Genomic DNA, 141,091 nt, shown 5'->3' with positions numbered 1-141,091 from the left:
TGATTCAGAATCTGACGGTTATTCCCGTGATAGGAAAAGGCAACTGAATGCTGCAGTGACAAAAAAGGATGTGCCAGAGAAAAGAAGAGTGGCTAGCTCAAGCGAGAGTTCAGATTACAGCAGCAGCAGCCTCAGCAGCAGTGAGTCTGACTTGAGTGCAGATAGCTATAAGGAACGGAAAAGGGGTCAAGGTGAGAGGAGAGGAGATGAGCTGAATAGACAAAGACAGAAAGAGGAGAGAAAGGAGCTTGAGAAACAAAAGCAGAGAGAGGAAGAGAGGAAAGAGCTGGAGAAGCAAAAGCAGAGGGATGAAGAGAGGATGGAGATGGAGAAGAAAAGGCAGCAAGAGAGGGAGGAAGAGAGACCGAGGGACAGAGAGCAAGATAGAAGGAAAGGTGGAAATGGTGTGGAGAGAGACTACAAAAGAAAATTAGAAGATGATCGGTATGACCCAAATTTAAGTAGAGTTAGAGATGAGGGATACAGAGGCCACCAGAACAGAGGTGATGAGAGAAGACATGAAGAGCATGGTCGTCATAGAGCTAGAGATCTGGATATCCATGATTCCAAGAGGTCAAGGCATGATGATGACTCATATTACCATTCAAGGAGCGATCGTGGAGATCGCTATTCTAGAGATGAACATAGAGACAGAAGGCGTCACTGAGTGCAGATTGTATTTACAACTGTAAGTCCCATTTCTTATCTGCATTGTTTTAGATAAACAAATGTTTGTGTTATTTCCAAATGTTACAATTTGGGTGTTGAGCTGTAGAAATTCTAGGATCTGGAGCTTTAATTTTCCATATCTTTGTCAAATCTTTAATTGCAGTCCATTATGGATGATGCATTTCAATGCTTGCATCTTTTACCTCCTGTGCAGCCATGTCATGTCCTTCCTCCGAAGCAAAAGAGCTGGGCATCTCCTCGAACAATGGCTGCGGATCATTGTTCTCCTACAGAAGTTTCAGTCACCTAGCAGACCATTGGCTGCGGCAGCAAATTTGGACCACCCAACAGAACTCCCGTTGCAGCATTAAGCTTCGCTTTTGTTTGTATCGAGTTTTTTACTGTGCAAAGTTTACATGTAATATGGTGTAGCAGAGATGTATTGCAATTTTTTTTGTTTGATGAAACCGTTGTTGCCGACCAACTTTACAGAATTTTGTTGGGGATTTAACTTTATGTTTGATATTGCCAGTATTATTTTGGCTAGTGGTAGTTTGAGATGCAAGAGGCACACATTTCGTCCCATGTTTCTGATATTTGCCGTCATGAAATTATCTGAACTCGTGAGCAATGTCTTCAACCCATTTTATCTGTCTTTTTTCCCATGTGTGTTATCATTCTGATTGTCGCACAAGGATGCCCCCTGAACTTCTTTTTTCACTATTTTTTTCCATAATTTGTTTTAACTGCGCCTTTAGCAGCCGTCAGTTTTTGTGGGATCCCAGAAAGACGAGTTACAACATGAATGATAACAAAGGAGCCAAGCAAAAACCCAGGAACCAAGCAAAAACCCAGGAACCTGTCATATCTCTTCGTTCATCCGATGTAGAGTTTAAAGAAACAGAACGCAATGTTTTCACAAGCCTCGTGACGGTTTTTACATTGTAACGGTGCAGTGTTCTCACTAAATTATTACCTATATACTTAACAGAAAGTATGCACCTCCAACCAAGTTCATGTGCCATAACCCTTTTTAGAGCACAAGAGTGGCCCTTGTTTATTGTGTACGCTGGGCGTTGCGTGTTGCACCTGTTCTACAGAGCCGAACCTGCACGACGGCGTCTTGTGGCATTTGAGGTGGCAATCTTGCCAAGCTCCTCGCTCTGGCTTGGCGGCACTCGTTCTCTCACAGGGGTGTAATGCCTCAACCAAACACCTGTGTATACCTGCAGAGATAACAAACAACAACATCAGAAGAAATGTTGAAGAAGTATGTGAAAACCTGGCTTATCATGTCTAACAAACTGCACAACACCAATAATGCTGAACGAGAACATGCGCTGTACTAATTTTGAAATATATGACAAAAACAAAGTCTTGGAAGCTCATGTCAAGTGGAATATCATGTGACAGTTTGTCATTTTCGTTTATCAGCTTAATGACTCATCTTGAGAGTTCGCATCAGATTCATAAACAAACATAGTAACAGTGGAAGCTAATATTTTTGCGATATACTGACCTGTTGGGGCCTCATGATCTTTGTATCGGGATCATCGAGCGACTCTTTCCAATGTGCTAGCCACCCAGCCATTCGAGGAATGGCAAACAGAACAGGGAAAAATTCCGTAGGGAAACCCATTGCCCTGAAAATCAACACAACATTAAAAACTGCAATACCAAGAGGAGGAAAAAGAAAGTAAAGAAAAACAAGAGTTGATCCTAAATGATATACCTATAAATAAGTCCAGAGTAGAAATCCACATTTGGATACAGCTTCCTCTTGATAAAATATTCGTCTGACAGCGCAGCCTTCTCTAGAGCAATGGCAACCTGACAAGGCATAAGAAAACAGTGTAACCCAGTTAGTTTTGCCAATGAACTCTTCCAGTCGCACACAAGAAGCCACATTGTCCAGAATCCTCATTTTAACAGAAGTACAGAATTCAAGCAGACCTCTCCATTTCTTGAGTATCTTCACCATTTATGAGATGGAAAATAATGAAGTAGCAAAACGGTCAACTACAAAAATACTTAACACCAGCATCGCGAGCAACCAATAAACTGTTTTGAATTGATTATTCGATTTGAAACCATGACCATATGTCCTAGGCAACATCACCACTAAACTAAAAAACTGGGAGAATTAAAGATGCCAAAATGTCAAAGTTATGTAGATAATTGAGATTCAGATGCAAGTAAATTGCACTCCATCTTACTAAGTTCTACGGGGTCAACTGTTTACCATGAAAAAAGAAAGGTCCATATTATATTGTTTCAAAAGTTACACATAACAACGCTTCAAAAAAAAAGTTACACATAACAAGATAACTATCATTAAGTATAAAAAAAGGTGACTATCATTTAGCATTATGTGGTATGGTCTGAAAAACTAGGTTTCCTCATTACTCACATTGCAAGAAAAGTAAAACCAATTAAATTGAGATAAAATATATTAGGATACATGACTATGGTTAAAACAATGAAACTAACCTCAATAAGTGGATCCCGTCCCACAATTGAGAAAACCTCCTCTGCCAATTTCCGGATGACTTTAGCACGAGGATCGTAGTTCTTATACACACGGTGGCCAAAACCAGACATCTTCCTCTTCCTAAAATATGAATTAACAGATGAATCTTGTAAGGAAAAGTCAAAAGCAACAGAAGCTAACAAACTGAATATTTTCACTGAAAAGACTTCGCACACCAGAATGCATATCAGATAAGAGTGATCGTTACCTGTTCTTTACACCTTCGATGAAATCTGGAATGTTTTCCACACTTCCAATCTCATTTAACATTTTAAGTACAGCCTGGCATACGGAAATAACATTTAGCACCTTGCCACCTTCTACATCTCAAAATAGAATGCTAAAAGCTACAGTAGTTCAACTATTGCTAGGATGTCAGATAGTTTCATTTTGACAAAGGATGTAGAAAAGAAATCATGCTGAACTAGATAGCTAAGAAACAAAAAGGTTAAATAAGAACAAAATGGATAACTTTGTTTAGATGATTCTAGAAAAACAATCACAATGGATACTTTTTGCCTAATTTCCAGCATAAACATGTAGAAAATTTAGAATGCAAGAACCCAGAGTGGTGAAATGTTCAATATGGTTTACCTCATTTGCACCACCATGCAGTGGACCATATAGAGCTCCAACGCCACCAGAAAGAGCAGTGAAGACATCAACACCACTATAGACATAATATATCTCATTAGGAAACAGTTCCATACTCACTGCTTTGAGGTGAATTTAGAAAGTGATTTACCTTGAAGCAAGGTGCCTAACAGCAGCTGTGGAGCAGTTCATTTCATGTTCCGCATGCAGAATGAATAGGATATCTAGAGCCCGCGCAAGTCGAGGATTTGGTTTATATGATTTGTTACCCCTGCAAAGTTATTTTCATTTTGAAAATGTGTATTAATATTACAGTTATGGAATTGAGTTAAATGCATGGAAAATAAATGTACATGGTAAAATCAAAACGCAAAGTTTACAGTACTGAAGGAGATGCAACTTACAAAGAGTCCAGCATGTACAAGAAGTTCTCTGAATAAGAAAGTGTATTTGAAGGGAGAATGGGAGGCCTTCCTGCTAATCTCAAGTAGGCAGCAGCTGCTATCGTTGGTGCCTGAACAAATATCAGGAGTCAAGCCACATGCATAGAAAACTCACAATCATTTTAGTTTGCTGTTTGCATCATCTCTTGATTGGATGAATATCCTAAAATCATAACATTAACTAAAGGAACTAGATGGCTGGGCATACCTTCCCAAGTACTCGCACAATTTGCTTATCCCTCACCTGCTTCGACTTATAAAGATCTTGACCCTACATTTGTAGAATTTGTTCAGTGAATGTCCAAGACATTATATTCAAATATAAAATCTAGCTAGTGTTCAAACTTCCAGCTAATCGTATCACACTAAAATGAACTAGTCCAACAATCATGTCTCGAACGGTGCAGTTTGACAGCATACTTACTCTAAGAGCAGGGTTTGCATCAGGATGGAAGACAGAAAGGGTGCTCATTGCACTGGCAAGGACACCCATGGGGTGAGCATCATGGGGCATTGATTGTATGATATCCTGGCAATATTAAAAAGTGACAACTTGTTACATTTTAATCCAGCTCAAACCCAGAAATTGTACTAAATATATTGCAATCGTACCAAGCTATAAAAAGAAACGGTATCAAAACATACCAGAAGTCCTTGGGGAACAGCAGAGTGCTGTGAAATAGCAAATTCCCAGCTTGCCAGTTGGCTCTGAGTAGGTAAATTCCCATACACTGGGAACACAACACATTAGTCAGCCAAACGATTGTAAGGTAGCAGGGTTACACTGACACTAAACAGGAAAACAGGCTAATAACACTTACTTAAGAGGTATGCCACCTCTACAAATGAACTGCTTTCAGCCAACTCTTCAATTGGATATCCCCTGTAGCGAAGGATTCCCTCATCCCCGTCAATGTAGCAGATGGTCGAACGAACTGGGGCTGTATTGAGATAACCAGGATCATAAATCTTAAGACCCTTGTCATCCTTGACAGCGGTAATCTGCATCATTTTCAAAAAGCATCAGCATCTAACCTTTGCCTGGTCCTTATATTGTTGCAAAGGAAGCATCACAGAAAGTCGCCGATTTCTATGCAAGTAGCATGTTTCTAGACAAAGTAATGGCATGATGATGATGTTTGCAGAAATAACCAAGGGTTCAGGTAGCGGATCCAAGCACCGTCACAACCACAGCATGCAATTCAATCAACTCAAGCCTTAAGATACTGAGCAACTTCACCCGGACTTATAATCAGCTATTGCTCCCATATCTGCAACCGCACCATGTAATTCAACCAACCAAGTTTTTGAGCTGCAGAAATTACTTTCTTAGTAGTAGTACTAATTTCAAGTTTCTACTTGAACAGACTACAGAGCAACTCCAGCCGGACCTATAACCAGCAATGTCTCCCAAAGCTAACTCAACGAACTTGTGCGAGGAATCATGATTTGTGCGTAGACAGGTAAATTCACAAGTTGCTCTAGTAATCGCATCACAATCAGAATTACTGAACGGGCGGAGGACACAATCGAAACCCCAATATACTACTAAATGTAATCCAACCGGTCCCCGCAGCAAGCCAGCCTACTTCCCGACGGCAATCGCACCCCAGAACTCTCAGACCCCCGCGGATCACGGCGCTGCGCCACCGCAGGCACCGTCAATTCGTGCTCGCTACAGAACTACAGCAGGTACCTTCTTGAAGTCGGTGGCGCGCACGGTGCCGTCCTCGGAGACCTTGACCTCGTGGCGCTTCCCGGTCCTCCCATCCACCACGGTGAGCGCGCCGGCGCGGGGCCCGGGGGCCGCCGAGGACACCGGCGCCCTCTCCAGCCCCGGCGCGTCCCCGGCGCCGGCGGCGAGGTGGGAAGAGAGCACGGCGAGGCGGCCCCGCGCGGGGTCGGCGCGGTCCATGGCGGTGCGGCGGCGCGGGATCGGAGTCGGGGCGGTGGAAGTGGGGAGCGAGGGGGGAGGACGGAGGAGGAGCAGTTGCTTGGACGCTTTGGCTTCGCGCAACTCGAGGTCTATTGATTGACGTGTTTGAAGTGTGGACAATGGAGTCGTGGGAAGGTGAAAGTCGTGTGCGTGTAAGCTTATCGTGATCCGGCGGTGCCTCCACGTCATGCGTGAGTTAGCTTCGAATTTGATTTTTCTTTGATCAGTTTGTCGTTTGCTTCAAATTTGATTTTTTGGGCTTCAAAGCTAGATTGAAAAATTTGAACCAACGCATCATTCGGTATAATGTATATCTAGGTGCATACAAACATCTATGCATGTAAAAAAGCTAAAATATAATCTACAATTTGGGAACAAATTTGATTCTTTTGGGCTTCAAAGCTATGCTAGATTGAAAAATTTGGAACCCAACGCATCATCCTGTACAATGTATATAATGTATATCTAGGTGCATCCTGTACAATGTATATAATGTATATCTAGGTGCATACAAACATCTATGCACGTAGAAAAGCTAAAACGATTTACAATTTGAGAACGGATAGTAAATTAGTAATGGTTTGGTATCATCTTATTAAGGATCATCTAGCGCGCCAACTTGATTCTACATGACGCGCGATACAAGCACGCGCTGTGAGCGGCCGGCCCACACCCATGTGCCCCACACAGACTACTAGACTAGCAGCGCTGCGCGCTCGCACCTGCCTCTGTGTGTTTTCCTTTTTTTTCTTTCAATTATTTTACAAAGTAAATATCGTATATATGTATATATTATATGCATAAATTTTTTAACAATATCCTAGTAAAACTTATGACAAATATCATGCGCATAATCGTATATATCACTACTAGAAATATAAGCATTCGTTTTCGGCCTTAATACCGGTTATAACCGGTTGTATTTGACCCGATACTAATGTTAACATTAGTACCGGGTTCAAATTTGGGATCCCCGGGTCATAACATCACCCGGTACTAAAAGTGACCCTTGTTATGACCCGGTACTAAAGGGTCACTTTTAGTACCGGGTGATGTTATGACCTGGTACTAAAGGTCTTTCCACGGGTTACTTCAAAAGGAAAGCATATCTACCTCCATCACATGTGATGTGTAGGTGAGATGGTAAGGAAGCCTTGCGCGAGGCTTGAGGTCGTGAGTTCGAATCCCACGGAGCGCGCACACCCATATTACGTGTGAAAATCCACGAAGCGTGATCACTCTCCGCGCCTCTTGCTATAGATGGCCAAACGGGCGGTCCGACCCGGCCTAGCCCGAGCATAGTTTGGCCCGACCCATTTAGGCCTGGCATGGTGCGGTCTAGATAATAACCGTGCCTTGCCGGGCCGGCCCGATGGCCCGTCGGGCCCATGAAGGCCCATCGTGCCCATTCTAGCTTGGCTCAGCTAAAAATAATCCTTGATCAAATTAAATTTTCGAAGGAAAAAATTTAGAGGTATTATACATACAAACATATATGCATATATATTCAGAGTTAATGCACATACAAACACATATACAAATTACAACTAAACATGCTTAAACGTACCTCCATCGTGCCAGGCCGGGCCGGCCCTTGGGCTGACGCAGCGGCCCAGACCTGGCACTAAGGACGGGCTGGACTAGCTCGCGCACGGCTAAGATCATGCCAGGCCGAGCTGGTACTGGGCCAAATTTTCTAGCCGTGGGCTAGCCCACGGGCCTCGTGCCTTATGACCATCTATACCTCTGGCATTTCCCCTCCGTCGATCCAAAAATCAGATCAGCTTTCCGAGACGGTAAAGCCAAGCAATTTCTATGGTATCGTACCTTCTCCCTTCCTTTCTTATGACTCGTTTCTCCTCACATCTATTACATAGCAAGTTAGCAATGGCTATGCAATTGAACCTTGCGTGGTTGTTAGACAATCCTTGCATTGTCGGCAAGGTTTTCACACTCCGCGATATGAAGCGTATTTTCAGATGTTATCAATTGTGCTTCGTGTTACCTTTGCTGGTAATAGGAGTTAATCACTAGAAGCATGGAAGAGACCACTAAGGTCCTGTTTGGGAAGGGGGTGTTAAAGTTTAACACCCCATTTTTAACACTTTTTAACACTTTTCTATCCAAACACTTGTGTTAAAAGTGGGGTGTTAAAGTTTAACACCCCATTTTTCATAAACACATGGAGGGGGTGTTAAAACTTGCTAAAGGTATTAAAAGTGGTCCCCCTCTTCACTTTTTTTCAGGTTACCCCTTCTCTCTCCTCCCTCTCTCTCCGCCGGCCATAAATGAGGAGGCAATGGAGTCATTTCCCACCAAAGGTGTTAAAGTTTAACACATCATCCAAACACCCCAATGTGTTAAACTTTAGCACTCTATTTGGGAGTGTTAAAACTTTAACACTTGTTAAATTTTAACACAGGGTATCCAAACAGGCCCTAAGATGCTACTATCTAGCACGACATGGATGCTTGTCTTTAGTGTGGGGCATTGCATTGGTGATGCTCTTGAGTGTTGTTCCCCTTCTTAAAGGCCTAGGCACCCTACCCCCCACCCCCCAAAACACCATGGGTCTCTGGGTGCAAAAGGCTCATATACAATCCTCAACTAGCCTAATTTCTTGTTGATTAATCTCCCTTCTTGCTGCAATGGGGTTCGTTTATGTCCCACACGGTACAAGAAATTGATTTTTCAAATGCATTATAATTTATTAAAGAAATAGCATGTGAGACGGATATTGAGTTTGCATTCCCTACCGCTTGAAATCAAAAGGAAGACAATTTGATGGGATCCTGATGATGCATCTATTGCTTCACAATTTGCAGAGGAGGCAATTAGTGTCAATTATTTTTTCTACCCATTGTTGATCAGGCTATTGCTTCACAATTTCACTAGCTAGGAGGTTTCAACAAGAAAGGGTACAGAAATACTTTTGGTTTTTGTTTACTTGGGCTCCTTTTGTCTTCATGTCTTGAGGTGTCACTTAAGAGTGGTAAAAGTACTAATATTGATGGCAAAGAATTACATGCGAAATCAAAGTTCCTCCAATATTTCATCCCTAACCAAGACATGGGCCCCCTTGATATTCTGGAGTTCATGAAACGAATGGGTTTTTTTTTCTTAATACCCTTATTGCAGACGCAATTTTGCTAGATGTTCCTTTGACAGTTGCATACACAGAATGAAATATTTCAAAATTAAAGTTGTTCAAGTTGTACATGCGCAGTACTAAGACATAGGAAAGACCTAATGGATTGGCAGCTATTGCACTTGAAAAGAATGTTTAGAGAAGATAAAATATGATAATAATTGAAAATATTAGTTAATAGAATACCAGATAAATGATGCTTTTTTACTTAGAAGATAAGAAGATACTGGTAATAAGGAAGATTTTCCCTTTACTCATTTACCATGAATGGTATTGTAGTTGTTAATATTGCAAAATAGCATGCATTTGTATACTAAAATCTACATACATTTTGGCTATTTGTATTTCCCTAGAAATCCCATTGGTGTTTTATATTAGGATCTCAAAATCTTGGGTACGCCCTGCTGCTGAACTAGGACTGGCAATAAACAAGGATATCAGCTAGTGTCCCTCTAGTTGGTTATTTGGTTTAAAAGGAGGTACTTTAGTGGATAGAAGATGCTCAACCATTGCTTAAGGGAATGTTACTCATCTTGTTGGTTGCAATGTGTTTTATTATTTATGGTCACCGGAAACTTTCAAGTGCTATCAGTTGATCAGTCGATGGAGGACCGGTGGAGTTACATGTGAGATACTTTAGATGTTGTGTTCAATGCCTTCTTTTTGCGGGAGGACAATGGAGTTTTTCCCCCTCCCACTTCACTGCAAAAAATTTGTTGATTTATGGTAAAAAATTTATGGTAGAAAAAATTGTGACAAATAATTCATAAAATATTGCAGCCCAATAATTTTAGTGATGAAGATACAAAATGGCATAAAAATTATCACCGAGGCCAAACAGAAAAAGTCACTTAGTGTTACACAACAGTTTTGTGATAAAATAAGGTATGCAAAATATCATATACCAACCATGCAGAGTCCCACATGTAAAGATAAGGTGAAAAATAAGGAGGCAAAATAAAATGGAAAAGTGCTCATCCCTAGGGTCAAACCTATTACTGATAGAATAAGAAGACTTAGCACTACCAGTGAGCTCAGTATTGAGCTTGTTTCCCTCTCACCTTAAAATTGTATATTATTATATTAAGTATGACCCCACGGGGGTCCATGTAAGTGTTATGTGAGTTGCTTTTGGTACTTGGCATGAGAAAAGCCCGCACTCCGATCAAATTTTGTTTTACTCACTGCTGCGGTCCAACTAAAGGGAAAGAAGAACAAAGAGATGACAAAGCACTCCAGCACAGATCCAGGGCTCTATCCTGTGGTGGCCCGCAACGGCACAAACCTAATGCTCCCCGCAGCAATGCATTAATCCGGTCAGTAATGAGTAGTTGAATTGCCTCAATTCATTTTGGTGCTTCCCAAATGGTTTATATGAAAGCTTAACAATGAACATTTGGCAGATGGGCAGATGTTGGATAAACGTTGTGCACTGTTTATCCACAAACATGAAAATGGGGTTAAAGATTTTATGAAGATTGTTGGTGATAGATATGAGGAGGGTGAAAAACACATATTATGATCTACATAACCAATGAAAATACAATAATAACACTTTTAACCCAACTTAATTATCATGCATCATTGTTGATTGCTAATACTACTTTTCTTGTGTAGTACCTTCGTACTCATACATTTAAAATATTCTTTGTTATAGTGGGGCAAGATAGATGTGGACATAAACATCATCTATGTGACGGAGGATCGTGTGGTGACTCTTGAACCTAAGTCAAGATAGTTTTCAGTATGTGGAGCAAGTGGAATGGGATAATTATTAAGACGAAGAGTGAAGGAGGTGACATGTGAGACAACGGTTATATGTCGGTAACTTTTGACCCGCCTGTCGGGGATAGATCCCAAGTACCCGCAAGGAAGGAAGAAGTCGGACTCCTACTAGGATTCCCCTGTAATCCTACTAGGACTAGTCCCGTGTACCCCTACTAGGACTCCTCCTTATAATCCGACTAGTACTCTTGCCCCCTGGAGTATATAAAGGAGGGCAAGGGTACCTAGATCGGCAGGCACAACATGAGGGCAAATCCTCATACCTCAACACCCAAGCACAGGGCGCAATATACAACACCCAAACAGGATATAGGGACGCTACTCTAGCGGCCTAAACTTGTATAAATCCGTGTCTTCTGTCCTCGTTTTTACCTTCAGGTTCCAGATCCGGCGATCCCCCATCGACAAATAGACTACCTCGGGTATCCCCTTGTAGGCTGCCGGTATAAAAAGTCGACATCTGGCGCCCACCATGGGGCGTATCGTCGAGATCATCGGGCGAGCTTGAAGGACCTCATCTACAAAATCAATCTATCAGCATGGCTTTCTGCACTACGCTGACTTGTCGAGGTGATGGCTCAGCGGTTCAAGATAGAATCGGCTTCGAGTCCAAGGCGGAGAGGATTACCTGCGCCAACCGATGATGACTCGAAGTAGCAGTTATTTCTTGCATCTGCTTGGGCTACGGCCATCAACAAGTAGCAGCACTGCATAAAAAAAATCTCCGGAAGCTGCTGTGCCATCGGTAGGAAGCCAACAACACACTCTTCGAGATGGAACAGAGAGCATCAAGCTGCTGCACGCGGGTCAGCTGCACGCAGGTCAAGGTGGAGGATTCATCGACTCCGTAATCAAGTCGAAGTCAGGATGTCATGATGCATGGAGCCTCTGACAGATAGTTGCGTCCATGCGGCTCATCCTTCTCTGGGTGAAAATAAAATTTGGTGGAATTCAACTATGCACACCAAAAGTTCTACCAGAAAAGCAACAAGATCTTCGCTTAATGTATGCAGAAGATGCGCATGAGCTTTACTACACCAACGCCTAGTCGCATCGACTCACCGACGACTTCTTCGACTACGTCGCGGTGCTCGCCAACGACTTCTTCGACTACGTCGTGGCGCTCACCAACGACTACTCCGACTACGTCGTGACGCTCACCGATGACTACTTCGCGAGGGCGCTCGACGACCCGCCGACGATAATGTTGACCTCCCATCTTGACTAGAAAACTAGTCAAGGGCGGGTTCTACGTGATCAACAATTAGTCGGAATCGACTCTGACTAGTTGGCTTCATCAACAATCGACAAGACTGATCCGCCGCCTCGCCGCCGACTACTCCAATGGACGACTCACTGGCGACTACTCCGACTATGTCACAACGCTCGCTGACGACTACTTCGACTACTCGTCTCGGCTACCTACTACTCGAGGACGACTACCTCGACGGGTGACTCATCGCCGACTGCTCTGACTACGTCACGACGCTCGCCGACGACTACTTCGACTCCTCGTCTCGACTAGAAAATTAGTCAGGACGAACTTCATACGGCCGACAGCTAGTCGGAATCGACTCCGACTAGTCGGCTTCATCCACAACTATCGCGGCTTCATCGACGACCGCCACAGCTTCATCGACAATTGTCCACGAATCAAGCTAAGTCACTTTTCTAATTATTTTCTAGCTTGTTTTCCGCATGGACGCAACACGCGCTCTACTCCCTGGAAACTCTTGCGCACAAACACACGCTCTACTCGTCGAAAACTGTTGTGCACAAAACACGCGCTCTACTCACAGGAAACTCTTGCGCACAATACGCGCTCTACTCGCCGGAGGGCAGCTAACTCTTGCGCACAAGACGCGCTCTACTCGTTGGTGTAACAACTCTACCTAAATTAAGTGCTTTTAAAAGTAAACCAGTGGTTAATCCCTAATTAAAGAGGTGAAATGACCATTTTAACCCTAAGAAGTTCTTTTTGGAGTTTGAAATAAAACTTGGAATTTTATATGCAAACTTAAAATTCTGCCCGAATAAGAGTTGTAAAATTTTAATTTCAAACAAGTTTTGTTAAAGGCACCTTGACTAATTCGGAGTGGAAGGAAGTCAAAAACAGCAATCAAAACCGGAGTACTAAAAAACCCTATAAACCTCCGAAGTCCTGGAATTCAAGTTTTCCTCCAACTTTGCAAGCTATTCTCTCACGATTTCCTATCTAAACGAAAGTCTGACTCTTAATAAAAGTTGTAGTCCCTTGACTGTGTTCTAACTTTGTTACACTGACCCAGGTCCAATTCGAACCGGAACCTGTTCAAAATCTTGGTCAAAGTGAGGTAAAACAGTCAACTCAGCCCCTGAGCCCCACAACGCTAAGTCTGAAAAACTGCTCAGAGTGCACCTCTTGGCGAGGGCGTTCCTCCAAATTTTTGAACTAAACTCAAGAAATACCCTAAATAGAAGTTGAAGTCCTCAGTTTGGAGAGCAACTCCTCTAATAACACTTTAGTCTAATTCAACTCAGAAGCTACCCAAAAATCAAACCAAAGATAGCTAAACCTCTGAATTCCACCTCTCCGGCCAAATTTGGCTAAGTCTGGATTTCCAAGTTTTTGGCAAACTTTGGCACGAGATATCTTCAAATCCTTTCACAATCTAAACCAGCACTTTAAACCAAGTTTAAAATACGTCCAGAGTTGAACAAGTTTGTTTAAAAGAGTTTTGGAAGTTATGTTGCAAAATCTTGAGACAGGATCTCCCAAAGCTAGTCGGGCTTGCTGCCCGAAGGGGGCCTCGACGCTCGCGCGCCAGAGCACGTTCGCCCGCGCGCCGCGCGCCGCGTGGCCGCCGGCCACCGGCAGCTCGCCGGCGCCCTATCACCGGCGCGACAGCGGCAGGGCGAGGGCCACGGCGCCCAACCCGCGCCTGCGACAGGACGGGGCGAACGCCGGGCTGGCCAACCGCTGGTCGCGCGCGTGTCCTTTTCCCCCTGCCGCGGCTCTGCTCCGCCAACCGCGCTCCACCCGTCCGCCGGAGAAGCCGCCACGCCGGCGACATCCCGCGCCTCCGCCCGCTCGCCCAACCCCCACGGTAGCCCTCCGCTTCGCCCGCCCGACAGACCGGAAGCCCCAGACGCGCACCGCCCAAGGCCAATCGCCGCCGGAGACCACCCGGAGCTCCGCCTCCTCTGCCCTATGGTGCCGCTGGCCAATGGCCACCTCGCCCGTGCACCCACCGCTCCCGGCCTTATCCTCCCTCCACCGGAGCCCCGCCTCAACCCTCCGCTCCACCGCTGCCCTATAAAAGGGTCCCCCTCGTTGGCAACACCACCCTTTGCCACCGCCCACAATCGCGCCACCGCTTCCTCCTCTGAGCCGCCGCTAAGCTTCCGTGGAGCTCACCCCTCCGCGCCACCCTGTACTCCGGTGACTTCGCCGCCCGCTTCGCCACCCCTCCGCGCACTTCTCCGAGCAGCTCGTGGCCTCCCCGACGCCGCCGGTGCGCCGAAACGCCGCCTGCACCGCCGCCAGCCAAGCTCTGTCGCCGCTGCCGCGTTCCGATCCCCGCCGACCATCTCCGTCGCCCCAACCACGCCAAACCGAGCTCAGGTGAGCCCCCGTACCCCTCCGGCCACTTGTTGCCCCCTCCTCGCCGGCGAACCGCCGGGGATTGCCTCGCCGCCGCCGCGCGCACCCCGGGGACTACATTGCATCGTCCCCGTTCTTTCCAGGGGCCTGGGCGCAAAACTCAGGGACCCCTGCGTAGTTAAACCATAAACCCAGGGGCTAGCTTGCAAGTTTGCCACGGCTTTTCTTTTAATAATAGGCAGAAATATGGTTGAATTTTGGAAATGCCCAGTAAATCGTAGAAAAATCATAAAAATGCCAAACCACTTTTGTTGGAATCCTTGCTCTGTCTAGTTCTAAGAAAAATAAGTTTCCTCATGCTACTATTGTAAATAATATCCTATGCTTTTAATCATGGTTTAGGCCTTTTAAATCCTAATAAATAGAAGAAAAGTGGGGAAAATGTGAAACCAACTCTGTGATACTTGTTTTTCTATGTAGAAGCTCAGAAAAATGGTTAGGGCTCTGGTCTAACACTTTAAGTCACTGTTTTGACTTTAAATTGGTAATCTAAGTATAAATCTTTCTTTTTGCATAAGTTTTGTTTCAGAGCTCAGAAAACTAGTTGGGTTAATTTTGTTTTCCTGTGAAGTTTGCAGGAAAAATCTAAATTGTTGAGCAAATCACAAAGAAAAACACCTTCCTTGCTAAGCATGTTTAATTAAATAAGGAAATAGAGTAAATAGTTAATCTTCTCCAAAAATTGTGAGAAATTCACCAAAGCTCCTGTAACATACCCTTAACACACTGGTTAAGTTTCACCCTCTGTTGCACAGTAACTTTGAAGATAGAAAAAGTTAAGCTCATTTTACCTTTAATAATAAAATGCATGTAACTTCTTTTTAAGTCATCCTTTGGCCCCACAAACTTTTACAGTAACCTAGTGATGGCCTTAATGAGGTGCTGTAATTTTATCAGTGCCTTTAGCTACTGTTTGGATATGAAGTCATTTTGGTTAATTAATCAACCTAAAGGAATTAAAAGGAAAGCATAAATTCTAATACGATAAATAAGTGGAAATTGAAAGAGGTACATAAAAACATTCAGAAGTAAGTAACTATTCTAATGCACCCAAACCACCCAAACACGACCTTTCACTCTCTTTATGCAACTCTAAATGCAAGAAAACTATATATGTACACAATTGCCTTTCAACTCGAATTCAAGTTTAAAACGACCACATTCGTTGAAATTGCATGAAAGTTTAACCTCGTCAAAGTGTTTGTGGCTGTTGTGACTCTTTGTCTTAAGCCATGCCTTGTGTTGTTGAATGAACGCGCGAGTCCAACTAAACTTTTGCATGTGCATGTCGTATAGAAGCAAATCTCACCGACGGAACCTACGAGCTCCACGCAGCACCGGAAGAAGACCCCGCTGCGGAGCTTCACCCCTTGGAAGGCAAACCCGAACCGGAGCAAGACCCTGAGGACCCGCTAACTTTTCTTGAAGGCAAGCCCTGGCGCATGAATTCCCTGTTTTACTTTTATGCCAATTGTTGATGCTTATGATTGTGCATTTACGTTGGTAGGAGTTGATTGAAATCGTAGATGCATGAACTTAGTACCTTGATTTGAATACTAGTTGCTAAGGTCGAGTAGTTGCCATGCTTAATAGGTCCCGGTAAAAGTCGAGTGATTTCCTGTCACTCGCGAGTTATAGGAGTTGAATGTTTTATTTATGTTGCAACTATAAGGACGACGGACGGGGTCGGGCTTATGTTCGATACTTGGTGGTTTTGCCCGTCTGTCTAAAGGAAATTGATCTAAGGTCGAAACGTGTCGGCGTTCGTGATCAAGTGTTTGAAAGTACTAATCTCATACCTAGTATGGGATGGGGAAGCCTAGTACCTGATTGAACTGGGTCATGGCTTATACTCCTGCTATCCTTGGAACTTCATTCCCATGGTGCATCATGTGGGTGCAGTGGCAGCCACAGTACGGCAGAGGCCGGGATTGTGGAGCATTGCACGCCAAAGGCAGTTTGGCCCTGACACGTGCCTAAGGGATCGATGGGGACGGCTGACAAATGAAGCGACCCTTCGTGGTGCACGGATGTCGTGAGATTAGGTTCACCATGCATGGTTAATAAATTCGAATCGATTCGTCTGCCTCTCACAGTTTGGGACTGCTTGATCGCTATTCTGCACTAAGTAACGATGAAACATGATTACGAGATTAAGTTGATGCTTGTTATTTAACTGCTTGGAAATCTTGTTTGTTTAGTATAAGTTGCCCATCTAGACTGGATAAAGAACGTAGAATATGAGCTAAAATATTGAAAGTAAGGACCAACTTTAGACGCTTTTGGTAAAGAAATCCCAAATCCAGAAAGCCTTGCATGTCTAGGTCTTGGTCAAGCTTTTCACTCGACGGGTCAGTCTTGCTGAGTATTAGTTGCTCAGCCTTGTTGTGGCTTAATCTTTTCAGGTAATGTCAATAGCTTGGTTGCTGGTACCACTTGGCCTACCCAGCTCCCTCCGGGCTGGACAGTCGAGTGGGATCCCTCCTCGGACGGCGAGGGAAGGGATTTTTGATGTCATGATCGGCTCCATCGTGATGTCATGTATCGACGTTTAGCTTCCGTTTGTTTTATCCGACTTTCGAACCTTGCAACTCGTTTGAATTTCAGAAACTCTGATGTAATAATTTGTGAGACTAAGTTAATGTGATGGAATGTTGTAATCTCTGTGCTACTCACCTTCGTGTGAGCGATGCTTCTCGATCCTGTTTATGTGGTTAATCGGATGAAATCCGACGGTTGACCAAGTTGACTTGCTTAAAGTGCATAATCGCGTGTCAGGCGGCTTCAATGCATTTTAGTCAGGTTAATTTGGGCGGTTCCGCCACAGTCGGAGGGCAGTAAACTCGTTCGTGCATTCGCGCAATCTTTTCGTCGCAATGTCGACTACTTATTTTTGTCTTCTCTTAAGGTCACTACTCTTCTCGAGCAGAACACGCCTTAACTCGTGAAAGCCTCGGGTGCACCTGGGATGCCAAACGCTAGCACACATACACGAGACCAAGCTCTTAGTTGTGCACACAGCAGTGCCCATACGCATACACGAGACAAAGCTCTCACACACACAGCGCCTACGGCTAAACAGGGACTGAGAGCCGAAAACGTAACAGGCTAACTACTCGGGAAGAGTATGACTGAAAAAAGAGCATGACACACAATATTTATATTGATCACTGAATAAATTTCAGTAGCTTCAATATCCTACAAAAATGCTACATAATATATGCATCTTTTCTTTTAGATCAAGCTTCGAAGACGATGCTCCAGGACACTAAGCGTACCTCCAAAAGCGCAAACTAGTTCCCAAACTCAGGAGCTAAGCACCAATCACTACTCAGAGTATCTCCAAAACGGCTCAGCTACCTTCCAAGCTCGAGGGCTGAACGCCGCAAAACTACTCGAAGTGGCTCCTACGGCTCACCTGGCGGTTGACGGCAGTTAGCATGTCAATTTATGAACCGTAAGCGTACGGATCAGTTGTAGCTCTTTCCTTAGAGTAATCCCTCAAGATTTATCAATCCGTAAAACAAGTGGATTTGCACACTTAACTACGCATTAATCTATGTAACCGAAGGTTTTTTGTATATGATAATATTGAACTAACAAAAGAACTAGTGACTTAGATAAAAGTAGATAGAGAGTATGGATGTAAACAAGATAGATAAAATGTCTGTCCTAGGGATCTAGGATCACTTGTAGATGTAATCTCCATACATGAAAGAACTAGATCTAAGTGTTATCATGAGTGGATGTGAACCATGCCCAACACTTTCTCTCTCGCACGTTGTCACTACACGAGGGTACTCAATTATTGAACGATAAGAACACAGCATGATGATCATTCTAGGTAAGCAAATAAGCAACCCAAGGTAGTGTTGGCCAGCCATTACATGAAAGAGCATCATCAAGATATGATAGATAACAAACAGATCTTAAACAAGAGGTTCAACGATTATATAAATCAAGATCTCCATACAACCTCGAGGACAAAAAAACACTTTACCCCATGATCTTACACATGTTGACAGAATTCTAGGTAAAGATCGCCCTGTAGATCAACTAGACCAAAGAAGATGACGAACAGGGGCAGAAAAGCCCCAGGCTGATCGGCCTGGGCACCTCCAAGCCGATCGGCTAGGGAGGTTTCTCCCTCCTCTGGTGCTCCGCTTCACGTGGCTTCTCATAGATCCAATCTTCTCTCCGATTTCCTCCTTGTAGCGGCGGTGGATGGTGTTTGCGTGGTGTTTTCTCCCCCCCTCCCCCTCTCTCTCTCCAACTCTTCTTACTTGAAGTCCATGAGGGGTATTTATAGTCTCCAATAGGCGGCGGCTCTGGGTCAATGTCGATGAAAAAAAAACTAGATATCATTGTAGAATTCATGCTGAAGAAATAGGAAGGTCGATTGGACCATGGAATGGGCCAGGCTGATCGGCTCAGAGGGTCCCAGACTGATTGGCTTGGGCCTTTCCTGGCCCTTCTTGTCCTCTCCTCCCTCGTGCTGGCTTCCCTCGATGACCCATATCCAAATATCCATTAAGCTCTTTATACAAACCCCCTTGATTATGTCGTATTTCCTGCCAAAATATAATATGCTCCAAAATACAACACATATGCAATAATGGGATTATTTTAGGTGCCAAGTGGTGAGTTAGTATAAGAATAAGCATGAAAATACTGGTTAAATAGTACAAAAAGTGTGTCAATAACAAGCATCAACACCATGAGCTGTGAAAGTAGTGTCCTCCGTTCCTAAGGTGTCCGTTAAACTTCTTATCAAAGTAGTAAATGTTAAGTTGGTGAATTTCATCTACAAATTCAGTATATTGTCTTTTGCTATGTTAATCCAGTGTAACAGTTCTTTGGCAGTCCGCTGCCCACCAAATTGATGACTGTTTACATGATGTCCCGTCTTGGTATGGAAGGTTAGGGTCACCACATTTGGATAGTCTGACTTCTCTGCATGGTGGAATGACATGGTATAGAGGCAATCAGTGGTGATGTCGCTAGCAGTTGTGGAAGTTGTTGCTTTTATGAACATATTGTATTTTCAACCACCTAGAAGTTGTTGCTATTTTTTGTTGATCACACATTGGATTGTCATTCAATGTATTCTAAGATTACTTGTCTTTAAGTAATATAGCATGCAACCCTCTTTTGTTAAAAACATTATATCCAAAACATTATCTACTTATATACCACTAATTACCATTAATGCTAATTTTCTTTTCACTCACATACATGTCATCTCAAAATCACCTTAGTCAAATCCATCTATTTGATCATCCATGCATTCCTCAGAAGTTAGATCTGTCATTCCCTACCATCTTAAATAACTGAACCATTTCCACTTTCAAAATGGAAACAATATTATTACATGTGTCATGTAGAACAAGAGGAAGCCATCTGATGCTGTAACCAAAGTTCTAAGCAGCTTTACAGAGTTGCTGAGCTCATTCATTCAGGAAGTGGGTGCAATGGGAGGTGAAACAGAAAGTACAACTGGTCCTAGCTTCAGAAGATCCAAGAGGAAAAGGTCTACCGCACATCAAGAACCAATCATCCTTGATGAAGAGACAACGGAAGATTGCGATTATGAAGAACAAGAAGATGATGAAGTAGAAGAAGTAGAAGAAGAAGAAGAAGAAGAAGATGATGATGAAGCACACAACACCAACAACGACAGTCAACACTCCGACCTTGAAGAAGTATTTGATTAAATGGGGGCAGAAGCAAACAGAATGGCAGCACATGGAAGACCAAGTTCTGGTAATTCACAAAGGGAAACAAGGTCAAAGTGCCCCAGAATGGAACAAAACAATCAGAACATGGACACCAACAGCATGGAGGGGCTGCACCCCATAGGAGAGGGTAATGAGGAAGGTGATAATAATGACGCACATTGCACCTCTCCAGGTGGTGTTGATGGACACACCTACTAGCAACCCACAACACGAGGAAGTGGACAACGAAGACAATGTTCCACTGATCACAAGGTTAAGTAGGATCAAGGACATCCTTGAACCTATCCCTTTACAGACAGTCCCCCCCCCAGCCAACAATATTTGCATGCTGAAGGATAGAATGGGGAGGTTAAGATTGCCAAATTTTACAACTGCTGGAGATGATTCTTTGAGCTTGCTAGGAGGAACAAATAAGGTAAAGGGTGCAGTCACAAGAGGACAAATCTGCTGACGATGTATATTAGAAAAAGGTAAATACACTGCCAATTGCCAGGAGCAATTCATTGGACTTTACAACACCAGATTGCGATATAATGAAATTTGTTGATGGAACTAAATCAACTCTGCCTGTAGGACAATCTACAAAAATCCACATAATCCATTGCAGCAGAAGTAGTCTAGGAACTCAAACCTCGACAGGCATGTTCAACCAGGGTCTTTGTGCTCTTTGGATGGGATAGATGAAGAGTTGCTGATGAAGATTGAAGAAGAAGCTGTACAACAGATTCAACAGAGAAAGTCCAAAGCTGCTCAGAATGCAGAGGCAACCACTAGTGAAGTAAAGGGCACTCACCAAGATCCAGCACCACTAGTGAAGTAAATGGAAATCACTAAGATCCAATGTAAGGAAGCACAAAGCCATCACCACCAACCGCAGAGGCGACAAGGACAACCCCTCCAGTAACAGAACCATAGCCATTCTCTGCCAACTCATCCGTCACACCTACTTACCAACCTGCACCGAGGAGGCGATTAAGGGGGTGTTTGGATACGAGGTGCTAAACTTTAACAGTGTCACATCGGATGTTCGAATGCTAATTAGAAGAACTAAACATGAGCTAATTATAAAACTAATTGCAGAACCATATGCTAATTCGCGAGACGAATCTATTAAGCCTAATTAATCCATCATTAGCAAATGGTTACTGTAGCACCATATTGTCAAATCATGGACTAATTAGGCTTAATAGATTCGTCTCGTGAATTACACTCCATCTGTGCAATTAGTTTTGTAGTTAACCTATATTTAATACTCCTGATTAGCATCCAAACATCCGATGTGACGGGTGTTAAATTTTAACACCCTATTGCCAAACAGCCCCTAAGGAAAGCTGCAGCATTCCAATCACCATATGTTGACTTTGCGTCAAAAAAAGTCGTTCAAGTGCAGCAAGGATGTCTGCGAGATCTACAATGAAGTTTTGAGAACCCAAGGATCGTCTACTAGATCAAACAACAAAAATAGTAAAGAGTACGTGCATTTTTCAGTTTTCATTTTTGTTTTTCCACTATTTCCACTCCAATTTTTGTGTGTTTTCTGACCTCTTTTTTGTTTTTGTTATGTTAATCATCAACTTCTTGTTTTTCCAGGCCACACTGGATGAGCTTGCCAACTCAATAAGACCTGGGGGAGAGCTAGGCAACACAGTCGCAGAGATCAGCCTTTATGCAATTAACCCCAAGGGCAAGAAGGCCATCAAACGCGTTCTACCACTACGTGTCTCAGTGAGTGTTTTCAGTTAGTCCAGCATTCTTTTTTCTTTTCATCCTCTCAACGGTAACCCACAACTAATCTGCCATTTTTTTGATGCAATTTTCAGGATTTTCTACAATCAGGTGAATTTGATAGGTGAGAGGTCAAGCGCGTCTTCAGAAACTGCACAAACCATCTAGACCACCGACAGCTGGTATGCCCTTGAGTTAGACACGTTCAAGTTTTTTTCTATATTTTTTCCCTAATATTTCTAACAGCAGCGACAACGCAGGTGATGTTCTCCATGCTGCAAATGATTGAAATCAAAGACTTAGGCAAGGCTGGGAACTACTTTCTTCTCATGCTGAATCTGCGCAACGGTCGATTTGAAGTTCTTGAATCAATGAGGACATTGCAAGATGAAACCCTAAGAAGTTGTTGCAACACCATCATTGCTAGAATCAAGAGCCTATGAAATACCCATATCCAAATTTGAGGGTGTTGTCATATACAACTACAACCTAGTTAACATTGGTGTTCCAATCGGTGTTCCAATGCAGACCAAGAAGTAAGTTTTCCTTTGTTTTCTAATGCAGTGTTGTTATATACTAGCTATTTTTTGTTTTTTGTTTTTAAGCGTCATGCATTCAGTAACTGAATTTCAATGCAGTCATGACGGCAGGTTTCATATGCTAATGCACGCAGATCATTGGGATGGCCGTGCAATCTACAACTTCCAGGAGAAGGACATGCCCAACATAAGGAAGCTGCTCACTTACAAGTGGTTTACACACTCGGAGAATGATACACTCTGGAAGCAGAAACTAGGCTTGGCAATTGGCATGAGGTACGCCTCCCATCCACTTAAACAACAACTTAACTTTTTCAGCACTCAAATTAACAGTAATTAGCCAGCAATTTAATATAGAATCAATTTTGTAGCAATAATAAAAATATCAGTCCATAATGTTTTACCTTTACTTAGCTTACAAATTGTATTAAAAGATAGAATATGATATGATAAATCCTATTTTTTTCATTATACTACTATATGCATTTTTATATTTTTATTTTCAAAATGATTTTTAGAAATACTCATAGCAACTCAGGGGTATCCCCTAGTAGTGTCCAATTGTTTTACCGGCTCAGAGTAATTCTTTCTTAGAGCCTAAAGCAGTTCTTTCTGGTTGCATCAGAGAGACACCCTAGCTTTATAGCCATATTCTAAGCTTAGTTAGAAAGTATTCAAGTTGGAAGTACATATTGTCTCCGAGTTTGCTATCATGTTTTTAACCTACTCATTATTAGGAAGTTGTGGTTTTCATGCGCAGCTTCATAGATTTTTTGTCACTTATAAAAATCATTAGTGACTAGGATATTTCATGACTTTCCTAGTTTCTCAAGCCTTAGAATAGGACAGTTGCCCGAAAGTGTGTGGTGACGTCGTGAGGTGGAAAACATTGGTAGTAGCACCTACATGTCGTGAGGTGGAAAATATTGGTAGTAGCACCTACTATCTTTCAGCATGTTCAACATCTATACATGTTTTTCTTTGTAAGTGTACAACTCGTGCACGGAAAAAAAAACTTGAAGCAAAAAAAATCATTATTTCATTGTTCCAGGCACAGTACAAAATAGTATCATGGTCTTTCTATATTAATATATCTCGTTTCTTTTGACCACACCTCTGTATACAAACGTACGGCACACCTATATATGTATTTGATTGCATACAGCAACACCGACATTGAAAGGGATTAGGGTTTTTGCCGAAATCTTGAGGACAATCAATCATACGGTAGCCGGTATGGGCTAGAAGCCAACTATACGCGTCTAGCATGCACCGTACCCTACTTTATTCATCTTCTGTATTTTTTTTGAACGAATACTTTATTCATCTTCTGTAGTGTATCTTGTATATATTTCTTATTGTTTGTGTAGATGTTATCGTCACGCCATGCATGCAGGCACGTACGTGCAATGACGATCGAGCTCCATCAAGCGGCGGCATGTCGGCCGCTGGTGTATGGCCCGGTGAACCTCCGGCCGCCGGAGCCGTTCTGGCGCTGGCAGTTGAAGTACATGGCGGCGACCGGCGCGCCGAGGTTATACTGGCGGGCGAAGCCGCGGGTGCTGAAGTTGTGGCGCCTGGACGGCGCGTACACCGTCTCCCGGCCGAGCTGCCGGAACAGCACCAGCACCATGCGGTGGATCCCCGTCGCCGGGTTTGGGGCCTCGTAGCACATCGCCTCGCGGCCTGCACACCACATCCAATTGTTAGTAGAGATGAGTACAAGTTTAATTTGGCCATCATCAGGCAAGTAGAAATATAATACTGTACAAGTTTGAACTGATATGGTGAAACTAGCTAGAGAGATAGAGATCAGAGAGATGACTGTACATTAATTACTGTGATCTTCTATGCACAATATATATTATTCAAATAGCTTAGCCACGCCAAGGTATAGACAAAACCCATATATATCCAAGATGCATGGAAACTTGTAAGCTAGGCTCCTATCCTATCATTTGCAAGCATCTACACGCGTACGTACTCACCATAGGTGTCATCGGTTGATGCCGGGATGTCTGTCACCATCCTGCATGGACATGAATGAGAATACCATTTTGATCAGTCCGTATACCACGAATCAAAACAAGTGGAACGTGCGTGTACACACGATCAGCTCATGTTGTGTGCGATCGTCTCGTACGTAGATCCACTTGCATGACACGTGTGCTACATGCACCTCTAAATGCATATGGTTACCAGACTAGTTGCATATATAACGTAGTGTATGTGGGCAACAAGCCAATTACGGTGAGCGTGCTAGGGTTGTAGCGAGCTATAAGCTAGCTGGGGATGTTCGTTCTCACCAGTGCAGGTACTCCCTCAAGGTCGGATTGCTTGGGTTTGGAGCGTCAGGATCAACCATCACCTACATGGCAAAATTCACCGTCAACAAACACAAATTGCATCCATGTTAACCTCAAACACAAACATGCATGTATACGAATCATCATGTTCAATACCCTTGAAGAAAGTCATCATAGAAAAACTCAGACAAATTAGTAAAAGTATAAATGACTTTGATCGCCCTTATTCATTAGCTATATTTGGCTCTAATGGACTGTGTTCATGCACACATGCACATACTCCACAGAATCACAATGATAAGAATTGTGGGACAGATTTTGGATCACAAAACGACTTTCTTTTAGGGATGGAGGGAGCAGTAATAACAGTTTTACAACGATCATATATCACATGGACAGTTCTTTTTTTTCCCCACATGACTGGTAGATAACCAACTGGATTCCGTTTCTAGAGCAACGGAGTTGTATAACAGCATTGTTCAGAGTACAAAACAGAGGAAACCATCACATGGACGATAGATCAACTTACCAGGGTATATGCAACACGATAATCATCTCCTCCAATCTCGACCCTCGGCCTCTCAGAGACCGTCGGAGAGCGCAACTCCATGCCGCTGACAATAGGCATACCATTGAACAGTACCATCAGGTCAATGGAGCTGTAGAAGGGGTCCAAAACATCTCCTATCACACGAGCTGTAACCAAGGAATCGGTGGCCATTTTCAGTTTTTAGTTGGAATATGTGTGTGTATGCGTAGGAACCTGGACCGGTGCTATAGCTAGCTGTATGTGCCTTGAAGGTACAAGATGCAAGGTGGTGTGGTATTTATAGTGTGCAGCATGGTGCATACCTTGAGAAACCAGTAGTATGGAATATTAATTTGACGAGGATAGCGACCGTGGAGTCTTTGTAAGCTTGGAGATTGTTGGATATTCTCCTCTTGAGAGGGCCAGTGAAATATTCTCTTGGCTATATTTGATTTTTCAGTTCACCTCTTGTACAAAAGATGCTGAGGATCTGAAACTTCTAGCTCCATAACACTCAAAGTCAACCCAAAATATTGACGGGTTATTCGTTGAATTCAATAACCCACCTTTTACATATTTTCGTGATCTCTTCAAGGTACATATTAATCATACTCGATCTCCGTCCAGTGCAAGAGAATATGGAATTCAATAATGCTTTCTTCCTCCTTTATTGTTTCTTTTTTTGATACATATATGGGCGCTAGATTCTTCCTAATTTAAAAGAGAAAGTAGCACAGAATGTGACAATATTATACCAGATGGTGTAAGTACACAAGTGCTAGCTGTATGGAGTTGGACATGGTACTGTTAGATTCTTAAGTTCTGACTTCATGTCTTTTCTTTTGTTTTCAAGAAGAAAATCTTCCACGTAGAGAAGGGTTCTTAGTCTGAGGGGATTAACCTAGATATACATTTTAGATCTAGGTTAAATTAGTGAACGACCTCTTATTGAAACAGGCAACCTATGAATTGTGCAGTCATCTCCATGAGAAATTAGCACGCTGCATGCATATGGTGTTGGCTCAAGCTCAACTAGTTTCTGTGGTTGTAGTCATCATCAAACTCTGGTATGGACCATAAGCTTTGAGTTTTGATCCAAAGCAAAATTGTGTGGGGAAAATCTATTTTCATAATTTCTATATGCTGTATATAGTGTATTCTTTGTGAAGATAGGGTATGTTTGACAAAAGGCGGTTCAGATCAATTGAAATGTGTCACAAACAATATAAACAATGACCCCATTGTGGTATTATTGCAATGAATTCTTTACCTAATAAATCATATGAACATTCTTATAACATAATTACCAAGTGAGTTTAGGATTGCATCTAAAATCATTAAAGCAATGTTATTAAATATATACCATGCCATCAATCAGATTTCGGCTACTTAATTTTCCTGTACTTCAAGTAATATTGGACCTCAATCAGTTTCCTGCTAGATTGAGGAAGCAAAGAAAAAGAAAAAGAAAAGAACCAGGAGTTCACATATGAAATGGACACCTTGATGTCAAGTTAGTAAAGATGAAGTCCACATTTATAGCTTTCAATGGTGGGCGTCAACTAGATTCCAGTCCTGACAAGTGGAACCATGCTTTGATTCAACTATACACTACTGAGAAATGTTTTGTAGTCCCTGATCTACCTATAGCTGGTTCACTTTCTTTTAGATAATGTATAGCTGGTTCACTGTAACGAGTGTAAACTAGGTTGGATGTCTTCGGACAGGTCACTTCCGAAAAGCACTTCTTCTTAGGCATCTAGTTTCAAAGAATAGTTGACAACTTATATTTAGTGAAGTCTGAGTTAGATACACTTGCTTTTTCCCTTTCCAATTTCCTCACGTGCGTTTGGCTGCCTTTTCTCCTTTTTGCAATACTACATGAGACCGGCCAGTCCCTGCAAATATACAACAAGAATAGTTCAAGATGGCTGGATACGGATCGTGTCGACATCGTGTACCTTTCTAGGTCGTTGGAAAGGGTTCTGTAGACCACAGCCCATTCTTTGTTGCTGCGATGACCGGGGAAAACCGACCGTGTGTAACGTAGAATGGGTTGAGACAGCCGTATTCCTATGACGAATACACTTTATGGGTTTTGTACGATTGATGAGGTTATCTCCAGTAATGCAGGCATGACATGTACTTTAGTGTTCATTAGTTAAAAAGTGTTTGATGAGGTACAATAATGGAAAAATCTTTTGTAGTTAATTAAATGCGTGCAGTGGGTGCATCCAAAGGGAGGGGAAAATATGTAGTGGTCTACGATTGACGCATGTATTCAAGAAGTTTTTTACCTATACATAGGTGGCGATCTAGTCTACGAATTGATTCTCGTTAGAGTGTTTGGGATATTTTATTTAAATATAACCTGTGTCCATTACATAAAAAAACTAATTGCGAAGAACATTACGGCTGAACGATGTGGAAAGAAAGCAATGCCTAACTATGATTTTATTTTCCCTAAGGAAGAAAAGAAAATCCTCCACCTATGTACTCTACGTCTGCAAAGTACAACACGGTCAACATCATGTAGAGTTCATTTACGTCAGTATCAGCAAAGATACAAGCTAGCATCATTATGTAGGATAGGACCATCCTGATACCCCAATAGGGTATATATATACTAGCTCACTTTTCTTTGTTACTTTGCCGGTAAGCTTATCGTTTTGAAATTAAATTTTGTCGTGTATCATTAAACATATTTACCTTAAATTTCTAACACTAAAAGATTGATCAGGATTTTATTATCATCAAGAGATTGCTCCGCTCAGTTTTATACATACCAAGTGGTATGAAGCCGAGCAGGAGCACCTTCTTGAGCTTCATGCTGCAACAAGTCTTCACGTACAGGTAACTCATATTGTGCTTCAAGAAATGGAAACGGAAAAATAAAAGGCCAAAGCTAATGTAATGGTATAGAACTTAAGGCTGGCCAGAGTAGCAGCAGGTTGTCCTTATTGATGTTTTTACGGAATGATTTAGGTTCACTTCTTCAGTAACAATTGTACCTAGACCCTTTCTACCTTTAGTATGGACAACTTTTTTCTAGGATTATATTAAGGACAATTGATGATGATGATGTTATATTGATGTACAACCACATTTTTCTTATCATTTCTTTAATTTCATCAGCAAGTGAAAGAGGTAAATATGTTTGTCAATTGTCTATCGGATGTTTAGTGTTTCAGGAGCCCAGCACACTTGATTTTCTTAAGCCTTAGATCAAAATCCAATGATCTGTGTCTCTTCCACCTCCAGCTCTTTTTTCTTGCCATGATCTTTTCTTTCATGACGTGCTACTTCAGTTTCACTGCATCCATAGCCATAACGCCCAAACCTTACCCTCAACCTCTACATCCGATGGCACCCCACAGCCAACCATCACCACCATCAACCCCCACACTATCCCAATCCTATTGACCTTTCGTCATGGCATCCCCGTCCATCCTTACAACGACTAACAAATGTCCCTTCATTGCTTGGACCTCGGGCCGGTGATTCACCGCCTTGCTACACTACCCCTACGACCACCATCACTGCTGGGTCCTATTGCAGCCTCCCTCTAAACTTGTGCAAATCCAACCCTAAATCCCTAACCTCTAATAATCTCACTAGAACCCTGCAACTCTTGGGCCTCTAAACTCATCATGCTTGTGTAATACATACCATATAGATGTACTAAAACGCATATTTTCATATAATTATATAGTGAGGTGAAATTCTATGGCTAGTTATAAATTGTCTGAAATTTTACGATACTGAATGCTAATCTTTTATTTAATTCCCTCCCAATTTGTTTACAGTCCACTTTTTATCTTGGACAGAACAGACCCTAGGATGACTCACGAGTCACGACCTTTTCAATCCCCTAAAGATTCTGCAAGTAGAATGTTCAATGGATTTGGATAGAAAAGGACACTAAAGCAGATTCGACGGAGGTCGCCGCCGCAGAACTTGAGCTAGCCGTTGTTGATTAATCATTTGGCACGTGCCTCTTGCTACACCGACACATGTACTACAGGACGAGGCCAGCAATGGACTTGTCCATCTTTAGACGCACCGGCCCATAATCAGTAAAAGCTCCCTAAAAAAAAATTCTCTACGGAGAGGGTGGTGTTTGATAAAAAGAGACAACCTAGTTAAGGATAACCGGCAAGGCAACAGGAAGGGTTACTTTTATTTTAACAATAAGATAATTTAGTATTTATTTTTTTCAATTATCATTTTGCACGGTTAGTATTGTCCACCACATATGCGGCTTCAGGTATTCTGCAACCTCATAGTGTGTCATATATATTTGGAACTTGGAGTATACGCTCGGAGCAGGTAAACAGCATTCCGCAGAAGCGGTTTCGCAGCCCGCGGCTGATTTTCGCTGTTCAAAATGAGCCTTTGCGGATGCGGTCCAATGGCCAAACCATTTTTCCGGCCACTCTAAGAAAAAATCAAGCGTCACCCTACCCGCGCCTATCACTACACCAGAAACGATTTGTGCTGGCACGTTGATTTTTGAGAGCTGGCGGGAATGAATGCCACCCGCCAACCCACCAGCACAAAAGGTGTAGTGGCCAGCCCGTATGCCACCCGTCAGCACAAATGCATCCATTTGTGCTGGCGGGTGGTTATGTCACCTGCTAGCACAAATGCATTTCAATTTATATTCATGGGGCGGGTCAAAAGTTTTTAACTAGCCAAAAACTTAATTGTACATATTCCAATATATTTTTAACATGTATTAGACTATATATATGCAATTGTGTAGGAGTTTCAAAATTTTTAGAAGTGATTTGCAATTTTCTAAGTTTTAAACGATTATAACCATGTTTATTGAAATTAATTGATATTTGAACTAATTTTTTCACAAATAAGATTCAAAAATTGCAGAAAAATGACAATAAGAAAACATGTTCCATTTTAGCTCAAATCATGAAAGTACATGTGAAATTTCACAAGTTTGTTAATGTATTCATCACTTCTATTACAACTTTTGGTGGAAAAAAATCTAATAATATGAAAATATGGTTTGAAAATTATATAAATTGGTAGGGAGTCATTTTGTGAGTCTACAACCTTGATATAAAAGTTTCAATATGTTTTACAAAAATTAGACTCTACGTTATTCACAAATGTATACTTCACTAACAATGTTTCATATAACTCAAGTCACACTTTAAGCTTGTCAACTAACTTAGCAAAAGCAAATATCATATATATCCTAATATAATTTTTACATATATAATACTATATATAATCTGTTTTAGAATATTCAATAACTTTTAAACTAATTTAATTGTCTAAAAAATTAAAAGAAAAATGTAGATAGATTTGTGTTGGCGGGTGATGATGTCACCCGCCAGCACAAAGATCAGGCAATGAAAAAAGTGGTGCGCGGACAGTCGCTGCCTCTACTTTATCTTCTCCTCCTCTCACTCTGCCTCTCCTATCTCTTTTACTGCGGCCTCCCATCTCACTTGTGCTCTCCCATCTTCGCAAGCACCAGCGTGGGCGGGTGGTGGGCGGCCTGGGGGGGCGCGGGAGCGATGGGCAGCGGGCGGGCGCGGGAGCGGGAGCGGCGGGTGGCGGGCGTACGGGCTGGAGCGATGGCGAGCGGCGGCCGGTGCGGGCGCGCCGGCTGGAGCGACGGCGAGCGGCGGCAGGTTGCGGGCGCGCCGGCTGCCAGGCCAGTACCGCCGATGAGAAGGAGGACGCTCCGGCGGCAACCGTCGCCACCGGCTGCCCGCCTCCCCCGTAGCAGGCCGACGATGCTGATGAGGAGGATGATGCGTCGGCTTCACCGGCGGGGGGCTCGGGCGAGCGGTGCCTGGCGATGATGGAGGTAGTTGCGAAGGACAGCACCGGGGGCAAGTGGAATGGTGGAGCACAACCACGATTTGCAGGTCGCAGCGACCGTGCCGGCGCTCGGGATAGAGTTCGACTCCGTGGATGCCGCCAAGGAGTTCTACTACAGCTACGGCGAGCGGGTGGGTTCAAGGCGCGCACGGGCTCCACTCAGGCAGTCGTGGGGGACCGGCGGAGGAGTGGTTGCCGACGTCGGTCGAGCAGAGCTCGCCGTGCACGGCTGCTTTTTTTTCCTAAAAATATCTTTGCTGGCGGGCGGCATAAGCACCTGCCAGCACAAATGGTTCTTGTGCTGGTGGGTGACTTAAGAGGCCTACCAACACATAACCATTTGCGCTGGCGGGAAGGCACCCACCAACGCAAATAGCTATTTCTGCTGGCTCAAGGTTGCTGGCGGGTGCGGTATCCGCCAGCACAAACCTCTTCTTGCTGCCAACATAAAGTTTTTGTAGCGTAGTGTATCGCACCAGCTGCAACCACAAATAAATCATTTGTAGGGCCGCGCAAAGAAAAAAAATGAGTGTAGTTCTGAGCCATCGCTTATCACACTGGCCGTGACCTCGCCTCACCGAGCTGCCACGTCGCCCGCCATCCTGCCCCCACACTGGAGGCCGAGGCTGCCGCTTGCCTGAGACTATGTCGGCCAAGGCTACGCAAGTCGTGTCACTCGGGGCCTCGGGGTCGTTGGAGCCATGTACGCCGACTGATGCCGTGCCACCAAGGGCCGCATGCGGCAAGAGGTGTTGTCAGCCTGGGGCCACCCCACCAAGGAGTTGCCACTCGCTGAGGATCCCTGCACACCATTACAACATGCGAAGGAGAGAACATGAGAGAGATAGAACAAAGGAGAAACAAGAAAGCGAGAGAGAAGGAAGATGTTGAGGTGTTGACGATTGAAATGTATATGTCGAACGTCCTCGGATGAGAGAATTATGACTTTGGAAAGATCCACACCCGAGAAAACCGGTTAGATTGGTTTGGTAGGACGGTCTGACCGGTTTTGTCAACCTAATTCGAGTTAGGAGTTATATTTTAATACGGGATTTGTATAAGCTTTGACTCCTACTGGGACAAGACCTTCTCACCCTATATTTATGAAGGGCCATAGTCAATTGAGCTGAATCGAATCGAACCAAACATTATACATTTACTTTTTATCTCCTAAACCCTAAATCCTCTAACAAACCTCTCTTGTTATTCATCTACTAATCTCCATGACCATATATGGTGTTCTAAGGCTTGTTGGTCGACTTAGGCCACGCTGGCGACGTCCACTTGCTGACAGGGTCCCTCCTGGGCGATAGATTCGACAGCCTTTGCTAGTTTGCTCGTAAACTAGTCATTTTTCACCACTTAAGTGTGCTAGCTATCTCTTTGCTAGTTTGCTCATAAAGCTAGTTATCCTCCATCACATAAGCGTGGCAATTATCCCCTCGAACGATCGATTAAGTCTAAGCCCTAGAAACCGGTCTAACTAGGTTGCTCAACCGGTCTGATCAGTCTGCGCAGCATCATTGAAATTTAGCTCGTTCACAACCACATGCTTTAGCGCTTTAGCTCGTTCACAACCCGCATGCTTTAGCGCTTTCATGTGTTGACCGATTTTGTGTCAACAGAAGGAAACGAGGGAACTTGCGGTGGAGACTTCAAAAATAGTTGGCATGTGGGGCTAAAGTTTTGGAGCCACCCCTATAAATGAAGCTGATTTCTAAGGGCTGGCGCTCCCACGAACAATCCCTAATTTGTAGGTGTTGATCGAATGCGATCGAATGCTATATTTTGTTTTACCAAAATCAACAGGGGAACTCTAACCTAATTTTTATAATATTTTATTCTAGACCTATTTAATTCGCTCCCACAGAGAGTCGAACCCAGACCTGCTGGATGCTACTCAGGTAGTCTAACCACTAGGCTAGAGACCCTTTCATGACCGAACGCTACATTGCATCTAGATAGCAGTAAGAGTGGCTAAACTCTTCATTTACTCCTAAAACAGTCTCTCTTGCAACTTGTTTGTGTAGTAGTGATAAGCAGAGAAATGAAACCTCTAGATCTGCTACGAGTAGCTGCTACTTGTTGGTCATTATGGCTATGCAGGAACGATTGTGTTCTTGAAGAAAAATTTAACCCTTCTTCATTACAAATTATCTTCTCATACATTCATTAGTTTCATTCATGGTTGCAGCACTTCTCATATATTCTCCATTACAAGATATACTATATAAGCCAATTTTTATCTTTACATAACATTGTTGCAGTGTCATTGCAGCACTTGGCTCACGTGAAGTTTTTTTTCACCCAGGGACATCCGCGAATCGACAATCATTAGCAAGTTGGTTCGTCATTTTTTTTCTCTTTCTTTAACTGTGTATATCCCAGTAATGCAAAAAGGTCGGGAATGCAGTTCAAGAAATTTGTATCAACTTGACTAAAAAACCTTGTATTTAATAAAATTTTCGTTATAAAAAAGTGATTACATGGCATTAACTTTTAGCTTTCACTAATTTTTTTTAACAAAATACATGAAATATATTTTGACAATGTATTTATTTGATATTGTATATGTTAACAATTTTTTTGAAACTTAATGGAAGTTAGATAGCTAAATTTAACTTGGGGTAAAATTAAAATGGCCTTAATCTACAATCTGAAAAAGAATAGTATCCTGAATAAGTTTAAGCAAAAGTTAGAAAACATTTTATTTAATCTCTACTTAAGTACAGTTGTTTTTTGGTTGTTTTGCAAAAAAGTTTCTTAACTTTTTCGTAATCAACCCATAAACCTGACTACGAGTATCAGATCGTCCATGCGCTTTATGCAAAGAAAAGAATTCGGATCGAAATTCACCTCATGTCTTCCTGACGCTGCTACAGGCTAGGACGCGTGGCGCCCATGAAGCCTGCACGCATGCAGCAGTTGGTGGACTTGCACTCCGCTCTGCACGTCAATCCCAGCTGGACGTGCGTTAGTGCATAGGCGGCTTGTGTGGGTATGGCTGCCGGTGGCCCCAAAACCATGCATGCGTAAAGTCATTCACGGCCTATCTGATTTAGGGAATCGATGGCACGAGAAAAAAAAAAAGCAGCATGCAAGCTATTGCTTGTCTCCGAAGGGTACTAGAGTGTTCAGAGATGATTTTTATATTTGGATGCCATGATGTAATGTCATAAGCCCATGTGTTGTAGGTAAGTTTAATTTCATTGCCCAAAATCAAATGGTAGAAGTCTTTTAAAAAATAAATCATATTCCCACGTATGGTTGGTAAGAACTATTTTTTCATGAATTATAGATGTGTCACATATATGATTTTCTTCAAATTTTATCACAGTTCAGCCTTTGTCTCGATCTAACGAACACAAGAACAAACTAGGGAAGAAATCAATCGATTGGGAGCCATGGATCCAATCGACTACAACATACCTCCTCCTTCCAATGGGGATCCTAACTGCCATCCTTCTCACCATCCCATGCCGAGGACCCACAAAGATATTACTATTGATGTTGGTGCTTATTGTTGCCCCACTCGCCCACAAGGAGCGTTACTCATGGGTTCTAATGCTCCACTCCTAGAACGCACATTTTCCCCATAAACCTATACCTTTGTCCTACCCTAGGTCGGTCATCAGCGATCCCATCGTCGCTTCTTGGTGCCCAGCCATTGCTTCCTTGTAAATGCTCATTTAGCACACGAAAATACTTATTTTAGATATTGGTTTTAATGTAAAATATGTTACATTTAGTAGTGTGATGATATATCATGTGATCTTCATCCGTTTCAACACACGGACATATTTAATAGTAGGTATAAAAATCAATGCTTTAATAACCCACCACCACCTTCATATTTTTCTTAGTAGTCGTACTTCTTATTTGATGCTGCCCTTGTGACTTGTACGAAGACGACGGTCCTAAAGTTTCAAGGTTAGATTGAGTATACATGCATCTATCTACATGTATACTATAATGTAAAGTACGTGTAGACAATTTCTTTCAATTAACTAAAAAAGAACGTGGAGTTTTGAGTTAGGTCCGGAAAACTAGCCCGACCATGAACATGGGATGATAATGCATTTCGCTTTTTTCGGATCAGGTCTAAATAAACCTCTGTTTATTGTCGTTAGAGTAAAAAACTTGTCAGAAACGTCGGATAGCATCCAGAAAATGGCCGAGGGCCAAGGCAATCATCGATTCACCTAGGGTCCGTTCGAGCTGTCTACTACGGCCTACGGGGCCTCCAGCCCATTTCGCAGCCCCGGTCAGGCAGGCCCGGACAGCTGACACGGCCCATATTCGGAGCCTACCACGAACGAACAAATCATCCACGGCCATCGGCGGCAGCTCTTCTCCCTTTTCCTGACATCGGTAGTATTTGTTCGGCAAAAGTCCAATTTTCACCAACTATAGCAGCCTATAACTGCAAAATCAGATAGGAGGGCCATCCGACAGTTAAAACCAAGCAAATTTAGCCATTTAGGTGGTTTCAGGAGTGGTTTTGTATTTTTCAGAAATTTAAAAAGTTTAGGTTCAATTAAAAAAACCATAACTAATTCATTTCAAATTAGAAAAATATCAAATTGGTGTCAAAAAATTTCTGAAAATGTAACCTATCTGTTGGTGTTCTATTTGGTATTATTTGAATCTTAGTTGTTGATGTTCCTTGCATTTTATTACAAGCAATGAAACACTAGGAATAGTAACAAATATGATGTAAACAACTCCAAATAGAGTACCAACAAATCGCCTATATTTTTAGAAACTTTTAGTACCAACTTCATATTTTTTGGATTTGAAATGAATTAGTTATGAATTTTTTGATTGAATCAAAACTTTTAAAATTTCTAGAAAATGCAAAACCACCCTCGAAACCATGCAAAGGGCCAAATTTGCCCGGTTTTAATAGTTGGATGGCCTTCCCTTTCTGGTTTTGTAATTATAGGTTGAAAATCAGACTTCTGCTATAGTTAGCCCCCTATTTGTTCAAAGGAAATTTAGTCTGTAGTTGCCACATGGTTATCGAGCTTCTGATGGATAAAACTGGTTCCAAGGAGGGGATGCTCTGCATCGGATACTGCCCTAAGCTTGCCATTGACAAGGTCTTTGTTACGCCTAAATTTCGTAATGTCAACCTGCCACCCTTCCTCTTAGTTCAGACCTTGTGGCATGTTGAGATATATTGGCGGAATAGCCATCTTGTCCTCAAACTATCGATTGAGGCTCATTGTTATCCCTAAACTACCAAAACAACCATTTTAGTCCTCGAACTTTCTAATGTGGCTCAAATTTATCCTTCGTCCTATGTGTTATGCCACGTTGGCACGTCATGTCAGCATCGAGTAAGCTAGGTTTTATAGAGTACCATTTCCACCTATATCCATGCCTTTCTGACATCCCCATTCGTTTGAGGTTCGTAAGACACATTCTTAACTTAGTGTTGAATTATCAAAAAAATAGTTTGAAATTATTTCACTGAAATTTACTTCTTTCTCTGCTAGTATGTGAGAAAAGTGGTTGAATTGTTCGGTAAAGTTTAACTTATTGTTGAATTATCAAAAAATAGTTTGAAATTATTTCACTGAAATTTACTTCTTTCTCTGCTAGTACGTGAGAAAAGTGGTTGAATTGTTCGGTAAAGTTTAAGATAGGATGAATGGGTCCTTTCACTTTCAAACCCACTTGGAACCCCAATGATGTTGACATGGTAGCTAACATGGCGTGACATGTAGGACGAAGGACGAAATTGAGCCGTGTGAGGAAATGACTATTTTGGTAGTTTAGGAACTAAATCGAGGCACGGTTGATAGTTCGAGCTATTCTGCCAGATATATTCGGAGTTTGGGACATTGAGATCATAGGAAACCTCTTATACGTTCTAGATGAAAACTTGAAAGACATTACTTTTCTCATTACAATCACATGTATAGCCATGCGAACATGTCCAACTTTTTTCTCCAACTCATGTCCTATGTTTCTGAATCTGAGCGAGTAATTTACCACCGCGTCAAGGGCGCCATCAGCTCAGCTATTTTGTGGTCTGGGAATCCAGTCACTGGATGTTGTCCCAACCTGCAAATCGAAATTGGTTTCTTGTGTTGATTTCCAGATCCCGGTCCTGAACCTGATCAGGCAGTCTTGTTGTCTCACAGAAGGTTTGCTCAATGATCTGCACGCAACACGCACACACCTAGACGGCTAGACGACGTCGATCACGATCGATCACTCAGCAGCAAACTGCCACCTGACGGGTTCGAAACAGTCGGCACGGAGCCACGGACACCGTCGACGGCCATGGCGTCCACGTCGCCGCCGGCCCTAGCGAGGAGCGCGAGCATCTGCCTGGGCCGGCGCTCGGTCTCCTGCACGCGGCGCCGCATCGCCACCAGCTGTTCCTCGTTGGCTCTCTGCTCCCGCCTCAGCCGGACCACCTCCACGGCCACCCTGGCGCACGTATGTGTTGAGCTGGCGCACGAAGCTGGAGAAGTTGAGTGCTTGAAGTGCGCGGGCAGCAGCGTGCGCGCGAAGACGAAGGGGTCGGCGACGACGAAGCTGTTGTTGGCCCGGCCCCACGCGATGACGCCGTCGGTGGACGGGTCGTCCACCATCTACGCGGCGGCTTGTTAATATGTGGCAAATGGTAAAGCGAGCTGAGCTGTTAGAGTGCCGCGCGCCCGGCGCGCCAGTAATACCCGGAGATCGGGCACCGGTGAAATAAAGCCTGGCCAGGCGTGCGAGAGGGACAGGACAGGTGCCAGGCCGCAACGCCCTACGCTTGTGCGACAGAGCACGGCGAGCGACCTCTCCGCGGCGCACGCCAGCTCCAGCACCCGTCGCGTGCGTGCTCTCACTCTCAGCATCAGCCGGCGACGTGAAGCCGTTTCCTCATTTCCCGCGAGCAGCGAAAAGGCTTGGCTCCGCGACGCGATCACGCACGCCGTTCGTCCGTCCTGCTGGCGTTTCTTGGGAACCCGCCACGTAACCTGCTCAGGATTCCCCTTGCCGACGACGACTCTTCAGCGCCGCCGGTCGCGCTCAGCTGATCAAGCGCTCGCCCGAATCATGCAGTGCACCGTGTCGCCCGCCTCCATTCGACCGACGTGATGACCTGGTCCCGCCGCGCGAAAGCGGGAAGCGCGGGCGTCGGGGAGGACGCGGCGCGGTGCCGCGCCATTGGCAGAGGACGACGCGCGCGCCCTGTCGCGGGCTCGCGGCCGAGCCTGCCTGGGCGCGCCACGCGGCCGTGCCCCGGCTGCGCGGCGCTGGCGCACGCGTTGGTCCCTAGTCCCTACTCCCTACTCCCTACTCCCTACTCCAATCCATCCTGTTGTTGTCCTGTCACCGATGAGAGCTTGCAGCCTTGCAGGCATGGCAGCGACTCGATCGGCGCTGCCCTGCTCTGCCTCTCCCTACGCGACACACACGTGACTGCCTCTCCCGACTGCAGCATCCATCTCTTTCCAATGCAGCTGATGAGCAGAGAACTGGCTGGATCTACTAGTACAAGGGCTTTGAAACTTCAAACCTGCATCGGTGTGGTGTCGTCGGGGTGTTCACGTCGTATCACCGTGTGCCACGACATCATATGCCGTTGCCGTGCATCTTGTCCGCGGCAAGATGCGCTGATCGGCTAGCCGGCTACCGTCGATACTACTACCGTACTACTGGAGTTGTTCGTGTCTAGTCTAGCACCGAGCCAAAAGCTCCACCTCCATGGTGAGGGATCGGAAGGGAGATTTTGGTGTGCCCCGCGCCTGATAAAACGCAGTAGCGCGCCACAGTAGCTATTCAGTTATACTCTCTTTTATTTAGAAGAGAGGGCAACATCTTATAAAAGATGAAAGCTAAAATATTAAATTAAGAAGTAATTCCGTTTTACTACATTCACCTATCCACTTTATTCACCTAAAACCCACGACAAAATTTAGACTCAATTTACATCCTGAAATATTTCAATTGGTCAAATATCCCGTAATGAAATCTCTCCTTTTTATTTGTTCGTAAGCAGGTTGGGTTTTAATTCAAATTCTATGAGTGGATACAGAACATGATTTCCTATGTTAAAAATTATAATTATTTTTATAAGCTAATGACATTTAATATGAAATTGATGTTAAGAATAAGATTACCAAACTGCAGGAAAAAGTTATCATGATCTTTTAATATACTATATTTTTAATACAAGGTATCATGTGTCATCTCGCAATTCTTTAAACTAAACTTACCTTGTAAGTGGAGAAAAAAGAGAGGCATATTAAAGGGTATATTGGGGTCAATCAAGGAGTTGGAGTAGCAAACCGGCCCAAAGATAGCTTGGACGCGGACGTCACTAAGGCCCAAGCTACTGCGGCCCAGACGTTTTAGAGTCCTATGCGGCCCAAATAATGAGTCTTGTGGGTGGCGCGAGCCGGGGCGGGCAGGTGCCGGCATCGTCAATGAGCTGCTGACGAGACGGCGAGACGCGCGCGAGCGGCGCCGCCGTGCCGACCCGGGAGGCGGGAGGTGGGCGTCCTCGTCCGCGGCGCCGGCGAAAAGGATCTGCCGCTGTGCCAGCCATCTTTCCCGGCGACGAGGTGCGGGACCTGCGATCCGCATCGCAGGGTGGCGACATCGTTTTGCTTTTGCACCTCCAATCAAATCGTCCACTGCAGTTCGTCCGTGCACCATGCCAAAGATCATTTCGGCCAAGAGAGGGCGAACTGGAAGCACTACTGCTGTGTGGTATTCACATCACACTATCACAGGGGAAGCAACATGACCTACCTAGACCTAGCCTGCCTAAACGACCAAGGCTTTACACTTTTACAGCCTCTTATTCCGCACGCGTGACCGCACACCCACAAGTCAGGCTCAGGCACATGTGCAGACACGACGCGACTTACATGTAGCACCCACCAGGCTACCCAGCCGGCCAGCCCGGTCGGAGAGCTGCTCCCATCTTGCTGGGCCTCCGCCACCGTTCGCCGTTGCCACATCCCCAAGCAATTCGCGAGGGCAGCTGGCGAACGGAGCACGCACACGACGACAAAACCGACCACCGCTATCGGACGCAGCACACACGTCACCGCCATCAGTAGCCGCTGTTCACGGGGAACACGTACGGCGGCGGCTGCAGGTATCCGCCGGCCTCGCCGCCGAACCCGACGTCATCGGCGCCGGCGCTGTAGAACCCGCCGAACTCGGCGGCGGCGGCGGCGTCGCTGCTGCCACCACCATAGACCGGGTCGCCGCCGTCGAGGAGCAGGCGCGCCCTCTTCGCGACCTCCCCGCCGGCGCAGTCCTCTTCCGGACCCGAGGCGAACCCGACGCCGCCGCTCGCGCCGCCTGCCCCGGAGGCCCCGGAGGAGGAGACGAGGCGGCGCAGGACCTGCGGGTCGCCGGCGACCTTGACGAGGAAGGCGAGCATCTGCTTGGGCCGGCGCTCCGTCTCCTGCACGCGGCGCCACATCGCTGCCACCTGGTCCTCGATGGCGCGCTGCTCCCGCTTCAGCCGGACCAACTCCATGGCCACCGCGTCCTCATCCACGGCCCCGGCGTCGCCACCGCCGCCGCAGCCGTCGTCCTTGCGCTTGCCGCCGCCGCCGCCGCTGCTCCTGCGGACGATCCGGGGCAGGAGGTGCGTCTGCCCGCGCAGGAACGATACGTGCGCGAACTCCCACCGGTCCGGATCAACCTTCCGGAAGCCCTGCAGGTGGAATAATCGAACGGCAGGTCAGGCCGACTGGTGATTGGTGAAGAACACAAGCAAGCAATTCACTTTGACAGTGTGGATACGTACGTAGGTGTTGAGCTGTCGCACGAAGCTGGAGAAGTTGGAGTGCTTGAAGTGCGCGGGGAGGAGCGTCTGCGAGAAGACGAAGGGGTCGGCGACGACGAAGCTGTTGTTGTCCCTGCCCCACGCGATGACGCCGTCGGTGGACGGGTCGTCCACCATGCGGTACGTCTTGGCCACGAACGGCGCCACCCCGGCCGCATCCGCGCCCGCGCCGCCGCCGCTCGCCATCGTGGTGCGTCTCTACTGATCAGAGATCACACCCTGCAGTCCTCCCAAAATGATCCCCGCAGGAAGGAGTCGTTGGATATATATACTCGCCGCCGACGTACGGTGGTTGCTATATGTGGCAACGGCTGTGGGCGCGGAAAGGAAAAGGGGAAGGCGAGTGCGTTGTGCCGGAGCCCGAGATGGTAAGCGGAGGGTGACGAGCCGCATGATATAGGTGGGTGCTCGGGAGGAGAGGGGGGCGTGGGGGCAGCGGCGAGAGGGACAGCTGCCAAGTCAGTCCGGACGCGTGTCCCGGCCTCGGAGCCTTCCGTGGCGCGCCCCGCAGCCACAAGTTCCTCGGCTTGGAGGCTATGGACCCCCACCCTACCCCGCGCCTGCCTCTGACGGCCCCGCCGTGAAAGCGGGGAAGGAAAACAAATAGGAAAGGGCGTCGGCCGCACGGTGCCGGCCGGAGGGCCCTTTTTCTCCCTGGCGGGCGAAGCCGTGGCCTCGTGGAGGGGATCCCGTTCTCGGTGTCGCACGGGCATTGGGTAGAGGGGACACGGCGTTTGGACGGGCGCCGGACCGCGAAATCCTGGGGTAGGGTTCCGTTGCCTGTTCGTACGTGGCAAATGAGGAAAGTAATTGCTAAGAATAAAATTATTCTCTTCCCCGCGTCGTCGTCCCTATGGAGGGCGACACGGGACTTCTAGCCGCCGCCGCCTAGTCCCACCACCACCAAGCACAGCTACTCGCTAGTGTAACAATGGGATGACCTTGAAACTAAAGGATGTGAGACATAATGCTCCAAAGATTATAAGATCAAGATCATCGATATTTTCGTATCAATTCATGATAAGCTACCGCTGTCATCAAGATTTTTGCTAAACCTCTGAAGAAATAACAGAATATTATTGGATATTCAGAAGCTTCATGAAGTCTACATTCCAACGAATTAACATTAGACGTCGTGCGTCCTAAAATCAGTTATGGACAAGCACGCAATGCTAAAATAAAACGGATATAACTTTCTCATTTGAACTCCGTTTTAAATGAATGACCACTCGTTAGAAAAATAATTTTATAAAATTTTCAATAGAGCTATATTTCAGTATATGTTCTATTAGACGCAGGGGAAAATCCACGAAGGAGAGAAAGCATCAATGCGATGAGAACAAGATAGAGGAGATGAGGATGACACCAATGAATAGGAGCTTGGGCAATGCTTTTATCAAATGTACATGAATAAATTCAGAAGTTTAAAAAAAATAAAAACCTCTAGAGCATTGGCATATGAAGACACAAGCAGGCTACATCCAATACAAAGAGATGTTAGAAGCGAACCATGAAGCATTAAGAGATGACATCAACCTGCATGGGTGCTTTGGATTCTCGTGCAAAAGACCATGACTTCGCATGAATATTATCGAAGTGAGAAGTTTAGCTATATGACTTTAACCAAAACGCTTTCGGGAGGCAACCCGTCTTTTTATTTATTTTCTTTATTAAGATGACAGTCTATATTATACTTTTTAATCAAAACCATCAAGTAACATTGTACCATTGCTCTAACAAAATTCTGCAACCACATGTTGTATGCTTTAAATAATATTGAGGGAGCACTTTGTTATTTGATCTTGGAAAACTTATATACCCTTTTTGTGTGCTATTAGTGTTTAGAGTCTTTTCCTTTATGTCCTTGTAGAGAGAAATATGAGGTATGGCACCACCCTTCGATTCTAAACTTGTGGCTAGTTAATTTAGGCTAACTTTATTTTGTTTAGACCACCTCCATATCATGTCACTTCGTGTTGCATTGCATTTTCATGTTATTTTTAATCAAAATCTTTTTCCACCTAACCCTTCCTATCAGCCCGGCCGACAACCAGAACTAACAGAGGTTGGATTAACTTGTGTTGATCAGCTTGCTGCACCATTCAGATCGTCCTGAGTTATTTTTGCTTCTGTTCTGACTACACTCTTACATAGAGTCATCCTAAAACCATAGGTTTTTTCTTTTCATTAAAAAAACAAACTCTTTCTTTTCTTTTCTTTTCTTTTTTCAAAACCTCATAGTTAGAGTTTCTATGCTTGATTTCTCTCTTCAAAGTTCCTGCTTCAAACCAAAAATATAGGATATCTATAAACCTACCTTTAGTCTTGTTAGTTTGGTTGTTGAAGATTTTCGATGAACAATTTTCTTGTTGACATTGCTTAACTTCTTTGCCAGCCATGCTTTATCATTCTAAGCAACTTTTTTGACTTATCCAATTGCGTAACAATATTGATAGTCTTCTCGACCTTACTAACCCTGATTTTTGCTAACTCTTTGCATTTGCATTTGCATTTTGCATTTCTCACCCTTGACTTTCGTTATGTTAACACGCTTGGTTTTGTAAACTTTTTGGAGTACCTGAATTCTTTGGCTTTAACGTGGTATTTTATCCAAAAACTTCAGCAGCTGAGTAGTAAATGTGGTGTTTAGAACTTTGTGTAATCTCTCTCAAGTACTAATCTTATGCATTCACACTTGCACGCACATACACTCATTAGGTTTTTTGTTTTTATTTTATTGGATTAGTTGTGCCACACGATTAAAGTTATAGGGATGTTGTTAGTTTATTGGCAATTGATTCTACTCCTGACTGTCACCTCGGAGGTAGTATGTGCATTTGAATTATTTTGTAGGTATGATGAAGCACTTTCATAAAAGGAAAAGAGAAGAAATTAAGGTCAATAAAAACGATAAAAGTGAAGAAGTATAAAGACAAGCTTCGAATGCTTAGAATAAGGATTTCAATAATTTTCACAAAATGTTTCATCTTTTCTCCCATCTTTTCTTCCATGTCTATACAATGCTAAACATGGGAGGACTTGGCAAAGAAAAAGAAGTCGTTCCGTTTCACGTGCCAGGACGACGGGACTTGAGCGACGAGGACGGTTTCCTCGTGTGGCACCCTGCACGCGGGGGCGTGGGCGTCCACCGGCCACCGTGCAGTTTGCTGCCTCCACCAAGTCCAAGGTCCGCTGCCTCCTCGGCGCCGCGAACGGCCAGTCCGAGCGAGGGCATGGGCAGCTGCCGCCAGCAACTCCGAGTTGCCCACTCCCCCGGAGGCCTCGTCAGCTGCCGCCGATGGAATCGCCGCCGCTCTCTGGTCCCGGCACGGACCTCAACAAGTCACGTGAACGCCCCCGCGCTCGCCACGTCGGCCCCGCGGCAGGCGACGCGGTACGCGGCCGTTGGCTCCCAGCCTCCCACTCCCGCGTCGACCCTCGCTGCTTGGCCATGTGTCGCCGCGCGAACGGCGTCATGGCCGGAGCCCCGCCGCATGGGAGAGATTGGCCTCGCTCGCCGAGCCAGGACCGGGAGACTGGAGTGGCTAGCTACAGATGAGACCTCGCGCGCGGGGAGCCTACCTGGGCGCGCCACGCGTGGCTGCGCGGCCGCGGCCGTGGCGCATGCTGGCAGTGGCAGCAAGCCAGCAACAGCACAGCAGAGCAGTGCAGCCGTGCAGGCGCCGCGTGACAACCAATCGAGGATAAACAAAGGTGTAGCGCAGCAAGAGACAAGAGTGTCAGTGTGCCACGATAGATCTGGCTTGTGCTCCTGCAGCTTGCAGACAGACCCTACACCCACCGCCGGTCTCCGGGCTAATGCATGATGATCCATCCTGGCTGTCACGTTTGCGCTCGGTCGGTCTGGGGCTGTTTAGTCTCCCAAACTCGCAACTTTGACACCATGAAGATTCCCATCACATCAAATTTACGGTACATGCATGGAGTATTAAATGTAGACGAAATCAAAAACTAATTGCACAATTTTGTTGTACTTTGCGAGATGAATCTTTTAAACCTAATTAGTCAATATTTGTATAATAATTCACAAATATAAACAAAACGTTACAGTGTGCTACAGTGCTACAACAGTGATTTAGTATCTTCAAAATTGGGTAACTAAACAAGACCTGGGTCTCACCAATACTGTCAGCTCAGCTCAGGACCTCAGGTGGCGTGCTCTAGTAGGAGAAAGGAAAGGAGACACCATATCTCGACGCGAATCCCAGCTGGTTAATTTTCACAGCGGTCAATGTCGTCCATCTTTATTCTAACCAATTTTGTCAAACAAAGCACAGCAATACCTCCGGCGCTTTTGGCCTTGATCTGGACTTTATTAGTAGGTCTCACCTATAATTCTCTAACCCCGTGGAGCCATCTCGCGTCATCTGGACCGATGCCCACACCATTTCGAGCAACCCAAGATACGCTCTGATGCGTGTGGTGTGATTCTTTGGTCCAAGAACAGTAATACTAATAATCTAGCCCAGAAGAAGAAAGCGGCAGGGACCGACCGGCAGCGCAGTGGCCGCCGGCCACGCGTGGCGCTCGGCGACCCACGCCACGCCGCGGCTAGTTTCACCAGCGCAGGTGGAGTCGCACCCCGCGGAGGGCGGAGCCTACCTTACCGTGGCGCGGCACGCGTGCCCCTGGGCATCCGCGTCGTGGCGACGAGTGCATGGCCGCAGCAGTGAGTTATTAGTGACCTTCCCTCCCCGGGCAGTCCCGTGCCGTGGGCCGTGCGTGCGCGCACGTCCGTCCACCTCCACCTGAGCACCTAGCTCACGTCTCTCTCTTGGTTTGTTGCTCTTTGCGCAGCGCGCGGCGGAGCAGGTACGGCTTCCAACAGCGGCGCGCGTACGTCCCACCGCCCATCATACCAAAAATCATATCGGGGGAACGGACGGCGCGTGACTGCCTGGGGGAATCCATCCCCCCTGGCCTCCAGGCCTCCCACGCTGTTGCCGTTGCGGCCGGCCGGCGTTTCGTCTCGGCTTGCTGCCTTGAGAGTGCTGGGGTTGTGGTTGTCCGTGTCTGAGGGGTTCCATCCTGCCTGGTGGGTCGCTTCTTTTATGCATTTGGTTCCAGGCGAAGGAGGGGCCAGGGCCAGGAGAAAAAGGAGCTGCATGCAGCCAGCCAGCCAGCCAGGACATGAGCATCATCATCCCGGAAAGGAAGTGTGGATCAGGAAAAGGAGTCGGGGTGGTTCGCGGTGCTCGATCGTCATCCGGCCGTGGCCGGGGCAACACTTTGGGCTCGCCGATTGGCCCCCAGTACTAAATTTTGTATTCTCTCGCCTGTCCCGGCCCAACCGCTTTCGCCGCCGTGGCCGACAACGACGTGTCCGCCCTCGGCCCGGCGTGCCTAGCTACATCAACGAACCCAGGGACCAGGGCACGTGGCGGCCAAGCCGAGCTCGACCAAATCCATCATCTCGACCGAACCGTAGCGTCAACGTTGTCCGTCGTGTTGTCCCTCAGTCCGTTGTTATCTCATCTCTCGCGGGAACTCGCCTCGGGATCTTAGTTTGTCCATGGTATGAACCTGTTAGGTACGGTGCAACCGTGCAAGGAGGGAGAGCAGCGTGCTTGAGCTTGGAGCTACTCCCTCCATCCTAAATTACTATTCGTTTTAATTTTTTAAATACATAATTTTTTGTTATGTTTCTAGATATAACGTATATTTACGTACATATCAAAATTTATGTACATAGAAAAGTCAAAACAAATAGTAATTTGGAACGGAAGGGGTAGCTAGCGAGCTCCCTCATGAATCTTGACGATATTCTAGTGACGCTAAGTTGGTAACACAGTGAGCATCTCCTGCGATGGTAACGCACTGGTTGATGGCTTAGTATATTGATGAACGGGGAGGAGAGTGTCCTGCACGTAATACGTGTATATGCAACGACGACGGCATCATCACTTCTTGTCAAACAAGGAAATTAAAGAAAGGGCGAGCGCACTTTGAGCTTTCCACATCCGTGGTGTCGTGTCACGTCATCTCGGGGGTGATACCGTGCTTAATCAACCACTTTTTAGAAGTAAAGTAGTATAGCAACTAAATAAAACAAGTGGTTTAGTTTGCGGCTGGAGGGGTGACCAAGGTCGTGTTTAGTTGGGGAATTTGGGAGGTGCCAAATTACTGTTACAGCACTGTAGCACACTGTAGCGTTTCGTTTGTATTTGTGAATTATTGTCCAAATATTGACTAATTAGGCTCAAAAGATTCGTCTCGCAAAGTACAACAAAACTGTGCAATTAGTTTTTAATTTCATCTACATTTAGTACTCCATGCATGTACCGCAAGTTTGATGTGATGGGGAATCTTCTTTTTGCATAGTGTCAAAGTTGGGAGTTGGGAGTAACTAAACATGGCCCAAGTAGGCGCAAGCGCGAGCGGATGGAGCGAGTGGGACCCGGGGCTCCCGCGGCCATGAGCACAGAATCCGGCAGATATGGCTGTCACGAACAGACCCAAAGGGAGTAGGCCGGGCAACACCTCGCGCCCGACCGTTGGTGCCCGAGAACGACGTGCCCCCGGCCGGCATGCTGATGATGGCTGCGCCGCACAATCGCGGCCGGGTACGTGGCGGCCAGGCCCCAATTGTCTCGTCCCTCGATCAGCCAGCCGTAGCATAGCATCTGTGGTTTTAACTTTTAGCTACTTCTAGGCACTGTTGTTATCTCTTTCCAGATCTCGTCATCATCATGTAATCTTTGCCAAAAGTAGGGGGGAAAGGGCACTGCAAGTGTACGCGTGCGTGTACGTCACAGGTACTCAATACCTACTTTGGCTACTACCTGGAGATGGGCTCGATCGACTGCCAATAAACCGTGATGAGTGATGACTGTAGTCTGACTATCGGGTATGTACTCCTGTATACAGTCTGACCGGAGTATGACAACTCTCGAGGCGTTTTTCTTTCTTTCGAAATAATCATGGTCGATATCACAGTCGTCGACGGTGGTTGACATCAACAGCTCGAAGTTGTCAAAAATTCGTATTGGCTTCGCATTCTAGCTAGGATGAGCTCATGCACGGAACACCGGCCCACTATGCCTTAGGCCCAGTCGAACGTCCAAATGCACACCACACACACCCTCAGTCAGTGTGCTTGCCGCTACGGCCCAAGTCTCTTTCTTCGAAACCTGAGCCAAGCTCGGCAAAAATATTGGGCCACGTCACCTCCAAACTTCGACCGTTGGATCTCCTGCTGGGTCGCATCGGACGGACGGTCTAGAGGCTCCGCTCAATCACTCTCTCGCGACGTTTCGCGAGCAGGCAGGTGAGCACGCTGCGCGCACGGCTCCGCCGCCGGCCGGCCGGCCCTTCCTCCCCCTCCAGCGGTGGGACGACCTCCAGCATCCCACCGCATTTCTGATATTCCGTGCGCCCTCCCTCCATTTCGCAGCCTCTTCTCGTCGTCGAGTCGCATAGCAGTGGCTGCGAGCAGGAAAGAGGTGATGCGGCGGGGGCATGATGGGAGGAGTAGAAGAAAAGGCGGGCCGCGCAGCGCACTTGCGCCTTGGCCTCCGCCGCGCTACGGTGCTGGCTTGTCTCGCCGACGGCGCGGTCTCGACTCGTTGGAGCCACGCTGTATGCTGTCGTCGAACCCACCTCCTCTGTCCTCTCCCCTTCCGCAGCATGTGGACCGATGTCGTCAAGCACCGCTGCAACCAATGTGGTGGTCGGTGGGTGTTCCGAACCTGATAAGGGGCCACTACAGGCTATAAGTTCCTCTTCCATATTCTTCTCTGCTCCGTCTCTAACAGTTGCTGCTCACCAAACGTTCGATCAAATGTCTGAGAGACGGAGTTTACTCTCGAGCTCTTTGCTTAGCATTGCCTCCATGGCAGCTGCTGGCTTGGTGCTTTCTTCTTTGCAGGCACTGCCGTATGCTGCTCTGGGAAGGATGGACTAGGCAACTGGCCAAGCCTCTCTTTGCTGCAATATGCGCTTGTGTCGAGAAGATGAACAGTGATCAAGCTAGCTAGTTGTTGACGAAGTTAACACTGGAGCATCCAAATAATTTTCCAAGTTCATAGGAAAAATTGATAGATCTTAAAATTCTAAATCATGTCATATAGCTTTTACCATGTGCCACTCTCCAATCTGAAATTACCAATCAGAACGTATTTAAGCTTAATAATTCCAATGCTGAAACAAATTATAGAAAAAAAATTGCTGAAAGTACTTATACTGGCCACTGTTTTACCCATTTCTTCCAGGTTACGGCTTAGAGTTGTGTGATGTCCTCAAGCTTGATTCAAAGAAGCCTAACCATTCTTCAAGTTGAATCTCTGATTGATTCAAGTTCTGGAGAAGAGAGAGCTTCAGGTGAACCTTACTGGAAGTTCTGCACATGCTCCTAAATTCGGGCATTATTGTCCTAATTCCAAATACTCCCGAGTTCTGGCATTACAGTTCTCATGGGATGAGAAGGCTGAGGCTTCATGCACATAAAATGCTTCTTCCCTTACTGTTAAAAATAAAATGATCAAAGCTGTTGTTCCTCAGCTATTTTCTTTCAAGTTGCAAATTCTTGATGCACTAAGGAATAATACAACTCAAATGCCCAACGGCTCGAATGTTCAGTGTGCCTTGGTAATATGTAGTAGACATTTAATACTTTATACCCCAACCAAATAATCAAAAAGGGTGATAGCATAACAGTAATTGACAAACAACTTGTCAAATGGTAGTTTCTTTTTAAAAAAATAAAAGAATACCAAGCGTGTATATAGCTCTAGTATTTGAGCTTATGTTTATGTATTGCAGTTACTTGACTGTTGAAACTCACTTCACGTAAATATAATAGTAACTTTGTTTATATGTACTCAAATTACAAATTAAACTCTTGAGAAAGATCCAAACTCGATAAAAAAAACCCAGCTATACATGTTTCTAAATCTGCTGGCATTATGGTTCTAACTCCAGACGCTCCCACAAATTTGGACCACTGCAGAAGAGTAGACTCCAAATGAAATATCTGAAGGCACCAATTTTCAGAAAGGGATTTTATCAATCAATAAGCTAATGCAGAGAAATCTAACACCTACATGTGTTTTTGTCTGTTTCTCGTATTAACTTTTGCAGCCACTTATGTTCTCAGATCATATGTCAAGTCTTTGAATCTTTTATATGCCTTTGCCTTCAGCTTAGCACGAACATTTTGCATGACATGATCTTTCTGTGCCACAATCTTTTCTTTCAAAATGTATATGTGGCATCAGTCATCGCACCACAAGACTTACATGCTACTTTTCCATCAAATTCTGAATCTTTTGGACCCCACACAAAATTACTACTGGCCAGCTTGAAGATGGCGCGGCAACGCCGCGCCCTGTGATTTCTAGTTGATTCAGAAACTCCGAACATCATCGGCGCTTCATCTTTTCTTTCCCTCTGTTTTCCTACCCCCCCCCCCCCCTCCTTTTTCTGAACATGCATTTGTTCTGTCTGAAAAATGAATCATGTCGAGCTGAATTGGACGCGTGTGCAGGAAAGATAAATCGGTTTCACAAATGAAGAAAACGTACGGGCCCACCTTCGTCTCTTGCAGATTTCCATGTTATTAAAGCAATCTCCTGCAAAATTTATTAAATTGAACTAGAAAACATTCCATTGATTTCCTCATCAAAGGACCCGTAGCCTCTGAAACAAGTTAGAACTCTGTATATTGCTGTACAAGTAAATGCCCGTGGTGCAACGTTAATCACGCTGCCCTACTTTTGGCAAAATCGATCTGGTACCCATCTCATGTACTTTCATTGTTCTGTTCAGTGATATATTTTAGTCAATACAAAGTTTTATCTCTTTCGCAAAAAAAAAGACAAAGTTTTATCTGCTTGTCTATTCTTGAACCTGATCGACAAAGTAGGCCCCTGCATTCCTTCCCTTTTCATGCTGCATGCACCAAGACTCGGTTATTTCACACCCGTTCGGACTCTGCTTGAGTATGGTTTCGTTTACGAGTTTTGCACGTGAGCTAATTTCTCTGTTCTGCTCATCAGTGTGGCACTGGCACATTACGGTCGTGGCCATTCTTCTTTGCAGCCATTGTACGGTGCCAGTCTAAGCATGTTGAAAGATCAATAACCAGCTGCTTCTTTGCTACTGTACCTACCATTTCACCACCCTGTTGCTTCCTCGCCATATCCTCGGTCAGATTTTTGGTCGCGGCATGGGCGGCTAGCACTGTAATAACATCCGGTCGACGACGAGATCAATTCAAGGTAGGCGGCCAAAGTTGGCACTGAAAGAAGCAGTGGACGGTATAAGCAGTTGCAGCACACGGCCGGTATAAGCAGTGGACTGAAGAGAAGCGTCAAAGAAAGGTCAGAGTGGGTAGGCACTGCCACACTCGTCTTCTCTGCTTCGTCTCTTTTCCCCAAGCGCATATCGATCTGTATCAGCTCATGTGCGCGTGCCACAAAACGATCTGGTTGCGCTGCGGCTGTGTTCTCAATTCCACGAGATAGAGATGACCAGCAGGGTCAGGGCAATGTCACAGAAAGCTAAAAACCGCACCGGGCGGTAACCTGAATCCTGCCAGGCTGGGACCGTGTGTGACTTGAGTTGCGACGGACACGAACATCACGTAATGTCCTCGGCATACAATTCACAAACTAAGCTTTTTATCATGTGAATTATGTTTTAAATTTATTTATATTGCTGCTTCCGCTGCTACCTATACTGAATCGTGAATATGAGTATTTTATATTATGTTAGCTATGGATTTTTGTCTTAGTTTGTTAAATATTCACCGGCTCAAATTCTACGTAGAAGTATGTATTATGGACCATTAAAACTACATCCGCTCATGCTCCATACCATCTCTGACATCAAAAGAATCTAGACGGACTTTGCTTTTTAACCAAACCCTTCTATTGGTAAGTTCGAAATTGGAGGTACTCATATTTTTCCAACCTAACCTACTATTGTAATTACAAATTTCATAAAATAATTGGACCTAACTGACATCAATAACATTGTTTAATACTCCCTTTGTCTTTAAACATAGGTCATTTACGATAAGAAGTACCTAAAAAGCATAATTATATGTCTATAGAACTTTTCGCAAAATGGTGAAACAACTCGAAATATGGGTTTATCTTATTGTTTAGACTCTGTTTAGTATACTTTCCAAGCAAACCACAATATAACTCTAGCTGTGTTGCAAGTTTGATGGACAGATTACCTGCTAGACTTTTTCAAGTCTAGACACAAAATCATTATGCGAATGAAGCATGCCAAAACCCCCTGATATGAACAAAAGCTGACCCTAACAAAGGGTGGCACATTGCACGCTAAACTCTTGGCGTGGCATGTTTCATGCACGAAACCAAACATACCCTTAATTATGAAAATGTTATTTTTAATGCCCGCAATTCACTATTTTTAAGGTGATTTTTTATCAGGATAAATTTGAATTTCGGTGGAATAACACTAGAGGTAATGCTGAACAAAATGATAAAATTTTTGGTACAAAATTTTATTTTTAGTGGAAAAAATAATAAACTGAAAGGTGCAGGAGGTTTTGGTTGGTCGGCTCACCGACGGTGACCATAGTCTAGTTTGCGGGCGCCCATCCATGATCCATCCATCCACGGCGGTGACCAAAAGGATCCCAGGTCAATTCCCGAGGCGGCGGCTGCTTCCGTGGTGCTGTGCCAGACTGCCAGGGAACAAAACCAGGCAAGAAGGAGATATTCTGAGTCGCTCTCGCTCACGCGCAGACAAACGAAGCTCACACGCCTACCCGCCAAGCTAGCGGGATGGGAGGAGGCGGCTACCACTGCGGCGTTGTGGTTCTGCTCCGCCGCCTCTTCCTCCTGCTCCTGGGCCTCGGCTGCAGCATCGGCGGCCGGTGCTGGGCGCAGGCTACTCGGCTGCCGCAGCAAGAAGGTGAGGGGGCACCACTACTCAATTCTTAGAGCAACGCTAGTTTTTTTTAGCAAAACGTTTTGGTTGGTGGTTTTAATTTGCTCCGTGGAAATCCAAGTCTGCTCCTTCCTGATTGAGCTCCTGAATGGAATTTCTATCTCCTACTCTGCAAGAGTGAGGAATTGAAACTACTCCTCAAATAGTCGGTTGAGATAACAGGTGCGGATAAAAAAAATTGACGGTGAAGTTTTTTTCCGCTTAAGAGCGACTCCAAGAGGCTGCTAATCTTACTCTAATACTCTTTTTTAGAAAAAAGAGAAAAAACGAACTCCAACAGTTCACCCAAACCTTCCCCAATTTTTTTAGCAACGCTAAAAATCAGCCTACCACCGCCTATATTTTAGCGTTGCTATTCCTCCCCTAATCCTGATTCCCGCACGCTCGCGCGTCCCTTTCGGTGGGCCCAATATGATGACGTGGTCTGTTTTAAAATATTGGGGGCTATTTATTAGCGATTTGCTGTTGATTGATATGTTTTTGGGGGAAATTTTTTTTGGAAGAACCCCCGAAACATAGTTTTGGAGAAGAATTTTTTAGAGTACTCTTGGAGTTGCTCTAAATTCTTGAAGCTTATGAACAACATTAGCTCTCATATACGGAATCTGTCACACATCTTTGTTCTATTTTGGTTGATGCACCCCAGACTCATGCATTCTTTGATGATTGCACTTGGGTCAAAAACGTACCAACAACTACTTTTCTGATATAGAATCAATCTAAAGTTCCTGCTTACATGGCAAGAACGCAATCCAGTTTCGCTTGATGCGAGGGCCATCTGTGAATTTGCTAGTTCTCTCGGGCACCACTGAAAAATCCAATGTTATACTAGGGTATTATCGTATTAGCGCAGATAGGATAGCACCTTTAATCCATTGCGCACGTCGAATTTTCTTCCTCAACATTAGGTCGGTTCCCTCCACTTGCCTGGCGATCCAATCAACTAATCCTCTCGACCAATTTTCACCTTTGACTGGCGCGTTCTTCTCCAAGAATCCCAACTTACGCTCCATGAGGCATGCTCAGGCCTGCGGGCAGGCGGCTCGCGGCCAACTTGCTCTGGTCCAGTGGGTGGCGCACGCCAAGTGTTTGACGAAATGGTCAAATGCGGAGGGTGCATCCGGGCCGTTTGCGTCGCTGTGCTGAGCTGGCCGGATTGTTGGTTTTGTCGGCAACGCGTGCTAAGGGGTTTTGCCGTGACCACCGGTACCTACGGTATGTTGCACATCCTAGGCTTCTGCATGTGGTGCTCGGTCATGACTGTTGCTGACTTGTGAGATGTTCAGGTGCTGGCAAAGCTAAAGTGACTAATGGACCGAAGGTGGTGGGTTGAGTTGTTGTGAAAAGGTATGGCCTTCTAAGTACAGTGGTCACAACAAGCACTGCCATATATGCATTGCAAGATTTGTAACAGCCTCAGTTGCTGCCTGATTAAGGAGCAGGCACTCGAAGACAACCGACAGCGAGAGGCTTGCGCATTTACGCTAGGGCAATTATATGGCCTTTCTGCTACTGCGAGATTGCTGAGATCTAAGTGCTGGTGCTCTGGCACATGCTCATAAGTGATAAAGATTAGGTGCCTGGAGGTTGATAGCATCAAACCAAGGAATACTTTGACATATATCGAAGCAGATGGACCAAAGCTGCCCTCTCCTTTTCCTCTGCCGTTCTAAATATTTGGTTCTTGGAATGTTTCATAGAAGTTCTGTGGAATAAACTAATTGTGACTACCCTGCAATGTTCTTGATCCGGGGATGCTTCATGTTCGCCTTATTACTCCGGTACCGTTTATTTATAAATTTTGATTTCCAGGGAAGTAAATTTCCAGCTAAGTTTTGTGCATACCAAATTGCATTTTTTTAACAATATACCAAATTACATTGGGCAAAATTTGAATTGCCTTTGCCTTTTCAGTTGAAGCGCTCAAAGGAATAGCAACCAAGCTTAACAAGACGGACTGGGACTTCAACGTGGATCCATGCAGTGCATCAGGAAATTGGGTCAATTCCCCCACCAAATTTCTTATCAGCAATGTGACATGTGATTGTTCATTCAAGAACCACATGGAGTGTCACGTTATCAGCTTGTAAGACATCTTAGGCACGCCTGAATCCATTAGAACTGTTCCACTGTATTCATTTTGTACTTGAATGTTATCGCATCACGCCTTTGTTTATACACATGACAGGCAGCTTAGGCGTCAGAATCTCAGTGGAGTTCTACCTGAAGAAGTTTTGAATCTTACTTATTTGCGACATCTGTAAGTCCATCAAGCTACCTGAGTTTCAGGATATTCACTGTACATCTGGAAAAACTGGTTTGCACTCCTTGCAGTGACTTGCCACGCAACTTCATTCAAGGACCAATTCCAGCATCCTGGGCAAGCCTACCTGTTTTTAATCTGTATGTCTTGTGCTGCTCCCACCATATTGTCACAACTCACAAGCATGCGTGTATATGTGCGTCCTTTATTAACATTCTAGTACATTCTACAGGTCTCTGCAGGGAAATCGCATATCTGGAAGACTACCTAAGGAACTTGGACGCATGCCCATGTTGAAATCTATGTGAGTTGTGCCTGCACTACAATTGCAAGTACCTGCAACTTTTTGGAGGTAAAATTGGAAGATACAAAGAGCTAACTATGATAACCTAATAACAAATTTCCTCAGCGTGCTAGAAAGTAATCAGATTGAGGGCCCTATTCCACCAGAGCTGGGTAATATCATCAGCTTGGAGAGATTGTAAGCTCTTGTTTCCACTCGGTCAAAATTCTTGTACTGATTCCTTTTGTTGTAAATTCTAAAATCCATCTGTTGATCTTTATCTGAGGAAGTTTATTGTTACAACCAAGATGACTATAATTCAATTGGCAGTTGTTTTACCCATTTTAAGAAAATCTTCAGCAACTCTGAATCTTGGCATGGCTTGAGATTGGTCAGGTAGCCATATGTTAGTAGCATCAAAGCGTCAATGATGTGTAAATGTTCCATTATAGTTTATGTGAGTTATCATAACTGAACTGTAAGGAATTAGCATAAACAAAATGAAGTAATCCTCTCTTTTTCCCTTGACATGCTGTTAAATTTTATTGATTCTCCCTTGACATGCTGTTAAATTTTATTGATTCAAAATGTCATGAGTTGATCTTTAAATAAATTGTTGTTTCTTCACCATTAACCATTGTACAGAGTTTCTTGAATCACTACTCATTTTTCTCTTACAGTTTCATTTCTGCAAATAACATCACAGGAGAGTTGCCCCCAACGTTTTCCAGGCTGACAAATATGACAGACTTGTATGTCCCATTCATATTAATCGTGTAAAGTTCTTGCATCTCAAGCAAGTTCTAACTTTTCGTTTGAATAATTGCAGTCGTATTGATGGGACCAGTATCTCAGGGAAAATACCCAGCTTCATTAAGAATTGGCAGCGCGTGAACAGAATGTTAGTTCTTCTCTGATATAAAACATTCTCGACCTTCAAGTGAATCAAAAAGTTTTTTCTTCATTTATTCTCATTTGCATATTAATCCCTCTCTTCATTTTCCAGAGACATGCAGGGTACCTTGATGAGTGGACCTATTCCTCAAGAAATTTCCTTGCTAAAGAACTTGACAGAACTGTATGAACATTCTACGTTCTGTTTTGTAACTACTTGTAGTTTTATGTTGTAGTGGGAATCTGGTATTTAAATAGGAATGTAATTGACCGAAGGTTTTGCATCATCAGGAGGGTGACTGATTTGAGTGGACCAAGCATGAAATTTCCTCCCTTACAAAATGCGCTGCACCTTAAAGAATTGTGAGTTCATGTTTCTGAGATTTTTGCTATCTTACCAGAAATCATTCCCACTAGAATACTGAATTCCCTTTGATTTACAGGGTCCTAAGAAATTGCTCCATCTATGGTGAAATACCTTCTTACCTTGGACTAATGCAGTACCTTAAAGTCTTGTAAGTAATCTTTGCCTGATCATTTCACTTAATTTTCCATTTGTAATGTTTAATATCAATGTGATTATAACAAAAAGATGGGGGTGCATGTTTAGCTCTGTTTGGATGGAAGGAATAGTTGTTCTTAGGTAAAATACGGGTGGAGAAAGCTTTGGCACTCTTAATGTTGCTATATTTTCCCATGTTATTAAACACTTGTCTCCTCTTTTTTCTGTGTGTACCTTTATCATCAGTAATTCTGATATGCATCCATAGTCTATTATCCAGTTCATATTTGTCTTTGCGGGGTATTACAGGGTGCATTATAGATTATTTTTCTCATAACAATGGACATGGTCCCATTAATCCTTGATCATATTCTTAATCATTATGGTCTTCTATTTTCAGAGATATAAGCTTCAACAAGTTGACCGGTCAAATCCCAATAAATTTTCAAGGAATGACAGCACTACAATATTTGTGAGATATTCATTCTGTAATACTATTATTTTAATTTCCAACTTTTGCTTGTGTTTTGTACAATTGGATTTGTATCCTGCACTGAGTTTCACCTTTAATTTTCTGATGGAACCTCATTTCAATTCGTGCAAATTATTAGGTACCTGACTAGCAATATGCTGACAGGAGATTTGCCTGATTGGATGTTGAAAAACAGGGCAAGCAATAAAAAAAACATGTGCGTATCGTACAGCGTAGTACTTCTCTATTGACAGACTATTTGCATCCATATGTTCCTGCACTAGCATTTAATTTCTCTTTCATCTTGATCTATTTCTTCTTCCATGACAGTTGATTAATGTTGTGCAGGGATATATCGTATAATGACTTCACGGGTAACCCTCCATCTGAGTGCCAGCAAGCAAATGTGTATGTGCATTTCAAAGATCCTCACATACAATTAGCTTTGTTTTCCATGGTGCTCACATGGCTTGTACGTTGCAATTGCAGAAATATGGTGTCAAGCTTTTCATCTTCAAATGACAATTCGTAAGACCCTATGCAGAACAATTTCTATTATCAAATATCCATGAAAAAAAATAAATTCTAAAATGGTTTTTGGTTATATGTTTTTACCAGATTGCAGCCATGTTTAAGAAAGAATCTTCCTTGCATGGGCAAACCACGCGGTAAGTTCACTTATTTATAGAATATTGGATAGCAGTCCCTATGCTGAGAACTGAGTTTTAAATATCTTAGAGTGTTGAATATTTCATTCAAATATATTCAGATTCCTCCCTGTTCATCAATTGTGGCGGTAAAAGTGTTACGGTGGATGGGGTTACCTACAAGGATGACTCGTCCCAAATTGGAACATCAACCTTTGTTTTATCTAATGATAAGAAATGGGCATACAGTAGCACAGGTGATTTTGTGGGTAACGAGAATGCTGACTATATTGCTAGAAACACATCGGAATTAACCCTGGCTCATCCTGAGCTATACACTGAAGCTCGTCTCGCATCTCTCTCTCTGAAATACTATGGCCTTTGCATGGATAATGGTGAATATATGGTAAAGCTTCATTTTGCTGAGATTGTGTTCACAGAAGATCATACTTATTCCAGTAACGGCAAGCGTGTTTTTGATGTCTTCATCCAGGTATAGTTTCTGTAATATCTAGCAGTTGGTGTTTCCAGCCTGTTACCAGTTGATTCATGTGAATATAAGCAATTTATCAAGGATTAGCATTCTACAATCTAAAAGCAGTTGCTGCATTACAATCCAACTGAGAAAATGAACCCCTATACTAAAGTTGTAAACATCAAAAGTCTTATAAGGTTTATTTCTTGCTGCTGTAATAACCTCTATTCAAACTTTTTATAATAGTTTTGTTTCTATTGTACTTGAAAAGTTCACAGAATACATTATACAGGATTATTTTTTTTCTAATAGATTGTTTACTGAACTTTGCAACAACTTTTTCAGGGTGCTAAAGTATTGGGGGACTTTAACATTCAAGATGAGGCTGGTGGTGTCCGTCGTGCAATTACCAAATATTTTGCAACCAACATTACAGAGAATACACTGGAAATTCACTTATATTGGGGAGGCAAAGGTAGCACAGCGATACCTTATCGGGGCATGTATGGTCCACTGATCTCAGCCATATCGGTAACTCAGAGTGAGTAGTTCGCTCCCCAGATGACCTTTTCTCTTCACAAATTTCGTGATCTATCTTTTTAAAAATGTTTTTGCAACCTTATTTTCTCATACGCTTGGAAATTAGCTAATTCAGTATCAGTACAGCTCGCAGGAACCATCGTGGAGTCTCAACTGGAGTGGTGATCGCCATAATAGCTGTGCCATGTTTGGCTGTCATACTCCTGCTTATAGCCTGCTATTTCAAAATCTGGAAAAGGAAGAATGTTATAGGTAACAATGAGTTCATCTTCTTAATTATACGCTTCTGTTCCAAGTCATTTTATAATTTTTGTATTAACATGCATGGTGGGTTCATTTTCTGTCACTGGTTCAGCATGTTTCTTATCAGTTTATAATTTCTGTATTAGCATATGTGGTTACTTTTAAAAAAAAAACAATTGATTTGAGAAAAACTAAAATGTGGCTTATATGTGCTATTTTCTTTGTTAGTCCTTCAGGGAATTTATGCCATGTACAAATCACATCAAATACAGTAGTTGAATAAAATGAACAAAAAGTATCCATTTGTCACCTCTAATGCTCTCTGTGGTCTCAGAAAAACATTGGGCCTCGTCTGAACAATCCTGATCTGTTTGTTCAGACCAGAAAAATGTTTGTTGTTATGCATAACATAAAAGTTACTGTTTTAACTCTCCATGTATAATTATTTTTCTTGTCTTAGAGTTAACGACACTAATGGTGTTTAGTTTGTTCTGTTCATGTTTTGTGGTATGAGTATTTGCGGCGATATGAAAACCTTTCATATTTAGAAAATTTATTGTTCTACATGATTTTGTTTATGATCGTGAATTAGGGAAGATTTCACATTTACATAATTTTTTTTGAGGTAAATGCAGTTACATAATGAACTAAGATTCATGTTCAACATAGTTTAAGGGTTGTTTTTCCAACCTTTTGGGTTTGCCAGGCTTGTAAACTTAAGTCATGGCCAAGAATTATCAACTTACAGGACACGTTTTAGGGTGTCTAAGTAACTTCTATGTGCAATGTGCAATTAGTTAGTTTATGCCACAAGTCTAAGCTTCGAAAATAAATCTTGTTTTCCAATGAGGTATTCAAATCATTGTTGTATTGCTGTCATGAAGCGTTCATATTTTACTGTCATGTGTCATCACAGGTAGACAATTCTGCAACCAAGGAAGGAAAACTACTATTTCAGAGCTTCAAACACGGGCACAGTATTTCTTTACCTTGAAAGAGATTGAGCATGCAACAAAACATTTTGATCCTGCAAATAAAATAGGTGAGGGTGGCTTTGGACCTGTTTACAAGGTAAAAAAAAAGAACTTTAAGATCCTCTCCCTTCTGGTGGCAAAGAGAAAATAATGTACTTCATCACCTCATTTATTAATACATTTTCACATAAATTGCTTCCTCATCTAATTGTTTGAGTTGCCAAATACCACAACATAGTAATCTAGAAAGATAGCACTCAGAAAGTAATAATCTTTTCTTAATGATTGAGGTGGTTGTTAGCTCTGCTGAAATTAGAAAACCATCAGTTGGTAACCTTTTTATTTCCAAAGAAAATGATGGATAATTTGTTTACAGTCTTCAAGGTAAGCAACTCATCACGACTTACTCAGAGGGTCAAGATACGGGTAAACAGATTTACAAAGCAATTATCAAGGGAAATCAAACCATTAGTAGCTGTGCAACTAGCATTTTAGTTCACCATCTTTTTGTTTCCTCTCCTTTGATAAATATCTATGCGATTATTTCACAGAGTTATAAAACACTCTGTAAACCTCTCGTCTTCAGGGTACACTAGCAGATGGTACTGCTATTGCAGTAAAAAAGCTGTCCTCGAAATCAAGCCAAGGAAATCGTGAGTTTTTAAATGAGACAGGAATAATATTTACTCTAAGGCATCCAAACCTTGTGAGGCTCTTTGGTTGTTGTATTGATGGGGATCAGCTTCTTCTGATATATGAATTCTTGGAAAATAATAGTCTTGGTCGTGCACTTTTTGGTAAGCCTTCATAAATTTTTGTATTCTAAAATTGTATATTCTTGCTCTGAAATGGATTTGTCTCAAGTTAATTAGTACAACACTCTAAAGCTAGCAAGCGCATCCCGTTCTAATAATAAGACATTTCTTAGGTCGTGCAGAACACAAGCTGAAATTAGACTGGCCAACAAGGTACAACATCTGCCTTGGAACTGCGAAAGGTCTGGTCTATCTCCACGAAGAGTCTACACTAAAAATAATCCACAGAGATATTAAACCATCAAATATTCTTCTTGATGAAAAGCTGCAGCCTAAAATATCAGATTTTGGCTTGGCTAAACTGAATGATGACTCTGGTCCTGTGAGCACTCGGATCGCTGGAACAGTGTAAGCTGTTTGTCTAGTTGCTGTTGATCCTTTAATTTTTCTATTGCAGCGATCGCTTAACCTTCTAAAAGGGTCCCATACTTTGAGCTAGTACAACTGTATAAAGCTTCCTATGTATAATGGTATTTTTATGTGGACACATTAAGTTAATGCCCACTATGCCTGATGCTATTGTGGTGGTTTTCGTGGTTTCAGTGGTTATATGGCTCCTGAATATGCCACAAGAGGTTGCTTGACACGTAAAGCGGACATCTACAGTTATGGAGTGGTGACACTAGAAATTGTTAGTGGAATGAGCAATACGAATAGCGTGTCAAATGAAGAATATCTGCACCTTCTTGATTGGGTATGAATATTTTCTTTTGCTGTCTTTCTGTCCTTCAGGACATGGTTTTCATAATTAACACAATAAAGTTTAATTTCATTTTACGTGACAAGGTTACTTAGAACTCTGTCTTCTCTAAAGCCACTGTTAAATTTGCGTAGCTTTTAATGATAGTTGGGCTGTTTTTTTTTGTTCAAACAATTGCTTCACTATTCCTTTTACGTTAACCTCGCTCAGGCTGAAGGATTGAAGCAGCAAGGGAGGCTGCTTGAAGTTGTTGATCGGCGTCTTGGTTCTGACTACTCGCAAGAACAGGCACTGAGGCTGCTGAACGTAGCTCTCCTATGTACAAGCACGTTACCAACCCAGCGGCCAAGAATGTCTTCAGTTGTGAAGATGCTTTGCGGTCAGATCCCAATTGAGGTCTCACCTGACGATGCCGATCTGATTGAAGACTTACATATCGCCCAACCCCACCACTCCTTGAATAACAGCCAAATAGATTGGTCCCAGATACCATCAAGTGATTGTTCAATCTTGCTCCACGACAGCAAGGACAGTGGCTGCTTACCATCTTCGAGTTCCTCTTCTCTGAAGCTGTGAGCTGCAATGCCAAGAATAGCCACTAAAGTTCATGGCGTCGGCAGTTTTTTTGTCCGATGCAGCAGTTGTACATAGGCGAAGATTTGGTGGTTTGGATGCTTCAAATTCAATCGTAGCATATTGCCCGTCGAAACGAAATGTTTTCGAGTCTGTGTACTGATTGGTGATGGGGATGCTTCAAATTCAATCGTAGCATAGGCAGGCAGGCTGGAGCTTGGACGGAATTTGTATCTGTCATCTGTGTACCCTGGTTAACCTTTCGTATCCAGATAATGTAAAGTACTAGGGAAGAATTCCAATGTGTATATCTAGTAAATTTGTTGTCTGTTACACAGAAAATTAGAAAATGGACGACAATTCAGCGCAAACTTGTTGCTCCAACTTCTGTAGCTGCTTCAGATGACCAGTTATGCTATCCATGTTGTCTTCATAGTCGTGTTACTTTGGCCGCATCACATGGAAAATGATTAACTTATGAGTTATTTTACCCATTTCATGGTCGCAGAGCGTCCCACTTCCATGTCAGCAGAGGCGGAGCCAGAAGCTAAATTTTTTCCTTTATTAGGAGGACCAACAGAAATTTGGGCGAATTCACGTATGAGGCACCGGGCTGGAAGATGTTGTAGTTTGTATGCAGTGGGCTGGGCCGTTTTAAACCACGGGCTGATTTCCATCGTAACAAGCCGATCCATCCGTGACAAGCTGATTGCCAACTAGTAATAAAAAAGAAAGTGAAGAAGAAGATGACACTGCAACAACATGCATTATGAGTTTGTGGCACGTCGATCACAGTCTTTATCGAGAGAGAATTTTCCACTTCAGAGACCGTCAGACTGTGCATTCATCTGTTTTCATTGGAGGAATATATGCATTAGATTATTGTCTGTTTGTGAGCCGTGTGAATCTTATCGTCGGCAAAAAAGTGGGGCCCCGCACTGGCCTGCCTTCCCTCTCCATGGTACTACATGCTGATCCGGACAGCTAACCGTACTGACCAAGAGCTGGTGGGGGCCACTTTATCATTTCATTTCGTTTTCACTGTTGCTTAATTCTTACAGCTACGATTTCGATACATGATTCTTCACCATCGCGGGTGATGGAGTGTACCGATGGAATTTCGAGGCTAAAAATTAACCAACTGACGACGGCGAACAGCAATTCTACAGCAACATGAACTGGATGGAGCCAAAGCATTATATTATTACTCATTTTGTTTTTTTTTTAAAAAAAACATTACTCATTCTGCACAATCCACATGTTTTAACCTTTTCTTTTTAAAACGTGGGGACGTGGGGTGAGTGATCGAGAGTATTTTAGTTCGTGCACCATTGTTTAGATGCTTTGATTTACAAGTGGTGAGCTCATGATTGACATCAGTGATGGTCCATTGCGGTAATATAATGACGACATTCCACTGGACAGATGCTGGTCCAAGCTTGCGGAACGACCAACCCGCTTCACTAGAAGAAGAGAATTAAACTTGCTCCTAAGTGCGTTCTGCACTAAGAGTAGTATGCTTGATGAGCAAAAAAGCATGAGTTGATCTGTGTATAGAGCTGATGGACGTTTACTTACGCGCTGACCGGTCTCTGATGAATGTTCAGAACCTCAAAGCTAAGGTGACTGAGCCCCAAACTGCCAACTACTGCTACTTGCCACCTAATAATCGAACACTTCACCGGTCATTGTTCTCAGCATGCACGTACGCCAACCCTCCTGAAGCCAGATCAGCTTCCTGCGGCTTCATCATATATCCTCCTCGATCGGTGGTATGATATATATGGGTTAGTTGCATAAAAGAAATCTAATCGGCTAAGCTATACTTCAGTTTAATACAAGTTTGTGCGCGGTGACTGGTATTACCAGTGTACTGCACTACTGCTGTCTGCTACAGCAAAGTATGGCAACGTAGATCAGACCGGGCAGTGGAGCCGGAGCTCGCCGGCGGCGGCCGAGATGAAGTCAGAGGTAGATGGAGCAAGTTGCCACTGAACGCCCAACCACCATGTTCAGAGCAAGTGGCAGAGGCAGTGGGCTACTCTTCTCTTCTCGTCTTTTTAATTATTAATCTGCTGACCAGATGGATGATGCGGTGAATTGTTATACTATGTTTTTTAGTGTGATCTTTCTGAATTCTGACTGAGCCGTGGTGGATCCAACCCAACGGTTTCATTTCATGTTGTAAACACATTGCATTGGTAGCAGGGAGTTGCCAGAATTCTTGTTATTGGCATCCAATCCACTTTCGCAGCTTAGGAAAGCAGGATCCTCTGTTGACGTTGCAACCACAGGACCGGAGAATTGAAGCAGCCAATAATGTGGGAGGAATCATGGTGGAGCTGGTGCTATACTGCTATACTAGTCTCAATTCCTTTTTGCACGCTGGTGAAAGCAGTTACAAGAATGCGTTGATGCATGTGTATATAATATATACTCCCTCCGTTCCAAATTATAAGTCATTCCAACTTTCTTAGAGAGTCAAATCATCTCAAATTTGATTAAATTTATACAATAAAGTATTAACATTCATGATACAAATAGGTACCATTAGTTTTTTCATTAAATATATTTTCATAGTATATCTATTCGGTGCTATAAACTTTTATGATCCTCTCTATAATTTTGATCAAACATAAAATGATTTGACTCTTCAAAAAAATTGGAATGACTTATAATTTGGAACAGAGGAAGTATGTAACCATGAACCCCAGATAAATGCGCCAAACGAAACTAGCTCGCTACTAGTCGTAGGCACTGCAACTTTTTTCCCGGCGCTGGAAAAATGGGGCATATATAGCAGCAGGCTAGCATTGAGCTTTCCATTTCCGAATTCCGATCCATTCCATAGTTGCTGTTGCTGGGACGTGCTAGGGTTCATTTACAGTTCTCAGCTCGATCTGTGCATACAGGCAGCACGTGCATGCCCCTGCTGCTGCATGTGCATCTGGGCAGCCCGCTTCGTTCCAGTATAGCTCCAAGGCCGCGTACGAAATTCGATTAGCTCATAATAGGCTTGGTGTCAATCGACGAGAGAATGTTTTGGGGACTTGCTACTGCTGGTCTCGACGATCATGTGTGCGCGTCTTTTGTTGAATCCTCCTTGCTTGATAGTCACCGGAGAGTCCATCATCAAGAGTCCAAGTAATTCGGTATCCTACAACTGGGTCGACTTATCTTTATTTGCTCCACGTCATCAGTCGTATTTTTGACTTGTCTAGCCAAAAAAAAAAACAAGCCAAGATGAGACGACGTGTTTTCCACTAGCATTGAGCATTCCGTTCCATTCTTGCTGTTGAGCATATCAGCTAGTAGCATTGAGCATTCCGTTCCATTCTTGCTGTTGCTGGCACATGCTAGCTAGGGTTCATTCTTCCATTCATGGTTGATGCCCGATCCTTTTACAGTTCTCAGCTCTCTGTGCGTCCCCTTCAATTCATGCTGCTGCACGTGCACGTGGGCAGAATGGAGCTGCTTCTGCTTCCAGTAACTCCAACGCCACGTGCCGGCACGCAGGAGGAATTCGATCACGTGCGTGGTACATACGTAGTATCTGGAATCGAACGGCTGCCGGCTGGGTGCCCTGAACCTGACCGGCGTTGATCCGGTAGCAGTAGCAGCCCAGTCGTGCCAGGCTGCCAGCCTCTCCAGACACCGTGTAGAATTAAACCGCATCAGCTAGCCACCTACCGGCGGAGAGCGACATTTTTGTACATGATAGATGCTGCAAGTTATGATCTTAGGGCTAGTTTTTCTCCATCCAAGGTAATTTTTCTCCATCCAAATATCCAATAGTGATCCCAAAATGCAAAAAAGATCTATTTGTAGCACGCATGAACTAGAGCACGAATTGTTCAAACTAAAGGAGTCTCAACTAATTAAAGAGAAAACACAAAATATTTACATGGAGTGCAATGTAACTTTGCGGTTTTCCATGGCTTGGAAGCGTTTGATGATGTTATTGTCTTCATGATTTGCAAGGAAATTATTCCTGCTCAATAAACGTTACCAACCAATCGTTCAAGTATGGTTCTCTCATCCTATTTCTCACCAACTTGTTCTTCACGACGAAAATACTCTCTCAATTGAGTACTAGTTGCTCTTACTACTTATAAATCGAGACCGCAAAGTTAAATTGTATTCCATCTAAATGTATCATAGCCATCTAAATCGTGTTTTTTTTGAAATAATGTATGCACATTGTGTTAGAAAAACAAACAAATGAGATACATCAAGATTATCGATTTTGATAAGTTTACGAGCCAAAGCTACCCACAAATTTTTACTCCATCCGTTCCAAATTGTAGGTCATTTTAGCTTTTCTAGGTGCATAGTTTTTGCTATGCATCTAAATATAACGTATGTCTGGATGCATATAAACATCTATGAACTTAGAAAAGTCAAAACGACTTACGATTTGAAATGGAGCGGTAATATTTATGCTTCTCAAAAATTACTGACCCGTGCATTTGCTCGAGTCAACGGATTAGCATACACAAAAACAATGCCCACCTCCCTGCACTAGCAGCTGCCACCGCAGAGGAAGAGGGCCCTGTCCATACCGGCACGCGACACGGTCTTTGAACAACCTGTCTGACACGAGACAGAAGAGGAGAGTAAATTAAGGTCCAGGTGTTTAGCACGCTTGCACACTATTAAACACCGAGGGCGTGACATGACAGCACCGGCGCAGGGAGGTTGGTACACTACCGGGTCCGTTCACCGGCGGTGGTGGCGTGCGTGCATCCAATTCCAATCTCCAGTGCCCAATGCGAGCCCAAAAGAATCCGAGGTCAAATCCCGAGGCGGCGGCGCCTGGGCAAAACCAGCAGAGCCTTGCCGTGGAACGAGAGGCTTCAGTGGCTCTGGCTCACACACAGACCTCGCGTCGGCGTCGCCTGCCTACGCGCGAGCTCGCTCGGCTAGTAGCCGCGTCACCTTCCTCCTCTGTAGTCGCAGCGACGACAGCTAGCGAGGAGAGGAGAGGGAGAGAAGGGGAGGTGATGGGCCCCGCCCGCGGCGGCGTCATGGCCCTCGTTCGCCTCCTCCTCCTGCTCCTCCTGGGCCTCGGCTGCAGCAATGGCGGCCGATGCTCTTCGGCGCAGACGCTGCTGCCGCCGCAAGAAGGTGAGGCGCTGGACATGCTCTGAGTTCTTCTTTTTTTGCCCCCTCTCTGTTCCTTCAGCTTCGGAGTTCCGCTCTTGTTCTCGGATCTACTCATTGTTTTTTACCCCCTCGGTGCGCGGTAGGGTTCTTCTTTTTTGGCAACTCTGGGGATGTGTCAATTGAGCTAAAAATGCATCAAATCGTACTATTGCGATAACGCATGATTTTGAGCATTTTTCGTAAACCACCGGTTTTGCATTTTTCTGGTGAACGGCTGTTTCTCAGCCAAGGGGCCGGCAGGGATACTGCTTATGAATGGATTAAGAGACTAGCGCTAGGCAAGGGCACATCACGTAATTGCTGATTAAGGTGATCAAGCAAGAACTGACGGTGAAGTTGTCGTATCTCTGTATTTTCACTTTACAAAGTGCTTGAAGCTTGTGCACAACCCGGCCTAGCTTTTCCATACTGTGTTTGGACTTTGGAGTGTGCACCCCACTTCCGGTAGCAGGCCGGGCGGCCAATTGTTTTGCATCGATGCTGCTGTAGACTGTGGTTTTGGTGCCGTCACGCCACGCCTCTCTTCTCTCTGGCCGGATAACTCCATCAACTTTCTGCTATGCTTGCCCTTGAACTCGCGCCACCAAATGATTTTGTTTTGGTGATACAAAAAATCTCGGTAAACTGTTAAACAAACAGGACCTGAACAAAAAAAAAACCTTTTGCGTGATCGTTCTGCAGATAATTTCCTACTACTCTGATCTGCTACTGAAAATCTACTCTGTTCAGTGATTAGACTAGTCTCTACCACGAACAGGGAGCAGATGCAAATCGTCGTCGCTATTTATTAGGATCATTGGCGCAAAACAGTAGTACTAGCTCTAACTCACTGTGCCTTGTCGTCATGTCGAAGCTCTCTATCCTCATCGAGATTAGGTGGGTGTGTTGGGTTATAGGAACGAAGTAGGATGGGACGGGACGATCCCACTTAGTTTGGTTGACAAACATGTTACCCTCCAGATGTGGGGCGTTCCCGTCCCACCAAAAGTGGCGGACGGGGTCATCCCTCGTTTCCCCGTTCATGTCGTTGAAAGGCTCACGAACGGGCGCTAGCAGGGGCGGCGCGTGGGGCGGAGCCATCCTGGCGCGACCAGAGGCGGCGCGGGGCGGAGCCATCCCAGGGCGAGCGGAGGCGGCGCGGCCATAGGTGGCGCGGGGCGGAGCCATCTTGAGGCGGAGGCGGCGCGGCCAGAGGCGGCGCGGCCAGAGGCCGTACGACCAGGGCCGCCGTGGGCGGAGCCATCCTGAGGGGCGGCGCGGCCGACGGTGCGGCTGGAGCCCTCGGCTGGCGGGAGAAGATCGGAGGAGGTTGGGCAGCAGGCGGTGGGTCTCCATGGCCGGTGGGTAGAACCAGAGAAGATAAGGGGAAAAAGAAAAAGAAAAAAAAAGAAATAGAATGGATAGAGGATGACATGTGGGACCCACAAAATACTGTAACTAATGGTGTCAAAAATATCATCCATATCACCACATCAGCCTCTCCAACCAAACACAAGACGGGACCATCCCATCCCATTTCAACCAAACATTAAATGGGATCATCCCATCCCACAAAACTGGGATAGGACCATCCCATGCTACATTGTCTTCCGTCCAAACACATCCGAGGTTCCTTACTTGCCGAGCGAGCCAAATAAACAAACGCTATCAGGCGAGAAAAAAAATTCTCACCTTTGACGTTTGACTGCGGTCCGAGTTCGCCTTCGAGAGTCCAAGCCGTGGGGCATGACGATGGCTGCTGGCAGGTGGCTGGCGGCCGACTTGCTCTGGTTCGATGGGTGGGTGGTGCCCGCCAAGTGTTTGACGAAATGGCTGGGTCGCATGCCGGCCGCTTGCGTCGAGGTGTGCGGAGCTGGCAAGATGCGTTAGTGTCGGTAATCTACCGCTCAAGCGATGGCCGTGACTTGGCACTTGGCTGAAATCTGAATTGTCATTGCCTTTCCAGTTGAAGCACTCAAAGGTATAGCGAACAAGCTTAACAAGACGGATTGGGATTTCAGTGTTGATCCATGCAGCGCATCAGGAAACTGGATCAATTCCGATGGATTTCTTTTCAGTAATGTGACATGTGATTGTTCGTTCAAGAACCGCACAGAGTGTCATATCATCAGCCTGTAAGACATGCCCCCATTGTTCTGCTAATTTCTTTGCTCTGAGATGGTTCTCATCCAGAATTCTTCAATATAGTTCTACTATCCTTCATTAAAGCTGAATTTTGTTGCATTATGCCTTTTTTCATGCGTATCATAGGGAGCTTATGCGGCAGAATCTTAGTGGAGTTCTACCGGAGGAAGTTGTCAACCTTACTTATCTGCGATATCTGTAAGTTCATCAAGCTACCTGAGTTTCATGATATTCGCTGTAAATAAGGACAACAAAGTTTGCATTCCTTGCAGTGACTTGTCACGCAACTTCATTCAAGGACCAATTCCAGCATCATGGGGTGACCTACCTGTTTATAATCTGTATGTCTTGCACTGCCCCCATCAATTTGTCAGAAGTAGGCATGTAAGTGTGTGTCCTTTATTCAGCATTCTGGTTAAACTACAGGTCTCTCCAGGGAAATCGTATATCTGGAACACTACCTAAGGAACTTGGACGCATGCCCATGTTGAAATCTTTGTGAGTTGTTTCTGTACTCCCATTGGATGTACCTGCAACATGCCGGAGGTACAACCGAAAGACAAGAAGAGCTAACTATAGTAACCTTCAAACAATTTCCGCAGGCAGCTAGAAGGCAATGAGATTGAGGGTCCTATTCCACCAGAGCTGGGTAACATCAGCACTTTGGAGAGATTGTAAGCCCTTGTTTCCGATTGTCAAAGTTCTTGAGACGAGTCCTATTTTAATCCATTGCTAGATCTTCATCTGTGGAAGTTCTTTTAATTACATTACTGTTAACCTGTGATGACTGAGGCCAAGGTACCTAGAATTGAGTTGGCAGTTTTTTTAATCTTTTTTAAGAAAATCTGGAGCAACATTGAATCTTTTTACCTAGTAACATCAATGTATCATTGATGTTTAAGTGTTCCTCTATAATTTATATGTCAGTTACCATAACCAAACTGTAAGGATTTAGCATAACCAAAATGTAAGAAATCCTCCTTTGTTTTTGTTTCCTTTGACATGCTGGTAAGTGACATTGATTCCAAATATCAAGATTGCTTCTTGAAATGAAATTTATTATTACTTTGGCACTTTTTCTTGTGCAAAGTTTCTTGAAGCATTGCTCATTTTTCTCTTACAGTTTCATTTCTGCAAATAACATCACAGGAGAGTTGCCCTCAACCTTTTCCAGGCTGACAAATATGACAGATTTGTATGTCCCATTCATATTCGCTATATAAAGTCTTCCTTCCCAAACAAGTTCTAACTTTTCATTCAAACAATTGCAGTCGTGTTGATGGAAACCGTATTTCAGGGAAAATACCTAGTTTCATAAAGAACTGGCAGAGCGTCAACAGAATGTTAGTTTTGCTCCGATCTAAAACATTTGATGATCTTCAACTGAAGTGAATCAGAAATGTTTTCTTCATTTACTCTTATCGACATATTAATCAGTCTCTTCATTTTCCAGTGATATGCAGGGTACCTCGATGAGTGGGCCTATTCCTCCAGAAATTTCCTTGTTGAAGAACTTGACAGAACTGTATGAACATTCCACATAATGCATTATTGTTATACTAATGTTTTTATCTTGTACTGGGAGTTTGGTACTTAAAGAGGAATGTGATTAACCAAAGGTAATGCATCATCAGGAGAGTGACTGATTTGAGTGGACCAAGCATGAAATTTCCTCCCTTACAAAATGCATTGCACCTCACGGAAGTGTGAGTTTATGTTTCTGTGATTTTTAAACAGGACACCTAGTAATCCTTTCCACTAGAATATTGAATTCCCTATATGTTACAGGGTCCTACGAAATTGCTCCATATATGGTGAAATACCTTCTTACCTTGGACGAATGCAGTATCTGAAAGTCTTGTAAGTAATATGCTTTGATTAGTCACTTTCAAGAGTAGAATTTCTGTTTGTTTAATTTCTCCATTTGCAAAGGTTCAATCACCAATATGTGTATAACAAAAAAAAAGATTTATATGTTGCATGTACTAGTTCTTGGGTTAACATGAGTAATGCTCATGTGCACTCATTTCTATTGTCGGGTACACATTTTATTGTTCTGTGAATGTACCTTAACCATCAGTAATTCTTTCATGCACGTCACAAAAATCCCTGATTATGTAATTACTATAAACTGTACTAATTTCAGGGATATAAGCTTCAACAAGTTGACAGGCCAAGTTCCAGCAAATTTTGGAGGAATGATGGCACTGCAATATTTGTGAGATAATCGTTCTGTGAGATTATTATTTTAACTTCCAACTTTTTTCTTGATGTTTTTAACAAATGGCTTTCTATCCTGTGTTAAGTGTCACCTTTAATTTTCCAATGGAACCTCATTTCAATTTGAAAACTATTAGGTACCTGACTGACAATATGCTGACTGGAGATTTGCCTGCTTGGATGTTGAAAAACAAGGCAAGCAATAAAGTAAACATGTGCGTATTCTGCAACTTAGTGATTTCTATGTACAGACCATATGCATTCATATGTTGCTTCTGTACATGACACTTCGTAACTATTTAAAACATGACAAGCATTCCAATTCCCCTTTCATCTTGTTCGATTTCTTATTCCATGACAATTATTAATCTTTACAGGGATATATCATATAATAACTTCACGGGTAACCCTCCTTCTGAGTGTCAGCAAGCAAATGTGTATGTAAATTTCAAAGATCCTCGCATACAATTACTTTATGTTTCACGGTGATGCTTACATGCTGTTGTGATTACAGAAATATGGTGTCAAGTTTTTCATCTTCAAATGACAATTCGTAAGATCCTGCTCAGAAATATGCAGAAAACATTTTCAATTTCTATCATCAAAATGTCCAGGAAAGAAAAGGAAGTCTGAAATGGTTTACGTTTATTTGTTTTTTGCAAGATTGCAGTCATGTTTAAGAAAGAATCTTCCTTGCATGGGCAAATCACACTGTAAGTTTACTTACACAGAACAGATTGATCAGTCCTCATGTTGATAACAGAATTCAGACATCTAACAGTGCTGAATATTGAATTCAAATATATTCAGATTCCAACTTATTCATCAACTGTGGTGGCAAAACTGTTGTTGTCAATGGGGTAACCTATAAGGATGACTCATATCAAATAGGAACATCAAGTTTTGTGTTATCCGATGATAAGAAATGGGCATATAGTAGTACTGGTGATTTTGTGGGTAACGAGAATGCTGACTACATTGCTAGAAACACATCGAAGCTGACCATGGCTTACCCAGAGCTGTACACTGAAGCTCGCCTCTCACCTCTCTCACTGAAATACTATGGCCTTTGCATGGAGAATGGTGAATATACGGTGAAGCTTCATTTTGCTGAGATTGTGTTCACAGACGATCATACTTACTCCAGCAACGGCAAGCGTGTTTTCGATGTCTTCATCCAGGTAAAAGTGTCTCTGGCTTTTGCTGTTTCCAGCCTATTATAATCAGGCTGGTGTCTTTGTTTTCGTTGTACCACTTCTCTTGTTTGACACACTTGCCTCTGGTCAATTAAGTCATGGACCGGCGATTATAATCTGAAACATTTGATAAAATTATGAAATCGTGAACATCAGAAGTTGGATATGAGATTGAAAGTAAAGTAACATGTAAAAGTTTTTATTTGTTCGATGAGCTTTTTTTTTGTTGGTTTAACTTGTTGTTGTAACAACTACTCTTGAAAGAGTGTTATATCCCTGCCTGAATTTACAACCTTCAAATGAATTTGTTTGATCCTACTTTACAAGTTTGCAGAATACAAATAGAGGATTCCTTTGTTTTCTAATGCATTATTGCCTCAAATTTGCAATAACCTTCAGGGTGCTAAAGTTCTGGGGGATTTCAACATCAAAGATGAGGCTGGCGGTGCTCATCGTGCGATCACCAAAACTTTTGCAGCCAACATCACAGACAATACACTGGAAATTCACCTCTACTGGGGAGGCAAAGGCACCACAGCGATACCCTACCGCGGCGTGTACGGTCCATTGATCTCAGCCATATCAGTGACACACAGTGAGTGCTTCACACAGTCCATATCTGTTGCCAATGTTTAGGCTCGATTTTTTGAAAAAGGGAGTACCTTGTCAGAACCATATCTTATTAATTATATGCTTGGGTGTTTGCTGACTCGGTATGGGTACAGCACGCAGGAACCACCATGGAGTCTCTATTGGGGTGGTGATTGCCATCGTGATTGCTGTGACATGCTTGGTTATCATACTTATGTTCATAGCTTTCTATTTCAAAGTCTTCCAGAGGATGAACGCGAAAGGAAAAGGTGAGTTCGTCGTCTTATTCTAAGCCACAGTCGTTTTCAGTACATACATAGTATATGATGTGGTTGAACATGCTCCGTATTAGTTTTTTATTTTTGTAAGTATTGCATGTGTCTTTACCTTTTTTTTTCTAATTAGCTATTGAAACCAGAAAGACATTTTTTCTCTTTCCCTTTTTGATCGGAGTCACGGACCTTTGGTACACCGTGCACAATGTGTGTACGTCAATTTTCTCATGGATAGGGGTTTCTTTGCATGTTTCACCACGTTCAACTTCGGCCTTGTTTAGTTGCCCAACTTTGGGGTGTCAAAATTACTGTAGCAATACTGTAACGTTTCGTTTGTATTTGTGAATTATTGTTCAAATATTGACTAATTAGGCTCAAAACATTCGTCTCGCAAAGGACAACAAAACTGTGCAATTAATTTTTAATTTCGTCTACATTTAGTACTCCATGCATGTACCGCAAGTTTGATGTGATGGAAAATCTTTTTTTTTATAGTGTTAAAGTTGGGATCTTGGGGTGAACTTGTTAACAAGGCTTCACTTGTCCAATGTTACCCCAAATTCGCTTTGACTCGGGTAAAAGTAAAACCTAACCCCTCAGACCCACATTGCCGCCGCCGCCGCCGCCGTCTCATCAGTCATCACCCTTCAAGAATCCCCGTCACAGGTCACAGCTTTCTTCGTATCCAAGCGCCGCCGCAATCCCAGAGACGCCCACGCCACCCTCAATTGGGCGCCGCCTCCTGGAGGTTGCCGAGGTCCCCGTCGCCTGAGGCCCGCACAAACGCAGCCGAGCCTCCCGGGCCCAGCGGTGACTCCACCCTGCCACTCCCCACTTGCCGCCGCGCCGTCGGTCCCCTGGTCACCCGTCACCCGTGACCGCGACCTGCCTATCCGGCCGCCCAAATTCTGGAGCCTCGGAAGAGGAAACTCTCCTGTGCAACTCGGGAGATGTCTTGGTTCGAGATACCGGAACCCATAGTCAAGCTGGAGTTGGGTGGGGTAAACTACGGGCTGTGGGCATTGGTAACGAGGATCACTCTCCAAGCCCGTGGTCTCTGGGGGCACATCACCGGCGAGAGTGCCTGTCCTCCTGCCCCTGTCCCTCCTCCCCAGCCACAGGCTAATGCTGCTAAGGAGGTCGTCGATGCTGCCAATAAGGCTTTCAAGGACTATCAGAGCGCTCTTGATGCATACAAGCAGTGGGATGTCGACGACGCCCGTGCCATGCTCATTCTGCTTCACAGTGTCGAGGCCAACATCACCCACCTGCAGCCGGAGAGCGCCCAGCAGATGTGGGCGCACCTTAAGCAGCTCTACCAGCCAGTTGTCGACACCATCCATTACTCTGTGCTGCAGCAGCTCCAGACACTTAAGCAGAATGACGATACTGTGGAAGCCTTTTTCGACCGGTTCATGGATCTTTGGTGCAAGCTCAATTCATTGGTCCCACTCCCAGATGTATGTCGAGGATGTGCTTGCTGCGTGAAGCGCCATCAGCACGATGACAAACACTGTCTCTACGAGTTTCTCATCCGGCTTCGGCCAGAGTTTGAGCCTGCCAAGGTTCGGTTGTTGAGCTGTTCTCCTCTACCGTCTGTGATCAAGGCACGTAACACCCTTATTGATGAGGAGATTTGGCTCCAGAGCACTGCTCCTGTTATTACTCCTGCTGAGAAGAAGAAGAAGAAGAAGAAGAAGAAGAAGAAGAAACGTAGTGGAGGTCGCCCCAATTTGAGGTCTTCTGAACCTTCTGAAGGTTCTTCATCGCTGTCCCAGAATGAGGTTGCACAGATGGTTAACCAGTTTCAATGCCTAACTCACCAGGGGTCATCAGGGTCTACCAATCTTCCTCACTCCAGGTACTCCCACTCCTAAGGGTGCTGTGCAGTTGTTATCTGTCGGTCATCTTGCTAATCATGGTTTTGCTGGTTTTGACTCCGCGTCCTGTTCTTTTGCAGGAACTTTAGGCAGCAATCATGATTGGGATTGTTCGTTGTAGATTATCAGCTCCTTTACATCCTTGATGGACACAACCTTTTATCCACGTCTGCAATGTCCATGCCAACTGCCACCGCCTCTGCCACCAGTTTCCCTGATAGTTTAGGAGTTAGGACACCATGTGGATTGTGCCTATTGTAGTTAGTATTTTGGGGTGTCGTTGCCTTGCTTATCATGCGTTCTTGACACTTCCATGGTTGTTAATTTTTCTAGTGATTCCATATCTACTCATCATCTCGATCTGGTTAACTCTAATGTATATGCATCTGGTCCTTTAAGGATGATAAAAAATTCACAATTATTATGTGATTTTCGTTTATGATTGCTCTTGTTTTACGTAGGCTTACTTCTTGATGAAGATGTCAATCTATGACCATTTATCGTTCTTGCTACTACGATTTCACTCATTAGAATAATTTAAATAATTAACATTTTGAATGGCGAAAGTTGACCATATTTGTATCCATATTTCTTATGCAAATTTTACTAGAAATATGGTAGATATTGTTAGTACTACAGGTAAATTTACGCCATAGCCATATCTCATCTAATATGATAGTTGAATAAAATGCATGGTAACTATCAATATTTCACCCGTGGTACTCTCTGCACATGGTGCCTTGTTTGAGCAATTCCTTCTGGCATCATTCTTGTTAGTTTATTTTTTTTAAGTTCTTTCTACTTCCAATCCCGATCTGTTTCAACATAAGAAAAATGTTTTTATGTATAACAATTATACAAAAAATACTGTTGATTCTTCGCTGGATAATAATTGAAGATCGCATTGACTTTTTGTCTTGCAGTTTTAAATATTAGTGGTGTTTTTCTTGGTTGGGCTCATGCTTTGTGGTATGAGTATTTGTAGTGCACTGAAAGTCCAATATTCCCTCTCATTTCACATTTAGAACATTTATGATGTTCCTAGCACAGTTGGGTGATCCAATGTAATCTAGTTGTTTTCAATCTGATTGTAACACACTGTATTTCTTCCCACAAAAAGGACAATCTTGTCTTATGATTGTGAATTAGGGAAGGCTTCACATTTACGTAATGAGCTAATCTCAATGTTCAACTTGTATGACGGCTGTTTGGCCTATCTTAAGGTTAAACTTGTCAGGCCCATAAAGCTTAGTTGTAGCTGAAAATAAGTTTGTTCCATATTTCTAAGGTAATTTGTATGTGCTATGTGCAATGAGTTAGTTTATGCCATAATTTAAGCTTGGATAAATAAATCTTATATTCATCAGGTATTTAAAAATTTAAATCACTTCTGTAGTTCTGTATTTATGCCCTGATGTGTTCATATTTTACTGTCATGTGTCATCACAGGTAGACATTCCTTCTACAAAGGAAGGAAAACTAATACTTCAGAGCTTCAAACACGGGCACAGTATTTTTTTAGCATGAAAGAGATCGAATCTGCAACAAGACATTTTGACCCTGCTAATAAAATAGGCGAGGGTGGCTTTGGACCTGTTTACAAGGTAAAAACTATGAACTTTATCCCCTTCCTTCTGGTGGCATGGAAAAAATAATTTACTTCATTACCTTGCGCACTTTCACCTAAACTGCATGAATTTTCCACATCAGGGACCATGCTTGAATTTGATTACTTGTGAAGCAACGAAATTACAGTGTTTTACTTGATCACCAACTTTAACCGCATGAGAATGTCTAGTTTTTGTGTGTTGCTGAGTACTACAACATATTGCGAAGTACTAATCCTTTTTCCTGATCATCGATACTGTTGGTAGTTTTGGTGACATTAGAAAACCAAAGCAATGCTAATAAATGACATTAGTTGGGAACCCTTTTTTTTCCCAAAAAAAAGATGGTCAATTTGTTAACTGTTTGCAAGGTAAACAACTCACATCGACATGCTCGTAGGGTTAAGATAACAATGAATATATCTGGAAATAATAATAAAGGCTGATCAGCTCATTTATATCTGTGAAACAAGGATTTTGGTTTAGTGCCTCTTTTTTCCCTCTCCTTTAGTGAACATCTATGCGATTGTTTCAGAGTTATCTGGAAATAAATCATACGCTGATCTCTTGCTTCAGGGTACACTGTCAGATGGTACTACAGTTGCAGTAAAAAAGCTGTCTTCAAAGTCAAGCCAAGGAAATCGTGAGTTTTTAAACGAGATAGGAATAATATCTGCTCTAAGGCATCCAAATCTTGTGAGGCTCTTTGGTTGTTGTATTGATGGGGATCAGCTTCTGCTCATATATGAATTCTTGGAAAATAATAGTCTTGGTCGTGCACTTTTTGGTAAGCCCTCATAAATTCTGGTAGCATTTGTTCAGTTGTAGTTCTTGATCTGGAATGAATTTGTCTTACAGTTAATTAGTTAAAAACTCAAAGCTAGTAAGTGCATTCTGTTCGAATAACAAGGCATTTCTTAGGTCGCTCAGAACATCAGTTGAAATTAGACTGGCCAACAAGGTACAGCATCTGCCTTGGAACTGCGAAAGGCCTATTCTATCTCCATGAAGAGTCTACATTAAAAATCGTCCACAGAGATATTAAACCATCAAATATTCTTCTTGATGAAAAGCTGCAGCCAAAAATATCAGATTTCGGCTTGGCTAAACTGAATGATGACTGTGGCCGAGTGAGCACTCGGATTGCTGGAACTGTGTAAGCTTTCTCTCTAGTGCCTGTGGTTCTTTAATTTTCTAGTGTGATTGAATTGCTTAACCTTTTTTTTTTAAATGTCTCGGGTTGCTGGAGTAACATATTTCTCTGCATGCTGTCCACAAATACAAGGGATTCTGAGTTTGTCCTATGTCTCCTAAGTTTGACCCAATTTATGGAGAACATTCTACCACATGAAAGATGTAATCTATGGAAATGTATTTCATAATGGAGCTAATCATGCTCATTCGATACCATAGATACTATTGTTCTTTTCTATAAACTTGGTCAAATTTAGAATAGTTTGACTTAGGAAAAACTTAGAATCCCGTATATTTGTGGAGGGAGGGAGTAGGATTTTTTATACTTACATGTGAAATCAATGCCTTCTATATCTGATGGTATTTTTTGTGATTCTTGTTGTGTCAGTGGTTATATGGCACCTGAATATGCCACAAGAGGATGCTTGACACGCAAAGCAGATGTCTACAGCTATGGAGTGGTGGCACTAGAGATTGTTAGTGGCATGAGCAATATAAATAGCATGTCTAATGAAGAATATCTGCATCTTCTTGATTGGGTATGACATTTTTCTGCTGTTTTTTCTTGTCTTTTAGGACTCAATTTCCGCAATTAACACAATAAAGCTTAATTTAATCTTACTTGTCAAAGTTATTTAGAACTCTGTGTAGTCTGTAAAGCCGCTGTTAAACTTTCATAGTTGGGCTGATTGTATGTTCAAGTAGTTGCTTTACTAAATTTGTTTTCGTCAACCTCAGGCCGAAAGGTTGAAGCAGCAAGGGAAGCTGCTAGAAATGGTGGACCAGCGTCTTGGTTCCGAGTACTCGCAAGAACAGGCACTGAGGCTGCTGAACATAGCTCTTCTTTGTACAAACACGTCACCAACCCAGCGGCCAAGAATGTCTTCAGTGGTGAAGATGCTTTGCGGTCAGATCCCCATCGAGGTTGTACCTGATGACGATGATCTAAGTGAAGACTTGCGACTCAACATCGCCCGGTCCCACAGCTCCATGAATAACAGCAAAACAGATTGGTCCGAGATGCCATCAAGCGATCCGTCGATCTTGCTCCACAACAGCAAGGACAGTGGCTACCTCCCATCTTCGAGCTCCTCTTCTCTGAAGCTATGAGCTGCATTGCCAGGGCCCAGGGGTAGCTAGGCAGCAAGGTTGATGGTATCCGCAATTTTTTTTGGCCTGATGCAGCCGTTGTACAGAGCAAGCATTTGGTTCGATGCTTCCAGTTCGATTGTGTTGATGTTGCTCGTCAATTGTCATTCAGGATTGCCATCCACAGCCAGTTGCAATTGATCATAGCATTACATCGACATATTTGTAATCTGGCGCCGCGTTTTTTGGCTTCAAAGTCAAGATTTGTACAAGTTGTCCGGAGGATCTGATTGAGTTCTGCCAAAACAGAGTGGAACTCAGCGCCCGGCGGTACAGAGATGTGCAGATGTGTTACGCATATTGCCCTTCTTAAGGAAGTGCATTGACCATGCTGATGGGTATCGTGTGATCATACCGTCAGGCATCGAGGCAGGAGCTCGAATGGAGTATGCATCTGTCTGCCCTGAGTGACCTTCATATCCAGAAAAATGGATTGTACAAATTAATGAATCCGAAAGCGTTAATCTGGTAGCAAGAGTATGTTATTTTCTAGGATATGGGCTAACAATTTACCATAAATTTGGTTCTCCATCTTGTTTGACTTATTTAGACCGATCATGTTGTGTCCTAACGGGGCAAATGATTTACTGATGAGTTATGTGGCCGTTCTCTTTCAAGTAACTAATATAAAACTTTACATTTACGAGGAATTGCAGAACTCCCTCACAGTTTTGCGTCGAAAAAGAGGTACTGCAGGCCTCCACCTGTGGGATGCAATGGTAGAGATCACAGGTGTGCCATTTTGCCCCAGTTAGTATAAAGTTGAACTAAATCCTAAAATTTCCTAGAGCGATCTTCTTTAGAAGATAGTTTTGGGATTGATTGATTAGCTAACACCAAAGAAAATTGGTCTTTGTTACATTGTTTATTAATTATTACTCGCTCAATTGTGTACGTGCAAAAGGGATATAAGCTTGCCTTCCTTGTCATGTTGTTCTTGATGTTTCCATGCTTTGTCAGTGCTTTAAGCTTGGTGAACATCTAGTCCCCGATAGTTCTAGTGATTCCATGTCTACCTTTTGACCTGATTAATCTGATGTATGGGCATCTGCTCCATTTGAGTTGAAGGATAATCGCATTTATTATGTGATATTTGTTGATGACTATTCTTGTTTTACATTGTTTTATTTCTTCACTAAGCATTCAATTCCTTACCATTTATTGTTCTTTTGCTACCAGGATTTACACTCATCGGCATGAGTACTTGGGATAAAATAACATTTTGAATGGAAAATTTCTGTACCGTATTCACATCTATATTTACCACACGAATTCAAACACAAATAGGATAGAAACTAGAAATCCACACGAATTCACATCTATATGAGAGAACTCTGTTTAGGACTTGTATTCTATGCGGTCTTGTAACGTTGTTCGTGACTATATAATGAAATACCCGGCGCCTTCTAGGGTGAAGCCGTTCCATTGTATATCACACCCAAAACAACCCCATATTAGCATTGCAGTTATGCAGTTGTAAACTCCAGAGAAACAGTCGCATGTTTGTACTTTATATATAAGCACACAATGCATGTTAATGGAAAGCAAACTAATAGGCGCAAACAAATACTCCCTCCGTTTCAAATTATAAGTCGTTTTGGATTTTTTAGATTCATAGATTTTGCTATGCACTTAGATGTACCTTATGTCTAAATCCAGAATAATATCTATGCATCTGGAAAAGTTAAAATGACCTATAATTTGGGACGGAGGGAGCTGATAATCCAATGTGGATCACCTACAGTAGAGGACAAGGCTGATAAAATTACATGTCAAATTAAACAGAGTCACTCAACCTATTGAGTAATGAGCTACATGATTGATACATGGACCACTCAACCTGTGTTTGCGGTCAACGTAACAGACGAGATATTGGTCAAGGTTGCAGGGCCTGGCATGGGGAACTACCTTGTGATTTTCTTCAAGGCCAAACTCGTGCGGCGGCTCAGCTTTCCTACTCTTGGGATGATAGATACTGAACTTCCGACTGAGCTGATAATGGTAGCCCAGGTACATCGCATCAGCAACAACGGAGGGGAATGTCCTGGTGGAGACGAGCATGCAGTGTGTCATGCCGATGAATGCCGCGTAGCGCCCAAGGCTCCTCACAGGTATGAGCGTCCTCCCAGCAATGTCCACCTCTGACACCTCAATGCGGCCAGTGACACCACCAACCGTGAATAGCTCCGTCTGATTGTTGGCTCCCCTGCCACCATGAGCATCCTCCCGTCATCACTCCCTGGTTGCTCGCTGGCGCTGGTTGACTATTTCCACCAGCTGAGGCAGTGGCCCCAGCTCCACCAGAAAGATGGACCCCTCCGGGGAGGCGACATAGCAGCGCCCTCCTTGGGACAGCAAGGAATGGATCAGAACCCTACCCATCATCGAGTGATGATACGCCTGGCCTTGGTTCACCAGCGTCCAGTGTGCATCACCGGGTTTGGCGAAGATGAAGTTGGATAGATTGTCCCTCAGGCAGAGCACGAGGGTGGGCGGGGAGGTGGATTCATCCAAGCCTGCACCGTTGATCGAGTGGCCGTCGACACCACTAGGATTATTCCGAAGAAACATGGCGAAGTGGTGCTCCCTCGTGGGCACTGTCGCTACGATGGAGGAGATGGCGGGGAACTCGGTGACGGCGTTGCTGAGAGGGTCCAGGAGGCAGATGGCTTTTGTGATCCTGTGGAAGAGGACGAGGAGGCCATCGACGGCGCACAGGTGGCAGTGGGTGGTGAGCGCCGGGAGGTTGACGCTGAGGGAGGCCGCGGTGGCCATGTTGAGGTGGTGAGCACCGAGCGCTCGGAAGATTCGGCGAGGAGGCGCCGCCGCCGTGCTGGTGTCATCAGCCCCTCAGATCCGTGGGTGCTTAATGAAATTCTGCCATGCGGTTAGTTGTGGAACAAGAGCTTCGTGGGAAGGTTGGTGGCGGCGGCGGAAGCAGGGAGGAGGGGGGAAGGAGGCGACGGGTTTAGGTTTTAGGTCTAGGATGGAGAAATTTGCGATTTCAGCATTGTCATTTGCAAATTAATAAAACCAGGTGGACGAATTTTCCATCCAAACAAACTTTTCATAAATCAAAGCAACTTGAAATTGGTGGAAATGATCAAGTAGTGGGCTTCGCTAGAATATCATCCCGTACTTCGCCAAAATGCTATTTATGAAACTGCTAATTCTTTTTTGTGGTTGTACATACAATTTTTGGACCTTCAGACATCATCTTCCTTTTTAATACGGACGTGGCTAAATTAGCCCGTCCGTACGGCCGGCCTTAATTAGGAAACCACCTAATGGAGGGACTTCCTTTTTTGGCATATTAGCCATTTTGGTTCCTCTACGCGGCCCGACAGCACCCACACAACACAGCATGCTGCGCAGCACTTCTGGCACCAAGAACTGTACATAGTTTCCAATTTAGTACTATATACCTATAAGGACAATAGTGCACACTGCACACGTATTATTGCTATCTTCTCTTGAGCCACTTTATAGCACATGATATTCATTCTACCAAGATGGAGGCAATTCACCAATGCCCCATTAAAGAAATCCGGTCACGTGCTCAACTTAATATACCTACCCTAAAATAAATTACTGAACAATACTTCAACTAACTAATAACGGTACTAACAGTACTTTGCACATTACAATCAACAATATGATACTGTGTATCCGCATTATATTACCAGCAAAAAAGATGTTCATAAACGATGTCTGCAAATTTGCTTCCCTTCCCGTCCACTTCATGACCTGCAATGCGTTGAAGAATAGCATGTCAGTAATCACAATGGAGCAAATCCATGTATTTTACTTAGTAAATTCCTGTCCATGTTCCATCAACAGAGGTACATATGCTTCTCAATTCAGCACCCCAAAACATACGCTTCTATTCTATATCATGTTAATAGAAAAGATTACTACGAGGATCCACAACACTTTCAAAACGTGAAGGACCCACGGATAATCTCAAATGATAATACTTTGCCGCTACTATGCTTACTAAGAAGGTTATGTCAACATTGGAACCAACTGCTGCTAAGAAATCTTACTTTGGCTACTAAAATAAAATGAAGAACAATAACATGCCAAATTAAAAATAATAATTTGCCCAACTAATAACAGTACTTTGCCTAACTAATAACAATACTTTGCCTATCTAAGTACAGCAATTTGCCTAACCTATTTTTTCCAAGTGCCTAGACCAAAAGGTAAACAAAAAGTAGTCACGGCTTGGCAAGGGTAAACCAACCATGAAACTCCTGTCCATATTTCCTAGAACCGTAACTTTGCCTAACAAAGTACATTGTTTTGCTTATCCATAACTATAAAATTGAATAATCGGAACCATATTATTGCCTACTGAACCATGTTGTTTTGGAAAATTGGGCTAGTTACACCAGCATAGCTCGATGACAAACATAGCAAAATGGTGGGCTTGTTACTCGCACCAAAACAATTTCACCAAGATCAAAACACACTAACAGAACTACTATGATTAGGTTCAGCTGTACATTATTGATAGATAGTGCTTTTCACAAATATTTGATGTGTATCAAGAAAGGCAAAATTAAAAAAAAAAATCCTCCATAAATCACATGACCCAAGAAAATGTAGGTTACCTACAAAATTTATACTAATTGCAGAATGAAAAATCGTGTAGAAACTATTAAGATATTGATATGTAAGAGGTGGTCCTATTGAAGAACATGATTATTTTCTAAAATGGAAAAACGTACTACTTTGGAAGCAAAATGTTCAATCCAGGGGGTATATAAATACATACTCTTTCGATGAATGAACAAAAAAACCAAAAAAGTGGCCAGGATTGAGATTCTACAGCCCTGTTTGGTTGCCACCAGAATATGCCTAGCCGCAGCTCCGGTCGCACCTAAGCTGCAGCAAACGAATCGTCAGCCAAGCTTTTGGCGTGCCACGACGCAAAAATGAACTGAGCTGCTGCTTGTTTTCTTCGGCATGCCTAAGCTACAACATGAAGCAAACATAGTACGGCATCCTGCTGCTGGGGCGTGGTGGCCTGCGATGCGGTGATGGCAATGCAAGAACTAAATAGACCTTACTTATAACCCAACCTAAATAGTAAAAGATGGCAGCCATGAACTGATAAAAAAAGGACATGCGATTGCTACTCATAAACCTCTACTCTTTAAATCCGACGAAACTGACTATTAACTTCCAGATTGAGAATATATGTCAGCTAGGAAAAAAAAACACAGTGGTAGGAATGTGAATAGGGTGCCGAAGGCAAAGGGCAAAGGCAACAAATATGGATTATAGATTCCAGGATGCATGCGATCAATTCGGTGAAGACAAAAATAAAGTTTCAGCTGAACTAGTGTTCTTTTATATCATCTCAGATATACTACCTCCGGTTCATTTTATTTGTCGTTTCCGACAAACAATTTGAACTGGCTGCAGGCCAAAATTCTTGTCCGCAGCATCAAATATAATGATCCGGAGGTAGTATTAGGTAATAGCTCAAACTTGGGCCAAAAAGCAGCGTGACAATCACAGCAAAGTCTAGATCAACAGATATACATCTCAAACCTGCAGATACATATCGAATCGAGGTTAACTGATCCTAGTAGATCACAGGACAAAAGCAGAACATGGAGAGTGAACGAACGATCCAACAAATACGATTTGGCCATTGACCAGGCTATTTATAGTAGAAACGAATTCAGGTTATGGTAACCCAATTAGGATGTGCAAAACTGAGGATCAAAACTGTACTGAAAACCTTTTCAAAAAAAAAACTGTACTGAAAGCGTGGTTTTCTAGCTAATATATGTGTTGCAAAATGCACCAAGAAAAAATTGAATCAACAAAAATGGTAGATCATCGTAACACAAAAAAATGCTGACAAGAATATGTAATTTTCTTATCCATTTGACACAAGTTACCTACAAAATTAAAAAAAAAAGTAAAATCATCCAAAATGCTAAGAAGGTAAAGTTACTCTGCAACCCATGGAATTCATTCATCAGTAACCAGTATCAAATAGTTGAAGGAAAAGAGTGTGTTTGGAACAAGTGGAAAAGAGAAATCCTAAAGAGAATTTAGTACATTGATAACTGACCTTTGGGAGAACAATTCGCCCAAGTTGGTTTACACTTTTGCAGAACCAAAGTGAACTCTTTTGCTGGCCTGCAATATGAAAGGAACTGACACACACATAAAGCTAAACTGTTAAGCTACAAACTCTTAACTTATACATTGTAGATTATTATGGAATAACTGCCAAAATTATAGATCATACAACAAAACTTGCTTATCCATGGTTGCTAAATTGGTATATTACACAGCTTGCAAGGCTTCATTGTAGGACCTAAATTGCTTAATTATATTATTATCCAATTATGGATCAGAAGTAAATGACCAATGGATTGAACTAATATGCGAGAAGTAATAATATAGAACAAAAACATGTACCCTTATTTCACATCATCAACTCTACTTGCTGGAGCCAGTGGTCTAATTATCCGACTCAATTTTGCAAAGCAAAAGGTTATAATAAGCAAGTTTCTGGAAACTCATAAACAACCACATATATAGCACAGCTTGCAATCTATGTAACACAAGCTAGTGCCCAATAGGCCTTGAGCTAATTAACACACAATCTAGATGTTCAAATGAATTGCAAACCACATGAATTAGAGAGGCAGGACAATTTGATTTTATATGCAACCATTTCTTACAGTAAACCACCGTAAACTGAAATCAGAAGAAATAGGGCAGCAAGACTTGAGCACACCTTCGATATTGACAAGACATGAGCAAAAAGCTAACCCTATTACTTAGGTTAGTTACAATGCTTACTAAACCAGTCCACCCTTTTCTATTAGTTTATCAACCATCTTATTAGTACAGAGCAATCCTCGCAAAAAAAAAATTAGTATAAAGCAAGCACAAATATGAGCACAAGTGTACTTGTTTGAGTAGAGGAATTACAAAGTGAACTACGGGTATACATTGACCTTGTTCTGCCATATATCCTACATCAAATTCCTAACCTCACTACACCTCAGACAATCAAATCAATTAAGCTTTGTAATCGAATCAGTACAACTCTCGCAATACCTCTTCAGTGGTACCGTGGGAGAGCTGAGCAAAAGGGATTAGAGTAGTAGAAAAGCTATGGGCTATCTGACCTAGAAAATGAATCAGCTGCGAACTAGGAGGCGGGGGATGGTGCTGTGAATCGAACTGCAGCCAGCAGCAGCCATCCCGACCCAAACCCTAGACTAAGCTTCGGGGGAGATGGCGGCTTGCCGTTGACCGCATGGGAAGAGCTGGGCATTGTAGAGGATGCTCCGCCCCTCCGCGCTGCACGGCCGCCGCTCGTCGCTCCGGTAGCATTTGTGGGCAGTGGTGGCTCGCCGTTGACCGCATGGAGGAGGCGGTGTAGCACTAGATCCTTAGCGACCTTGGGGCGTCGCGCCACGCCCGCCGCACCACACGTCGCCGGCGGCGACGGAGATGCTCTCCACCCGGCGCCATTCCCCAATGAGAGAGAGGGAGAGAGAGAGAGAGCGCTTCGGGAGATGACAGGCAAAGCGGAGAAGAAATGGGACCGTGTGTTAATTGTGTGGACCCCACTTGCGGATGAGACGAGAGGCAGCAATGCTCGGGAAGATTTAACTATTTGCGACTTTACGGACGACGCTTATTCGTTTGCTATTTTTACGAGAACTTCTACATATTTACCATCGTGAATCAAACGACGCTACAAAATTGCAACTTTTATCGACGTGTCACGCTACGTCTCGGGAAAAGATCAGCTTGCCCTTCCCTTATCCCCTCTATGTGTGGGACCCGCACGTCAGGTTCACTTCAACCTCCGGTGAATCCGCATGGTCGATGCCGCGGTGAATCCGTTCACGGTGAAGGCGGCGTTCATCCGGTACTGGAACCGGAAGGTGCGCAGCAACCGCCCGCACCCGGCCTTCTTCTTCGCCAAGCTCTCCCCGCTCTCGGCCCCCGACGCCGCCGCGTTCTCCACCCTCGCCTCCGCGGGGAAGCTGGCCTCCCGCATCCGCGACTTCTGCGCGGCGGCGTCGCTGCTCTGCCCCTCGACCCCCGCGGCATCCTGGTCGGCATCGTCCTCTTCCGGCGGTGGCGCCGGCTCCGCGGCGCCGTTCAAGAACTACGAGAACGGCAACTTCAGCAGCTACGGAAACAGCGGCGGCGGCGGCGCAGACCAGTTCGCGGTGTACTCGAGCGGGAAGAGCGGCCCCGTCGACTCGTTCAAGCGCTACGGCAAGGGCTCGCTGGGGTGGAACGACTCCTTCACCAACTACGAGGCGGGGGGCAACGTCGGGACGTCCAGCTTCAGCTCGTACACCACCGGCCCCCCGGTGGTGCCGGGGAGTTCGCTAGGTATGCCGGGCAGACCAACACGGTGGCGGTGACCTTCGCCACCTACGACACCGATGGCAACGGGCGCGCGCACGAGTTCACGGCGTAGCGCAGGACGCTAACTTAGGCGTGGAGAGCTTCACCAGCTACGGCAAGGCCGCGAACGCCGCCGGCGAGTCCTTCAAGACCAACGGCAACAGCTCCCGCCTCTTCGGGCGCTCGGCAGGAGGTCGAAGGTAAACGACGTACGGGTCCCACATCTCAGTGGAAGGAGAGAGGGGATAAAGGGAGGGCAAGCTGATCTTTTCTCGAGCCTCATCCGCGCTAGCGTGAGGACGTGGCGTGACACATCAACAAAAATATAGCAATTTTATATTACCGTTAAATTCACGATGATAAATACGTAGAAGCTTATGTAAAAATAGCAAAGGAAGAAGCGCTATGGGTAAAAATATAAATAGTTAAATCTCTTAATCCCGACTAATGGACAAGGATCGGACCGGCCGTTCCGGTGAACAAAACACGGCCGGCATTATTTTTTTTAATACAGTGACAGCTCTCTAAAAACAATGATGTAAGGATTTTATTCATTTCATGGTCAGCGTGCAGCGAACAGACCATTATGCCCCTACCTAGATTTGAACCAACAGATTTTCTTCCTTTCTTTTGTTTCTCTCACCACGCTCGCTCTCTCGCACAAGAACGACGCGCGGTTCGGCGGCCACTGCTCAACGCCATGTCGCACGGGGGCTCTGACGGCAGCCACCGGAGCCTCCTCATCTGGGTAAACAAAACGTGCAACGCCGAGGAAGGTTAATTCTACAGGAAAGTTTAAGCCATCCTCGTACCCCAGACAAGTTAGGACCACCTTGCATTTTACTCACATGTATATGTAACTATCCATTTGTCATCACCGGTGCTGTTAGGGTCTCAGAAAACTATCCTGCTTGGTTTGAGCAATTGCCTGTCATCATTTCAGTTGGTTTCATTGTTAGTGCTCTCTATTAACAACCCTGATCTCTTTGCTCACAGTTTCACAACAGACAAATGGTTGGTGCTATGATACTTAACAAACACAAAAGGTTGCTGTTTTATCTCTTCGCCGAGTAATATTGAAAATCGCATTGTTTTTTATTGCCAACTATCTGGAAAATATTTACAGTGTCTGGTGCCGAGTTCATGCTTTGGTGGTTCGACCTAGTTCAAGGGCTGTTTTGCCTACCTTAAGGTTAAGTTGTCAGGCTTAGTTTGCGGGGTGCCAAAAATCATTAATTTGTAGCACATAGTTTGTGGTGTGCCACAAATTTGTTTCTACCTTGAATGTAGCTCTCCTTTGTACAAACACATCCCCAACCCAGTGGCCAAGAATGACTTCAGTGGTGAAGATGCTTTGCGGTCTGATGGAGGTCAGACCTGATGGTGGCAAGTGAAGACTTGCGACTCAACATCTCCCACTGTATTCCAATGCGCTTATCTTGTAATAGGATCTTTGATGTTTAGAAAACAATTGGCCTAAAAGAATGTTTATAAAACAACAATCAATATGTTTAGAACACCAACAAATTGAATAACAATTTATCACAAACTTGTTGCTCAAACTCGTGTAACTCATTGAGGTCGGTCATGTTGTATCCTAATCGAAATCGTGTTGATTTGGCCGCACGATGTGGCAAATGATCAACTCATGAGTTTTGTCGCCGTTCTCTTTCTAGTTTGTAGATAGCAAATATAAACCTTGCTTTTGCAGGAATTGCAGAACACCCCACGGTTTTGCGTCGAAAAGATAACACAAGAGTTTTATTTCATACTACTGCAGTTCTTCAGAAAATAGATTTGGGATCGATTGATTGGCTAGCACAGTAACGCTAAAGAAAACAGGTGCAGTAATCACTTGAGCGGGTGAAGTCGTTATTTGCAGTATTGCACAGGACCTGAACCTGTTGCACAACTGCACCAGCCACATTTCTTTAGTTTTCTGAAGCAGATAATGTAAGTCAAGCAGGACACTGCAACATCTGCAGTCACAATTCTTGCAGATTCGGGCTTTGCTCCGTAGGTTCCAGAATCAGAATGTGAGGCCATTTGGTGATACTCAAAACAAACACAGCAGAACACAAACAAGAAAAAGAATAACAACACGAGCATGGGGATATATCCCACCAACATTGATTAACTGGGTTATGGAAACAGGCGTACATGGACACTGCCACATTCACGGGGTGACCAACTAAACTAGAGTTCGAAGCAAACCATAGTCCCGTGGTGCATCCATAACCATCTGATCAAACCCTTTTCATCCCCATCCACTCACACTGTCACACACACTCACAGAACAGAGATACAGCATATACTCTCACAGGTGAATATTAGATTACTGAAATACCCCCGGCACAGGTGAATAATAGGCCTGCCACATCAGCATGATTACTTGAGCACTCTGATCATCTCGCATCCATCGCACGGCTCGCGGTTAATTTAGCTGCTGCTGGTGGTGGAGTGATCAGGAGGAGGCGGAGTTCATCCTGTTCATGCTCTTGAGGAAGGAGGTGCTCTTGGTGATCTCGCGGAGGGGCTTGTTGGTGAAGCGGATCAGGTTGTAGGCCCACGCCCCCGCCACGGCCCCCACCACCGGGCCCACCACGTACACCCAGATGGACCGGTACTGCCCGCTCACCAGCGCCGGGCCCACGCTCCGGGCCGGGTTCATCGACGCGCCGGACACGGGCCTGGCCACAAGACAGACAGATGGGGTACATGCGTCATGAAAAGCTTTTCCTTGTTTTTTTCCCCCACTCTTGGAAGTCATTCAAGCAGAAAAATACAAATATAGTGTGAAGAAATTAGACCTTTCCAAAATTCAAAGTATTACTAGTAGCACACTAGAATTACTAGTACTAGTGAACAAAAAAAAGACACCTTACGCTATACTTTTCCACAGGTCAGTCAGGGCCGAAGCGCCACGATTCTATTGGGTTGGGCCGGTCAGTGTTCACAAAGAGAGCAGCAGTATTAAGTTCACATTAATGGCTGCGCACCGGTCATCACCAACCACACTCAAAGCTGCTCCTGCTAGGACGCCATGACTCTCCTCACATGACGGTCTTTATGGCTCCATTAAACCCTGCTACCGACAGCGACACCCACAACAAATCCCTTTTTCTCTTTTTGTTTCTTTTCTTTGACTTGGGAAAAAGAACACACTACTACTGCTATGAGGTTGCAATTTTGTGTGCAGTGTGAAAAGTTAAAAAGTCTAGAACTTCAAAGTTATTCTCAGTGACAAGTGAGCTGATGTCATTCTAGTTCATGCAAAATTCCAACTACAGATTAGTAATTAATTAACTCGTAGTAAATATTTTGAGCTGCTGTCATGGAAGTGAGCGAGTATTTACCCGGCAATGAGCACGTTGAGCAGGATGGTTGCGCCCACGGCCAGCCCTGCCAGCTCCCCGATCTGCATGCACATCACAAACAGGCGCTTCATCAGATTTTTTAATAATTCAGGAGGTTAGTTACTGAGTCAATTGCTTTATCTAGGAGTTAATTTGTTTCGTAATTTATTTACGGCGAATGCAAAACAAAACAGAAAACGAGAAAGAAAACTTACGGCTCTGTTGTCGGTGGCGACGCCGGAGATGACGAACATGAGGTAGAAGGTGGTGATGATCTCGAGGACGAGCGACTGCACGTCGGATCCCGTCGGGAGCGTCCCGGGGAAGTGCTCGTGGCGGCCGCCGAACATGAGCCGGAGCGTGCCGGAGGCGAGCGTGGCGCCGAGCATCTGCGCCAGCACGTACGCGGGGAGCTGCCGCCACGGGAAGCGGCCGCAGGTGGCGAAGGCGAAGGTGACGGCGGGGTTGAAGTGGGCGCCGGAGATGTGGCCGACGGCGTACACCATCACCATGACGGCGAGCCCCCACACGATGGCCACGCCCGGGAACGTGATCTGCCCGTTCCTGCTCGCGTTGATCGTCACCGCGCCGCACCCCGCGAAGATGAGGAAGTAGGTGCCGAAGATCTCCGCGATGATCTGCACGGATAGTGCTAATTAATTTGGTTTACTAATTCATTCAGGAATCAGGATAATTAACAACCATGGGCACTAGCAATCTAGCATCATTATCGCCCTAAATCTTTGTGTTTGACGTGATGTGACTATGTTCACTACTACTATTGTTCATGGCATTTCGTGACTTCATTTTGTTTTTGTCCTCACTCTAGATGCGGACAGGGCAGGGATTGGGTGGGAGCTAGCTAACATCTGGGTGTGACATGACATGCTACTAAACTCTTTTTAAGGATGTGCCAGTTTTGCACGCCATGCACACTCCAGCCTAACTGCATGCAACGCCCCTGAATCAGGGGCACTTAGTTGGCATGCTACGAATGGTCGTCGGATCTACAAGAAACAAAACCCTGACTTGATAAATCTGAGCATCACAATGCAGGGCAACAAGGACGACCATGGAACTTGCGATCGATGTCGGAGACGAAACATCTTTTTTGCCGAGGTATGGACGGGGGTAAAAGGAGGAAGACGACGAAGAAGAAGAAGAACAGGAGGCCAGGGCAAGAACCGAGTCCTGTTGACCTCACCTTCTGGATGAAGGGGACGGAGAGGGCGGCGCAGCCCTGGTCGGTGGCGAACTCCTCCTTCCTCCCCTCCTCCATGGCCCTCTGGTCGCGAGCTCCGTTCGTGGAGTTGTCGCCGCCTCCGGCCATCTCTCTCTCTCTATCCTTGCTGTGCTTGTACGCTGTACCCGCACGGATTCAGATGGGCGCAGGAGGAGCAGAGCACGGCGGAGTGAACAGATGAGGCAGAGAGAGCAGCGTGCGATGGTGTTTGGCCGATGACCCGGGCGCCTATTTATTGGCGCCAAGCCCAGCCCGCTCCTCCTCCTCCTCTTGCCCCCCATCCCCGCTCGTCGCTATCGCTTTCCATGCCGTTTCGATTGACTCGGCCTCCTGGTTGGTGGGGGCGTCTTGCTTTTTTTTACTTTTTTTTTAACTGTGATGAGGGAGGTAATTAGAGCTAATTATCCAGAGATTACCGTGCAGAGTTTAATGCTTGCGGTGGGAAAAAGTAATCTGGATCAAGAGGCGCGACCCGAGGGCTGAAATGACGAACTGAATACCTACTAGAGGGGAAGAAAAACAATTTTGTTTTTGCGTAACAAAACATAGCCTTATCTCAGAAGCACTCCTGTTTTGTCGGTAAATCTTATCTCACAAATAAAAGCCTGGCAGCTCCAGATTTACTCTGTTCCAGTACTCTGTTCAAGTATTTTTTTAAAAAAATAAATATTGTATATTCTTTCGCCTCAAATATCTTTTGTATGACAATTGTAACCTGTAGCACTAATCATCTTTCAGATTACTGCTTATATAGTCCCTGCATCCTCAAATAATTTGACAATATCAATAACTTTAAAAATATTAATTTAGAAACATGATGATCAATTAATCATATGAGTAGATCTAGGGCTCCGAAGAACTGCTTTCTTAATATAGCAAGTTTATTGGATTTATTTGCGAATACACCAGAGAAAAATACAATGCTAGCTATGTTTACCAAAGCTCGTGTCATGTCCAAGTATTTCTGACAGAAGGGACTGTTGAAAGTTGGAAGGGATTCGAAGAATGAATACGAGGAATGAATGGTGTGGTTACATATTTATAAAGGGGAAAGTTTGGGCATCATATCTCTTGTCCACTACAATTATCTCTAATATTAATTGATCATTAATAAATATTTCACAACACTCTCCCTTAATCAATTAGCTCCTTATAAGTTTCATGTAATCCTTGATCAATCATCTTTGATCACGAATATGATTTAGCTTTAGAGGGCCAAACAAATCCAGTAACATAAATCTCATTGTCATCATCGTTCGAGCTATCGGAATCATATTCAATAGCATGCATGTTAGACCGACGAGACTTGAAGCTATCTTTTTCCTTAGCAATCCTAAGTTCCATTGTCGAAGCCTTCATGAGTACTTGTGCAATGGTATGAAGCTCAAAACCCACTAGCCGATCCCTAATAGACGATTTTAAACCCTTAAGAGTAAGATTGGCCAAATTATCATCAGAAAGTGACAAATTAAAACATCGGTTTTTTGTTTCTTTGAACCGTTTTATGTAATCAGAAACAGATTCCTCTTTGCCTTGCCTAACCGATGTTAAATATGTCAATTTTAATTGGAAATTCCCGATGTAAAAGTGATCATGAAATTTTTGCTCTAATTGATCCCATGAATCAATAAAGCCGGGAACCAAAGAAAAATACCAAGCGAAAGTGGTTCAAGTTAATGGCAAAGAAAACAAATGAACTCTCAAAGCATTATAGTAACCAGCTTTGCCTAGTTGAGCAAGATATTGACTAATATGCTCCCAAGTAATTTGATTATCTTTGCCATTGAATTTAACAAAATCGAGCATGCGCCAACCGACAGGATAGGGACATAGTCGAAATCAGCATGGTATGACTTTTGATACAACTTTGAATTGCCTACATCCATGCCAAACTTGTCCTGAATCATAGCCAAAATTTCCTCTTTAAATTTTCTAACCTTACTATAAGGATTTGGCTCTTGTAGCGTTGGGGTTGATGTATTCGCAACATTCGCATGTGGTGGATTGCCATTATGAATGCGATGCAAATCAGAAAACACGTCGCCCTAGAAGCAATGATGGTGTTAGGGATTGGGGGTGACGTGTATGCTATTGTGCTAACCGAGGGTGTATTCACTCCAAGCTCGTTAGTACAGTTAGGAACAACCAAACCAGGCACAACAGCAAGCGGCACAGGCGATTCAGGGACAATCGCTAACTGGTCGGCCTGAGAGGCCTGACCAGTCAGACTGCCTGCTTGAACCAGTCTAACCGCTTCAGCCGTGTTCGGCTTTGGCGGTTAGGCCAGGGGCGGCGTCGGTCTTGCGTAAAAGTTCAACGACATGCCATACTTAGGGTTCTCGGGAGTGACCCCTATATTTGCCGATGGATTTGCATGTACAACCCCACGCGAATCAACTTGAGAGGAATCATTTTTATTAGATCCAATAGATTTACCTTCTACAAGTTAGTCTAAGCGATCTATCCAAGAAGAGCAATCTGATTTTGAACTTGAAAAGTCCTTTTGAACTCTTTGTTGATAGCAGATTGATCGGGGGAAGTTACTTACATTGTGCACTTCCTCGATCATGTTATCCTCCATCTTGATCGCGGGCATCTCGAAGTCTTGCGCTCTTGTCTCCTTGCCCTTACGATCTTTCTTGACGCCCACTAGATATTGCATCTTGACGTATTCTTGGAGCGCCGCGATGTTCCGCTCCTCCTCCTTGCTGAGATCCTCCACGGAAGCCGTGATGATGTTGTCCTTGTCAAACTTCGTGTTAGATCCCATCTTGCTAGAGTTTTCTGGAATGGTCGTAAAAACCAGATCTTTCCTCCCCAGCGGAGTCGCCGAAATGTGTTGGCGCTTTTTCTGGCCAACACACAAGTGCGCTAGTTCGCATGTAGATCAGAAGATCACCTCCGGTCAGGTCGGTCCTCGCAGGAGCACCATGAAAGCCTACATTCACCACCTCGGGAGGGATCCCGTCGGAGATGGCGAGCCTAGGGTTGCTCTGAGATCGGTCAGGCCACTCAAAACGTCCTCAAACGCCGTCGGGACGCAGGAGGAAAGTAAGGGGGTTGGAAAAGCTAGGGTTTGGAGATAAAAAGATAGATAAAACGTTTGTCAATTGGGTGATGATCCTCAATCGGCCAGGACCCTTTATATTGGGTGGGAGGTCTTTTCCCGTAAGGAAGTCCCATTCCAACTCCAATTCGGCCACGACTCCAAGATTCGTCTCGAACTCGGGGTGACCAGTCTGACCGCGCCAGCGACCGCGCCGACCGCACCAGCGAATGCGCCAGCGACTACCCCGACCTCACCAGCAACCGTGCCGACCGCGCTAGCGACCGACCGCGACCGCCCCGACCGCGCTAGCGATCACATCGACCGCGCCAACAAATGCCCCGACCACGCCGAGTCCTCCGACCGCCCAAGTCCGGTTCCAGCCTGGTAAGCATTGCTGGCACTTTTGGGCTCCAACAAACGTGTTGAAAGTTGAAAGGGACTAAATCTGATAATTCTCTTCATTGATTGAATGAATGGTGTGGTTACATATTTATACAAGGGGAAAGGACATGCTCAAAGGGCATCATGTCTCTTGAGAGTTCGTTTTTTTATCAAAGGTCCACACCCTTTCATGAAAGATCCTCTACAATTATCTCTAATATTAATTGATCACTAATAAATGTTTCAAAAAAGGACCAGGGTGCAGCATTTCTACACGATTTGTCGATTTCAGATCATCTGGGCATCAATGATCTCAAAATGATCTTAAAAAAAAGAAGCAGCATATGCCTCTAAGCACAGCATAGTAGTATCACTTCTACACGATGCCACCTGGATGCCCCAAATCACAATCATACATCTAAAAGCACAGTGTATCACTAGTGAACTGCCAACTGGATCCAAGAACACATATATGGCGTACGAGAAGGTCGGATGATGCCTCCCATAATCACCCACGCACCCGTCTTTAATTTCGGCGATTCAATTGCTAATCGGACAGTTGAGACAGCTAGGAAAAAGGCGATCGAGATCGTACGGCTGAGAGAACACAAGCAGCAGCCAACAACACCATGCGTGATCCAATCATCTCCGAGCGGAGCGGAAGCGATCGAAGTACGGCGGCGGCCACGGCTCAACAAATCGCGATCGCTAACTTAAGGTTGCAATAATAAGACCCATCGACGGCCGCCGGCCGGCTCTTCAATTCTTTTTAGCGTCGTCACTTGGCGGGACGAAGAGAGGTGCACGAGCAGCGAGCCAGCAGGAACGTACGCTTTATTGCGCGCCAACGAACGGAAGTGGCCGGCTTTAATTGGTTCAGACGGGGCTCGATCGTTTCAGAATTTTGCGTGTTCACCGTTAGGCGGTGAAGGAGAGAGAGCAAAAGGGAGGAAACAACATACAATTAAGCGTGCAAGAGCAGCAGCAACATGCGATGGATGCGATGCGACCGTCCCAAGATGAAGGCCGGGTGAGTTACATTAGAGAAAAAATGATTAAAACCAAGGCTGTGTCCTACGTGGTCGTGGGAATTGAAGGCGCTAATGGAGTACTAGTAGACACCCGCAATTAGCACAAGTGATCATCTAGTCGTCGATCACGTTTTGTTTTGCCTCGTTCTCTGCTGTACTGACCCTTCCTGAAGCGTCACCGACCGAGCAAAGGGGTCACGGCCGGGATGAAGGGTCAGGAATAACTTGGTGAAGAGAAGTGCCACGAGATTGCCGTCCCCCATTGCTCGGTGAAGGCCAAAATTAAAGCGCGCGATCCCTTTGGTTTTGCACGCGGCATGCAGCCATCGGAGGAACGTATGACACGTGCGATTAGATTATTGGGTAGAGTCGTCGTCAAACCATAGTTTCACGTCTCGATCATCGCACCGCACACTCCTACTAGGCTATACTAGCTTAGCTAGCAACCGATGGCAACACAACAAGCAGAGCAAGCTCGCGGACGTGGCGCTGCATCCGAGCCGCACGTTCGAGATCCAACCATCGGATCGGAGGGAGCTCTCGTCCAATCCCGTGAAGCAAGGAGCTCCGATCCCTGCCGTGGCGCGCCTTTCCCGCACGCTGCGAAATGACGGCGGGGCGTGGTCCAGCTCGACGCCGGCGGGCCGTTCGCGTGCGCCTGACAGCTGGGTCCCGCGCTTCAATGCTTGGCCGCTGGCCGGGGCCTGCTGCAGCTCGTGCAACAACGCAGGCAGCAGAGTGCAAAGGGGATGGGGCGGAGATTGAGAGGTGTGCCATTGAATGCGTTGGGGGTGGCCGGAAGCGGATGCAGGATGGGTGATGGGTCTCCGGTTCTCCGCTGGCTGGCCATTGATGAAGCGCGCGTGCATGCGCATGCCTTGCATGGTTATTACTCCTTTTTTGTTGAAACATCCAGCACTTGTTTGATCGAGACCTAGCAGGCAGTTTGCTGGCTAAGGCTAATGCTAGTGGGGGTTTCATAGAGGTTTCATGCACATTAAATACAGTGACACATCAGCATATGTGATGACATGGCATGATAGTTATGAAGTGAGAGAGGGAAAGAGTTTCATCAGGATGAAACTGTGTATACACTGTTTCCAAGATTATGAAATTTGCATTGGGAACTATAGAGTTTCATTTCATCTAATCATATCCAATCACATGCCTCACAATTAAATGTCATGGTCATCCTATGAAATCGTGAAATAAAATTATGCATTGGAACTCTCTGTTTCATTCATGAGAACACACCCTATGAAATAATGTGGCATCCTTGAGAACACTAGCCTAAGTAGGGATCTCAGGCTCAGCCGATCAAAATCGAACACCTGGGAGCACTACCTGAGTCAGGCAACTCCAGCCAGGCCCAAAGCAAACAAACCCCTAAAGCGTGCTTTGGACCTTTTGCCTGGCCTCGCTGCGCTCTTGCCAGCGGAGGCGAGCCAATCCGGCTCTCGCTCGAGCATGAAAAAAAAGCTTGAAAACACAAATGGTGAGGTACTCGAAAAAAATCAAACCGCACGTGACCCTTACTTAGGGATGTTTGGATACACTCTACTAAAATTTAGCACATGTAACATTAGATGTTTGGATGCTAATTAGAAGTAGTAAACATAGGTTAATTATAAAACTAATTGCACAGATTGAATCTAATTCGCGAGACAAATCTATTAAGCCTAATTAGTCCATGATTTGACAATGTAGTGCTACAGTAACCATTTGCTAATGATAGATTAATTAGGCTTAATAGATTCATCTCGCGAATTAGCACAGGGTTCTGCAATTAGTTTTATAATTAGCTCATGTTTAGTCCTCCTAATTAGCATCCGAACATCCGATGTGACAGGGCTAAAGTTTAGCCTCCTCCTCCCAAACATCCCCTAAAATTTCTGTCACATCAAATGTTTAGATACTAATTAAGAGTATTAAATATAGACTAATTACAAAACCAATTGCACAGATGGAGACTAATTTGCGAGACGAATCTATTAAGCCTAATTAGTTCATGATTTGATAATGTGATGCTACAATAAACATGTGCTAATGATGGATTAATTAGGTTTAATAGATTCGTCTCGTGAATTAGTCTCCATCTGTGTAATTAGTTTTATAATTAGCTCATATTTAGTCCTCCTAATTAGCCTCCGAATATTCGAGGTGACATGAATTTTAGGAGGTTCTAAAGATCCAAACATATGTAATGGGTTTTGTAACTACATTTAGTACTATCTAATCATTCGATGTGATGGGTGTTAAAAATAAGCACGAGAAACCAAACTAGGTGACCTAAGAGAACCTAGGTCTTGTTTACTTCCCAAGTTGGGAGTTGCAAAATTAGCATTTTGCTATAAATGCGACACTGTAGCATTTCGTTTGTATTTGTGAATTATTGTCCAAATATTGACTAATTAGGCTCAAAAGATTCGTCTCGCAAAGTACAACAAAACTGTGCAATTAGTTTTTGATTTCGTCTACATTTTATACTCTATGCATGTACCGCAAGTTTGATGTGATAGGGAATCTTCTTTTTGCATAGTGTCAAAGTTGGGAGTTTGAAGGGAAGTAAACAAGGACCTAACATCTACCTAGCTACTGCTCCTAGCTCACGGCCGCGGCGGCACACTCCGTCTCCTCGAGCTACGTGACGATCGAAACCGACGGGGCGGCCTCCTTGATGATGGTAAGCGGCGGGCTTTACTCTCCCATGCGGGCACGGCCAAGGTCATCACGGCTCTGACTATCCCTCAGGGGTGGGGCAACAGTAGCATAGGCGCGTGGCGGCTGCCATGGGCGTCGTGGCGAAAAAAGGTGAATAGCTGTCCTCTCCTTCGAGCAGCCGATAACTAAGATGAGCAGATGACAACCGGGACCCACAACTGATAGGCTGAAAACATCGTCTATCCCTTCCCTTCACCGTTTCTCCGACTAAATAATAAATTGGGATCATAACATCCCTTCAATTAAGACCATCCCATTCCTACATATAGGTGCTGGGCTATTAACGAAGCGGGCGGCGAGCGTGCTGGGCATCGAACGGAGAACCGGCGGGCGTGCGGAACAAAGCGTCGCTAGGGGCAAAACGCGTCAAAAACCGGCCCCTCAAGCTAGAACGACTTCCTTTCGCATCGATGAAGCGTCGCCCAGAACAACTTCAAATTTATATACGAAGGGAGTATGATTCTATGAGATACGCATCGATGAAGCGTCGCCCAGAACGACTTCAAATTTGTATACGGAGGGAGTATGATTCTATCCTATCTCACTTTGACTCCTAACAAACACGACTGAGTACGCTGCTGGGTGCTCGCCCGGCAGTACGCAAGATATATACTGTAGATACGGCAGGAATTGATTAGCCGGAAACCTAGGTGGCTATGGTACATGCAGCATCTGGTTGGGGAAACGCAGATGGTTATGTTAGCTTTAATTCGAATTAGTTGTTGCGTCCGGCCATGGTTTGCAAGGAGTCTCCAACGCATGCACCGGTGCCGTTGTACTGCGACTCTACGAGAGGCAGGAGGAGTACGTGCGTACGTACTCATTAAACCATGCACCTACTCCCTCTTAAATTCGACCGAGAGAGAGGCGGTAGCAGAGTAACCCTGTACTTCAATCTGCCTGCGCCGCTGGCTCCACTGACAAGCTGCCACTCATCACTATGGGACGTCTTTGATCGCCACCAGCTCCGACCTCCGTGTTCTCCACTTGCCCTCCGTGTACTACACAGCTAGCTCGCCCACAGTGATTTTTTTTTTCTAGAATGCAGGGACGTTTGGCCGTTAGGTCTCGTTTAGATACACAATGCTAAATTTTAGCACAGTGTTAAACTTTAGCAGTCTCAAATGGAGTACTAAAGTTTAGCACCTGGGATTGTTTGGATGCAGTGCTAAAGTTTAGCACATTAGGTGAGAAATGACTACATTGCCCTCATTTATGACTGGCTTGGGGAAAAGTGGAGAGGAGAGAGAGGGGGTAGCAGGGGAAAAAATGGGCTTGGGACCACTTTTAGCACCCATTAGCACCTTTTAGCACCCCTTGGGTGTGCTAAAGAAAATGAGGGTGCTAAACTTTAGCACACCCCTTTTAGCACTCATGTTTGGGAACCTTTTGCCAATATTACATGAGAATCCCACATGGAAACAGTTCCAATTAACGTAACCTTGGCATGCAAGAGTGGTCCTTCACCAATTAAATACTAGTACTTCCTCTCATCATGAATGTAAGTCTATTTAGTTTGTTGGACAAAAGTTTTATTTTAGCCATTATTAGTATGTAATACTCGCTATGTCTCATAATGTAACTAATTTTAGATTTGCCCTATGTAGTTTTTTTTAAAATCTATTTGACTACGAATACAAAAAAAATATAAAGATTGACAACGTATCAGCAGATTTATCGTGAAACCAACCATCATAACGCCTAACTTTCTTATTTAAAATAAATTATTTTTAAAGATATTATTGTTGGTGTTTTGTACCCTTGCTGGTATACGGTGTGTCTACCCCCCACAATTGTTGGTCAAGTATAAAAGTGGTTCATTTAGGACAAATTTAAAAGTATCTTTATTATGGGATGAAGGGAGCATTTCACAAAAGTTAACAACAAAAAATTGATGATACTAGATATATGAAGAAAAATACTTTCATTTATATTGCTAGCTAATTTCTTGATCAAAAATATACACGGTCTTCAATATGATACTTTTATTAATAATATCTATAGAAATATGTTATCTTAAATGGAAAGAATTGTTATTATGAAAGCAATTTCCATAATGAATGCAGTAAATGTAAATGTCAATCTTTGCGTCAATAAAATTTTATATATGGGCTTTTGAAGATAAGAAAGATTGACTTATTTGACCGAAGTTAACAGGGGAAACTCTACATATTTTTTTATAATTTATTTTTATTCCAGATCCGATTAATTCGCTCCCACGGGGAGTCGAACCGCCTGCTGGGTGTTACTTAGGTGCTCCAACCACTAAGCTAGAGGCCCTCTCACGAAAGATTGACTTATGATAAACCTATTTGAAACTATATCTCCAGTTGGAGGAGGAAGCGAGGAAGTACATTATTTAGTATTTGGTGTGCACAACACTGTAAAACATAACCTTGTCTATGGGATACTCCTTGTTCGTATGCGCAACACCTATTAAGGCAAGCTTAGAAAACAGAAAAATAAAAAATTGTTTAGAATTTTCATCTCACTTATCAGCAAGTGTACATGTCGAGCCCTGCACGGCTTTTATTTAGGAGAATGCAAAACCGTGTGGATTCTGCAACTTCATGCCAACACGCACGGCACGTATCCTGCTCGTTTTCCTCTCACTTCATGCCAGTGCTGGCTAGCTGCTTCGTCGTGCATGTGCTCGCTGGAACTGAATCCATTTGCTAAGCGTCATGTCAGAATCCAGCTCCCGTGCCGTACTTCCTCCACGTACTTCCAATCCGCTTACGTCCCGATTACATCATGCTTACATGCATCCACATACACGGTGAGCGACTGATCGCGTGGTAGCTTGGACCTGAAGAGTGAATCTCACATCGATCGACCTCGAGCTGCATTAAATGCGTGTAGAAGAGTTTTCAGACCGGTGGACGACCGGTACATACGTCGTCAACGCGATGCAATCGTGGCGTGTACCGTAGGCCAGCTTCGCCGTCAGTAGAAATGTAGAATCATTCTGGAAAGTGTCCTTGTTATTAGCACTAACCTATGGTAGATCACCCATCATTAGTCGTCGTTTCAGCCGAAAAGACGAACAAAGTGGGAGAACATAGGGTATTTGGAGGCGTTCACACACTTTCTTCATCCGATCCAGAGTGCTTACTTAATGCGTTTCAGTTGACCAGCTAGCTATGCTCCTATGATCCGCAGCTAGTGGCTGGCTATACTTGCTCATCACCGGGCCGGTCAGTCAGCAGGCCGGTCTTCCGGGAGGAAACTGGCCGTGCATCACGGTGGCCGGCTGATCCGGTCTCCGCTGGTGCCTAGCATTTCTTACTCGCTCGAGTCTTGGTCTCTCCTCGCGTGTGGAGCAGTAGGTGATTTTTCCACTCGATCTGATGGGTCGTTGCGCACGCATTATCTGCATGTGCAAGTGCGAGATGATGAGTGGAATGGAACTCACGAAGCAGCATGCACGCATGGAGTTTGATCTGGTCGGGGCGGCGGCCAGATCCTAGTGTTGACTAACAAAGCTAAATTAGTCTACCTCTCATGAGCTACCTACCGGCCGGCCGGTAATCTCGTTATGTAACCGCCGGATTATCAAGTGCTGTTGATCATTTAGTACGTGTAACATGCTGTCATTACACACTAGCTTGACCAGTTAGCTAGGTTTACTGGACTGGAGAGTAGTAATATTCAGACGTAGCTTATCATATGGTCTTCGATACTACTATTCTTTTTTACAGCTACAAAGCTACTTTGGACGAGAGTGTTGCAAGGGAATTGGAGGGTCCAAGACTCCAGTGCAATGAATCGATCGATCGACTTTGAGCTCCATAACTGACTGACGACTGTTCCAGCAAAGCCTCTGAACATAAAGAGGTAGTATGACGATGATAATCTAAAATAGCCAATATGTTCAAACGCTCACTGTCCCAGTTCATTCAATTCCGCAGAAAGAAATAACTACCTGACCAGAGAAGTAGCAGCCCTGGCAATCTGGCATTGGCCATGACTGGCTCGCAACAACAATTTCAACAATATCCAGCCGCCGGTGATCGATCGACAGGCTGCCGACACCTCTCTGAATCGAGCGACCTGCCGCACCCGCCTTTTTAACTTGGTGTCCTGGTCGTCGTCGTCGATCTCCAGACAAAATGGAGCAGTACACATGCACACACACACATTTGACTTTACTCTTCATCCAATGCATGCCGGTGTTGTCGCACCTCCTAACACACACGCGCGTACACCAACGCGTTGCGCATAGGCACCACGCCGCAGCATCCGCCTAGCTACTCTTTTTTTGACTTGCTGCTCCATCTCCTTTTGCTGCAACGGAATGTTCATCATTTGGTATCCCAGGGAATTTCTCGCGTTTACATGGACTTTAACCCCCTTCCCCGATTAGTGGCGCTGCTATCCGTATTGATGTGATCGTGACGCGACCCTTGTCGTCTTGCTTGTTTACTGACTTGGTGAATACTAGTATAGCAGCTCTGACAGTAACTGGAAACCTTTTCACAGTGTGGTTAAAAAGATGAATCTTGTTCACCGCGCGTGTGCAGCTTATGTTGATCCTGCTCTTGACTTCGCCGGCGCCAGGGCCGTTCGGATGCTTCTTCACTGCACGCGTGCTGCGCTTTTGCTGGGAAAGAACAGAGGACAGATGGACCGTCGCAAGTAAAAAGAAAAAAAAAAGCAAACAAAAGCGGAAAGAACAGTGATCTGATCATCTGAAGATTCAGACGCTTTTTTAACACCTTTAGAAGTTGGTGTGTAGGTTACGTACAAAAGTTTGCAACGAACGCAACGGTATCTGTTTGTTTATACTGTAACTAGCTTGGCTAGGTTAATCTCCTCTGTCTGAAATTAAGTCACAATAAAAAATGCATGCGTTCGTATCGCGTGATCAAGATCTGGACAAGAAATATTGGTCCACTTCAGGCATTATGATATATACGTATATAGATAGTATCTCCGTGCTGGATCGATCTCTCAACCGCCACCTGATCGTCGACAAAGATCATTGATCAAGCAAGTCTCGCAACGGCCAGCGTTGTTACTAAGCTTTCTTCCTATCCTCCCAACTGTAACACAAGCATGTGACAAGGCTTGTTGCGGAGTAAAGCAACACGGCTGAAATTATTATACTAGTGCAGCTCCATATTACCACCCCGGGAATTATCTTCTTTGCATGATCTTACTGGTACTAGTTGGAGAGTCCTTTTTAGTCTCAATGTTAATTCTCACAAGACGCATTAGAAAATAGATAAATTGTTAGAAATTCTCATAAAAATCAGAAACATCGTCCATCAATCTCAGTCGTCATAGCCATTGGATTTATTATGTTTTCTAAAAAATCACCCACCTCTATAATTATAAAAATAGTTTAAAGTAACCCTGAATCTAGCTACATCTAAATTGCCCACCTCTGCTATTATAAAGAAAAATAAAGTAACCCTTTTAACATTCATCTAAATTACCAACATATGCCATCATAAAAGTTAATCTAAAGTAGCTCACTAAATTTGCATCTAAATTACTCAAAGCTGCCATTATTACAAACAACCGAAAGTAACCCATAAATATAGATTCTATATTATATAATTCTGATGTTGTTAATATAGAAGATACAGACTTCAGGTATACATGATGCATGATGTGTGTACCACCATATAATCATGTATAGGATGTAAGTGATGAGAATAATGTTTCCATATTAAGCACAAATCTCAAAGAGTTGAATTAAAAACATGTTTGCAAGCACATATAGAGGTACGGAGTAAAGGGGAAAAATTATAAATGTGGATGAAAATGTATAAAAAGAATATTACAATCAGATGAAGAGTGTCAAAATATTAACAAATAAGACAAAGGGAGACAACAAGGTAAGAAGTTCATATTATTAGTTTTGAGGCACAATGTTTTCATGAATTTTTAGTACCTATGGCACTAAATACTAACTCGTGCGAGAACACAGATCGATGAACTAGTATATATATAATGGAGCAGCCAAGAGCCCCAACTACTGAAAAGATCTTGTGATGCCTGGAAGGGTGAATAGGCTCACTTTAAAATTCCTAAAAAACTTCGCAGCGGTATTAGATACGTCGGAACTTTCGACACTGTGTCGGAACTTCTGGTAAAGGGGCAGAACTTCCGACAGCAGGAAGTAAGCTGAACGAAATTCAAATTTAAACAAGTTTCAGCAGAATCTATTTGAATCAAAAGTTCAATAATGATGTATAGAGACTATTGCGGGTGATCTTTAAGAGAGAAACTTCACAAGAATATAGATCGGCACAAATCAAGCTCTAGGTCAACAAGAAGTTGAAGAACACAACAAGCACATGAGACAAATGATTTGTTTACTAAAATTCACTCCCACAAAGGAAGCTATGTCTTAGTTGAGGAGCTCACAAAGAGCCAGGTCCTCACTAACCCTTTACCTCTCTCAATCAACCACAAAGGAGGATTGAGTCACTTACTATGAATCATCCAAGGGGATGGGCAATACAAACTTTTCAGGCGCACCACAACAAGAGGGTGCTCAAACAGGCGACGCCGAACCATCTAGAAGCAAGCTTCAAGAGTAACAAATGCGAATCGAAGACCGAAGATGCTTCAAGTGCTCTTGAGATGAACTTGGTTGACCTCACACTCAAAGCTAGAGTTACACACCTCAAATCCTTCTCTCACCCCATCTCTAGATCAAAACTCTCAAGGATTTGAGCCTTTAGCTCAAGGAGGGAGTGGGGAGGAGTATTGAAAGCTCTTGGAGGTGGTTTTCTCGGGTTAGATCAGCAGCAAATGAAGAGGGGGGCTGAGGGGATATAAATACCCGAGCCCCGAAAACTAGCCATTGTGCTGTTAATGTCTGTTGGAACTTCCGACACAATTAAATGAAATCCGCTGAGCACCCCGTGTCGGAAGTTTCTGAAAACATCCAACAGGTGTTAGAACTTTCGACTCGGCATCGGAACTTCCGACACTCACAGAAACTGTGAGAAATAAAATGTGCAAGTGTGTGATATATTAAGGTGTCTCTCACAGGTAGTTAGCATCTCAAGTGAGCAATCTGACATCTTCAAGCCAACTAGCCACGTCCCCCTTTATGGTACGGTGTTCCTAATCAAATTAAAAAAAGAAAATAATAAATCAATTTTCCTTTATACTTGAACACCTTTCTACAAGTACTTAGGGGTCGTTTCTTACACATTTGCACTTCTATAAATTTGAACCTGTCAATTTCTCGATCATGTCATCAACACCAAAACCCACTTAGGGGGGCCAAATGCACTTTCAACTATAAGTCAATTAGAACATTGAGGTGGTCTCCAATATAACTTGACTCACAATATCTTGAAAAGTACATTACATGGATGTACTAATGTCAACCGTATATTGGAAGACATAAAGTTTGAAAGGTTATATCAAGAACATTCCTAAATTTACTTGTATTGTTTCTTTAAAAATCGTGTAGATCAAGAACAATTCTAAATGGATTTGGATTATAATAGATTAAATGAAGAATATATTACCTTTTAAAGGTCTTGTTTCGATCATACTAGTCGCCTCCAATACATACTTATTGGGAGGGATTAGGTGAAAACTTAGTTTATTTTTCATTCTGATCCGATTGCAGTGGAATGGGTTTATCCAAACAAATTCTAACTATTTTTTTTGACAAAACACAGTGCACATGCTGACGCCTACATAATGCATGCATCCTACGAATACACACATGCAACCCTACTCCTATGAGCATCCTCAAGAGATTGAGTTGGAAAATTTAGTGATTGCTGAAGTCACTGTAGACGTCCTCGCTATCGACAGGCACACCGTCTACCATTGGAAAATAACCCCGGCTAAATCCTATAATAAAATTAAAAAAGATGAGCATCCGTACTGAGTTGAGGACTCAAAACTTACCAGCTGAGCTAAAGCCAAATACTTAATAATGTCACTCCATTGATTTCACGTGTGTAATGGTGTTAGTGTTCCACGCAAGTGATTTATCCATTATTCAGATATGTATATATGAGCTGGCGCTGATGAAGCTAATTGCCCGACTGAAGTGCAATTGTCGTCAGGGATAAATATAACACGTATTCCATTTTCATGTAGATGAGCACACACAATTAAACTACAGCACCATGCACACACGTGGCACGCACAATTATTGGCCCAGAGTGCATGATGAATCAACTCGATCTCCTGGGCCAGTTTCGTCCTTGGTGAGCCAGAAAGGATAGACAAACGACCAAGAGTTTAGTTTCTATGGCCAACTCAACTCTTGGAACATCATCATGATACATCGATACTAGATCCCATGGCCATCCAAGCTACCTCAAGACGGCATGAGTTGCCGATTCGACCCTTGCAGAAAGCTACAGCCAGAAACTAGGAGGAGATCATCGAGCAAAGCATCCACATGGCGTCTGAGCAAGCAAGCAACAAATTAATCGTATACAAAATATTATACCTGCAAGGAAAGTGCGTGCAGTTTGTATTATTAATTATTATATTTCTATTCATGCTTGCGAAAAACAGTCATTGCATGCTCGAGAAACGACTTTCAATCCTTAGACAAAAATCTCGAAACGAATTAGATCCGGGACTAAAGAGGTATTAGTCCCGGGTTTAAATTTCGTAGTCCCTTGGAGCCCTTTTAGTCCCGATTGGTGGTTCCAACCGAGATAAAATTGGAGCTTTTAGTCCCGGTTGGAGCCACCGACCGGGATAAATGGATTTAGCCCGGTTGGTGGCTCCAACCGGGACTAAAAGTCCCAGTTGGAGCCATCAACCGGGACTAAATCCATGATGCCAGCCATTTATCTCCGACTCCTCTATCTCTCCCTTATATGCTCCTCTCCCTTAGCACAGATGGTCGACGTTCCTCCCTCTGCTCCCTCCCTTCCTCCCCGCCTACCCGGCCTCCTCCTCCTAGCTCCCTCCCCGTGAGATGGATGGCGCGTAGCAGGCGCAAGCAGCCCGGTGCGGCGTGAGCTGCCAGGCAAGCTGCCAGATTTGATTTACCTCTGTTTGTGAATGATTCGTTTGCGATTTTTGCTAGTGAATCCATCGCGTGTTGTGAATCAAATCGAACTCATGTGTTGTAACTTGTAAATAAGATCTTGTGCGAATTAATTGGTTGTGTGCTCTGTTACTTGTATGATGGTCATGTGAGATAGCATGTTTCTTGCTTCAATTTGTGAAGCATCAATTATTTCTTGCTCTTGATTTGATTGTTTGTGGTGGAGTTGGAGCTCGAGGAGGTGGTGGTCGAGGTAGAGCTGCAGCTAGCTGCAGCGGCGTGAGCAAGCTCGATGGGGGCATCCCGCAGTTTTTATTTTTTTTGAAGTCTTTTGTCCCGGTTGGTTTCCTAGTGAGATACCCACGGGATTATAGATGGGGACCTTTAGTATCAAATATTTAGTCCCGGTTGGATTTTTGAAATCTATACGTCTCTCCAACCAGAACTAAAGTCCAGTTTTCCACCGGTGATGCATGCCTTCTGGATCACATATTGCCCTCTGCCTGCGCCTGCGTGGCACGCCAAAAGTATTGGGAGTTCTTGATCACGAGCACCACCACCATGTATTAGTTTACGAGTTTTGTTTGATTTAGCCTAGAAAGGAGCATCTAGTCCCTTGGAAAGCTAAGAGGAATGCGCGCATAAAAAAAAAGAACTCAATTCAGGTGCATTCGGGGTAGGCATCAATACCTAGCGATATCCGTCGTACATCCTCAAGAGAATATAATTAGCGCTTACGCAGATGCTAAGTTAGACGGCACTAGGATCAATGAGCAGGAAAGCTAAAGGGTGTTTCTTTTTGACCATTGCATAGTCTAGAATCACATCAAATGATCGATGCTAATTGCGGTCTACTAGTTTACCATGCTCCTATACATGCCAGTAATTTTTAAAATATAATAATTAAAAAATTGTGGATAAGCTCAACTAATTATTTTTTTTATTTTTCTTCTTCTCTCATTTGTTCATATTCTAACACAGTATATATTTATTTTCCTATCTTTATTTGTTTCATTTAGTTAATTTGTATCCGCATGTACATGTTGATGCTCTCCGAATTTGATCCGAGAAAAAAATAAATATCTGTATTTTTATCTATATATATCGATCCGATCCGTTTTCATCCTCTCGTACTAGCATGTTTTTTTTCTTTTCTTTTGATTGAGCCTTGACCTTGAGGGCATAGAAGCTGTCTTGTCTTGTAGTTCTAGATCCGGAAGCACATATGCACGGCAGGGACGACGATCACGTCACCGGTCAAAGTAACTGCCGGCTTGGATCTTTCCCGCGTGTACCGACCATTTTTCCATCCATCAAGTCCACACCAAAGTGTCCGTTGGCCGCTCCCGGTCGTCGCATACTCGCATAGATCTGCCTGTCCGTCAGCGTGACGAACCACATGGCGTGTGCCGGTGTGCGACCTCTACGGCGGCGACCGGCGGCCACCGCCGGCCGCGTCGTCGCGTGCAGGGACCCTGCGTAAGCGAATCCCCAGTGATATCGGCCTTGCTCAGTGCCGAGTTCAATGCATGGATGGAAATGTCGCTCGCGCATGCGTGCCGATACGTCACGCGCACGGCGGCGGTGTCGGCTGAGCATCCCGGCTGGCCGGACGCCCGCCGGCGTCGAGGTGAGCTGCACCTCACGACAATTCTGGTTACTTGCACCGATGGGCTTGGGTCTATCTGCAATTCTGGCTATAATGAATTATTGAATTAATTTCCCATCAAATATGATCATCCACAATCGAAGTAACATGTGAACACATATTTGCTTAGGGAGTAGTATTTCATAAGCTCCCAAGTCCATGCCCATAGGATTGTCGATTTCATCATGTAAAGTCAGACTCGCGCGGTGCACATTAGTCTTTGCTTCTTACTGGCCGGACTAAGCGATCGTCTGAGACAAGATCACCCCTAGCAGCAAGGGGTGTCAACGGACGCGCTACACATTTAACTTGCGGCGACATTCGTTATTTGTACCTTTCAATCTTGTTGTTGGTGAAATTGTGCCATACTATAGACTATTTTCCTTCTGACTCTCAAACTACGTACGTGTCAGTGTCACGTAAGAGAGCAACATGTCAACTGAAATTTGGTCATTTTTTGTCACTTGCGTGACAGGCGTAGAGATATCTGCCTGCACATGGGTCAAGGGATGTTCTGGAATTTGACTAAGCAACTCCAAAGGTTGGGCGCACCGGAACGAAAATTCAGTTGGTGTTTCTTGTGTTTGCAAAAGAAAGATCAATCCATGTTTCTATACTCTATTTTAAGAGGGTGGGCATGCATTTCATGGACTTCACTATCCTGTTTGATGTCGGCCTGAGGTAGGCATATGTAAGAACATGTGTTTTTTTAAACGAAAAAAATAAACACATGTTTAGTTAAGCTTAGAAATCAATTTAAGGTTTTAAGTAAGATGAAACCTTATGCTTCAGAATGGTCCTCTATATTCTTTTCATAAAAAGTGCTATCTTTAAATGTAATAACTATAGGAATTATGATGTATATATTTGTCAACCGTGCAACTTATGGGAAAATAGTACAGGGGAAAGCTATATCACAGTTGAGTGTTTTGAGGAACTCTCACACTTGAATTTTTTGCACCAATCGACGAACGACAGCTCTTCTTCTTCTCCTCCTCCAGCAATGGCGCCGGCGAGCCCTTTAGGGTTTGGGTTTCGGGGTTTGGGGTTGGGGTTACTGCGGGGATATATAGAGGATGCTTCGGGGCAGCTCGTCGGCCGACGGTGGTGGCTGTCGAGACGGCGGGGGAGCGGAGACGCTGTCGGAGTCGGGCGGCGTGGGAGCCCCGGTTGGGAGGTGGAGGTCGCGGGGGCGCCGTCGGAGCCGAGGGCAGCGAGGGCGAGACAGCCGCACGCGCACGGGACTGGCTCATTGGGGAAGAAGATGAGAGGAAAGCTAGGATTCATGTGGGCCCTCCATTTCAATCTAATGGCTAAAAAATTTGAGTGCGTGGAGGTCCTTCAACACTTGAGTATTCCCTAGACATCCCCAAATGATATTACACGCACTGTAATTGTGCCCTCTTTATTTCAGGAGGTCTAACAGTGTTATCTTGAGCTATCTATATTAGACTTCCATATAAATCCATTTCATTTCAACTTGCCATATACTTGGATTACTTTGCATAATGTGATCTTTTTTTCTCACTTGTAATTTATGGAGTTCGCCCGATTTACTGAGAGGAAATCAGAACTCAGAAGGACATAGGCCTGGACCATTATACTCGCAAAGAGCAAGAACTAGGTCCAACTCCCCCCCAATAAGACCTTGGTTCCATTTCTTGCAGCGAAGTATCCACTCGCGTCACTGGTCTATATGTAGCACAAAAAAAAACGTGACCTTATGTGCGAAGCAGAGAAAAATAGAGAAGAAACTAGCTGACGACGATCATTGTGGGCTCGAGCCTAACCACCCCTTGAAATGAAACTTTGTAGCTTTCACTGGTAGCTCCAATATATTTCATAATCTTGAAAATAGTGTAAACATAGTTTTACCCCATTAAATCAATCACTCCTCCCTCATTAATACCTGCTACCTGCTATATATAATCATTTTTGCTGATGTGACACATCATTTTATTGATGATGAAAACCTCATTGAGAATTGCCTTATGTACCCGCAAAAAAAAAGTGACCTTACATGGAAAGATTTTTGGTGATGTGTCACATCATTTTATTGATGATGAAACCCCCACTGAGAATGGTTTTATCTACCCGCAAAGAAAACATGACCTTATGTGCAAAGTGGAGAAAAATTTGTAATCTTGAAAACAGTGTAAACTTAGTTTCATCCCTATTACACCAATCACTTTTCCATGAATAACCTTATGTACCCATGAAAAAACGTGACCTTTCATGCAAACATTTGTGCTGATGTGTCTATCACGCAAACATTTATACTGATGTGTCTATCACGCAAACATTTATGCTGATGTGTCACATCATTTTATTGTTGATGAAACTATCCGTAGTTTGACACTACTGAGAATGGTCCTATATTCAAGGGAAAAGCATAGCAAAATGGAGAAAAAAAACAAAACATAGTCATGAAAACAGTGTAAACACAGTTTCATCAACATTAAACCAATCACTTTTACATGAATGGCCTTATGTACCCAGAAAAAAACGTGACCCTATGTGCAAACATTTGTACTGATGTGTCACGTCATTTTATTGTCCACACCACTGAGAATGGTCCTATGTACAAGGGGGGAAACATGGTAAAATGGAGAAAAAACAAAGGATTAAAAAGAGTTGAAAGGAGTGGTGGGGCGAGCAAGCTTCAGCCTGCAATCGGCCTGCAAGCGAGGCGGGAGACCCGTTGTAGCCGAAGGCAGCCGACGTGCGCTCAAGCCTGACCACCCCTCCTCCAACCCTGATACCTGGGCTACGAACTGCATATTTGAACATGCTTCCTTGGCACTAGCAAACCAATACGGTACTAAACAAAATATACACGAACAGAGGAGCGTACGTACTTTGTCGACCAATGCTGACGAGTCCAACGCGTGCATGATCATGGCGCACGCGCACGGACGCTCAGCCCGGAGATATCTACCTCACGCACGGCAGCGGTGTCGGCGGTGGCAACGTAGGCCCGGCCCATTATACCCCCAAAGGAGCAACAACTCGGACCAACCCTCACCCACAATAAAAAAAATGGAGAAAGATACAACTATCAGCAGAGTCTACATCTAAACAGCTCTGATAACGGATCGCCCCAGAGGTTTATTTCTGCCACTACAGCTCAGCTTATACAGAGGAAAAACAATTTAAAAAAAAAGAGTTGGGAGGAGAGGTGAGACGAGCCCCCACGGTTTCGCGCTGAAGCGGGCCTCCCCGGGGCAACGACGGGGGTAAGCAGTCATGTGGGCCGTGGCATGAGCCAGACGGCTGCCTCACACTGTCAGGAGGTCACACTGTCAGGAGGCCCAGCTCTCCGTGGTGAAACAAACGGGGCGAAAGGAGTCGCTCAGGGAAACCAACGCGGGGCTCAGATACCTTCCTCCCAACTCTGGTAAGTGGGCTGCGGCCCGATTATTTCAGCCTGCTTCAGCGACAATAGAAAACCGGTATGGTACTAAACAAATGTCATCCGAGGTGGGCGCCCGCCCCATCAGCCCCGCTCCCCGCCGGCACCTCCGCCTCGCTAGGCACGCTCAGGGAGGTCGCCGCCGACGCCTTCCGCTACGAGAACGCCGACATGACAGCGCGCCGGGCACTCCCACTCCCAGGTCGCCTCTACCCCTCCATCGCCACGGCCACCTCCGCTATGCCAAGCTCCTCTAGCTGGCGGACCTGCAGATCGACGTGAATCTGTTTGATGGAATGCCGCGTCAGAGTTTCGTTCCATCCACGTTGAGCTGAATGCTGGGGAAGCAAAGCAGCTAACACGAAGCTCAATTGCCAACCTTGTTTGCGCCCTGCACATGTGTGCCCTGCATTTTTGCCCCTGCATCAGATATTGAATTTGGGTTGAACATTGCAGGTTTTGATTGCAATTTGAAGAGAGACGCGTATGTTTGTATATCCAGAACATGATGTCTCTTTTGTACTGCATCGCCATGCTGTTAGTCTGTCTGATCATCTAATTGGCGCATGAGCCATTATAAAAAAAAATGGTAGAACTAATATTTTGATTCAATATAAGTTTTAGGACAGCCAACCATAACAAGGAAATTATTAGAAATTACATGTTTAACTGATGCAAAATTGCAAATCCTACATCTCTACCTTGACTATGGTATTTCCTGATAATCTGTTAGTGCAGATTTTAAGAAAGTAACTGTTGTAATGCCTGCATATTGTTGCCTACTACTACTAGGACCTGCATATTTTCAGTATACTGCATATGCATCTATGTACAGTATGTAAATACATGAGAAGAAAAAAAATTTAAGTGTGAAATCGAATTTGAACAAAAGAAATTTCTACAAATTCAAAGGAATGAAAAGTGGATAAGCTTTACGTGCAAGGGCCATGGCCATGGGCAGTTGTGCCCATGCAGCAGGTGCAGAATGGGAAACCTATATGACTTCAGGAATCTCAGAAACTATCTAGCTTTAGGGGTTGGAGATTCGTACGGCCTCTACTAGCCGCACGATCTCCATCGTCTTCCCTCCGCCTCCTATGCTCTCTTTCGTCACGCGCGTTGCCACCGAGGGTGGAAGCTGAGGGATGAGGACCGGGATGGAACATGGGCAGCAGGTGTGGGAGGTGAGCAGGAGCAACCCTGCCGTGAGGTCTCCATCAGACACATAGGAGCGCTCAGTGCGGAGCCCATTCTCCTCCTCCACCGCCCCACATAGGAGCCCTCGGTGCGGAGGGGTAACTTCAAACGCTATAAGAGTGTTCTGTGGTTGATCATCCTTGGTCATATGTGCGATCTCTAGTACTTCTATGAAGGTTTTAGACTCCTTTGTTTATTGTTGCTTGAGACGTGATTCGAGACCTTTGTGTTCCGATAGTTTGGTTGAAAACATTCCTTGTAAGCTCGATGTTAGGGTCGAGCAATAAACGGACCTTTATATATCTTACAAAAGAAAAGGATGAATATCTATAGCATATGTTAGTGCCTCAAGTTCACTAGTAAAATCAAGCTGAAAACATCCATAGGGTCGTTCGAAGAAAAAATAATTTAATCCTACCTCTGGTTCATTTTATTTTTAATTCCTTTTAAGCAGGCCATATACTTTGCTAGCTAGTCTCCCCTCGCGTAGTCTGTGGTGTCTCGCAGCGATAGGAATCGGTATTTCACTCGGGACTAAAGACATGTGATTTTTCATACGAAATATGTACGTGCGTAGTACGTGGAATTCGAACCCGCGATCTCTTGCCTCGCACGTTGCTTTCTTGGCATCTTACCTGCACAACACATCTAATTGAGTAGGGGATGGTTTCCTTTTGTAATCACCCGTGTGGAACTTTTTAGTACCGGTTTGTAACACCAATCAGGTCACTACGGATCAAAAATTTAGAACCGGAACTAATATACCATTGGTTCTGGGCCCAATTCATTTCAAAATTTTTGTTAAAGATGAAAGATTAATCTTTCAGTAATAAAATCTAGTCACCGCCCAAGCAATGTTCAAAATATTTTTTGGCTTGGTGAGATGTGGCGTGCAAGTGCAACCAAGCACGAGCTTCACAGCTTTAAGGCTATCACCACTGCGTGAGCGGTATGCCCATCTGCAAAACCGTGGGGCTCACATGCTGTGTAGCGCGGAGATCTCTATGCCCATCTGCAAATCCACGTGCTCGACGAGTGGGCGTGGGGTCCCGTGCGCGACTCCGGTAGCAGCAGGTGCGGGAGAGAGATTGGGCTGGAGAGAGAGGATAGCGTAGGAATGCGCAGACGCTAGGTTTGCAGTATCCCTGTACGGAATGGTGCCATACAAATTGACGTGCGGTGCAGCTACTCAACCTCCACATTTCACCTACACGCCCGCTTACCGCTCAGCGGTGCGGATAGCCTAACTGGCGAGTGGTTGAACTGTGGGCCATCCTAGACTGGCCCAGGAAAGGGCATGGTGTACACGTGCAGGCGAGCATCTCTATGTTCGGTCACGACGCTCCACTCGGGCCCCGGCCATGAAGGGATGGCACCGCCGCTACGGGTGCCTTGACTCTGAATGATGTGAGGTTTCCCTGCTGCGCCCTTGCGTGGCGCCCGGCTAGGCCGTAGCACGCGTGCGCAGGCCTTGAATGGCCAGCATTTCTGCTTCCTCCCTTTCAAATTACGAATTATTTTAATTTTATTAGAGAGTCAAATTATTTTATATTTGATTAAAATCATAGAGATAATCACAAAGATTTATAGCACCGAATAAATATATACTATGAAAATATATTTAATGAAAAAATTAATGGTACTTATTTACTATCATGAATGTTAGTATTTTTTATAAATTTAATCAAATTTGAGATGTTTTGATTAAAAAAGTTAGGATAACTTATAATTTACAAACGTAGCTTGAATTCAAATGAATCCAGCCAATCAGAGGCTCAGAGTCAGAGCTACTGGCCACTGGCCTCGGCCTGCCCTGTGGGCAGCAGCAAGCGATTTCCGAGTGCGAAGTAATCGATGGCGCAGCTGCAGCAAAGAAGCGCGATGCGTGCACGGTGAGGCCGCTGAAGCGCGTACACTCAGCATGTGATCGATGTCTCCCATCGAATCTAATCGAGGCTAAGCTGCCGTGCGCAGTTGATGGGATTTGACGAGCTCTGCTCTGCCTTGTATAGTTGTTTTGGTGGTTCCAGCTCCAAGCCTCCAACGTCCTAACCAGTGCCAGCTCGGTAAACCTCACATCATGTCGCTGCCTCCTGCTTCAGATAGCTTTCGCAATTCAGACTCATTACCCATAGGCGAACTGATTGATGATTTTTTAAGAAAAATTACAGTGCTACACAAACATATGATTATACAACCAGCAGTACTTGAAGTTTTTGATAACTGATTGATGAGTTTTTGAGACTTTTACCCAGTTTTTTCCTTAAGTTTTGAAGTTTCAGTAGATGTAAATTGTTGTTTTGTATGGTACTCTCTCCACCATGGGACCTTTACAACTTTTTTTCTTCATGTAGCATACTCATGCCTCTTCGCCAGAAGTCTTTTGTCATAAATTATACCGTGGCATCGGTATTGCAATTTTGCTTGGTGCATGTGATCTAGGGAGGCAGCCGCACTCTATAGGCCCAGGCAGGGGTCATATGTATGCCCAGGCTATTCAGATGGATGGGTAGACTTTGGTCCATCAGGTGAATGTGGAGTGAATTGTCCGCATATGTTCAAAGTCATCCAAAAAGGGATTTTATTTCATCTGCAAAACACAGCTATTCTGAGACCATACTCCATGTCACCAACAAGATCAAGTGCTCTATAAAAGATTCAACAAGTGTCAACTCCCTGAATATTCTAATAAAACAGATTCACAGTTCCAAATGGTAAATTCGTATTGTGCGAGTTAATCCGTACATTGATGCTGAGCGATACACCGATACAGCTTCAGTTCGTGAATCCAAATAAATGACTGATGCAACCTGCGTACTCTTTGGTGGCTGGCTGCCACTGAAACCCTACAGCTCGCTGACGCTCCACCCGGGCCCCGGCCATGAAGGGATGGCACCGCTGTGTGCTGCAGGCCTGGCTCTGAACGATGTGAGGTTTCCCTGCCCCCATGCGGCCATGCCCGTAGCACGCGTATGCAGGTCTCGATGGCGCAGCCCGCGGCAGACAAGTGATGAGCTTTTGACCTGCGCGGATAGAAGCGTGCATGGTGAGGCCCACGCATACGCGGCGCTGTGCATGTCGCCGTGTCCGTCGTCTCCCATCGAACCAACCCAGGCTGCCGTGCGCAGTTGATAGGATTTTACGAGCTCTGCCGTATTGGCGGTTCCAACTCTAGAGGTTGAACTAAAATTTATGTTACATCGAATATTTGAAGATTAATTAGAAGAACTAAATATAAGTTAATTATAAAACTAATTACACATATATTTGACATTAATTAGGAGTATTAAATATAAACTAATTATAAAACTAATTGCACAACCTCTAGACTAAATCGTAAGATGAATCTATTAAGCCTAATTAGTTCATGATTTGACAATGTAGTGCTACAATAACTATTCACGATTAATTAGGCTTAATAGATTCGTCTCGCGATTTAGTTTCCGAGTTCTGCAATTAGTTTTGTAATTAATTTATGTTTAGTCCTTCTAATTAACATCTGAACATTTGATGTAACACGACTAAAATTTAACCCCGGTATCAAACACCCTAAGTCGACGTCTCGCCCTCGCATTGACTGAACCCTGCAAGGGTTTTCGAAAGAAAGATAAAAAAGACTGAAACCTGCAAGGAGGAGATTCCAATGCAGTGCAGTGCAGTACACCTTGGATTCGATCCAGTCGTCTCTCGTCTGACAGCCATGCAGCGAGTCGTCTCTAGGAAATCAATGTTGCGTGGAAAGTTGCGTTGTCGTGAGGCCCGGTGTTAGTCCTAAAATCTTAACTTTAACACTACGTAAAAAGAAGATTTCCCATCATATTAAATTTGTGGTACATGCATGGAGTACTGAATGTAGATAAAATCAAAAACTAATTGTACAGTTTTGTTGTACTTTACGAGACGAATCTTTTGAGCTTAATTGGTCAATATTTAGACAATAATTCACAAATACAAACGAAACAGTTGCTACAATAATTTTGACTTAAACAACTAAATAAGGCCCTAAGCCCTGATCCAAAGCTCCTGCGGTCAGGTCAAACTTGAGACACATCGAGGCGAAAGCTCTGCATGCAGGCAAGGCATACAGCTCGACTGGTCAGCTCAAGGAAAAGGGTGCGCCATGGAGTACGTACTACTCCAAGCAGGATCAATTGCAACGCAGGTGCGTGCTTGATTGACACCAAGTCGTGATTAGATATATGTTTCTTCCCTGGTTAGTTGTTATTTACGAAGAAAGGGAGACTAAAAAACAATTAGCTATTCTAACAGACGCAGCAAGATCTAGACGACCTAATTGCTACCACTATTGTGTCATCCGTGCTTTAAAAACCTATGACTGTTTTAATCCTTCCTCCGATTGAAAAAAAAATCAAATTTACCTAGGTTTGTCTCCCATCAAACTCATAAAGGATTAGCCATCAATATCCATAATTGCGTATAGGTCGACAATGTAATATTGATATTATTGAATTTACCATTGGACGTGAGTTTTGTAAAGTTCTCATAAACCCTACCTACCTAAAAGAATCGTTTTTATTTATTTTTTAGATGCATAACTTTCGCTGTATATTTACAAATATAATATATCTAGAAGCACATCAAAAGATATATACTTAGAAAACCAAAACGAATAATAATTTGTGGCGGGGGAGTATATATTGTTGTTTAGGATACTGGATCGTGCAGTTAAGATAACGGCTTTGGAGAGGTGGGATAAAGGCATCTTTCAATGAGGGAGACAAAGCTATTCGTTTCAAATTTCTTGACAACTTTGAATTTTATCAAACCAAATTTAAATATTTAGAGGAGACAAAAATATACTATCACCATAATTATAATAAAAACATTTGATATTTCTAGCAATTTGTAGTTGTAGAAAAAAAAGGTGTTGAAGTTCTTTTTAAGAACCATGGCAGTCGAAAGCAAAACATTTGATATTTCTAGCAATTTGTAGTTGTAGAAAAAAAAAGGTGTTGAAGTTTTTTTAAGAACCATGGCAGTCGAAAGGAGGCTGGCAAAAGGTTCGAAATTGTAGGAGCTTTCTCTGCTGACTTCAGTAAAAAAAAAAAGCTCGAAACTACGTTATGTTCTGCACACCAAATATACTAGCCTACATACCGAATGGAACTCTAGTCAATAGGCATGTGTTTGGTTTGAGAACCAAGTGGAATATGTTGGCTCCATCCTAGTTTTGTGGGTTGGGTTCGACCCATTTCGTGTTTGGTTAAGAGAGATAGGTCCATCCCAGTTTTTTATTTGGTTGCATAGGTTGAGAGGGTTGTGTTGGATGCCATTGTGACACCGTTAGCAACAGTTATCTATGGATCCCACGTGTTAATTGTTGGAGCCACTTGTCATTCTCTTTTATTTCTATTTTTCACTTTATCTTCTTCCCTACCATCGGCGCTATCCTCCCCACCACTCTTCTCTCCGCACCCTCTTCCCTACGCCATCCTCCCTGCTACCCACCATCCTCCTTGCCCCACGCACTGGGATGTCCCCGCCTCCCTAGCCAGGCCGGCGCCTACCTGCTGTGGGGACCTCCCTCCGGGAGTCCCACTGATCACATATATTAGTCCTTGGATTAGTAGGCTAATACAATTATCATCACAGTTCAGTATTTCAAGCAATAAAAAGGCATATAATTTAATAAAATAAGGTTTTCACCTTAGCGTAGTGAAGTGGTGCCCATCCACTGACAAGATGGTCTAAACACCTGGAGGCCTAAACCTGTATAATGAAAGTAAGGCTGAGTACGCTTATAGTTGGTACTCCGCAAGTCCCAACATTTACTAAGTAATTATATGCATTCCAAGATTTGGACAAGGAAGAGGTTAATGGGTATATTCCTAAGCCTAAAGCATCTCTCATATGGAAGGTGAATTTAGAAAGGTGAGTTTTGTAAAGACTCTCTAAGAAGGTTACTATTATTTTATAAAATGAAAGTTGTGGTCCTAGAGGGGGAAAACTACCTCCCCTACCAGTCCTCAGGTTTTATTCTGGATTCCAGTCTATTGACCTTCCTCCAGTATTCTAAATACTAATCCCTTTCCTAAAGAGCTTGAAGAGGTAATCATGGGGGCTTTAACTTAGTGGGTCATGACCGTGAGCCTCGGCTATTCGAATAGATCATACTCTACGCAGAGGTGTACACTTTCCCCATACATCCGATCAGCCTATACCCTCACGAAAAGGCGCAACTGACCTACGAGATTCATACCCGCCTGTGTCCATCTCTGGATAACATTACCTAGGTTCATCCACATATATACTTGGGTCTAAACAGAGGCCACTAACATCCTCCTTGCGGATCCTCTCACAAGAAATGTGCACAAATATATAAACAGGGCCTCCGGCCCTCAGAGTCTCCGACCCTCCAAATAGTCAACTTGTGCCGACCGGACCTGGGACTCTGCGAAGGTCCTGCTCCAGCATATCCGTTGCCCGCCTTGGCCCCTTGGGATGGATGACTAGGTTTAGCTAGTGGCGTTTGAACCAAGATCTCACATAAACAGGCACTCCCGAAGGCTGTACCTTTTTGGCACATATAGTTGTACGTTTCATAAGAAAGACTCACCCAATGAACCGGTGCTTATGTGATCAGAGTAAGCTCTAGGATAGAGTATTCTCCACTGAGGCCGTTCCCTTACTCCCAGGTCCAAAACACGCCCTAGGGGTTGTCATTACTACTACTTCATATTTTAACTCACGCATTCCGAAAGAGAAAATCCTTCACAAGCATTTGTTTTATAGAAGGTGATATTTTGTTAGATCCTCTCCATAGAGGATCCAATAGGTGTATTATTCCCCTTATGGGGTGTGACTCGACTGCCTAGCATATCTAATATAGAGTGGCTTAGGCGGGTGTTGTTTACCTTGGGTTTGGCATGTGGCATTTCAATAGCAAAAGGACTTGTTGACACCGGATTTTGACCAAACCTATAAATTCGGAGTACAAGATAATTGGAGTCACGTACAACATTAAGAAGCTAGCATGCGTGCATATCGGCACGGAGTCCAAATCGGCTTCATTGGATTGATCGGCAAGGAGAGGCAAGGATGATATAAAGGAAAGGCCAGCACGTATGGATAAAAATGATTAGAATATACAACATGGATTCTGATGCACTTTGCATGCCATGTGTGGGAGGCTTCTAGAATAATTATGCATGCCGCCGATCTGTGCATGTACGGGAGGTTGTTTCATAGAATAAAATATTTTAGAGATAGAGTTGGGTTAGTTAGAGATAGAGTTTTTTATTAGAAAAGATTGTGTACGTGACTTGCCTTGTGCGTGGTTGTTGCCAATTATGTAACGTCCGCCCTATAAATATAAAGGGATGTGGCCATTGTAAAGAATAATCACACGATCAATATACAACATATTTACCTTACCTTTCGGCTTCACGCCATTGCATTAGGAGTAGGAGTAATGTAGCTTCTCGACGAGTTCCTTCTAGCAAGCTGGGCTGCATCGACCTCGATCTCCGGCGAGCTGCAAGTTCCGTCACCAGGTGTTCTAGGCTTTAACCACCGGGCGTATCGCTGTGGTTTCGTCTAGTTTCATCTACCAGTTATCGAGTATCTTGGATCTTTGACTTACGGCGCATCGCTTCTGTCTCGATCTACGGTATTCACCAGTTATCCCGCCTTGATTAAGCTTGCATCGGCTGATATTTATCTGTTCTATCGTCTTGCCGTTTACGACATATTAATTATTATTAATTCTGTCGGAATAGACGATAGATCTATTTTTAATAGCCTGTTGCATCTTGATCTTGGCCATCCTTCGAGTGTTGTTGGGAGTAAGTTCCGTTGTGATTGGATCATCGGCTAGCGGGGTTCAGATTAATGTCCTGCTAAATATTTCTAGACTGCAACTACCGGGCGCATCGCTGTGGTTTCACCTAGAGATATTGGTGGTGATGTTAGTTTAGATCTCATCGGCTTGTGGCTCTAGCTATGGCGGGGCAACAACTCAACAACATCCTGTTTTCTATCGGCCGTCTGGCCGATATTTATTGTAAATTATATTAAATCGGCTGGATGGCCGATGAATCACTCACATTCATCAAGGTACTGGAATCGGCTTCACAGCCGATATATTTGTCATGATTTATTTTGTTGCACCATTATCGCTACTGTGCCAAGATTATATCAGCCTGATCGGCCGGTTGCCTCGGACTTCACAATAACTATCATCTCCTTGTCAGTTGAATGGTCAAACTGACTGGCACGCCCGCGCACACCACGCGCGCCGATTTGGATTCTGCACTGGAGTTAAGCAGATCTCCCAGGTCCTCATGTGGTGATGCAGGGTCCACCACCGCCAGGATTTTGCGTCAACACATTTTGGCACGCCCGGTGGGACACGATTGACATTTTAATGGCGATTGATAATCAAGTTTATTTTCCAAGATAAGCATGCGTATAATTCCAGGGCTCTACTTATCTACGTGGTTGAAGGGCCATGTCAATATACGTATATATCCTAGGTTGAGGCATTCGATCGACTTAACATGGTTCCCCTGTTTCGCATCTGTGCGGCTGATCAGAATTGGCCTGGGCGTTGTTCGCTCATCGGCTAGCGCTGCCGATTGCTCCCTTGGTTCCACGCCTCTACGCGCCATCGGCTGAGGCAACCGATAGCCAATCGAATCCAATCTCCGGCCGATCTGTTCCTCTCTCTATCGGCCAACTCTGAGCATGGTGCCAGACAACATAGAGAGTGACGTTACATTAATTTTGGGCGTCATTAGTACAGTACACTGGAAGAGTTCAAAAGGTCATGATCGCGCAAGTAGAAGAATTTCAAAACATAATATATTATTGTTTGCAATCAAATCGGCTGGGCACATAGTAGCCAATGGAGTTTTTTTTTTCTTCATTATCGACTAGTACAAAGAAAGCAAGAATCAGTTGGCCAGCTGATGAGATTTGTTTTAAATTCAGCTGGAGGAATTTTTCTGTTAATTCAGCCGGTGGAATCTTTTAGTTTAGCTGATGGATATTTTAATCATGGGAACCTAATCATGTTGTTATTCAGCTGATGCACACGTCCATGGCTTTTCAGCCGATCATGGACTATCAACCAATTTTGGTCAGCCGATGAAGAATTTTGGTCAGCGGATGGAATATTTTCGGCCGATTGAAATAAAAATACCATCGGCTGATTGCTTAGCAAAATAGCATCGGCCGATTTACGGCAAAGTAGCATCGGCTGATTCCAAAGTATTACCGGCCGATTTATGGAAAAATAGCATCGGCCGATTTATGGTAAAGTAGCATCGGCTGATTGAAATAAAAATAGTATCGGCTGGTCCTTTTGCATGGTGAAATAAAAATATCTCTTCATCTCGATTGACGCAAAGGATAGCTGATGGCAAGTCCGATGGGGTTAAAAATGCATCGGCCAATTGGAATAATAAAAAAGAGAGGAGTTGCATCGGCTGATTGATTGCTTGGCCAATAAAATAGAATCGGCCGATTTATGGCAAAGTAGCATCAGCTGGTTTGTTGCAAAGTAGTTTCGGCTGATTTATGGCAAAATAGAATCGGCCGATTTATGGCAAAGAAGCCAATAGACAGAAGCATCGTCTGGTTGAGAAGCCGATTGAGCAAGCATCGGTTGATGAGCTATGTATGGGAAAAAATATTGGCTGCTTAAACAATTGACAAAAGCCGGTTGATGAGCTATGTATGGGAAAAAATATCGGCTGCTGGTTCAAGCGAAATGGTATCAACGGCTTGGTTCAAAATAATATCGGCCAAATATATACGTATCGGTCTCCGAGCCAATGGCCAATAAAAAAAAAAAAGTATCAGCCGATTGACTGCTTGGCAAATAAAGAAAATTGCATATGGAAAATGGGATCGGCCGATTGGAGTTGTACCGGCTGATTAAAAAATATACAACAGCCGATTATAGAGAAAGGCAGCGGCCGATTAGTATCAGTCAGTTGGAATTAAAAAAAAAACAGAGAGAGGCATCGGCCGATTAGCGTCCGCCTGTTGGAATTAAAAAAAAAAGAGGCATCGGCCGATTAGCGTCAGCCTGTTGGAATTAAAAGAAAAAAACGGAGAGAGGCATCGGCCGATTAGCGTCAGCCCGTTGGATATTAAGAAAAAATAAAGCGTGGCATCGGCCGATGGAAAATTGGTTCAGCCGATTGGGAAAATAGAAGAAGAAAAAGTTAGCATCGGCTGATAAAAAATTGGTTTAGCGGATTGAAAATTGCATTGGCTAATCGGCCGATTGAAGAGAAGCATCGGTGTATTGGTTTAAAAAAAAAGTGTAGGGAAGCATCGGCAGGTTAGTTAAAAAAAAACATCGCCCAGTTGGAATTAAAAAAAAGGAGGAGTTGAATCGGCTGCTCAAGAATCGGCTGCCTATTTAATATTCTCCCACAGCTGATGGGAGAGATAGAAGATTTTTCAGCCGATGCTATATTTTTCAGCCGATGGAAAATAATCAGCAGGCATAGTGGCCGACGGCAATTTTTTTTTTTTTGTTTAGCCAATGAGAAGCGGATCAAGAGGACATTGGCAGTGGAATCTTTTCTTTTATTCGCTGATGGATAAGAAATAAAGAAAAGGAAGAGTGGCCGATGGAATTATCTTGCTGGCCATACAATAGCCGATTCCTTTCAGCCGACGGAATTAATAATGTCGGCTGGCGATATAAATAGCTAATGGAGTTTTTTATTCAGTTGATGGAGTCTTGGGCTCCAATAAGCTTAGTATGTCCAAACCACGGAAGGGCAAATAGCTGATGAAATTTGTTTTCAGCTGACGGATTTGTTTTCGGCTAATGGGATTTTTGCTATATTTTAGTCCGATGAAGTTAAAACTGCATCGGCTGATTGGTCCAAGAAAAATAGTATCGGCTGCTTATAGTATCGGATATTAATTTCGAAGCATGAAATATTCATACTCCGAAACTGGGGGGCCTGTGTTGACAACAAAAGCTTGCTGGTTACTGCACCAAGTTTTGGTGTCAACAGACTAATCTGTTTCTACTGCCGGCGAATTTATCGGCTCAGGGTGGGATCAAGGCATCAGGCCGATGGAGTTCTTTATATTTCAAGAGGAGTCGATGTGGCTTTGAATATGGCAATCAGACGTCATTAGCTCTGAAGACAAGTATCAGACTTCTATAATTAGTTTCGGAACATGAAGCATTCATACTCCGAAACTGGGGGGCCTGTGTTGACACCGGATTTTGACCAAACCTATAAATTCGGAGTACAAGATAATTGGAGTCACGTACAACATTAAGAAGCTAGCATGCGTGCATATCGGCACGGAGTCCAAATCGGCTTCATTGGATTGATCGGCAAGGAGAGGCAAGGATGATATAAAGGAAAGGCCAGCACGTATGGATAAAAATGATTAGAATATACAACATGGATTCTGATGCACTTTGCATGCCATGTGTGGGAGGCTTCTAGAATAATTATGCATGCCGCCGATCTGTGCATGTACGGGAGGTTGTTTCATAGAATAAAATATTTTAGAGATAGAGTTGGGTTAGTTAGAGATAGAGTTTTTTATTAGAAAAGATTGTGTACGTGACTTGCCTTGTGCGTGGTTGTTGCCAATTATGTAACGTCCGCCCTATAAATATAAAGGGATGTGGCCATTGTAAAGAATAATCACACGATCAATATACAACATATTTACCTTACCTTTCGGCTTCACGCCATTGCATTAGGAGTAGGAGTAATGTAGCTTCTCGACGAGTTCCTTCTAGCAAGCTGGGCTGCATCGACCTCGATCTCCGGCGAGCTGCAAGTTCCGTCACCAGGTGTTCTAGGCTTTAACCACCGGGCGTATCGCTGTGGTTTCGTCTAGTTTCATCTACCAGTTATCGAGTATCTTGGATCTTTGACTTACGGCGCATCGCTTCTGTCTCGATCTACGGTATTCACCAGTTATCCCGCCTTGATTAAGCTTGCATCGGCTGATATTTATCTGTTCTATCGTCTTGCCGTTTACGACATATTAATTATTATTAATTCTGTCGGAATAGACGATAGATCTATTTTTAATAGCCTGTTGCATCTTGATCTTGGCCATCCTTCGAGTGTTGTTGGGAGTAAGTTCCGTTGTGATTGGATCATCGGCTAGCGGGGTTCAGATTAATGTCCTGCTAAATATTTCTAGACTGCAACTACCGGGCGCATCGCTGTGGTTTCACCTAGAGATATTGGTGGTGATGTTAGTTTAGATCTCATCGGCTTGTGGCTCTAGCTATGGCGGGGCAACAACTCAACAACATCCTGTTTTCTATCGGCCGTCTGGCCGATATTTATTGTAAATTATATTAAATCGGCTGGATGGCCGATGAATCACTCACATTCATCAAGGTACTGGAATCGGCTTCACAGCCGATATATTTGTCATGATTTATTTTGTTGCACCATTATCGCTACTGTGCCAAGATTATATCAGCCTGATCGGCCGGTTGCCTCGGACTTCACAATAACTATCATCTCCTTGTCAGTTGAATGGTCAAACTGACTGGCACGCCCGCGCACACCACGCGCGCCGATTTGGATTCTGCACTGGAGTTAAGCAGATCTCCCAGGTCCTCATGTGGTGATGCAGGGTCCACCACCGCCAGGATTTTGCGTCAACACATTTTGGTGTCAACAGGACTATTATGTCTTTTTGGGGTATTTCTAGCAGCCGCGTATCTGAAAATACTCTAAAAAGAAATGCATGTCAAATTAAGTTGGCAATATTATTACTCTCGCACTCAGTAGGATAAAACATGGACTAGGAGTTAGGACATGGCTTCATAAAAAATCCTTAACGTTTCCAAGGCGACCAGGATTCTTGGCTTCATGCCTTTTGGATCCTCGGCTTCGGGCAGAGCCTGGTCGTCTACCGGCTGGCAAAAGCATATAAAATAACAACCAATAAAACAATACAGTAATCAATTCCTAAGAAATGAAAAGGAGGGAATAGGATGAGTATTCTGGGAATTACCTGATAATTAAAGGTGAATTCCAGGGTATTCAAAGAATAATTCATTAATTATTTACAAATAAGTTTCTAAATAATTAATGGGTTAGGTGGTGGGATTTTCAAAATTTTTTAAGGAATTCATTGTTTAATTCTCTAGGGTTGGTTGGGCAACACAACGGCTAGGTTTGGATGATAATCGAGATTTTGATCGGGCAGCATAACGGCTAGATGCGGTTGATACTTATGGTTTCAGTCGAGTGGCGTAATGGCTATGTTTGGATGAGACTCGAGGTTTTGGGCGGGCGGCATAACGGCTATACCTGGATGTTATTCAGGGTTTGGTTTGGGCAGCATAATGGCTGTGTGGTGGAATGGACCAGAGGCTTTAGACAAATCCTTAAGGGGTTAGGGACGGGCAAGATCAAGCAGATGCATGGTAGCGATAGGGTTTAGCGGTGATGATAGGGTAGCAAGGAACAGTTGGCTGTGTGCTGTTTAAAAATGCGGGTAAAGTGGCTAGAGACCACACAACGCACTCGACTTCGACCTGGCCTGGCACCTAGGGGATAGGTGAATGTGCATTTAGCCCCCTAAGTGGGTTTTGATGTTGATGAGATGCATGGTTAGGGGACTAATAATTTTGTCAAGTGATTAACATGTTTTAATTCTAAAGAAGTGCAAAGGTGTATGAAGGGAATATCAAGAAGTCCCTAACTTCAAAGAAAGAATCGTGTTGAGCTCAAAAGAAGACTCGTTCATAATTTCTAATTTTGAATTTGAGTATAGGAATGCCGTACTATTTAGGAGGACGTGGAGGATAGCTTGAAGATGCTAAAGTGCTCAATTGAAGATGCTAACCACCCATTGAGAGACATAATTTACTCACTTGCACATCCTTTACCTCAGTTTTTCAGTGAGTGTTGGAAGTTCCGATGGGGCGTCGGAAGTTCCGACATTAGTCGGAAGTTTTTAGGAACTCCTGACTGGGGTCCTTTGCCGTTTTTTTTGAAAGTATCGGAAGTTACGACACTTCATCAAAAGTTTCGATAATTAACCATCAGATGTTTGTTGAAACTCCTGATAGTGGTCCTCTGTCATTTGACTTAATTCCATCGGAAGTTCCGACCCTATGTCGGAAGTTCCGACAGGTACATAAATGTACTGTAACGGCTAGTTTTGGGGGCTTGGGTATAAATACCCCCTCAGCCCCCCTCATTCATTGTTGTTGACCTACCCAAGCAAGAACACCTCTTTGAGTATTGAATACTCCCTCCCCTCTCCCCTTTGAGCTAAATCTTTGAGAATTTGAGCTAGGGTTTGGGTGAGAGCAAGATTGAGGGTGTGAGACTTGAGGTTTTGAGTGTGAGGTTCAACTTGTTCATCTCAAGAGCACTTCAAGCATCCTCGGGCTCGATTCGCGTTTGTTACTCTTGAAGCTTGCTTCTAGACGGCTAGGCGTTGTCCATTTGAGCACCCTCTATGTGTGGTGCGCTCGGGAATGTTTGTATTACCCATCCTTCGTGGATTCATAATAAGTGACTCAATCCTCCTTTGTGGTTGATTGAGGAGGTAAAGGGTTAGTGAGGATCCGGCTCTTTGTGAGCTTCTCAACGGATACGTAGCTCCCTTTGCGAAAGTGAACTTCGGTAAACAAATCCTTGTCTCTTGTGCTTGTTGTGTTCTTCGATTTCTTTTTGACCTAGAAGCTTGTTTTGGGCCGATCTATAAATTTGTGTGGTTCCTTGCTTATCTATCACCTGCACTAGTCCCTACACTTTATTTACAATCTTTTATTTCAAATAGAATTGGCAGATTTACGTTGCATTTTGAATTTCGTTCAGCTCACTCTATATTGTCGAAAGTTTCGATCTTGTACCAAAAGTTCGGATCCGTCAGAAGTTCCGGCACAGCGTCAGAAGTTCAGATATATCTAATACCGCTACGAAGTTTTTTCAGAAAAATTTTGAAGTGAGCCTATTCACCCCCCTCTAGGCATCATGGGATCCTTTCAATTGTTATCAGAGCCTAATCTCTTGATTAAGGCTTAACCGCTAAGGGATTGGAGATGTCTCATAGTGGAGATGGACTTACCGCCGCCGAAGAAGCCGCCGCTTAAGCCGTCGCCGCTGCCGCTGCCGTTGTTGGTGCAACTACAAGCCTTGGAGGAGGCAACGTCGACCCCTTTAGTCAATTCTCAAGGAGTCGACCACCCTCTGTTCATGTGGCAAGCTCAAGCGATGAACTTGAGGGTGAGGACTTGGAGGCCAAGAAAAGAAAAAAAAAGATGAAGGCCAAGATCGAGAAGAAAGCAACCAAGTTGATGAAAAAGAGGATCAAGGGAGAAAGTGACAAGCATCCCTTCTTCATATATCACCAAGTTCCTCCTAACTACCCGCCTCCATCATCTCAATATCCTTCCTCTCAATTTCAATCCGTTCACCTCGGAAAATCCCCTTACTTTGATGGGATGGATTATCCCAAGTGGGCTTATGATATGAAAATGCATCTCTATGGGTTTCACTCCTCTATTTGGGAAGTTGTGGTTGTAGGTGTGACTCCGCCCAAGAATGGTCCTTTGCAATTTGACTTAATTCCATCGGAGTTCCGACCCTATGTTGGAAGTTCCGACAGGTACATAAATGTACTGTAACGACTAGTTTTGGGGGCTTGGGTATAAATACCCCTTCGGCCCCCCATTCATTGTTGCTGACCTACCCAAGCAAGAACACCTCTTTGAGCATTGAATACTCCCTCCCCTCTCCCCTTTGACCGAAATCTTTGAGAGTTTGAGCGAGGGTTTGGGTGAGAGCAAGATTGAGGGTGTGAGACTTAAGGTTTTGAGTGTGAGGTTCAACTTGTTCATCTCAAGAGTACTCCAAGCATCCTCGGGTTCGATTCGCGTTTGTTACTCTTGAAGCTTGCTTCTAGACGGCTAGGCGTCGCCCGTTTGAGCGCCCTCTTTGTGTGGTGCGCCCGAGAACGTTTGTATTACCCATCCTTCGTGGATACATAGTAAGTGATTCAATCCTCCTTTGTGGTTGATTGAGGGAGGTAAAGGGTTAGTGAGGATCCAGCTCTTTGTGAGCTTCTCAACGGATACGTAGCTCCCTTTGTGGAAGTGAACTTCGGTAAACAAATCCTTGTCTCTTGTGCTTGTTGTGTTCTTCGATTTCTTTTTGACCTAGAAACTTGTTTTGGGCCGATCTATAAATTTGTGTAGTTCCTTGCTTATCTATCACCTGTAGTAGTCCCTACACTTCATTTACAATCTTTTGTTTCAAATAGAATTTGTAGATTTATGTTGCATTTTGAATTTCGTTCAGCTCACTCTATATTGTCGGAAGTTTCGATCCTGTACCGGAAGTTCCGGCACAGTGTCGGAAGTTCCGACATATCTAATACCGCTGCGAACTTTTTTTTCAGAAAAATTTTGAAGTGAGCCTATTCACCCCCTCTAGGCATCACAGGATCCTTTCAATAGGGCACGACGACGGGTGGAGGCGGTACGACATCTTTTCTAATAAGGTTGGGCTCTAAGATCTTAGTAAAAGATGAAAGAGGGACTCATATGAGGTGAACTATAGAGAAGAAAGGCATGGATAGGCTTTCTTGATTTGTGTGATTTTTTGTGATCTTTGGAGAATTTTTGCAAGTGGCTAAGGGCTTGATTAGATTTTGGTGTACACTAGCGGGGTGCGTGTAGCAATTTGGGGGCGGCTGGCGCAACGGTCCAGCGACTATTGTGTCGTGGACCGTAGACTGCGGAGGGGTGGATCGGAGCTTATGGGTGTCCGCGGTCCAACGGCTACTGTGCTGTGGACCATAGACTGCGGAGGGGTGGACCGGAGCTTATGGGTGTTCGCGGTCCACTGGACCACGTCCACAGAAGCGGGGTGGGGGAGGCAAACAACGAGGGAGTGGCCACGTCCACGCATCAAGTTTAAGTGAGGGAGGGGAAGGTGACGGTGGGGAACATGGCTAACGGGTGCATCGGTTCGCGCCGGCAGCCGGGTAGCGCCGCCGTGCCCTCCATGGGCGCCACCGCGAGACAGCCAGAGCGTCGCCAAATTCGCGATTCTGGCCACCTCCGGCGTCGTGGCTGGTACTAGGAGGGAGCGGGGCATGAACCGAGTAGCATGGTGCTGCTGTGGGGCTGAGAGGGAGGGAAGGAAGGAGCTCGGCCGCGAGGAGGAAAAGGAAAAGGGCGGCCGGCTCGGTGTGAGCTTTGGAGAGGGGCGGCCTTTTGATAGGCCCCTGCATCCGGTTCACCTGCGGCGGGCTCCCTCGATTGCCTCCCCGCGACACCCGTGCCGTAGCCGCGTTCGGAGGAGTGACGATGTCGAAGTTTGTTGGGATGGTCCACTTGATTTGGCGGACTTTCTCGACCTGGATCTAAGAGGAATATTCTCTATAGAGACGAACCCAACTCACTTCATTTTTGAATCAAACATAGGTTTACCTGGGTCGAACCCATCTCAACCGTCTGTCCAAACACGTACTAGGAAAAAGAAGAAGAAAAATTGAAGGGAGCTCGACACTTACCGACCTATGGGACAGATTACATATGGGTCTCCTGGTTCAGTGACTACTACGGTCCAGCCGGTGGCCCAGCAAAGGGCGTTTGGTTCCTCGAGCTAAAGTTTAGTCCGTGTTACATTAAATATTTGGAGGCTAATTAGGACTAAATATGAGTTAATTATAAAACTAATTGCACATATGGAGGCTAAATGACGAGACGAATCTATTAAGCCTAATTAATCCATCATTAGCAAATGTTTACTGTAGCAGCACATTGTCAAATCATGGACTAATTAGGTTTAATAAATTCATCTCGCCGTTTAGACTTCATCTGTGTAATGAGTTTTGTAAATAGTCTACGTTTAATACTCCTAATTAGTATCTAATTATTCGATGTGGTATATGCTAAAAATAAGCAACCTCGACCAAACGACCCCCTAACACTGTACCCACGCACAATGAGAGTAGGGACAGTCTTTCAGCAATTCAGCTCCTGCATCGGTGCCATTGAAGAGACCCTGAGCGGCTGAGCCTCTGCTTACCAGTAGCAGGCGGCCGGCCCCTCGCTCTCTCGCAATACCTTCGCCCCAACTCTTCTCGCACTAGCAAGCGGTAGCTGCTGGCCGCCGGTCACTCACCTCGATCCTCTTCATTTCTTGCCATTCTCGTTCGCCATCTTTTGGCAAGCACGGCAGAAGAGGAGAGCCCCAGCCCGCGGTTGGCTGCAGGGACGCGTTTCTGCCTCTCGCCGCCCTTGGCTGGCCGGCCGGCGAGTGGAAGTGAGGAAGTTCGTCTATGGCCCCTGTACTGTTCCCGATTTGCTCACTATATTCAGTATTCGATCGATTCAGCTGTTTGATTTATTTTCTCCGCTATGCTGTCAGCTTGCAGCAAGAGATTTCAAGGAGCATTGTTTGGTTGACCGGACGTGAGGTTCTTGCATTTCTCAAGGCTACAGCGGAATCAAAGGTGCGCGCGCGCAGCTGGGAGATGAGCGGCAGGAGGAAGAAGCCTCCTGATGGTCGGACAGCCGGGGTCACTCTGGAGATCACGGTACGTTGTTTCTGCAACTAGTCCCAAATTACTGTGGATTGTAGATCTGATGATCTATTACCTCCTAGATGAAAAGAATTTGTTGCAACATTTCTTTATTTACAAAATTAGGATAAATATAGGGAAATCAATCTGTTATACGTAGATCTAACTGATAGTACTCGCTGTATGATTAACGAGAAACTGGATTGCAATTGCAGTATAGCCATGTTCTGTAAATCGGGGAAATAAAACTCATGGCATTAGAAATTAGATTGTTCCAAGATCAAGTACTAAACTAATAAACTCTAATGATGTATGTAATCTTAACTGGATTAATTTCACTAACATGGAAACAGAAAAGGAGAGTTCGGCAAAAATTTTGCATGGCTGCGTGCATGCCAACTTTTTTTTTCAAACAACTCGTACGTTCTCATTTGTAGATGCAAACTAGAAACAAATTAATTTGAGTGACACATGAGGAAGATAGAACAATCCCGTCGTACATCATACCCTTTAAATCAGTCATCTTCCTTTTCGCAAAAAAAGTTAGCAGTCTTATTTCTAGTGATCAAACAATTCTAGTGCTTGTCTTGATTTGTCAGTACTATAACTAGTACCGGTTAGCGGTACAAGTTTAAACCTTATTGTCTTTAGCTTACCTTCGTGTCTTTGTCTTGCTGCTAGTTTATTTTGGCTTCTGTAATACAGGTCCCTGGAGCCTTGCTTGGATTAGATGGCATGGGAAAAAAGTATGATATATGCTCTTTATTTTACATAGAAAATTTAAATACTTGTTTGCTTGGATTAGAAGGCATAGAAAAAAAATTATACGGATGTTTGTTTGATACGAAATAGGACACGAACAGGTAGCGCAATTGCGGTTGTGCTATTGTACCACAGAGATGTGAATTTGTTTTAATTTTAACTCTTTTTTAAAGATATTTTTCGTTGATCGTGAGGAGGCAGCGACGGGAGGACCACGAGGACCGCGGGATTTGGTCGATGCATGAGCTCAGAGCAGCGGTGGCCATGGCGGGTGGCAAACCCGTGATTCCTAGCTGCGGGGCGCGGTAGCTTCGGGTCGATCTGCGCGGTCATCGGCGACGGGGACGGTCGCGACAGTGGCTGTGGCTGCGCGAGGAAGAGATATGCTGCCCACTAGGGAAGGAGGGATCTGCCGGCATTGGGGTGCTGTGCGATAGAAGACGGAAAAAGAGAAAAAAATAGGATTAGGGAAGTATCGGTGTCCCCGCATATATGCGGGATGACGGGAGTGTTTTTCGCGTCCACGCATTTTTACGGGAATGATTGGGGAGAATTTTTTTTATTTTTAACTTTTTTTTATTTATTTTTAAAAATAACCTAAAGTTGAGGAAATCGATCCTTGCTTCGTGTGGAAGGTATGCTCCTACTTTTTCTCGTGTTTTACCGTTGTATTTGGTAGATCGGAGGATGTTTAACTGACTTAGGGTTAGGTTGATGATTTCAATTTTGAATGAAATGCAATGGTGTTTTGTGTTAGATGATGCATAGTTCAGATGCAATTGAGTCTCTCCCCGCGATATTAACGTGTAGAACTTGTCGATGTGTAGAACTTGTCGATTTAGGTATATATTCATTGAATTGTGTAGTTTACTTGACATGTATATTTTTTTGTTTGCAATTTGTGCAATATGTGTAATGTGTCGAGTTGATTTGTTGAATATGTGCAATGTGTAGTGTATATAACACGGTGAAATATTTGTATTTTGTAGATGGATCGTTTAGTTTGATTTTTTGATGGTGGTATTATGAAACAAAATGGGGAGTTAGAGAATATGAATGAGTCAATTGAATTCTTCGTGGGTCCTCCAAGTTTTACTGATTTAGTTGACCGTGTAATGAGAAAGTATGGATATAGAGTGGATGAGATGAGTTTGAGAGGTCATTTTTATTGTGGGAAAGCTAGAGCTCATTATGTTCTTATGAAGTTATCATCTGATGCGAATTGGAAGCAGTATGAGGATATAGTTTACGAAGCTAATGTTGCATGTTTGGAGGTTATAGCTGAAATTGTTCGTATGCCTGGTCCAAATGTTATCTTGAGGGAGGAAGTGGCGGTAGTGAATCATAATGGAACAGTTAGAAATGTTGCATCACGTGTTAGGTGAAACAAAATATGGTTTTGACTTGGCTATTGCCAATGATGTTTTTTCCAATAACATTTTTGAGAGGGATGAAGAAATATAGATGATGATAATGTCTCTATGGGTCCGAAGATTGTGAATTCGAGGAAGATGGGGTAGTAGGTGTAAAGGTAGAGGAGTCACTGTCTCAGAGTGGTGGGCATGAATATGAGGACGATGGGGTAGAAAATGAAGAGGATGGACCGCAGTTTGACATCGCAAACGTGCATGATGTAGAAGGTATTTGTCGTATGGAACGATTGTTTTTCTTACACCTAGAACGAGTGGCGGTTGTTAAAAGAACGTGATGTCGAATTTCCATCCTTTCCCAATGATAAGGAAATCAGTATGGTCCACAAAGTAATATGTGAATCTAGTATGGTGAATTTCGAAGGGACGTCCGTTGGTGAGAGTCCAATGATTAAGAAGGGGATGAAGTTCAATAGTCTTAAGGAGCTGAAGTTTTTCTTGGCTGACTACGCAGTGAGGTTACATAGATCTTTTAGCGTAGTTTACTCTGATAAGATTTTAAGATACAATATGATCTGCAAGCAAGGATGCCATTGGCGTGTTGGTCTCGGCTAATATCAAGCAGTAGACGATGGAGAATTTTAAATGTTGTGCAAGCGCATACTTGTCATTCGTTACTGTCGAAGCGAGTGCACGTACAGTGCAGAGCAAAGTAACTTGGGCGGTGTATTCTAGGCATTATCCGTAAAGACAGCGAGACATCGGTGCCATCCCTCGTGGAGTCAATCTTTGCCTTTAGTGGGTACCGTGTGAAGTATTCAAAGGCTTGGCGGGTGAAGGAACACGCCGTTGCCCTGCTTTGGGGGGACTGGAAGGAGTCGTATGGCATGGTTCCTAGGGTGCTCACAGCTATAGCCTACTACAATTCCGAGGTTAATGGTTCATCTTCTCATGTGGTATGATGCATCCTGATAATGGAGTTTTGAAGCATATACTCCAAAGGGTATTTTGGTGCTTCCCTCAATGTAGTGAGGTATTTCAACATTGCCGTCCGGTGATACTTGTGGACGGTACATTCTTAACTGGGAAGATCCCAGTTAAGGGTACATTAATGATGGCAGTTGGTGTAGATCCAGAACAGTAGCTTGTGCCTCTTGCTTTTGCCTTGGTCGAGAGAGAATAATGAGAGTTGGTCATGGTTTATGAAACTTGTTCGCCGACATGTTCTTGGACCTTCACGGATAGTGTGTATAACATCGGATAGGCATCATGGGTTCCTAAATTGTGCAAAGGACCACATGGATGGTTTTTCACCGCTTGTGCATAGGTGGTGCACGAGGCACTTTGCTGCTAACATGTCGCATCGGCAGAAGAACGATCGTGTGATTGAAAAATTGAAGACTTTATGCAAGGTTGATATGGAGAGAGAATTTAGTGAGAAGTTAGAAGATCTAGTGAATGATTTGAACGATGATGCAAAAGAATGCTTGAAGGGTGAAATGGAGGATAAGGATAAATGGGCGCAGTTTTTCGATAAGGGAGGGATGCGTTGGTGTATTATGACCACGAACTATTCAGAATCACTAAACGCTGTTTTCAAAGGCATCCGAAGTAGGTCCGTCTGTGGAATTATTGAATACTCATTCAAAAAATGCAACGCCTACTTTGTGTACCGATGGTAAAAGGCACGTGCAATGTTGGATAAAGGCCATAGAATTGGGAAAGTTGCAGATGATTATTTATCACAGGCTGAGCTTAGATCCGTGCACCACTTAGCAGAACCGTACGGGTCAGAAAGGATGGTGTATTTTATAAGAAGTTGCGGTACGATTAACATTGGGGATGAGAGTCATGAAGGCTGACACTACAGAGTGGATCTAAACGAATTTTCGTGCACCTGCAACGTTCCTCAATTGTTGCACCTTCCATGTCCACACTTCATTACAGCTTACAAGCAAGAGGTCTTAACTATGAAAGTCCCTGGTACATGTTAAATATGGAAATTAAGCTTTCAACCTTACCTTGATCCGTCACAATGACCGACAAATGAAGGGTAGGGTACGTGCGCAACCCCAATTTGATGAGAAATAAAGTAAGAAGGAGGCAGAAGAAGTGTTTCACAGGCGACATGGACATGTTGCAAGGGAGGCTTTGTGCAGATTATGGCACTGATGATTTTGATGTGGACAAGTTGGAAAATCGTTGCTCGAAGTACCACAAAATTATTAGGAATTGCACATGCCGCAATAGAAATTCTAAAGGCACGAAATTGTTGCGGGGGAATATTAACGATCTCCCAAGCCCAAGGAAACAACGAAACGTAAAGGCCCAGGCCCACCTAAGGTAGCAAGATTGCCGTCGGCCCAATATGGGAGGGAGAGGCCACGTTCCGCCTCGCCCGACCCAGCGTCCCGGGGTCGGACATTCCCGACCCCTTGAAGACTAAACTCCGCCTCTCCCGACCCAGAGGATCGGGGTCGGGAGCACCCGACCCCCGCCGCAAAACTTCGCCTCGCCCGACCCTGGACGCGTGGGGCGAACTCGTTCGGACCCACAAGTATGGCGGAGGTGGATTCTGGCGCACCCTATCGGCATCGGGAGCGACCGCTGCTGGCTCCCCTTCTTCTCCGCCTTCTGGTACAGGTTGTCGGTGAAGAAGTAGTTCCACGACGAGAAGTTGGGCTCGATGCCCAGGAATCCCTCGCACAGCGCGACGAACGCCGCGATGTGCTGGATCCCGTTAGGGTTGAGGTGCTGCAGCTCAAGCCCATAATAATGCAGGAGCCCGCGGAAGAAGAGGCTCGGCGGAGTCACGAACCCCCTCTCGTGGAAGTAGGCGAAGGAGACGATATAGCCGGCGGGCGGCACCGGCGCCTGCTCCGTCTGCGGAAGCTCCCACTCACCCGCCTCCGTCCTCTCGCAGAGGAGGCCCTTCCTCACTAGGCCTTCGACGCGCGAGGGGCTGAAGTGGGAAATCGCCCAGGATCCCATTGCCGGAGGGGGAGGAACTCGACGGGGGATGGGGAGAAAGGGTGCGGCGCTGGGCGGAGGAAGACGAAGCGGGCGCAGAGGAGCTGAAAGCGTGCGAGGAGACGAAAAGGTTATAAGGCAGATGGCAGGCGGAACCAGCGAGGTGAAGTCTCCGTTTTACAGGGAAGGCGCGAGAGAAGCAGAACTGACGCCCTTATCGCAATAAATGCGGCGCCAGGTACGCCCCCGTAACGCCCGCTCTCTCTTTTCGAAAACCGTGCGCACGATCTGCAGCAGAAACATCCCTTCCTCCCTCGATTTGCGGGTCGGCACCCTCCACGACTTCGTCTCCCGGAAGACACGCACGCGACATCCACTTCGATTCAACGCAAGACCCATCAAAAGGTAAAAAGGGATACGGGGCTGAAAACGTCCCTACGGCCCATTACGATCCAGAGGTTCGAAGGCTGGCCCATCGCGGGTTCGACAGCTGCCTCAGGATAACCCCGAGCGTGGGGTGAGAAGAGACGGGTCCGCTAGAGACCATCATCCGGGTGCGCGACAGCCCAGGGCGTCTCAATCTCACATTCGAGTCCGGAACAGCATCAAAGTTCATGGTTTTTCCCCGAAGAAAGACAACGAGCCCCCGGATCCAACCGAACGGACTCGGGAACTATATGAACTGACCAATCGGAGCCTGGGGTACGCCACCAGCTTGGTCCAAGCCGGACCCCCCCGAACGGGGACCGGGATCCCAGTCGAATCAACCTGTTAGTAGCTCACCGAGCACCACGGTTCGTCCGACGACGACAAGCGAACAGAGTACACTCACACCCACTTAGAGCCTCAGGGCACATCCAAGAGACCTGGGATCACCTCCCTCTACAGAACCCCGCGTGGGCAACACGAGCAGCTCGCGATACTGGACGTAGGACGTTCCTTTGCCCGAACCAGTCTAATCCCGTGTCTCCCACGCCACCATCCGAAGGCTTATGCGCATAAAAGAAATTTACTAGTCTAAGTCTTGACCCGCAAATCTTGACAACGACAGAAATCTAGGGCGAACAGTAATAGGTCGCGTTCTTCGAACAATAGGGTACGCGCGTTGCTCGTATTTTGCATGGTTATCATTTTATCTTTTTTTATAGTAGTAAATTATCATAGTTATCGTACTTATCATATAATGAAGCTTTTTACTAATCATCTTGTTTATTGTTTCTTTAGGATGGCGGCCCCAGCGTACCCGCTTCTTGAGTCCGCGTACGACTTGCAGCACCGTGCCCACCACCTCGGCGACCTAAATGAGGTACTGCATCAGTTATTAACAATGGTTGCTAATTTATGCTTGATGAATGCATACCTTAGATTGAGAATTTTAAGATTTTCGTATGAAATGTTCTTATCAATGCTGGCTAATTTATCGCAATACTGCATAACATTCCTTTTCACTTATTTTGAAAGTAGTCGTTACAAAATTCTTATAAATTGAGGATGTGCCTGTCCTTAATATTTGTTTGTGTACAATGTAAACAATTTCATACTGAAAATATCATTTATATCATATTTGTGTTACTTACCACTTTAGTAGTCCTTTATTCTCAAACGCATTCACTTCTCATTTTTGTTCGAAACCACCTTTGTCATCAATGTCTATTTCCTTCTAGGTAAGTAATAATCTTATAATGTTTTGCAGGATTTGAAACCACTCAGGGCTAGAGTGCACTCACCACTTAGGTGGGATGAGCGGTACGCGGAGTACTTGCAGAGAGTAAGTTTTTTGGATTTTGCAGTTCAGGTTGTCGTGGGTGTCCCTTCAATGGACGGATCATTGTTGATCGTTATGGTCGACAGGTGGCGTCCGGAGATTCATACTTTCCATCTCCCGTTCGGAGACATGAGCATCACAATGCAAGACGTTGCTATGATACTCGATCTTCCACTGGAGGGGCATCCAGTGACGGGAATTATACAGAATGAGAATTGTCGTGACATGGTTGAAATCCATATTGGGATTAGGCCGCCAGAGCCAGAGGAC

General features: G+C 44.3%; 12 protein-coding genes across 25 annotated transcripts in view; 5 read left to right on the top strand and 7 right to left on the bottom strand.

Moving 5' to 3' along the window:
- Positions 1-1,265, top strand: part of LOC101771516 (protein starmaker) — a 4,250-nt gene extending 2,985 nt beyond the window's left edge. The window contains exons 2-3 of the mRNA XM_004951325.3: positions 1-688; positions 884-1,265. The exon at positions 1-688 is cut by the window's left edge and continues 1,506 nt beyond it. Coding sequence (XP_004951382.1) covers positions 1-667 — 667 coding nt within the window. The 3' untranslated portion in view covers positions 668-688; positions 884-1,265. The remainder of the gene's footprint in view (positions 689-883) is intronic.
- Positions 1,266-1,504: 239 nt separating this feature from the next.
- On the bottom strand, positions 1,505-6,289 carry LOC101771119 (citrate synthase 3, peroxisomal). The gene is made up of 13 exons (XM_004951324.2): positions 5,933-6,289; positions 5,058-5,238; positions 4,882-4,967; positions 4,661-4,765; positions 4,445-4,507; positions 4,198-4,307; positions 3,945-4,064; positions 3,794-3,869; positions 3,408-3,481; positions 3,160-3,280; positions 2,402-2,499; positions 2,189-2,312; positions 1,505-1,895 (listed from the first exon to the last, which is right to left on the bottom strand). The coding sequence occupies exons 1-13, from the start codon at positions 6,149-6,151 to the stop codon at positions 1,764-1,766; spliced, it is 1,509 nt and encodes a 502-aa protein (XP_004951381.1). The 5' UTR covers positions 6,152-6,289; the 3' UTR covers positions 1,505-1,763.
- A 17,887-nt stretch (positions 6,290-24,176) lies between these two features.
- Positions 24,177-25,777, bottom strand: LOC101772876 (protein FLOWERING LOCUS T). The gene is made up of 4 exons (XM_004954557.1): positions 25,586-25,777; positions 25,057-25,118; positions 24,739-24,779; positions 24,177-24,436 (listed from the first exon to the last, which is right to left on the bottom strand). The coding sequence occupies exons 1-4, from the start codon at positions 25,775-25,777 to the stop codon at positions 24,177-24,179; spliced, it is 555 nt and encodes a 184-aa protein (XP_004954614.1).
- Positions 25,778-37,482: 11,705 nt separating this feature from the next.
- Positions 37,483-38,046, bottom strand: LOC101772474 (heat stress transcription factor C-2a-like). Its single transcript, XM_012844407.2, has one exon. It carries the CDS (start codon positions 38,044-38,046, stop codon positions 37,651-37,653), a length of 396 nt encoding a protein of 131 aa, XP_012699861.1. The 3' UTR covers positions 37,483-37,650.
- A 2,070-nt stretch (positions 38,047-40,116) lies between these two features.
- On the bottom strand, positions 40,117-41,633 carry LOC101770723 (heat stress transcription factor C-2a-like). Its single transcript, XM_004951323.4, has 2 exons — positions 41,217-41,633; positions 40,117-41,123 (listed from the first exon to the last, which is right to left on the bottom strand). The coding sequence occupies exons 1-2, from the start codon at positions 41,439-41,441 to the stop codon at positions 40,509-40,511; spliced, it is 840 nt and encodes a 279-aa protein (XP_004951380.1). The 5' UTR covers positions 41,442-41,633; the 3' UTR covers positions 40,117-40,508.
- Positions 41,634-52,918: 11,285 nt separating this feature from the next.
- Positions 52,919-63,015, top strand: LOC101768695 (probable LRR receptor-like serine/threonine-protein kinase At1g53440). 7 transcript variants are annotated; one of them, XM_022826818.1, is made up of 27 exons: positions 53,030-53,165; positions 54,195-54,416; positions 54,488-54,548; positions 54,644-54,982; positions 55,116-55,287; positions 55,390-55,461; positions 55,536-55,604; positions 55,697-55,768; positions 55,874-55,945; positions 56,428-56,499; positions 56,577-56,648; positions 56,754-56,825; positions 56,933-57,004; positions 57,085-57,156; positions 57,544-57,615; positions 57,755-57,832; positions 57,964-58,023; positions 58,105-58,143; positions 58,234-58,283; positions 58,385-58,755; positions 59,083-59,278; positions 59,404-59,529; positions 60,437-60,591; positions 61,081-61,291; positions 61,423-61,657; positions 61,853-62,003; positions 62,220-63,015. In XM_022826818.1, the coding sequence occupies exons 5-27, from the start codon at positions 55,265-55,267 to the stop codon at positions 62,583-62,585; spliced, it is 2,778 nt and encodes a 925-aa protein (XP_022682553.1). In that variant the 5' UTR covers positions 53,030-53,165; positions 54,195-54,416; positions 54,488-54,548; positions 54,644-54,982; positions 55,116-55,264; the 3' UTR covers positions 62,586-63,015. The 7 variants fall into 7 exon arrangements, 5 of the variants coding, with proteins under 5 accessions (XP_012698401.1, XP_004951375.1, XP_022682553.1 ...); XM_022826814.1 differs by having other exon boundaries at positions 54,644-55,287; XM_022826817.1 differs by having other exon boundaries at positions 54,638-55,287.
- A 4,254-nt stretch (positions 63,016-67,269) lies between these two features.
- LOC101768021 (probable LRR receptor-like serine/threonine-protein kinase At1g53440) lies at positions 67,270-80,634 on the top strand. 2 transcript variants are annotated; one of them, XM_004951315.2, is made up of 24 exons: positions 67,270-67,709; positions 69,694-69,862; positions 69,999-70,070; positions 70,145-70,213; positions 70,299-70,370; positions 70,475-70,546; positions 70,996-71,067; positions 71,144-71,215; positions 71,326-71,397; positions 71,507-71,578; positions 71,661-71,732; positions 72,019-72,090; positions 72,230-72,307; positions 72,470-72,529; positions 72,607-72,645; positions 72,756-72,805; positions 72,903-73,273; positions 73,688-73,883; positions 74,014-74,148; positions 77,484-77,638; positions 78,218-78,428; positions 78,572-78,797; positions 79,224-79,374; positions 79,574-80,634. In XM_004951315.2, the coding sequence occupies exons 1-24, from the start codon at positions 67,352-67,354 to the stop codon at positions 79,943-79,945; spliced, it is 3,288 nt and encodes a 1,095-aa protein (XP_004951372.1). In that variant the 5' UTR covers positions 67,270-67,351; the 3' UTR covers positions 79,946-80,634. The 2 variants fall into 2 exon arrangements, with proteins under 2 accessions (XP_004951372.1, XP_004951371.1); XM_004951314.2 differs by having other exon boundaries at positions 78,563-78,797.
- LOC101767350 lies at positions 75,033-76,473 on the top strand. 2 transcript variants are annotated; one of them, XM_004951313.2, is made up of 3 exons: positions 75,041-75,719; positions 75,801-76,015; positions 76,115-76,473. In XM_004951313.2, exons 1-3 carry the CDS (start codon positions 75,105-75,107, stop codon positions 76,134-76,136), a joined length of 852 nt encoding a protein of 283 aa, XP_004951370.1. In that variant the 5' UTR covers positions 75,041-75,104; the 3' UTR covers positions 76,137-76,473. The 2 variants fall into 2 exon arrangements, with proteins under 2 accessions (XP_004951369.1, XP_004951370.1); XM_004951312.1 differs by having other exon boundaries at positions 75,033-76,015.
- A 1,107-nt stretch (positions 80,635-81,741) lies between the features above and the next one.
- LOC105913895 lies at positions 81,742-87,608 on the bottom strand. Of its 6 annotated transcripts, none has more exons than XR_002675598.1 (3): positions 87,151-87,607; positions 84,765-86,146; positions 81,742-83,731 (listed from the first exon to the last, which is right to left on the bottom strand). XR_002675598.1 is itself a non-coding variant. In XM_022829892.1 (3 exons), exon 3 carries the CDS (start codon positions 82,757-82,759, stop codon positions 82,217-82,219), a length of 543 nt encoding a protein of 180 aa, XP_022685627.1. In that variant the 5' UTR covers positions 82,760-83,731; positions 86,079-86,146; positions 87,151-87,608; the 3' UTR covers positions 81,742-82,216. The 6 variants fall into 6 exon arrangements, 1 of the variants encoding a protein (XP_022685627.1); XR_002675603.1 differs by having other exon boundaries at positions 81,742-84,874; positions 86,079-86,163; positions 87,151-87,594; XR_002675599.1 differs by having other exon boundaries at positions 81,742-84,874; positions 86,079-86,146; positions 87,151-87,593.
- A 188-nt stretch (positions 87,609-87,796) lies between these two features.
- LOC101771664 lies at positions 87,797-88,617 on the bottom strand. The gene is made up of 2 exons (XM_004954555.2): positions 88,546-88,617; positions 87,797-88,145 (listed from the first exon to the last, which is right to left on the bottom strand). Exons 1-2 carry the CDS (start codon positions 88,615-88,617, stop codon positions 87,828-87,830), a joined length of 390 nt encoding a protein of 129 aa, XP_004954612.1. The 3' UTR covers positions 87,797-87,827.
- A 1,864-nt stretch (positions 88,618-90,481) lies between these two features.
- On the bottom strand, positions 90,482-93,209 carry LOC101766951 (aquaporin NIP1-1). The gene is made up of 4 exons (XM_004951311.3): positions 92,954-93,209; positions 91,965-92,387; positions 91,750-91,811; positions 90,482-91,083 (listed from the first exon to the last, which is right to left on the bottom strand). The coding sequence occupies exons 1-4, from the start codon at positions 93,077-93,079 to the stop codon at positions 90,858-90,860; spliced, it is 837 nt and encodes a 278-aa protein (XP_004951368.1). The 5' UTR covers positions 93,080-93,209; the 3' UTR covers positions 90,482-90,857.
- Positions 93,210-133,429: 40,220 nt separating this feature from the next.
- LOC105913922 overlaps positions 133,430-141,091 on the top strand; it is a 7,733-nt gene continuing 71 nt past the window's right edge. Inside the window, exons 1-6 of the mRNA XM_022824559.1 lie at positions 133,430-133,720; positions 133,801-133,969; positions 134,660-134,700; positions 140,281-140,362; positions 140,750-140,824; positions 140,908-141,091. The exon at positions 140,908-141,091 is cut by the window's right edge and continues 71 nt beyond it. Coding sequence (XP_022680294.1) covers positions 133,907-133,969; positions 134,660-134,700; positions 140,281-140,362; positions 140,750-140,824; positions 140,908-141,033 — 387 coding nt within the window. The 5' untranslated portion in view covers positions 133,430-133,720; positions 133,801-133,906 and the 3' untranslated portion in view covers positions 141,034-141,091. The remainder of the gene's footprint in view (positions 133,721-133,800; positions 133,970-134,659; positions 134,701-140,280; positions 140,363-140,749; positions 140,825-140,907) is intronic.

Source organism: Setaria italica, chromosome I (genome assembly GCF_000263155.2).
Source record: "Setaria italica strain Yugu1 chromosome I, Setaria_italica_v2.0, whole genome shotgun sequence".
Lineage (NCBI taxonomy): Eukaryota > Viridiplantae > Streptophyta > Magnoliopsida > Poales > Poaceae > Setaria > Setaria italica.
The sequence above is the reverse complement of the archived record's forward strand: the minus strand, read 5'-3'. Positions and strand labels throughout refer to the sequence as shown.

Bases quoted from the DNA above. Each gene is read 5' to 3' on its own strand.
- LOC101771119 (XM_004951324.2), bottom strand. From the start codon at position 6,151: ATGGACCGCGCCGACCCCGCGCGGGGCCGCCTCGCCGTGCTCTCTTCC. The intron at 3,482-3,793 runs GTAAACCATATT...TCCGTATGCCAG, and splicing joins TGCATGGTGGTGCAAATGAG to GCTGTACTTAAAATGTTAAA. The intron at 2,313-2,401 runs GTATATCATTTA...GTTGATTTTCAG, and splicing joins TACTCTGGACTTATTTATAG to GGCAATGGGTTTCCCTACGG.
- LOC101772876 (XM_004954557.1), bottom strand. From the start codon at position 25,777: ATGGCCACCGATTCCTTGGTTACAGCTCGTGTGATAGGAGATGTTTTG. The intron at 25,119-25,585 runs GTAAGTTGATCT...TTTGCCATGTAG, and splicing joins ATCGTGTTGCATATACCCTG to GTGATGGTTGATCCTGACGC. The intron at 24,437-24,738 runs GTGAGTACGTAC...TGTGGTGTGCAG, and splicing joins ATCAACCGATGACACCTATG to GCCGCGAGGCGATGTGCTAC.
- LOC101772474 (XM_012844407.2), bottom strand. From the start codon at position 38,046: ATGGTGGACGACCCGTCCACCGACGGCGTCATCGCGTGGGGCCGGGCC.
- LOC101770723 (XM_004951323.4), bottom strand. From the start codon at position 41,441: ATGGCGAGCGGCGGCGGCGCGGGCGCGGATGCGGCCGGGGTGGCGCCG. The intron at 41,124-41,216 runs GTACGTATCCAC...TTCCACCTGCAG, and splicing joins TGCGACAGCTCAACACCTAC to GGCTTCCGGAAGGTTGATCC.
- LOC101768695 (XM_004951318.3), top strand. From the start codon at position 53,036: ATGGGAGGAGGCGGCTACCACTGCGGCGTTGTGGTTCTGCTCCGCCGC. The intron at 55,605-55,696 runs GTATGTCTTGTG...TACATTCTACAG, and splicing joins AGCCTACCTGTTTTTAATCT to GTCTCTGCAGGGAAATCGCA. The intron at 56,826-56,932 runs GTATGAACATTC...TTGCATCATCAG, and splicing joins CTAAAGAACTTGACAGAACT to GAGGGTGACTGATTTGAGTG.
- LOC101768021 (XM_004951314.2), top strand. From the start codon at position 67,352: ATGCGAGCCCAAAAGAATCCGAGGTCAAATCCCGAGGCGGCGGCGCCT. The intron at 71,733-72,018 runs GTAAGTAATATG...TACTAATTTCAG, and splicing joins ATGCAGTATCTGAAAGTCTT to GGATATAAGCTTCAACAAGT. The intron at 78,429-78,562 runs GTAAGCCCTCAT...GGCATTTCTTAG, and splicing joins TCTTGGTCGTGCACTTTTTG to GTCGCTCAGAACATCAGTTG.
- LOC101767350 (XM_004951312.1), top strand. From the start codon at position 75,105: ATGTCTTGGTTCGAGATACCGGAACCCATAGTCAAGCTGGAGTTGGGT. The intron at 76,016-76,114 runs GTACTCCCACTC...GTTCTTTTGCAG, and splicing joins ACCAATCTTCCTCACTCCAG to GAACTTTAGGCAGCAATCAT.
- LOC105913895 (XM_022829892.1), bottom strand. From the start codon at position 82,759: ATGGCCACCGCGGCCTCCCTCAGCGTCAACCTCCCGGCGCTCACCACC.
- LOC101771664 (XM_004954555.2), bottom strand. From the start codon at position 88,617: ATGTGGGACCCGTACGTCGTTTACCTTCGACCTCCTGCCGAGCGCCCG. The intron at 88,146-88,545 runs GTCTTGAAGGAC...CCGTTCTCGTAG, and splicing joins GGCGGGAGCTGTTGCCGTTG to TTCTTGAACGGCGCCGCGGA.
- LOC101766951 (XM_004951311.3), bottom strand. From the start codon at position 93,079: ATGGCCGGAGGCGGCGACAACTCCACGAACGGAGCTCGCGACCAGAGG. The intron at 92,388-92,953 runs GTGAGGTCAACA...CTATCCGTGCAG, and splicing joins CCGTCCCCTTCATCCAGAAG to ATCATCGCGGAGATCTTCGG. The intron at 91,084-91,749 runs GTAAATACTCGC...TCTTGTGGCCAG, and splicing joins CTCAACGTGCTCATTGCCGG to GCCCGTGTCCGGCGCGTCGA.